General features: G+C 40.5%; 3 protein-coding genes, 1 non-coding gene and 2 pseudogenes across 8 annotated transcripts; 4 read left to right on the top strand and 2 right to left on the bottom strand.

Moving 5' to 3' along the window:
* Positions 1 to 13,258: 13,258 nt before the first annotated feature.
* On the top strand, positions 13,259 to 67,925 carry UBN2 (ubinuclein 2). Its single transcript, XM_074902613.1, has 17 exons — positions 13,259 to 13,723; positions 18,280 to 18,372; positions 22,503 to 22,604; positions 33,751 to 33,888; positions 35,093 to 35,205; positions 36,205 to 36,703; positions 40,938 to 41,008; positions 41,744 to 41,873; positions 42,966 to 43,084; positions 43,710 to 43,823; positions 45,172 to 45,315; positions 49,017 to 49,067; positions 50,432 to 50,474; positions 51,101 to 52,639; positions 56,647 to 56,893; positions 57,597 to 57,686; positions 58,641 to 67,925. Exons 1-17 carry the CDS (start codon positions 13,259 to 13,261, stop codon positions 58,688 to 58,690), a joined length of 4,008 nt encoding a protein of 1,335 aa, XP_074758714.1. The 3' UTR covers positions 58,691 to 67,925.
* Positions 67,926 to 68,343: 418 nt separating this feature from the next.
* TRNAR-CCU (transfer RNA arginine (anticodon CCU)) lies at positions 68,344 to 68,416 on the top strand. Its single transcript has one exon. It is a non-coding gene; the product is annotated as a tRNA-Arg (tRNA).
* Positions 68,417 to 68,992: 576 nt separating this feature from the next.
* FMC1 (formation of mitochondrial complex V assembly factor 1 homolog) lies at positions 68,993 to 69,584 on the top strand. Its single transcript, XM_074902612.1, has 2 exons — positions 68,993 to 69,182; positions 69,337 to 69,584. The coding sequence occupies exons 1-2, from the start codon at positions 69,045 to 69,047 to the stop codon at positions 69,529 to 69,531; spliced, it is 333 nt and encodes a 110-aa protein (XP_074758713.1). The 5' UTR covers positions 68,993 to 69,044; the 3' UTR covers positions 69,532 to 69,584.
* Positions 69,585 to 72,398: 2,814 nt separating this feature from the next.
* On the top strand, positions 72,399 to 107,903 carry LUC7L2 (LUC7 like 2, pre-mRNA splicing factor). Of its 5 annotated transcripts, XM_074902609.1 has the most exons (11): positions 72,399 to 72,755; positions 82,559 to 82,653; positions 93,777 to 93,875; positions 94,739 to 94,849; positions 95,528 to 95,671; positions 96,671 to 96,847; positions 99,074 to 99,165; positions 99,895 to 99,924; positions 100,836 to 101,030; positions 106,652 to 106,713; positions 106,762 to 107,903. In XM_074902609.1, the coding sequence occupies exons 1-11, from the start codon at positions 72,695 to 72,697 to the stop codon at positions 106,842 to 106,844; spliced, it is 1,149 nt and encodes a 382-aa protein (XP_074758710.1). In that variant the 5' UTR covers positions 72,399 to 72,694; the 3' UTR covers positions 106,845 to 107,903. The 5 variants fall into 5 exon arrangements, with proteins under 5 accessions (XP_074758710.1, XP_074758708.1, XP_074758707.1 ...); XM_074902607.1 differs by having other exon boundaries at positions 106,676 to 107,902; XM_074902606.1 differs by having other exon boundaries at positions 106,652 to 107,702.
* A 10,235-nt stretch (positions 107,904 to 118,138) lies between these two features.
* LOC141958392 (cytoglobin-1-like) lies at positions 118,139 to 121,680 on the bottom strand (annotated as a pseudogene).
* A 4,698-nt stretch (positions 121,681 to 126,378) lies between these two features.
* On the bottom strand, positions 126,379 to 132,614 carry LOC141958391 (heat shock 70 kDa protein 12A-like; annotated as a pseudogene).
* Between the last annotated feature and the right edge of the window lie 1,040 nt (positions 132,615 to 133,654).

Raw genomic sequence — 133,654 nt, 5'->3', positions numbered from 1 at the left:
AGTTTAGGGTCTTGGTAATGGAACAGATATGTAGGTACTATTAAAAGGCAGAACAAGAAAAATGCTGAAATAGTGGTGTTTATTTTGCCTTAGAGATACATTCTAAGAACATATTCTGTTGTTTAATTTGAGATCATATTCAAAGAACAGACGTGTGAATAGGAGTTGCCTTAGCTGTGACAGAAAGGGAAGTTAATAAAGAGTTTCTAAAGCTGTTTCTCCAGTGGAGTTAAGAAAATCTTATCCCCGTCCATTTCCGTATTTCCTTTAACTGTGGAAATGTAAGGAGTCAAGGTACTCTAAATAGGACAGGTACGAGTAAAGGTAGATGTGGACAAGAACAAAAAAAGTGACCTATACAGAACGAGCAGTGAAGAATGCATGTGCAGAGTCAGGGAAACAGGTAAGATTATTGTGTCGGAAGTGAATATAAAATTGAAACAGTTGCATTTCAGATAATGTAGTGGAGGAAGAGACTAAGGCAGAAAGAAATTGCTGCATCGTTAGAATTTCAAGGAAGAGCATGGAAAATACACGCTTATTTCTTATACTCTGAATAAGCATCTGATTCTGGAAAATAAGCTACAGAGAATCACAGAAGGTACTGTGCTAGCAGTCATATCATAATACTGACTGGTAGAGAAAACCAAACCCAAACCAGAATTTAACTGCTTTTAGTTGGGTACTGACCCACTCCTGTTAGGTAAGGAGGATGACCCTTAATTAAACTTGGCAATACCTGAACAACATTTAGGTCAATAATATCTAAGAGAATTACACTGCAGGGGAGGCCGTTTATCTTGTCTGTTGCTGCAGGTGAGTTCCAGGATAACATCTGCTTTGACCAGCATCTGAAGTGATCAATATAGCAGCTTGGATTCATTCTGGAATCCCGCATATAACTTCTACATCTATGCAGCATGGATTAAAACAGCTGGAGCCAAGTAGCATACTAAACTGGAGGTGGCAAGTTAATTGTGAAGGAAAAGTCACATCATGTTCCAACTCTGGACTGTAGCAGGCATTTAGGTTTATGTGGTTCCCTCAGTTTGAAGATTGCTCATTGCTTTTCTTAAGAGAGTTGTCTAAGGTTGAATAAGGAACTTGGCCATTAGCTTGGCCACAAAATAAACAACTACATATATATCTGTTGTTGCATGTAGCTTCACTGTATGGGACCTATACATCCATTGAGGAACACGTCTGTGTTTTGCCCATTGGTTTACTCTTTAAGTAAATCTTCCCTGTATTATCTCCGGAAGTAATTTTCAGTCACTCTTTTCTGAGTTTCATTTCCAGACTTCCCTCTCCCCGTTTCATCTATTCATATGATCGCTGATTAAGTAGATAATTGCATGGAAGTGCCACCAGTAACCATTAAAATCAAGTCATTAATGACCTATTAGATAATCTAGCTTCACCCGACATAGCGCAAAGTAGTGGATTTCATTGGCTAATCTTTGTGTTGAATCCAATTGCTTACTTGGCTTTCCATAAAAATATTTGCCAGTCTTAATTTGAAGGAGAATGAAAACTGCATAGTTTTACTTTGCAATTTGTTCAAAATGGTTAAATCGCCAAGGGGTTAAATCAATAACTTTGTTCACGTGGTTAATTCTAAATTCAGCTTGTTCGGCCTTGTTTTCTAATATTTGATTCTTCCAATGTCCATCTTTTCCGCTAGTCATTAAAGCTTAGCATTCTTTGGTTTGGTTTGGTTTTTTGGTGGGTGGGTTTCTTCCATCTTTAGGTATGCATAAACTGCAAGCAAGTCATTCTGTCTGTATTAAAGACAGCATCCCTTGTAAGGATGTTTTTCAGGCTGGAAAACTGGTAATCGGTTTGTCAACAGATTTTTTTTTTTTTTTTTTTTTTTTTTTTAAAAAAAGGGCCATGTAGCACTGGGCATAATTAATCACTGTATGTGACACTATGCTCCTCCATACTGCTGCTTACTATTCTTCTTCATGTGTGCTCAAAGACTGCATTCACCCTTTTTGCCATATTATCACAGGGGGAGTTTGCATTAAATTCCTTCTTGACTGTGACATGACTAGGGTTTTTCCAGAACTGGTATTTTCAAGGATACAGTCTACCCTTCAAAAGAGACAGCCTATCTTTAGTTCTACAAAAAATGTATTTTGTTCGAATGGACTCACTTTTCCAGTTTATGCAAATCACTCTGTGTGACTATCTTATCCTTACTAATTACCAGTCTTTCTCTGCAGCCTTTTATTAGTGCTGTTTTACATCTATATCTGGATCATCAAGGGATATGTTGGATCCTCCATCCTTCCAGGACCCTACTAAAGTAAACCCCCAAAACTTTCTGTTGATGCATGGTGATTGATGGCTACTTTTCATTATTTGTTAATCTCAACTTATTTAACACATACCTTACAGATACTGTATTATGCTATTCTTTTAAATTAGGTATATGACATTAAAAATGTATGTATAGTATTTGTATAACTGCAATATTGTTGTATTCAGCTAAACTTATAAAAGACCCATGTCATGGGAGCTAATACTTCCCATTCGTTCTTTATTAGATGAACTTTACAGCATCCCAGAAAGATTGATGGAGTCCAGTTATTCAAGACTGCTTTCAAAATGTGAAACTTTTTTTTTTTCCCTACAATCACATTTAGAAGCCACACACTAAAGGCTTGCTTTTGACTTTCTAGAGTTTTACTTTAATTTGGAACAAATAAAGCAGGCATTTCACATTTTTGGGCAAGGGGACAATTCCTAAATTCCTCACAGGTCTTGTTTAATTGATGAATTACACTAGCATCTATTTATAGATTTAAAAATAAAAATCTGTATTTAGTAAGAGCTGTGACTTTTGAGATGAAACAAATAAGCGAACTTCTGTTTCAGTTCACACTTACACGTTGTATTGTGCTTAATTGTTCCACATTACATTATTCTTAGTAAATCCTTAAGATAATTTAAATAATGAATACAGTAAAATAACTGATGGTCTTTTACAAGTAGATCTTCAAGAACCTGGGACTTAAGTTGTTTTGACAGGAAATATGCTAATGGGATATTTGTTTCAATTCTCAGATACAGCTAAATCTTAACTGAAAAGTGGGATGCTACCTATGCCGTTGTCTCTGGATTGCACTTCCATGGACCTAGGAATTGCATAGGTTTTTTTGAATCCTCAAAACACAGTTAAAGCTGGTCCTTAACTAGGGAAGAGTGATGAGCCGCAGACTCCACCATCTGTCCCGTGATCACTGTAAGCAACTTCCATGTGGTCAGTTCTGTGAAAAACCACACAGAACAATGCAGAATTATGTAACATACAATAATATATTTTAAGAATACATATAATAGTGTTGAGATGGCTTATGCCCTGTAGAAAAGAACCACACTTCAGTTCTAACACTTACATTGCAAATTGTAACAGCTACAATTTTCTTTGACAATTTTGTCCTTCCTAAGCATGATGGGATCATTATGCCCATCTACTCTAAAGCTACTCGTAATCTTTTTCTTGCCTCACATCAGTAAGTGGGGCCATTATATGGGTAGCTGTTATGTGACAAAGCACAACATGTTACTTTGCAGAACTGGGGAATTAATTAATATCACATGAAGTAAATGTGTCTCTTGAATATCCATGTGTGATATGTGCATTTAAGAAAACTTTATAAAAAATAAATTACAAAAAAAAAAAGATAAACCAGGTTTTAAACTGCCTGACATATTCCCGGTACTGATTGTCATAATATTGATGTTCTACAAGTTCAATCTTACTTTTGTCTGACTTATTCGTGATGCCACATGTGCTGAACTTAGTCATTACTTAGCAAACTGGGAAGTTATTTGTTTATATAAAACAATGGTGGTTTTCCCCACCATTTAAAGGCAGATTAGCTATTTTCAGGTCACAGCAAAGTAATTTCTGAGGCAAGCTTTACAAGACTTCCCACTCAGTTTAGCTAGTTATTCCCAAACAGGTTCTGTCACTGAGTCCACTTTTCATTTCTGCACATTCTCCTTCACTACTGAGTGTTTTCCTTTCCCATCTATCCACTAACGTGACTGGCCTTACAGGACTACCACAAAGTACTGCAGAAGTACTGCTGTTTTCTACGTATCTCTTCCTCCCCTTGCCCCACCTCTGAGCATTACTTGTCTTGTTCTGCTTCACAGGCATTCGAGGCAAGATTTGTTCAGATTTGTAAAATATGCTAAGTCCTATGGAGGAGTAGAAATCAGCACGACACTAAGAAATAATCTCTTAAAACAGCGAGGATGTATTCAGATAAGCACTCAATATAAGTTAAATCTGACTGCAAAATTACTTATCAGTGTAAGGGGGAATTCTTTTAAGGCCAGGAAAATTACATTGGAAATAGAGCTGTCATACAGAAAATGTACCTTGTTTTCACAAGCATTTCTTATATGTAGCATCCACTTTATTCTTAAAATCATCACTGCTATTGCTGTTATTCTACACTTGTTCTAATATGCTCAGAAATCTTTAAATTTCATATGTCTTCTTAAAATACAACTTGAGGAGGAAAGAAAACATAATAAAATTCTATTTGTCTATTTAAATTATTCATGTATGGAAAATCGTTTTTTATTAAGTAATTTTTCAGATACTATTTTTAATGCTGTGGCAACTCAGAAGCAGCTTTGTGTTGAATCTGCAGGCCCGGTATGTAGTTAATTCTCAGTGATGAATATGTGCTTTGCTTTTTGAAGGCAATTTGGCTTGGAAATAAAATCATGGAAGTATGAAAATGATGAACAGAACATGCAAAGTATGCTTCTGACTATTCTGATCATAAGCTTGTACGAATGTTAAAAATGTGGTAATTTGTTTATGCAATCACCCTCAGCACTTATTTAGATATAGAACTTTATATAAGTAAAAGCATATAAGTTTTTTGTAAAATGTGCGGTGGGTGTGCAAGCTTTGTGGAGAGGTCCCCTTGCACCCTGGCGCTGGAGTAAACATACCTGCTGTATAACTCTATTCGAGTTGTAGAGTCTTTTTTTTTTTTTTTTTTTCCGCGAATCAAGTCAAAAGCAAGAACCAGAGAAAAAATAAAGAACATTTTTCCAAGGTCACAGCCAAATATTACATTGTATGTCTTCATGATTCCTAGAAGATTGCTTTGCAATCTACCTGTGTATTATATGTGAGTCTCCTTTTTAGGAGAGTGAACATTGCTTGACAGTTGTTTCCTGAACAGTAACTATACTCATCTTTTATATATGACAGTATCTAATAAATTAAATACATTTCTGATGATTATTAAAATATTTGGATTTCACTAAAACCCAGAAAATATCACAGTGGTGAGTGATCAAGGCTAGTCTGGCCTGCACTCTGACTGGCTCGGTTTTCATGGGCACTGAGAGTGTTTGTCCTGTCCTACCTAGGTCAGCACTCGCAAGATAAACCCTCAGCAAGAGCAAATCTATGGCACATTAGCTTTTGTATTGCTGGAATTACTTCCAGACCCTTCTACCTCATTAAACAGCATTACTACTGCTTTTAGTCTAGAAATTGCCATTCAAGCTGAGAATTCCCTACACTGCCAATTCTTCTTCTTCACGTTACAGGTGGGTGGGGTAGCTGCTTGAAATTGTGACTCATATATTCTTGTGTGTTTTTAATTGGAAAAATAAAACCGGCAGACAACAATACAGAGAGATAAGACAATAACCTGACTCCAAAATCTCAGACAGTCTGCTAATCTTCGGCTGCCTCCAGGGTGCTGGCTTGATGGAACAGGCTTTTCATCTGAGATAAGCATCCCATACTCCAAGTACCTTTAAAGAAATGGTGCAAATGAGGAAGAAAAATGAGGGACAGCTCCCCAGAGCACATAATCCCTCTCAATCTCTGTAAATATCTAGGTGTTTTTACACTGTCAAATGAGTAGGTGTGAATCGTAAAAGACATACCATTAAGGAAATCTATTCTTCCCAAAGGCAGCTCCTCTTCAATTTTAAACTTGGCTTAAGTATGGTCTAAGTGACATTGTTAGTCACAGGCAGATGCTCCTCAGTTTAAATTGCTTCACCGGTGAAAAATCTGCTCCTTTCCTACACATTTGTATTTTTGATGAAAAAAGCTTTTTTGTGTGTGTTACCTGGTACTCCTATACAAAATCTCTTCTGTATTTATTTCTCACGTACTCCTTGCTGTTCTTTGTATCTACAAGAAAAATCCAGGATTTTTGCTGAGAGGCTATTTTATCTTTGGTAAATCGGTGGTTTTAGTATTTTTGTGACTGTTTAGAAGGTATCTAATTTTTTTGTCTCTATTTCCTCCTCCTTCTTAGAAAAGTAAAGGGTAAACCTGCAAAGAGGAATTTTCCAGTGATTTTAGACCTCAAGCTAATCTTCACTGCTTGGCAGAGGAAACCTCTCAGATGCTGACATTCCCAAATTAATTTGTTTAGACACAGAGTCCACACACCTCTTCACCTACAATCATTACTCCTGAACAAGTTTAGAGTTTGTCAGCTGTAGCTGAGTTCACCCTTAACATTAGGAAAACTTAAAGATGAATGTCGCATGCTTGCTGCAGCAAGAAATCTTGACACCAGAAGCAGAAATAATTATTAACAATTTAGTAAAAAAAAAAATGTAACTAGAAAAGTGTTCTTATCTTGTTAGTTACAACTGATTTTGCTACAATTATCTGAGGGAACAAATTACTTGTGTTTTGCTTGGTAAATGCACTCACTTAAGAACTGTTGTTCAACGTCTTAATATCTCACCTCCTCTCCAGGATCAAAAGCTGTTCCCAAGAGCAGCTTGTTCGAGCGGCTCACTCTTCCTTGGCCACGATGTAGTTCTTCCTTCCATTTTCTCTCATCCCTTTCCTCTTCCTAGCCTGTTATTCCATGTAAACTCAGCACTTGAGGCTTTGAATTTTCTCTGAGGTTCCTTTAATTTAACAATCATACTCTATTTATTAGCTTAAAGAATGTTACAATGTTCTTGATGCAAAGAAATTATTACTTGTTTTGAGATTTGTTTACTTATTTACTTACAGAAAACTGCTTAGCAACTTACTTATAGTAAGTTATAGTATTACTTATGGTATTTTATTAATATTGCTAAGAAAGAAACCTACTTGCCTAGACTGCTCTGTGGAATCTTACCAAGGACTACTGTGTTCATAATACAAAGCAGTTCACTGTGAAAATCTACCAAGAACCAAGAATGTTCAGCAAAATACTACAGTTTTGTCCTTGGGGAACAGGTGTGCTCTAACTAGTTGGAATCTTGGTAATGAGTAAAGATAGCCATATAGGGATGGTAGAAGTTCTATTGGTTCTTTTAGATAAGACAGAAGGAGTAAACTGGCTGAAAAACATTCTTGTTATTCAAGAAAATGGCCAAGAGAATCCAGGGGAAAAACAAGGTGAGAAAGACTACGAGCCTTCCTCCCAAAGACCCCCGAACACGCCCACCCGGAGGCAACGCACAGGTGCAAAGAGAACATAAACTGCTGACATCAGCCTTTCTAACTAACCCAGCCTTACTCATGCATATGTATGTTTGTGTTATGTAACCCAATGAATATGGATATCCACACTCCATAAGTTTTTGGTAAAATGTGCGGTGGGTATGCAAGCTTTGTGGAGAAATCCCCTTGCACCCTGGCCGGAGTAAACATACCTGCTTTATAACTCTATTCAAGTATTAGAGTCTTTTTTCTGCGAATCATTCTGTAGAGTGTAAAAATCACCAGACATACAGAAGTTGTGTCAGTTTTGAAGTTCTCACTGAGAAACTGCATGTGAACAGCACACATGATAGATAACACACCCACCTTTGATTAAGGAACTCACATTGCTATGACACACGCACTCCTGTAAATGCCTTCACTTTTTTAGCTTGAAGATTTGCCCCAGTTTCTAGCTTATTGTTAATGTGAGATAAAAGCCAGCATTCTGTTTTTGTCAGCTACCCACCAGATACCTAGTAGTACCATTTATGTTGTCCTGGAACTCAACATAGTATTGGATGACCATTCCTTATTTCACAAAAGATGTACCTAAATCCATTCTAAAGGTAAAAAGTGTTTCTAGTTCAGCAACAGTAACTACCTTTCGCATAAAAATTGTTGCTACCCTTAAAACTTACTGAAACCTTGAACTTTTGTTCAGGTTTGTTCAAAGCTTTCCTTTAAGTCTTGAAAGGAGTCCAGTGTCTCATAGGCTCCAACTTTCCTTCTTCAAGAAGTAAGATCTGACCAGTTCACAGAGACCAATATACCAGCGCATGGGATAAGGTTCACAGTCACGGTTCCTCTGCCTTGAAATTGTGATAAATGAGAATACTCTGTCCTAGTAAAGTATATCCTAATTACCTGAAGCTAATGCACACTTTCTAGTCCCAACATCTGGCATTTCTCCACCTGCCTACAGGCCTAAACCACTGTTTACTTCACTGAGTAGAGTTCTTTGGACTTCTTAAGGATGTGACAGAGCAGCTGGTAACAACTCTTAAGTACATGTGCCTGAGGAGAGAAAGCTAGAGGTATGTTCTGTAGGAAACAGTATGTTTAATTAAATGAATTTTAAAAATATATATATATGAGAGGGAAGGATCCCGTAGATAGAAGAAATTAGTTCTGCAAAAGGTTTGCAGGGCATTGGTGCTTGGTTTTGGAAAGAGGGGGGGTTTATTCCTCAAATTCTGGATCTGGTAGGAAACAACTTAGTAAAACTGTAGGATGGAAGACAAGTTCAATAAAAAGCACACTCGAATTCAGAGAGCCTCATTAAATAGAAACCCAGCAATGCCAGCCACATTGTTGGTGCAGTGGATTCTTGTGATGCAGCAGCAGTTCTAGTAAAAGCTACACAAACACCATCCCACCTGCAACTGTATCACCCCCTGGCACAGCAATGGAAGCTGCAGGGGCTGTGACAGAAGTTTCAGTGAAAGGACCGTGAGGATCAACAAGATGCATGGTTGGACCACAAGAAACCAGGATACCAGAAGGATATAGTGAGGAAGCAACCCATGGAAAATTAGGATATTCTCACAAAAAAAGACAAAGCCCAAACCTGGTAGAAGTATCTCTTTGAGACATTTGAGTGGCTGATCTGACTGACACAGGTATCAGCTGGCTACCAATATAGCTCCTACCTCAATGTAGGTCCCAGTGCTCACCTTAAGCAAAGCAGAAGACAAACTGTCATCCTGTGCCACCTAAGCTTGAGTGGAGAAACTTATTATTGATATAAGCAAAACATGTTTTCCCCCGCATTCCCATCCTAGGGCAACAGCCTCACAGCTTATGGAAGTAAACAGCCTTTGAAACTGAAAGCAAGCTCCCTGGAGATAGACACAACTGATCATAAGGACAGTCTGCCTTCTGATGGGAGCCTGGGCCTGCTGCTATGGGGTGTCTTGCCCAGAGGAAGCTTCCCTAAAGTCCAGGAGAGCAGCTAGCACTGGTCTGTAACCAAACAGGGTACAGCTTAACACAACAAACATTACTGGCCCAAAAGGAAGAGAGACTGCTAGAGGTTTGTCTCCCTGATAGAGAAGCCATCCCAAGGCAGAGCAGGAGGATCCCAGCTGCACCAGGGTAGAGGCCTCTGGTGGCTTACTGGGCTGTCTCCATTGTTTTCTGTATTTGAAACAGTCAGGTCAAGAAACTTCCTCTCACTGATTTGTCTGTAGCACGTCTAGTTCTGAGCATCCACTTTGTATGATTTGCTCATAATGGCTTTCACCAATGAAATAAAAAGTTTCAAAATCACCTCAAAATTACTCTCTTTCTGCAGTTGTTAGATTTTCTTTAAACTCCTAATGTGCCTCTTTCAAGAGACGCTTTCATTATTAGGTGTCCTTCATGTAACATACAAAAAGAAGAAATCTATATTCTATATTGAACTATTTTAGCATGGTCATATCCTCTGAGAGAACACAAAATAATTGGTAAAACATATATAATTACTTTTTTTTTTTTTTATATTGTGCTCCACTGACAAGTGCAGCACATTATACTATGTACAAACGATACCTGAGACAGAACTTAACATCAGAGAACAAAACAGGTAGCAGAACAGAAAAACAATGATGAAAAAAAATCTAACTCCTCTTGAAACTGTTTGATATGGCACAAGCCTGGAACTCTTTTGGTGCCTTCTAAACTAAATCCCTGGGGAATTTAAGATCTAGTGGATTTGGTTTGTTTCTCGGGAGTCTTTCCCGAGTGCCTCCAGTCTCTTAGATCAAATGTAATAATAACATATTATGGTAACTGCTATGCTTAGATCTGCTGCCAATTTTCTTTCTTAGTTCAGATACTCAGTTCCAGAGCAAGCTGTCTTTAGTAGTTTCACTTTAAATTCAAAGATCCAGAACTTAGTTTGTCTAGTTGCACAAACATTGTGCCTCATAAAAAAAGATGGTGTGCTCCAAGATGCTCAGAGTTTAGATAACGTATAAATACAAGGGTTTATTTGTCTAATTAAACTCCCAGAAGAGAGAGATGGAGAGGGTGTATAAACAAATCAGTAAATATCTACAAAAAGTCTTAGATGTGAAAGACTGCTTCTAATGTCAAAGTCTGCAATCTCATAACTTAGAACAAATGACTACCTGAAACTATTTCCAAGAACTACTTCTGGTTTTCTCTGTAACCCTATCACAGGTCAGATGAGTTATTACTATCCAGCTTATTTTTTTCCTACTTAAAAAGCAAGTTAAAAATCTGACCAGGAGGTGCTTTCATGTGTATCCTCACTATGACCAAGACAATTTAAAATACCAAATACAGATAATTGCAAAACTTGTTTTCTTGTGGAGTACCTGTCCTAAATTCATTACTTCTGAATATGTATCTTAGGGGACTGAAAGACAGAACTGAGTTTTAGGTTGGATACTTAAAATGCACAGCTTATCTTCATCCCTTTCCATGGATATGTCCAAGTATTACCTGTGAACAAAAATTGTTGTATTCCTGTTATTTTAATGTCTAGTCTCCCATCTGATAACGGAAAACAAGTATTTGGCAGAGCTGCAGAAGAGTCCATGGCTTCCACATAAGGCTTTGTGTTTGCTAAGGAATAATTTGCTCATTTGCTGAGGAAAGCCCCCTTTCTACCATCACAAAGTTTAATGGCATAGACTACATAGAAACTCTGACGAGAACTAGAATCTTCCTGGCAGGATCTGTAGGTCTGGAGCATATCGATACGCAGAAATACATTGCTTATTATGTGCATCACCAGATAGCTGTATGAAATTCTCAACAGGAGAACAAGTGGGATTTCCAAATAATTTTATTATGATGCTGAAAAGTAAAAACATATTTGAGGAATACCTCTACCGAGCTTGCTAGTCATACTAGAACATGCAAGGTTTTAAGATAAAACGAACCCCTTTGACTATAAAGTTCAACAGAGCTCCTTTCAAGCTTCAAAAGGAGACAGCCTATGTTTCTCAGATCAGGTCAGTCATTCCACTAACTTCCTCCCGCTGGCAGTATTCTGGAACATCCTCCACTCCCTGTTAGTGAAACCATAGCTTTCAATAATGCTAGTGTCACAGATCTTCTCTGGAGTCTAGATGAAAGTAAGCAGTCAAATCTAGACTTCATATGCAACGAGAGGAAAACATCAAGCACTGTGATGAATGCAGTGTGGAAAGTGGAGTAAAGTGCTGCACAGAACGGCCTGCTACAATCATGCAAAATAATGCACATATGCAAATTATATTTGCATTTTTACAATTTTTAAAAGAGAACATTTTTAAAAAAGGGAACAAAACCCCTGCTACCTAGTATTTTTAAGGCTAAAAAGGAGCAAAGAAACGGTCTTTCTCTCTGCTCCAATGAAGCTGGAGAATACAATGCACATGAAGATGTTCGTAGCTTCCTGAAACTTAGCAGTGCCTTGGTGGCACACCTCCATCTGGAAATACCAGCCATCAGCCTGTCAAAGTAGGTGGTGACAGACTGAAGAAACACTTGCACTCTTTGCAGGCAGCTCTTGCTCACGAAGGAAGTGTCGCTGCTGCTCGTACCCTGCCTTCCTTGCGTTGTCCCCTGTCTCGAGGACAACTCTTCCTCACCAGTCCACAGCTGCTCCCTGCAACCAGAACTGGTGCCCCTACGAACCAGGCATGGCCGCAGAACCAGCAGCCTCTCCTCAGAGGACAGCCGGGCGGCCAGGGCAGCGGCTGCTGTTCTGCGGGAGCAGGATGGGCTCAATCCGTCACGGAGCAATTCTGTCAAACCCTGATCTTCTCAGCTGATCCCGCAGCGCTTCAGACAGGGTGCCTGTTGATGCCCCTGTGACAAGATGCGTTCATACCGTCGCCCTTGCAGCCTGGAAGTGGTCAGTCTCCCCCGCAACCGAACTCTCGTTTAGGATTTAGGGGTGGTTTTTTTTTTTTCTGGTGACTGATCTACAGCTGCTGAATTCAAGAGGCCTCAGAGCACCTTCCTCTAAGCAGGCCCGCGGCCCCGGCAGCCATCCCACGCCGCCCCGAGAGTACGAGCGTTGCATGGCCCCATCAACGCCCGCTGCGGGCGGCGGGGGCAGCCCCGGTGCCGCCGAAGGCTCCCGCCGCCCCGTCAGCACGAAGCAGCCTGGGCCGGGGCTGCCCCTTCCGCCCCAGCAGGGCCGCGCCGCGCCTCAGGGGAGAGGCGGGGGGGGGGCGAGATCCCCGCCGAGGCCGCTCCCCTGGCGCCAACGGCCGCCCTCGGGCAGCCGCGAGGTGGAGAGGAAGGGGGGAGGGTAGGCGACGCGGCCGCCATTGCCCCGCGGCGCCGTGCCGGCGGGTGGGGGCGCCCCGCGCTGCCGGGGGCTGCCGGGGGGTGGCGGTCGGCCCGGCGGGCCGCGGGCCCTTTAAGGCGCCGACGGCGGGCAGCGTGCACATCGCCAAGGCAACTGGGGGCGGGCGCCGGCGGCCGCGGCGTGTAGGCGCCGGCGGCCGCGCTGACGTCGGGGGAAGCTGAGCAATAACAACAGCGACGCGGGGCGGCGCGCCGGCGTCGGCGGCCGCGGCGCGCCTGCGCGGCCTGCGGGCCTGCTTCTATTTATGTGGGGGGGCGCCAAGATGGCGGGGGTGGAGGCGGCGAGGAGAACGTAGGGGGCAGCTCCGACCGGGCGGCGGAGGGGGGGAGGGGAGGAGGAGGAGCCGGTGGGAGGGAGCGCAGAGAGCGGTGTCACCGAGCGCGTGAGGCGGGGGCCGGCGGACGGCGGGCGGGCGGGCGGGGGGTGGGTGGGGGGGGCGGCGGAGGATGGCGGAGCCGCGCCGGGTGCCGTTCATTAGCCTGTCACCCGTGAGGCGCCGCGAGGGCGAGAACCCGGCGCTGGAGCGGGAGCCGGGGGGCCGCGAGCCGGAGCCGCCGCCGGCGGGCCGCGAGGCGCCGCTGTTGGCGCCGCCGGAGCCGCCGCACGAGCTCTCCCGGCCGGAGCCGCCGCCGCTGCCCCGCGAGAGCGCCGCCCGCCTGGAGCCGCCCCGCGAGCCCGGCCGGCCCGAGCAGCCGCCGCAGCGGGAGCCCCCCCGGCCCGAGCCGCCGCCGCTGCCGCCGCCGCAGCTACCGCCGCCGCCGCGCCAGAGCAGCCGGCAGGAGCCGCCGCCGCCGCAGGAGGCGCTCCCGCTCCGCCAGACGGTCCGCCTGGAGGTGGTGCTGAAGGACCCCACCGAGGAGGGCTGCGTGGAGTTCAGCTACCCGGAGCTGCTGCTGTGCGGGGACTCACGGGTACGGGACCTCCCCCTCCCCTCCCGCCGGCCGGGCCCCGCCGCGCTTCCTCCTCCCCCGCCCCCTTCCCCACTGCGGCGGGCAGCTGCCCGCGTCCCCGGCTCCGCCGATAACGTTATCGAGTGGCCCCTTGCTGCTCGGGGGTGGTCCCGGCGCGGCGGGGCGGCGCCCTGGAGGGAAGTCCGGCGGCGTCGCCGTCGCTCCGGGCTCCTCCTGGTGCTGAGCCTGCGCCTGTGCTCACGGGGGGAAGGAGAGGCTTCGCACTTCACGTCCCTGAGCCTGCCGAAGGCTCCCGGGTGGCTTTTCCGGGAGCTCCTGGCGTTTGCTGCGAGCAGAGGCGGGGGAGCGCCAGCGCCTTGTGCCCTGCTTACCCCACCTGCCCTCATTCCCTTTGCCTGCCCGGGCAGCGGTAGCGTTGCATCCTCCCTTCGTGGGAGCTTTTTCCGGCAGCTGAACGAAACTGTTACCGTGCCGGTCTGTTTTCCGGATTGTCTGTAGGATGTGTACGGGTAAATCGACGAGTTATGGGCCCGGCTCTGCTACAAGCCTTGAGAAGCAGTGAAGTGAGCGTTAGCAGACTCATTAGAGATGAGTTTCAGCAGTCTTGGTGGGGCAGGGATGAATGAGAGTTGATGATGTAGAAACTATAACCTCACCTGTAACTGTTAAGAACTTCATTCAAGAAAAAAAAAAAAACACTTATTCCTCCCAAACAGAAAATATTTGGTACTCCAACTGTTTTGTTTTTTAAGGAGAAAAAGTTCTCTGCATAAGCTTAAGAAGCAAGCGGCGTTAGCCAATCAACAGGACCCACTGTTCAAGTAGGAGGGAGAGACGCATATCCTTAAGCTGATCACACTTAAGCTACTCAGTGAGTTGAGGATACCAGTGAAGTTGCGCTTGATTTAAATAGTTGTGGCTCCTCTTAATTCCGATACGCAGACAATTGCAGAGGAGGTTTATTTGTTGTTTGTAAGGGCAGGGGGCAAGGAAGTAACGACTGCAGAGGAGGTTGTGGTAGCTCTGGCGATAAAAGCAAATCTCAAGTACCTGTACTGATACCGCCATTGGATTTTTCATCCAGCACAAACTCGAGATTGGTTAAAACTGGTTTTACAAACCAAACCGTTTCTAGGTGATGATGATGCTGTAACTATACTTGGCAGCCTGCTCACTTCTTGTTCTGTAGGAGGAGGGATGTACACACTGGGTTGTGTTCAGATGTGGAAGACAAAAAAATCAATGACTGACTGTAATCCCTCTGAGATTTTTCTCATGCAAGTTAAAAGGTTCCTTCTGGTCATTCTGTCCTACAACTGTTGTGGGCAAACAGTGCCAGTTAATGACTCCTCTGAGTTGGTGTAGCATAAGCATGCTGCTCCGTGAAGTGCCATCTTTCTAAGCAGTTCGTGTATGAAGGTGAAAACTGTGTTAGTAGTGGTTTAGAAGTGACTTAAGTATGTGGAGGTTGACTTTTCCCTTTGGCAGTTCCCAGTTCCATAGCTGCCTTTTTTTTTTTTCTGTAGGCTGGTAATATGTTAATTGCATAATTGGGGAAAAAATGGCTTTTTGTGTCGTTCTGATGCAAATTCCATGTCTTCTGGGGGTAGCAGTGATTTAGGGGGTTTTTGGTACCGTTGGGATCGGACTTTTTAAGGTAGAAATAGTGGTAGAAATACTTTAGAAGAAATTGTGTATGTTTTTCAGCTCTGTAGAGTCCATATTGATATGGATGGATCCTAATGGCCTGTCTATTGCTGGACTGTGAACCATCAGCTGATTATATAAAAGTGTCATAAATTGTGATCCTTTTTAAGTGATTCTGGACTTCTAATCTTGTTTAAAAACTGATGTGTAGTTGGCCCTGTCAGTTTAACTTCCTGCTTGCTATATGGTAGAAGCTGGAAAAGCTACTCTTATATGGTAGGGAGAACTTAAGATCTTCTATTAATTGACATGAAAAGAGAGGGGAAACACATTTTATCTGGCAACAAAATTAGTGCATGCTGGTTCCTTCACGGTTAAAGCAAATACAAGAGGAGAATTTGCTCTGCACAGTGCAGGAGGCTTAGGATGACAGAAGTCTGTCTTTTACCCTGGTATGTAACCTGTTCAAAGTCCTACAATAAAAAAAGTGGTGAAAGGAAAACTGATCCTGCTTGTAGAGTAGAATAGCTATGGTGATTTATATCAGTTAATGCAACAGAGAAAACTACCTTGTTAAAATGAAGCTTGACCAAGAAACGCGTGGCCCTCTACCACTTTTGTGGAGAATCTGAGATTTGCCCTAAGTAGGTAGTATCTAGTTAGCAGTTGATGCTGTGGTTTTAAGTGGAGTTTTAGAATTCCAAGTTTGTTGCTTTAGTAATGAATCAGTTTTAAATGAACAGTTCTTATGAACTTAGCTATGCAAACTCTTTTTGTAGGGTGAAGATTGATTGGATTTTCTGAAAGCTATTGTTGACTCATCCCTTATAAGTAGTTCAAGTTCCTTATAACTCTTCCCATTAAAATTCAACATTACAAAAGTAGGAGCTTGTCCTGTAGAGTTGCTTGGAACTGGAGCAACCAAGAAAGGTTCTCCAGTGGCAGGCTGTTCTGAGGAAGGCAAGGACTAGTGCACAGGAATAACTTCAAACATTGCTTTAATAGGTCTCTTAATGAAATAGTAGAGAATCCCAAAATGTATTTGACAGTATGAGTGCAACTTCTGGGGGGCTTTTTTATTCCAAATTTGGGTTCCTAGCCTGAATCAGAAGCTGGTGGAAGGAAATGTTAGAAACTTGTCCTGTCCTTGTCCTGCTCTTTTTGCCTTGATAAAGAACATCTTTTGATAAGGTTGTTGGTAGAGTTAATATTTTGGAAGGAATTATTTATATAAGGTTTTGAATGGGACTAATAAGAGTGTGGCTGAAGAGTTTATTTGGGTCTTAAAAACTGGCAGAAGTGAAAGCTTTTCTGTTGGTGCAATTTAAGTTTGGTGCGTAAAACTGAACTCAGAACAGATGAGACAGAAGCCCAAGCCGGCTTCTGTCAAGCAGGCTGTAAAGGTGCTCAAGTAGAAATGTCTTAGTTACTGCAAAGTCTGAGAGTTGTTTATCAGAGCCCTCACAAACATCAACACTAGAACTTGTTTGAATTCAAGATTTCAATAGTGCTTAACTGATCAAAGTGATAGTGAGCTACAGCTTTGAGGATTTGGTGAAGAGAGGCAAGTTAAGGCTTAAGTACTAAATTTTACTTGACCTCTGGCCTCAACCTTGTCTCATTTCACAATTGAAACTCACATTCACCTAGCAGATGATGCAGAATAGGTTTTCCCAGCTAAAAGTGGAAAAAATGGTGTTGCATGAACTGAACAGTATTTTATATTATGCCTGCAGGAAATATTTATGTAACTTAAATTTATGCTTTAGGATTAACTATAACCTTATTAATTTTTTTCTCTAAATATTCAGTTTAGATAATGTAAGATAATTATGTGGTGTTTGCAGTTTTGCTCAGCTTACCTTCCTCATTATGCTGGTCTTGATACTATTGAGCTAGTCTGTTGTTATTTGGTCACCATTTAGCCAATATATTGGCTTTTCATACTGTGAAGGAAGGATCTTGCTTTTCTGAATATAGTGTTGTGTTTTTGTTCTGTCTTAGTCTACCATCAATCTTCATTTATTCATTGATGAGTGGTCCATGTGCAGTGAAGTTAGTTGCCATTCATGAAGTTCTGTAAAATAGAACCTCATTCTACCATATTTTAGCATCCTAGTACTTTCCCCCGCTTCCAACAATTGCTGTATTTTATGTGAACTCTAATTTGAAGTTAGCCCTGTTTTTCTGTCATACCTTATTTTCGAAAGAAAAGCACTGTGTATACCCCTGATTACTCCTTATTGCTTTTGTGTCAGTGAAATCCCCTTTCTCAAAAAAAAAAAAGGGGGGGGTACTTCCTGCTTATTTGTACAGCTGGGATATTAAATCTCTGTTGTCCTTGTGGCTGCCATAGTGGCAGTCTTGTGGAATTCATGCTATGATTACTGAAATTATCTGAAGAAAAGGATAACAGTACAGGAGTTAAAGGAGTTACATTAGTTATGGTTGTAACTTACTGAGCTTTTTACTGTCTGCTTCCCTACTGATTAGCATACCAGGTACATCTTGTGTATTGTATCTAGAAGCATCACAGCACCACTAAGAGGCACCAGTGGAAGCAGGAATGAAAACGAGTTGTATTTAGAGAGTTCTTTCTCTTTGAACCTCAAATGGCCATAGCTCTCTTATGCTTATACTTTCAGTTGAGGTTGTAGTGGAATGCTTGGGAAAATATAAATCTGAGTCTTTGTGTTCTCATTAACTTTTCTGTTTGTGCTCTCATTAGAGGAAAAGTAACAATGATAATTGAACAGGTCAAACTAATTTTTAGAGAATAAGGTACTTGGACTCAGCATAAATTGAGTGCTTAGTCATCAAAGCATTGTTTATCAACATTTAATAGGTTTTTATTAGATGCACTCTGTGTGTTTCTTACGGAATGAATATTTAACTTCTGCATTTTTCAGAAGAAATCGGTTCACTCAGAAGATCCATTTAATGATGAACAACGTGAGCGGCATGAAGTAGAAATGCTAGCCAAGAAGTTCGAGGCAAAATATGTGAGTTACTGTATCTGTATTAAAATATACAAATATTTAATAGTGATGCTGCAGAGATGTTAACATCAGGTATTTTCCTGAATAGAGTTGCTAATGTAGTGTCAGATGTCTTCTGTACATTTCAGAGCTGACTGTCTCATTATATTTCATTTAAGCAGCTTGAAGCTGCTACAGGCTTATTAGACAAGTCTGCTAAATAGATTTGTCTATAGAATGATATAGCATGTGAAGCTCTTCTTGGAAAAGCTTTCTTTAAATACAACGGAGTAATAGATGCAGGTCAATATTAATGATAAATACTGTGCCAGAGGAAAGAATTTTTATGTAATTCTGTGGTGTACTATTGAACAGCTTTTCTGTTTGGGCTAAATACTGATGAATCTTGATGAATTTCTGACTGGTTTGGAATGCTTCCATAGGAAGTTACTGTTGAATAGTAAGTCATTGCTTGATGAGTTTATCTTGTAGCTGCCAGCTGCCTAAAGTTACTAAAGTGTAGCGTAAATGACTTGAACAACACTAGGTAGTAACATAAAAAGACTTTCACTAATAAATGAAGGTAGAAATTGGAAAATGTTGACTAAAACCACACCCAAACAGGTCTCTAAGAATTCATATGGGTAGGGTTGGGTGATTAATTCTGAGCTGGCTATCAAAACCCATCATCATGCTTAGGCATGTTGATATTCTGGATTACAAATGAAGCACCTCAATAATAAAGAAGGGAAATGAGCAGTCATTTGTATTGTTTACTATTAATATACATATTAAAATCTTTCTTGTCTGACTTATTTGGGGTTTTTTTAGTGGCAAAGGCAGATTTTTCTGAGCAGCCAGTCTATACATTCTGTAGAAGTAATCACTATTTCAGGGCATGTTTGCTGTGATACACAACAAAAGAAACCCTTAAACTGAACAGAATCATTTTCATCTTTTGGAGGGATTGGGGGAACCCAGTGAATTGAGAAGGCAGTTCCAGAATACTGTTTGCTTTTCATTTGAATGATAAATTATTTTTTTGACCATGAGAGAAAAATGTTTCAACTGTACTTTTCTAGAAAACTCATTTCCATAACACAAGTTAAGGATTTTATAATGTCCCGGAACAAGTTGCTTAACTGTAGCAAATGAAAGTCAGTGTAGAGCATGAAAGCAATATATGTAGGAGGGAGTGGTAGTGGAAGCAATCTAATTTTACATATACATTTAAGCATACATCAAAGCTAAACATGTACATTTATGGACAAAACATGGTGTTATTAGACTTAAAACTTGAGTTCAGTGCTCAGTAGTCATAAAAAGGGGTAAATAGATACTTTTAACTGTTAGAAAGCAGCAGGTAACAAACCTATAATTTTATAACAGTTAAACTCATGGCGCACTTGTATCTTGATTACTATTTTCACTTCTGATTTCTTGCCTTTCTCTCATTCTCTGTCATACCTTATGTCCTTCAGCCTACAAAATTCCTGTAAGGGGAATGTCTTCTATATAAAGAATAACTTATTAGGTTAGGGCCAGTAAGCGTGGAGATCAGCAAGGGATTAATACTTCTTGTGTTAGATACTCCCTGTCCTTTCTCTCTTCCAGTGAGAACCATCAGTCTCTAGTTATCATCCATGCTCAGAGGAATTGCATCTCTGTACAGTGACTCAGTATAATTGCTCATGTTCTGACAACATCCAGCCATCTTCTGTTTCTTGTAGTGAGATGTTTGCTCCTTAGTTTAAATTAGAACAGGGACCCCATGAAGTAGATACCCATTCTCTTCTCTTTAACAGTGGTTTGTAGCAGCGTAAAAGTTAATCCCTGGTGGTATGAGAAAGTAGTAGAGGATTTTTTCAAATTTGCAGGAAGTAATATATAGTTAGATACTACTAATCTATATCCATTTTAAATGGAGTTGAACAATCTTTTTAATCATAGCATGTATGGCAGTACTTCTCAAAAATTTGGTGCATGAGGAACAGCCTTCATTGAAGACTTCCTCCTCCTTTTCAGATAAATTCCTGTACTTGTAATCAAATCAGTACAATACTGGATATATCTTGCAGATACTAAGAAAAAGCCTATGAATAAATACATTTTCATAAAACAAGATGCATAAAGTTAATGTACCATTTGTTTACTTGATTATTCAGAAATTTTTTGCAATTGCTGCACATTTTAAACACCAGCATAAAAATCTGTTCCAAATGGCTCCCATTTTCATTCTTTTGATTACTCTTATTCTCTAGACAAAATCAAACACTGTGTTGTAAAAACATGATATTAAATCTGCGATGATATTTTACATAATGTAAGAATTTTTACTGGAACAAAACAAAGGTCCATCTAATAGATGGTAGCATAGTCCTCTGACACTAGTGGAATGTCACTCATACTTGAAAGTATAACATAGTAAGTGTTCACTGGTATTACTCCACTGTGTCTGTCTAGCGATTTGGCTTAATTTCTCCCAAAGCCAAAGGCTGCGTGGTTAACTGCCCTTTGTGTAGTTTTCTGCTGTAAATTTGCCAGATCATTTTGAGTTCACTGAATTTCACATTGTTTTCATGGCACTGAGTACCATGATGATCATGTTGTATGAAAACATACTTTGTGTTTAAACCTGATGAGTTCACTTGTGCTCTGTAGTTTCTGTATTGTAAAAAATCAGTGAAATATTTCCTGTTCTGCATGCTGCATGTGATTCTGATGCTATCGTCTAAATTCAGCCTTTTTGCTCCCCAGGTGAAGTGTCTTAACATTCTGTTACTGCACAGAAACAGTGTTTTTTACCTTTAAACATCCTTGTTGGCTTACCATTCCATTTTCTTGTTCTAATTTCTTTTTTTAAATGAAAGGATATTAATGGTAGGGTGCCCTAATTTATCAGTGACATAACGATGACTTCTGGTTTTGTTCTCTGTTCCTTTTTTCGTAAGTCCCAATTCTTTTCCTTTTTGACAACTCTTGGTTGTTGAGCAAATGTCATAGAACTGTGTGTAACAACTCCAGTAACAACTTCCTGAGCAGCATAACAAATTTGGAACACACTGTATTTTTTCTCAATTTGGTTGCACTTCCATTATGTGGATTACCTTGCTTTTATTGATACTGAATTCAATTGATGATTTATCATACAAAGTTCAGAGTAACTGTGAGGTCTTTCAGTGATTCTTCAGTTGTCTTTTTATTTACTATCCTCAATAATTTGCCATATCACCCCCCCCCCACTGTTAGCCCTCTTTGTTGCTTCTAAAGATGAGTGAATACACATTCCTTGGTTGATTTTACTGCTCACTTTCTTTGACAGAATTAAATATTTATTCCTATCCTTTCTTTCCTAGCCTTAAACTAGACATTAATTTGAGTAGACCTTCCCTCTTATCCCATGATAGTTTCTTGTCTTTAAAGATCTTTGGACCTTTTTTAAAGCATTTGAAGTACTGCTTCCTTCTACGAAAATTCTTTCCTGCTCTGGAATGTGTTTTCTTGTGCCTGTTGGTTCTGTTCTGTATAACTTCTATTAACTTGCCCAATACAGAGGTCAGGTTTACTGGTTTATAGACTCTTCTGTGGCCCTTGAAAAATTCTTCAAAAATAGGCATTGTATTTGCCACCTAGTCCTGTTGGGCAAAGTTTGTTTAAACCTTAGGTTACATGCCACAGTTAATTTGTGGAAATCATATTTGAGTTCTCTGAATGCTTGCATGAGTACTATTTGCAGCCTCAGGAACTAGACATCTTAATTGTTGTAGTATCATGACTGCTTATGTTCTGGGACAGAGGTTGGAGGAACTTTCTTGGGAAAGGTGAAAAGCTTCAGTAAACACTGGTGCAAATAATCCATTCTTCTGCTGTGGCCTTGCATCCTCAAGGAAGATCTTGGTCATGCAGAAACCAGGTGGCTAGTGAATACCTTTCAGGGATGATTCTGGTGAGGCTATAGTAAAGCATGTTTGACAGAACTCATTCCTGTGTGAAAATTTTCATTAGTCATCTAGACCATCTTCAAGGAAGCACCCAAGAAAGTAAAACTGCTAATTCCTTGAATAACCATCATCCCTCCAATGCCTTATGTTTTGTAGGCTTTAGTATATTGATTACCCATTTCCCAAATGATATGACACTTGCTTTGTTTTCAGGGTGGAAAGCCCCACAAACATCGGAAGGATCGCCTGCAGGATCTAATTGATATAGGTTATGGTTATGATGAAACAGACCCTTTCATTGATAATTCTGAAGCGGTAAGTAAGTCTCACCAAAGCAGCAAGAAGAAATAAGACAATATTTTTTTTTTCTTGTTGAAGAAGAAAGGTAAGGGAAAATAACTTTGTGCCCATGTATAATTGGTATAGAGCTGAAGGGCATACTATGTTGGGAATCCCATGAATGACTGTATTTGTAATCTCACTCAGATATCATTATGCACTGCAAGAATTAAGAAAACTATTGCTGTATCACATAATTTTCCAACTTTAGAAATTAAATTATTTTTATTTGTGCCCTTCATTTACTGTAGACTGAAATTACACCAGCTCTGTGTAGTTTCTTGTACTAGCTATCTGGATTATTAGTAGATTACTGGTGTTAGATTTCCTGCATTAGATCAGGAAGCTATTCTGCTCCTAAAAACCAGTAAGAATAGGATGGTTATTCCAAACATTCACCAAATGTGTCTGAAAAAATTGGAGATAAAACAGTTTGGTTAAACAGTAGGATATTACACCTTGTTTTGACTGAATATTTTTCAGAAATGAAAACACATCTTGAAGTAAAAGAAAAAGGTATTAGTTGCAGGCAGTATCAGGAGGTTTATTAAGAGGGCATTTGAAGATATTTTAGAGGGGATATATGAAATTATGAAAATGAAGAAGTGAGTGGGTGGTAAAAACTTGGAGAGCTCCTATAATTCTCCTTTATTAGATGTCAGTGATAAGTAGGTGTCCTGTTTAGACAAGTAAAAATGAACAAAACCAACAAAAAACACCTGACACTTTAGCCAGTCTTCAGTTCCTTCCACTGCTGAGTGACACTCAGTAAAGCAGCCATGATCTGCTACTGTGAAGATGAGAGAGATAGAAGTCTGAGTGGGAGAGGAAAGATGATGAAAAGGAGTTGTGAGAAAAGCACAGAAGTGAAGTGCATTGCTTAGCATACATTATGTCAAGCCTCCTTTTGAATGTGGTCGTAGACCTGGGAAATTATAAAACTTTCTGAAGAGTTTCTGTGAACATTGGACTGTGAGGTTTCTCACATACAGATATTGCAATGAATATTAAGAACTGTATGGGGTGCACAGAAGGTGTACTGCAGAACTGACACCTTGAGCAAAAGAAGTTCAGCTGTTAACCACAGTGGATAGCAGGCTGAGCTCAACTGTGTATTGTTAGTTTTTGAAGTAGATCTGAAAACATGTGAACAAGTTGCATGAAAAGTGAGTCTGCTGTAAATGCTTATTGTAACTTGTATCAATTTGTCCTTTTTATTGGTCTAGATTAAAATTTCAGTTGAACTTACCAATATTAAACTATCCTATCATTATCCCTCTACTTTTGGTTGTGCTGCTGGAACAATATTGGGGCCTAAGCCTTGATATGCCCTTTCCAAAGGTCAGTAAGAATGTGCTTCGCTCCTGCTGAAAAACCACTTGACCCTATAGGCTTACCTAGTTTCTCACTGTTGTTTAAGCTAACCATCCTCCGTTTTGAAATTTTACAATACAGAACCCAAGTTGTGTCTTGGTTTTTTTGGATTTATTGTGATCTATCACAGATCAGATACGTGCTTTGGATGACTTTCAATACTCCATAGTACAGGTCTCTGTGAAAGATGTTTATGAGTCTAGCAGGGTTGAACACTCACTGGTGTGTTAGTACTTGTCATACTGTGCCTTCTTCCAGTGCTGTTCTTGTTACCAGCAGCAGATCTCTTAAGTTTGCAGGAGCATTTACTTCTGATATCTCTTGCCAGACTCCTTGCAAGAACATACAAAAGGCAGTTGTGAGAGGACCAGATGGTTGCATCATGTGGTAGCTGTGGAAGCTACTGGGGAGAAGGGTGTATTCTCTAAAGATTGCTCTCCTGAACAAATCTTTATGCCTTGTGTCTGTGTTACAAATACAGACTAGTGAGAGGCCATCTCTGTTTTGCTTTTATCCTTGTTTCTGTATAGAAAAAAATAAATGCACTGTGTGCCAGCTGCTGTCTAAGTTGCTGTTGCAGAGCTTAAGGGTCCTGTAATATAGGAGTTAAGTTCAACAAAATCTCTCATTCCATCTCAGATGCAAATACGAAGTGTTCAGAAAGAAAATCTGTGTTTGGCTTGCTCATCTTCTGTGTGGCCAGCTATTAAATCACCATGTACCCTGAGAAATGTCAGAACCAGGTCCATCCTGGACTGACTTTCTTTTGGAATATAGAGTTTCTTACACATAAAGGTATAATATCCTGGACACAAACACTGGAAAAATGTGTGAGTGCCTCTTGAATTGCTCCAGGATTGGTGTCCTGTTGTCTTCCTCTGTATCCCAGAAAAAAATTGAAAGCTTTCTTACAATTTTAGTCCATTTTCTTGTCACAGGTGTGAAAGAAATACTGAGCTCTTTGGCACTGAAACAGATTTATTCCATAGCTTTAGAGATATTTTCCTTCTAACAACAGATTTTAAGGTAATGCAATCAAATATTCTTTGAGAAATCAAACAAATAAAACACTGTGCTTCTTTTTAGCAGATATTGTAATTGAGTTAAGGAATCATGCTTCCTTTGGGTCTATTTCCAACTAAGCAATTTTGTACATGTAACACAGGGGCACATATAACAAATAGCATATGTAACATTGTATTTGGGTCTTTCAGGGATCAAGGAAGACAGTAGTTCTGCTTGTTTCCTTGAGGGCAGGTATCAGGGTCAAGAGCAGGAAATCTGCTAATCATGTAATTCTCAGGTAATGGATTTTAATGGGACTGGAGTACAGACAGGTACAGAACATGTGTTTCCAGAGGAAAGCTTTTGGAAAGTGCTGATAGAAAGGACCTTCTCCTAAGCAAAGAGATTTTTTTTTTTCCTGTAAGACTTCTCAAAGGGCACTGGTACTTGCCCTCGTGAAGCAGCATTAATTTTGGGCTGCTTAGTAGACTAGATTGCCATTGTTTACCTTCTGTGAAAATGAAAACCATACATGAGATTCTTACAGATTTGCTTTTCATTGTTTACTCTGGAAAGAATTAGTACTTTCTTACAGCATAGTAAAGACTTCAACAGCACGGCTGCATGAAGACCATCAAAGACCTTGTGGTTGCTGAGACACAGGAAAGTAAGGGCTTCTGAAGAGCAATTCAGTGAACTCAGACATGAAGCCAATGAGAGGAAAATATTGCTGAAAGGTTCTTGGGGACTTATAATCCTAAGTGACACTTCAGTTCCTACCTCCCATCTTCCTTAAGACTTGTCTGCTCTTACAGGAACAAGTATATACTTAAAGGTTGCTGTTTGCTTTGCATGTATCTAGTGTATCCGCTGTTCACTTTTTAACCTTGCTGTCCTTAGAAAATTTTTAGCTGGTCCTGTTTGGGAGAAGTGGCTTTTCCTCTCTAAATGGAATTGCAGACAAGTGGGAAATCCATGCTTCAGTCTATACAGTGGATATTTTTGGATTGAGCATTTTGACTGTGGTCAGTAGGTTGTGAACTCTTCATTCCAGAAAAAAATGTAAATCAAGACCATCTTACTATTGTTTCTGACCTCTTTGTAGTGATTAGTCTGATGGCAAGTCCTAATGTTTGCTTATCTTAATGGACCTCTGCAGTAATAATACACACAATGTTCATAATCTGAAAAGAACATTGTACCTCCTCAGTGCTTCCACTGTTTTGGTGGTTTTGCTCTAGTGTAAACTGTCCAGAACTAGATTCTTTGTTGAATGGTATTCTGCAGATTTCTGCTCCAACCTGTTTTTCCTGCATGCATATATATGTGTATACATGCACATTGGCCTGGATTGGATGGTCTACTTGCTTTTGTGATGACCTCTGAATGTTTGATTGGTTGAATACCTTCCTGACAATGTAAACTTTGTATTCCCCTGGAATCTCTTATCTATATAGTGCTTTCTGAGCTTTCTGCTATGTAATATAGAACAGGGATCTGAAGTAATACATGGTGCTTAGTGAAAAAGTGGGCAGTTTTCTTATACTTGAAGGTAACAAGACTTGCACATCCAAAACAAAGACCAGCTAGCACCTTTCCCCATGCTGGGCAGATAAATGCTGAAGGAGAACCATCCACCTAGAAATCTATAAGCAGTGCAAGCTGTCTTTTGAAGCAGTGATACCAGGTAGCCACACTGATAGGAACTGAAGCAAAACATGAATGCTAAGAGCAATGAGAAGCATGCAGTTCAGTACTTCAGACACCCAGGGCTGTATGTCAATATTTAATCCAGTCTACTATAATCATGGTTCCACAGCAGCTTTCTAAACACTGGTGTAAGTCCTGTGCTGTTGGGAAGAGAAAACTAGCCTACAAATGATTTCATACATGGAAAGTTTCTGTAAAACAGGTGCTTCAACTTAAAGGAAAAGCTTTTCTTTAGCTACATCTTGCCTCAAGAGCTCAGACCTTCTTAAGACAGCCTTTCAATGGTTGTATGTTGATTCTAGTAATTCTAAACACAATGGTAAGAGCTGCCCTTTTTCAATCTGGGTTCCCTAGAATACTTTCTATAATTTAAGGGCTTAATCTTTGCAAAATTTCTGTGTCATGGTACAGTTTTCATGATAAATTTCATTTACTTAATTTTGTAGTCTCCAAGATTATTACATATGTGATAGATTTAATAGCCTCTCCTCTCCCACCCTGGCTTCCCCTCAAATGTTCCTGCTGTTGTGATCTAAAACTTGAAACTGTTGAGGCTGCAGTAACAGCGTCTTGCTCAAGACCCTTGAGTATCTGGGATGCTTTTTTTTCCAGTGAGAATGGTATCTATTTGGGGAATGGCAGAGCTCAGTGTGCTGATGGTAATTTTTACTTTTTTTGTGGTGTTCTGGGCCAGATACTGTTTTAGACCAATGATGTTTTTCTTTCATCCTTCCTACTTAAAGGAGCTTGTTTTACACATAGCCGTGGAGACAGTGTTGTTGAGAAAGGTAAATGTCTTAAAAAAGCAAACCAAAAAAACCTTATCAACCTGCCAGTGTTTGAGGTGTATACAGAAAAATGCTACACAGGATCTATTATTGAACATACTTTTCATGTTGGATTGAGAGATAAATTTAACACTGCTACATTTTTTGTGTGGAAAGAGCTGGCTTTGTAGACTTCTATCATAAACCTCATCCACACTGAATACATGATGGTGCATTAAAGCTTCTTTAAGAGATTCATTTACTAGCTGTTTCATTGGCTATGGATTTGTATGTTTATATTACTGGTCTGTTGTCTTTGTTCATGTCACTTTGCCCAGTCTTGGAGGTTCTGTGGCTGGGGAATAGTGCTCACTTCGCTGAGTGCTCCATGTCACCTTTAATAAAAGATGTTGTGCATGCTTCTCAGGTGTCTTCAGGGTAGATCTGGTTGGCACCTGACATGTCATATGCATTTAAGTGAATACAAGGGCAAATTTCAGTTAGGATATTCTTTCTTTGCTTTTTATCCCTTCTCACCTCAAGGTGAATAAATGTAAATAAGTAAAGGAGTACCAAAACAAATAAAGAAGGTACTGTTCTGCTTAATGTAGAACAGACATGTTAAAACTATATATTCAGCAGTCCTCAAGTACAACTACCATTGTTTAGATTAGCATACATCAAGAACGTAGGAGTAAGAAATAATTAAATAATAATGATAATAGTTACTTCTTGCTTTTTGATAAATTAATTTTTTTAAAGAGCACAAAATATCTTTACAAAGTAATCTGAGCTACTAGAGGGGTAGATTATGGCCTAGGATTAACTATTCTTTCTGAGTAGTTGAATTTATTTAAGCAGCACAAGGTAATGAAATGTTTTCCAAAAAATATACAAACAGTATGATTATGAATATAATACAAAAGGGTGGTTTATAACATGCTAAAATAACAGATCTTTGATAAGAGCATTTGCCTTAAATGTCATATGTGGTAAGTCTGCTCTTCATTTTAAATGAATGGAAAAGGAAAGTGTAACACTTTTCTACAGAATCTCCTAGTGATTCTGTTACACGAAACCTGGAGAGGTTAAGGAATACATTGCATATTTATTTGTAATAAAAACACTGAACTATATTTTCAGTGTGGGTCTGAGCTCAATCTCTAAAAGAACTGAGTTGAACAGATAAAGGTAGTCACATGAGTGGTCATATATTTTATAACTTAAGCTGAAATATTTTCAAGGCAATGACAGTGTTATGTCTTTTCACTGGAGGTTGCTTAAGCTAATAGCCTGACTCTGGTGACTGGTGGAAGGGTATAAAAGGTGGTGGTTGTGATGACAACAAAATAGGGCAATACATATATATGTCCTTTTCTCAAGGTGCTCTGGTAGGCTGATGGATAACAGTATACTGACTACCAAACTAGGATTCTCCGAGGAGACCATCCTATGCTAGTCTAGACTACCCAGAGTCAGGTGGTATATCTTTATTTAATAGTTTGTTACGTTTTTTTCTGCTGTGTTTTGTCAGTAGTCCTTTGTCCCAAAACAAAACCAAAAAGTTGCCTGTGAATTTTGGAAGAGGAATCTTCTTTACCATGGGAAAGCACTTTCTGCATGCTTTTTGATGTCGCTTTGGATTAGAAAAGCAATGTATTGTTCCCCCTTAACCTTGGTCAGGAGTTTGTTGTATATTCTCTTATGCTATTTTTTGGAAGGATAGTTCTGTTACTTTATTTGAAAACGTATAAAGGAAAACAAAGCCAAAGAGTGCATTTTGGTTCTTTGTGTCTTTAAGAAGCATTGAGATCGATCAACTATGTTTGTGTGAAGTATCTTGAAGCATGTAGTGAACTGTAGAGATATTCAGTCCATTTGACTGAAGCAACGATATTTTACATAACTTCAGTATCCTGACTTTATTCAGTGAGTTAATGATGATGTCAAATAGCTACCCACACATCCCAAGCTGGTTAGAGCTATCTCAAAAATAAACTGAACAAGGAACAAAAATGATCGCTGCTTATCTTTTTATGTAAATAATACCAGTTTGAAACAGATAATGTTCAGGATATGTTTCTTAAAACACTTAGACATATTTGCAGCAAATATCACTTCCAGAACTTAATACAGAAGTGTTAAAAAGTGTTTTCACACGTGTACTTTTATAGTATAGGTTGTTCTTTGGAAGGGAACTGAATGAGGGGGATCAGTCAGAATATCTGAACACAAGAGTAGACAATGTAAGATACTGCTATGTACTGTGGATCTGGATTTCAGAACTAAATTGGTAAAATCCATAAAATTTCACTGTTCTTAGCAGTATAATGAAGTTGTAACTGGTTAACTTATTTTTGAGACAACCTACATGATCTTTCACACCTAAACATTTAATTAAATTAACGGCACTAGAAGCACAGTAATGTAGCTCAAGGACAATAGTTGAAAATAATGATCTGCTTTTAGATCATCAGACAATATATCAGTCTTATTTTGTTAACTGCAGAATGATTCCATAATCTTCTGTGGGACAAATCCATGTTCATCGGAGTCAATCATACATGAAGTCCTGTCTGCTTGTACTTCTGATAATTTAAATTCTCAATCTTGGAGTGTATAAGGAAGAGCAGCACACTGTAAAGGGCTTACTGTTTTCCTTAATAGGATAATTTCTGTGATTTCATATGCAGAAAAAGCTAGTGCAAAGCAAAAGTCTTGAAACCAATTTGTTAGAAGATTTAGAAGTTGCAAGAGCCATGTTCTCTTTAACTGAGAGTCCTGAAGACACTTTAAAATGAAGTTTAATTTAGCTGTTGCCAATATCTTATACAATCATATTCAAATTTTCTGTTCAATTAGCACACTAGAAAATAGTAAGCTTACCTTGAAGAAGGGGGTACTAGGTACATTTGGTCTGCAGGCCCCAGTTTTAGGTAAGTTGAAAATGAAATGAACCATTGAGTTAGAAGTTAGACCTTGTTCAGTAGGCTAAGGATAAACCTAATTTTGGCAGGGAAAAGTAAACTCTCTCAAGGGTTAAGGAGAACTGAATGTCAACTAGGTTTTCAAATGTCTGACTAAATTCATGGTCCTCAGCAGACGCTGTTGAAATCTCAACTGGTAAGTTGCACATTCACATCTTACTGACTTTGTTTGCCTGCCAACTGTTACGGGATAGTTCATTCATCTGTATATTGAATGAATTCTGTATTTCTTGTTGCCTTGTTCTTATGGATCTGTGCCACATAGCATGTTGATCCTTCTAATAATCTGTTGTGATTTATGGCTTCCTCACTTGTGGACTGTCTTTAATCCCTACTTTTTTTTCTTATGTGTTCTCTAGGACTTCCTTTACTTCTCCTCAGCCAAGTCTTTACTATGTTTCCTTTTACTTGTTCTTCACTTCTTATGATGATGGTCCCAGGTTTGACTGTGCTTTCTTCTTCAAACTTGGCAACTACTGTATTCATCTGTTTTGATCCTGTACTGCTCCAACTTCACCAATTCAGTTTGCACCCTGCTTGGTTTATTAAGCACTGTGAATAATAACTTATTTTCGTTCCCTTTGATCTTCCTTGTACATAATGAAGCTAGTTCTCAGAGCTGTGGAAAAACATCAGACTTCTGTGAAATTCTTACCCAGCCTCCACTCTCAAGTTTATTTTGCACCTCCTACTTTGTCACGGTCTCTTAAGCTTAATGACAAGTCCAAAACTAAGCCACTTTGCTTTCATTTTGTCCAGTTAATAGATTCTCCTGTGTTCTTGTGCTAGTCTCTCATATGATCTTTCATAGATCCTGTCAACACTTTCCCTTTCTGTCTTTCTGTACTGCTTGTTAGGTTTTACATTCCAGGAAAATAAAAGGTGGACACTTCTACCTAATTATTCAGATCAAATCCTCATAGTTCTCCAGTTCTGGCTGTTTCACCAGCTTCCTTGTTGAAGTATACATTCATTGTTTTGCTTTCCTGCATAACTCTTCCTGTCTTAATGCTTTTGTTAGACCAGACTTTTTGGTTCTTAAATCATTTTTATCTTAAGTATATTTTGCATGATGTGCAGGGGGGAATGAAATAAGCTGGTAGCTGACTCTGTGTGTTCCCTTCATGTAGGTGATCTCAAGTCTTAAATGTTGTGGCAGTTAAAACTGCCTACTAATTTATTCAGCCTGTTGAATTCTGTCTTAATAGACATGCAGTGGAAGGCTTGTTGGTTCAAACTTTGAAATAACAAACACATTGTTACCTTCTTAAGTATCTTAAGTCATAATTGTTTGGCTGTGCTACCAAACATTTACTGCTTGCAGCTGTAACTCAAAATTGACTCTTTCTTCTGCCAGAGTGCATAGCTCTGAGGTGTGTCAAAATCCTACCCTTTCAGAAGAAGGGCAGAAATAGATTCTTAATCATTGCACTGTTACTGTCTTTCTGGTACTTTTGTAACACTTTTTAGGTCCTGTAATTGTTTTCTTCTTATTTTTGCTGGCAGGTATGTGTCTCAGGCTTCCAAGCAAACTAACTTCCAGAATTATATTTGTTACTTTTCAAGTGCACCATCTTACAATTTTCAGTATGATATTTGGAGTAGTTAATGACAACGTTGTCTTTTTGTGTAGTGATAACACCATTGTCAAGGCAACCCATCCCTCAGTTCTCTTGCAAACGCTTCCATGACCTGCTGCTTTGATACTTAGGCATAGAGTTAAAATGAATCTATTTATCCTCCCAGCCTTTTTGAGAGTTTGCTATTAACAAGATATTTCTAGAGATTAACAGTTTTCTGGTGATACTTGGGGAATAATGTAATTCTGAAGAGGCTGCTGGTCATGAAATAATAGAATTACTGTCTTCCACTATACTTAATGTTGACCACTTCTTCTATGTCTTTGGATTTCAGTATTTTTGAGATACAACTTTGTAATTCTAACTTGGAAATTCCTTCATAAATACTAAATGCTTTGCAAAATAGTGTGTATAAGAGTTTGAAACATTTTATGGTTTTCAAAACACTCTAAACAGAGTTAGAATGTATCTGACTTTCAATGAAACAAGTCTCCTGGATTTGTTGTATTTGTGTAAGAGGCAATGTCATATTCAACACCTAAAAATGGAAATAAGCTATAATAAACTAACATGGCCAAGTTTGTTGTCTCTGGGATAGCATTTTTAACAAAAGAAAATATCAGAGAACTTAAAAGTAGGTTTTTTTTGAGCAGGGCACTGTGATTGGAGTTGGTACTGAATGTGGCATGTGTTGGAAGGCCTGAACATGTCAGGTGCACCATAGAGGTATTAATGAAACAAAGCATATAACCTGAAAAGTTTCTCATTATTAATTTACAAAAGCATCTCTACTGTCTTCCGTCCTGTTTCCTGGATATAACATCCAGTTCTGTAAAATTCTGGTATAGATTAGGCTTCTTCCACTACCATATAGTGAATGTTCAGACTGTCATCTTTTTTGAAAATATGAATGAAATAAGTTCTGGAAATAACTGTAGCTATCACTAACAGGTAGCTCTTAAAGGGCCTGTGATAAGTGTGTGCAACTAAGAGGAGGTTATTTGAACTACACATTGTCTCATAAAATTTAAGGGTATTCAATACAAGTATGAAACTTAAAATTTAAAATTGATGGAGGCAGGATTTGTTGGTTTGGTTTTGTTTTGTTGGTTTGTTGTGGGTGGTTTTTTTTTTTTCCAAATGTTTTCCACAAGTGATGTTGCTGGTATGTCTGTAAGGCTGTTGTAGATGAAACCAATAATTCACTATGTGCCTGTCTACTTCCTGGGCAAAAACAACCAGGGAACAATCAAGTGTAGTTGCTCATAGGCAGGTGGAGTATCATTGCTCATATGCCTTATGTATCTTGAGATTTAATGTCTAGCATAATGTAACATAGGCTGAGACAGAATATTGGGGGGGAAATAGTTGAAAAGACTTTGGGCCTTTTTTTCCTTGGGGGTAGGGGGGAAGCCTCTGTGCCCATCTTCATTTCCTTCAGAAAGCAGTACTTTTAATGCTGTAACCCTGTCTTTTCTTCTTCTAAAAAAAAAAAAAAAGCACTGTTTTGAAAGTAGAAAGGTCATTCTGTGATGTTCTGTGCCTTGACCAGTAAGTTTTCAACAATATTACTATCCTGTTTCTATTCTAGCAAGCTGTGTACTTGTATATAATTTTTCATGTGTAAGGACTGGTAAATAAACTACATACTCATTTCATTGAGAAACACTGATAAACTCTTCTTCTTTTTCCTGCCCAGTATGATGAATTGGTTCCTGCATCTCTGACAACCAAATATGGAGGGTTTTATATCAACACTGGTACACTGCAGTTCCGCCAGGCATCTGACACAGAGGATGAAGACTTTGCAGAAGACAAAAAGCATAGGCCACCTAAAGTGAGTGATCTTAGTTATGGTTTTTATACAGAACTTAGTTAGGTGGACGTTGAGAAATACTTGATACACTTAGAATGTCTCAGATGAAGAGGCTGAAAGCAGAATGATGCACAGTATTGTTTCACTGCATTATCTGTTTTGTGGCTCGTGTACTAATATTCTTGAAATAGCTCGGGATGTCCACAGGCTGTTCAATCTTGTAAAATTAACCATCTGTTTAGGCAAGCTAACAATATGTGTCCATTTGTCATGAAGTCAAAGATGATTCTGTAACTTTATAAGAATTTTATTATATGAGATGAGAACTTAAATTCTCCAACTCTGCTTTTATGATTTTGCACCAAGCTTGCATGATTTGAAATTGTTCCTAGTATTCAGAATAACACTTAAAATATCTGTTAAATAAACTCAGTGTGTAAGAATAGCTATATTAAAATCTATGTATACAGTCTTTCCCAAATGGTATGCTGTTCTGTGTACTTGGACAAGTTATGATCAATGCAAACATAATTGCTTGCATGTGATACTGACAAGTTCTATGCCATTCCAAGAACTTCTTGCTTTCTGATGACCTTTCCTGCTCTGTAATACTTTAAATTTAAACATAATTTTAAGGTTCTTGTATTGTATCTGGGATGGAGTTAACTTTCTTCATAGCAGCCCTTAATGGTGCTATGATTTGGATTTGTGACTAAAATAGTGTTGATAACACACCAAAGCTTTGTCTGCTGCTGAATAATGTTTGCACAGTGTGAAGGCTTTCTTTATCCCTGTGCTGCACCAGCAGATAAGCTAGGGATCAGCATGAACTTGGGAGGGAAGACATCTGATCTGAATGGGCCAAAAAGATACTTCATACTATGTAACTTTATACTCAGCAGTGAAACTGTGGTAGCAGAAGGAGGTGGTGGGATTCAGTCTTCCAAGGCAGCCATTGCTTATTCTGGCTGGACATCAGTCTGTGTGTGCGCCTTAAAGTATTTTTCTTGTGGAAAACTTTGAATTCAGTAACTGTTTAATGATTGAGACTTGTCAGTAACTGCAATTGCTGCTAGGAATCCAGTGGTACTCTTTGCCTTTATGCACATTGAGGTATTTCATTCTGGCTTTGAATTGGAAAATGTAAGGAAAACTAAATGTTTCTTGCCGTAGAAGTCTTCTAGGGTAAGAGAATAATTTTCCTTTATTTGATCTCTTCGTCTAGATAGCAAAGTTAAAAGAAAGTGAAGATCGTGGAATGAAGAAGCGCAAGAGGAAAGATGAAGGCACAGAAAAGGAGAAGAAGCCTCGGAAAATGAAAGTTCCTAAGCAGTTGGGGTAGGTTTTTTCTTTAGATGAACCCTCAAAATGTATGTGAGGCTTGGTTTCAAGATTGTGTGCCATAGTAAGATTATCACAGCTGTTTAGAATGTTGTATCTTTAAACTATAATACAAATAGATTTGGGGTTTAGAATTTGTGAGGGGTTTTGCATAAATAAATCCTACAAACTAATTATTTTTGTCCTCCAAAATTTTGAACAAGGAATAATAAGGAATGACAAATTACAGAAAGAAATTTTGATTCTGTGATGAATAGCATTATCCATCATTGTTCTACCTAGTCTTACATAGCACTAAGAATTACATCTTCTAATGAAAAATAATTTTCTTCCTATCACTTGGTTTCTCATCTGAAAAACTATAAGCATAGCTTAATTATTCTACATGTTTCTTACTAACTTTGTGTGTGCTTTCCTGAGTTCTGAGTCTAGCACAGAAGGATTAAGGTGGTAGGTTTTATAATTGGCTTCTAGAAAACTGTCACTGGGTGAAAGTTGTGTTATGAATATTTGAGTAGGTATTGAAAATATATTGATAGTATTTTTCATCCAGGTGATGAATTGGCAGAAAAATCCATGTAGATGTCGAGCCTGAATTCAAAATTCTTAGCAGTGAAGAGAATTTTTTAATGTACACAGTGTGCTTAAACTTAAAACAACCTGCCACCATTCAGCAGTCTGAAAGGCAAGATTTTTAGTAGCATAGACCAGCTATGAGTTTGACAACTGTGCTACCTTCTCCATAAATACATTGAGAAGTCAAATGTAAATAACCTTTGCCTTAATGTGTACAAAACTTAACATGGAGAGAATGAAGTCACATGAACAGCAAAGGTTTATGGTAGTTGATAGCATAGTCTGAAGATGGAAGCACAAACTACTTGCTTCTTCCCCCTGATAATTTTTTAATTGTACTAAACTCCCAGATTTTCCTTAAAGGTTACTAAGGCCTCAAAAGTCATATGCATTCTAATGAAGGATTTCTTTTCTCTACAGAGTAATGGCCTTAAATTCACACAAGTCTGAAAAAAAGAAAAAGAAATTGTATAAAGACTCACTCTCTCTGGCTGCCATGATCCGTAAATTTCAAAAGGAGAAGGAAGCCATGAGGAAGAAGGAATCTAGTCCAAAACCTCCAGTGACTGTTGCAACCTCTACCCCTAGTAAAATTCCTTCTTCCTCTCTCAGTGCAGGAAATGATATCTCTGACTTGAACCTTAGGATCAATGATCCTGTCCTCTCCATTTTTGGTAGCACAAATGAAGGTGAGCTCCTGCAAGAAGCTGAAAGTGCCCTGGAGATGCTGGGAGACATTGACTTTGACAAGTTGCTTGATGGCACTTCTGATGGCAGCCCGGTATCTGAGCTGTCAGGAGAAAATGGCAATGTCACTCAGGCAACCTACACCTCTCAGGTCATGACACCCAAGCAGGTGCCTGCCCTCCCAGAAGGTCTGCCTATGCTACTTGAAAAGCGCATTGGAGACCTTCGAACAGTAAGTATGAATTCACTGGTAAGGGATTGCAATCAAGAATCTGAGAGAACGAGGAAGAACAATTAAGGCCTAAGTTGTCATCCTTGAATTGCAGGCTGAAACTCTAACAAATGGTAGAATTGATCGTAGTGTCAGTCTTAATGGCTGTATTGTACTCAGATGAAAATGGACACAGAGATAATGCAGGTCAGTTGTTAAAGCAGTGTTTGTTTCATTGTGGAGACAAGGTTTTCTAAATCTGCTGTGTACAATAACTTGTAGGGTTTGTTTGGGTTTTTCCATAATGGAAATATTAGTGTTACTCTAAGTTGAATTATTAGTTTGTGAAATGGATGGGTGTTTTCTTACTTTGGAGGAGGAAACCTGAAATTTGACTGCAGCTTACAAATCAATGTCTTGAATTTTTGTCTTTAACATAAATGCTAACTTGCCAGTTTAAAAAAAAAAAAAAAAAAAGGCAAAACCCCACCAGAAACCATCACCCAACTACAAAAGAAAACCCCAAACACAAAACTGAATATTTTTCTTTGGAAGGTTAGTATGGAGTCCAAACTCATCAAAAATATTAATGAAAAGTTTTAAATCCACAGGTTACAAACATCAAAACAGCTTACTGAAAGGGATCAGAGCTACTAAGATGTTACATGCCCCTTGTTTCAGTTGTGGATGTTAACTTAAGCTGAGAATAAATTTGTTTGGTTGTCCAGATTCTGATATTAAAGCTTTTCCTTACTTGAAATACAGTGCAACTTTTCTTTACTCAGAGTAAGTTTTGAAAAAGCATTTCAAGTTGCTACCTTTTTGGAAAAAAGCTTAATTTAAATAGTAGCAGAGTTTGCTTTGCTACAGGTTAGGGTAATGATAAAACATAATGTTTCTTACCTGTATGTAAATGTCTTAGTGTTCTTAGTGTTTTTTTTAATATGCTAATCTAAATACAGCCAAGAGGTTAATATTTACTAAAGTGAGAGATACGATCTTGTCTGCCTTTGAATATTCAGGTTAATTTTGCTATGAATCAACAATAAGCTTCTAGCAAAACTGCAGAATGACTACATTAGGCCAAAAGTCAGGAAGTGTTAGTGTCCTGCCCCAAATTCATGCTGCTCTACTGGATAACAAGCCCCACCCAGCTGGAAGAAAGCTTTTAATTCATGGCTCTTGGAAAACCTAACTCTTCTATCTTCTGCTTTTGATGTTTTCTGGAAGTTTGATGCTGTCTGAGCAGAGCAAGTCTACCCGTATACTTGGGGAAAGCTAGACTGTGTGTTGACTTTGAAGACTGCAATTTCCTTGACTTCTGCAAATTGCAATCAACTGACACATTATCAGTGGGGAAAGCATCTTCTAAAAATCAGGAAAAAAGAAATGGGTCTTGTCACATGCTTACCAGGCTCACAGCTTTAGTGCTCTTTAGTGCAAAGAACACTAAGAAATTTATAAAGCTGTAGGAAAAAGGCTATGTTCCATGAATGGAGTATGATATATCTAGATTAAAAAATATATATGTTTAGAAAGCCATTGACTAAATACAATAAAAACTTCTTGACTTCCTTTTGTAGATTAATGTCTTCTAGTTCCTTAAGTGAGCAATTCTGAACTACCATGACAGAAGACAATATTATACACAAGTGGGAAAGTAATAAAATGGCTTTTTTCTGTTGTGAAGGTGACTGTCAAGATAATCTGTTGAAAAAAAGCCCCACAGTTCAGTGATGGCGATGCAGTTTTTGAATCTGCCAATATCGTTCTCTTTTTAAAAGCCAGCAACACTATACAATATGACAATATAATGCTGAAATATCCTTTTAAGGTCTACCAGGGTCTGAAATGTCAAAGCATGGCTTTCCTTCCACTTTATATAAACCGGAAGATGATGATGATGATCCTTGTGTTAATTATGCTTGCAGATACTGGATTTAAGATTCTTTAAATTTGTCTTTTTGGTATCCTATCACTTGTAAACATCTATAACCTTTCTAATTTTTTTTTAGCAGGACAAATGCTTCAGTATTCTTAAACAGATAGTACCATCCCCTCAGCAGCTGAATTTACAGTAGAAGGTAGTGGGCAGAAGGCAGCCCTTACAGGAACTTAAACTCTGGTATCAATGTTTGACTGAAGAGGTAGAGCATTCAGACAATGGGCTACATTATGGTTTCTGATAGCTTATCAGACTCCTATTTTCCTGCGCAGTGTAGAGTTTACAATTTCAGAAAATACTTTTCTTTCAAACTTAGATGGGTCAGTTACAAAGAGCAAGAACAGTAAGTATTTCATAGTAATAAATTTTATCAAGTTTACACTTGCATTTGAGCTACCTGGTCTAGTGGAAGGTGTCCCTGCCCATGGCAAGGGGGGTTGGAACTAGATGTTCTTTAATAAGGTCCCTTCCAACCCAAACCATCCTGTGATTCTCCATTGTTACAAGTACCTAAAAATTTTAAAAGGCAGAATTAGAGGTTTTTCATTTATTTGAATATTCAGCCTTGTAGCATGTTGGCTGCCTCTAATGCTTGCCAGCCACTATGATACCACATTTATCTACTTTTCTGCATGCATATCCTTTTTCTAGCTCCTTTAAGTATTTGCTGTGTGGTCCGAGTGACAGAACATAAGATGACAGTAGGCCTCTAAAAATTGTGTTCTTTTTTTTTTCCTTGACTTCTGTAAATCTGCAGAGTGGATGACCATTAGGTCTTACTGATTTTTGTAGAAGGGTGAAGGGAATTGGCTTTCTCCTACAGGCTGTCATTGTTTGTAAAAATAAGAATCTAGGTGGTAAGAACAAAGATAGAGGGTTAAAAGGTAAAGACTTATAATAAAAGGGAAGTATGTATAAGAATAAGGCTGTCTTCCTCCCCAACACTCAGGAGGAAACCAGCCTTAAATATTAGAGATACAGTCTATGGTGAGAACATGGGACAACACCAGAAAAGAGGGATGAGGTACATAATCCCTTTGTAGAAACTGCAATGAAGAATTAAGATGGATTGAAGAAGGTGGGGAAGTTTTAACTGGGTGAGGCACATAAGAGGTAGAAAAGGAGTCTTTCATAAATTGAGAGTAGAAATGTGTTGATGCTCTTGCCTGTTTGATTTGTCAGGCAGGGCTCCTCTTTTTAAACCAAGCAGTTGTAGTAGACTGTTGCTGATGGTGAGGCAATGAAATGTCTCTACCATTTTCTTTCTTCATGGTTATTAAAAGATGAATGCCTTAATATCAGTGATCCAAGTAGATTCTAAATAGAATGTTTGTTTGCCCTAGAGCAAGGACTTTTTGAGTTAAGTGAGAAGCCAGTGCCCGAGCATTCACATACCAGTCAAGGAGTTGCATGCATACCATCTGAGACTTTAACTGCTAGGACTGCACTCACTTTGCAGGGAGTTACTCCAGGGAGCTGATGGGTGCACCTTTTGATTCCTCTCACACTCACAGTTGGGTACTTCTTCCTCAGGCTCAACCCTTCCCCAAAGCAGAATCTCTAGTCAAGGCCTTAAAAATAAAAAGTGTAGTTTATTTTCTCTATGGTGTACTAATTCAGACAGTTCAAACTGGGTGCCTCAGAGAGGGACCCCAAACACTAAAGTTCCTGGGCAATTACACCCTTACAATCTAAGTTCTCATCCCTCACACTATAGTCTGGTCCAATAGTAATATTCAGATCTGGGGTTATCCCTCTCATTGCGTACTTTTTCTCCTCTCTAGGCAGGTTCTTTCTCTTTTCTGTTTTTTAGGCTAGTGGTTACTATGTCTCCTTATCCTGGCTCAAAGGGGCTCTCTGGCTCTCTGAATCTTGTTATTCTTCCAATCACAGAATAGGTCAGCATTAAGCAAACTATGAGTTCTGCTTTATCATGATTGACTACTTTTAAGCAGCTAAACAAGGTCCTTAAAGCCTTTCAAAACATATTAACAGCCTCTATACATTGTATACATTCCTGTGCTATTGTAGCTTCACAGTCCTACCCCATTATTGGCCATGTGCTATTTGTCTTGTTCAGATGTAGTCCACAGGCTCATATAGCTCAGCTTTGCCCCCTTCCATAGCAGAGTATAGTAATAACAATCCTCACCCTTTTTTTTAACAGCTGAGTATAGTTTGGTTTTATTCCAAGTAATGCTGTTGTCTGGAAAATAAGAATGTGATAGAACTGTAAAAGTAAAGATACAAAGGTTATTGGGATAAAATGCTCTATGAACTTTTGGATACTCTTTATTGCTGTATTTTCAGGCTGCCAAGATGTTTGATGAAGAAGGCAGGAAGAAGTTTTTCACACAAGACATGAATAATATTCTGCTGGAGTAAGTGCTTATCTGTACAACCTTCCCTTTTTGGAAAGGGGGTGAAAGGAACAGTACAGAAGAGGAAATAATATTGAGGTTGTTCCAACAAAGCCCTTAAAAGTCAATGAAGGTAGATCAGTCTAAGCTAGTTATTAGCTAAAGAGATTTATATATGAATACAATTCTTGTCATGACTATCTGTCTGTCTTTATTCAGTGTAAAGTGTTTTGTAGTGCCCTGTGTCCTTGACTTCATGTGCAAAATTCAACAAAACTGCCATTATTTCTTCCTGTCTCCCACTTTCATAACTCAAAACGCCTTCAGCTTTCATGAAGGAAAATGCCAGCTCCTTCTACTCTGTAATCCTTCAACTAAGAGTTTAATATAGAAGGTTCTATGTTTGTGTTCTAAGAAGCAAAAAGTAATCTCTAAAAGTCTGTAGTAGTCAAAATTGTATCAAGATTGATGTGCAGTAGTGGGAGTAAATGAAATTTGAATGATTGTGTTCAGCATTGCTGGAGAAGTATGTATATGAATGGTTTCATGCCATTGATTAAGACTTCTTCCTTTTGTAAAAAAGCTTATCTGACCATGTCCCAAACTTCTATTTTTAGCATGCTATTTTCTAGATTCTATTTTGGCTGCTATTTTCTAGAATGTGTTATGAATACAAAGCTTCCTTAGGTTTTTGTTCAGTTGTCATCTTCATTTTAGAGTGCCTCACTGGTTGACTCTCTCTTGTTTATTTGTCAGTATTGAGCTACAGTTACAGGAGATAAATCCTGCCATCCGCAATGGAGTGTACTCTCACCTTGAGGCTTTTGTGCCATGCAATAAGGACACACTGATAAAGCGTCTGAAGAAGTTACACCTCAATGTTCAGGTAATGACAAGGGGATTAGCTCCAGCATGAGTCAATTATGTAACAGTGATGAGGACAGAATGCAGGAGAGTAGAGCAACAGACACACAGTCTCCAATAAAGCAAAAGATTTTGGATCAGTTGCTAGATCAGCTTAAAAGCTGCTTTTTTTCCTGTGTACCTGCTATTGTCACTACTTTAGGAACAAATATTTTAAGTATTTCAGACCCTTTGAGAATGAAGTGCTTTCATCTTGAAAGCTGGATACAGGGTAGGTCTTACAAATACTTTATATGTCACTTGCAGTTGCTTTTCTCTTAAAGAATATGTTTTCCTATTGAATAAAAAAAATTATCTGTCACCTGAAATATTTTGATCTGCTTTTTAGATGAAATCCAAGATTAAATATTTCAGAGAATCTGAGGATCATGAATGCAGAGATCTTGGCACTTGCTAAGAAAGCAAACACATTCATATGCTATTGCTAAGCAGTAAGACATAGTAGCACATAATCTTTTAGTTCTTCTCAATAAGCAGTTATGATGAAGAATGTAAAGTTAGAAGATGTAGGAAGATAAAACATGTAGGGAAGGATATAGTATGTTAATGTTTGGAGTTCTTAATATTTGGAGATAATTCTAAATACATAGCTCTTACCTTTTGAGGTACATAACTTAACATGTAATTATCTAATACATATATTTTGTTTATTACCTAGGATGTTTTTGTACCACAGAGTTTTTGGAGGCTTGATTAATTTGAATAATTATTTCAAGTGTTGAGATACTCACTAGTCAAGTCATCTTGCTTTTTCCCTGAGGCTTTCTTCCTTTCCCTATTTTGATTAAACAATGCTTTTTAATGAGATCACGACATAATGTTTTTGGATTTTCATTATGTTTCCTTCATGAGTTGTATGAGGAATTTCAAGTATATGCATTTCTATAATGCTGTTGCACCTGACAGGATTCAAGTGCTATGTAGGAAATGACTGATGCGGTCAATAGTACTGAGAATACTGCCTCTGTGAGCAGGAAATAATTTTTGTGAAACTATCTGAAACACTTTTTACATTGCATCTAATAGGCCTGCTTTGGTGTTTCTCACTTCGCAGGATGATCGCTTGAGAGAACCACTGCAAAAGCTGAAACTGGCTGTCAGTAATGTCATGCCTGAACAGTTATGCAAGTATCAAGAGGACTGTCAGGCCCGTAATCAAGCCAAGAATGCTAAGTAGGTATTTGGAGTGTGTGCATGCCTATTCTAGAGTCCAGCTGGAAGTCTGTCTCCATGTTGTTCTTTCCCTCAGCTCAGCAAAAGTACTCAACTTCAGTTTATAGGTGTCTAAGTTTTGAATTGTACAAAGTACTTAGTTTTATGTAAGTGATGTTATCATCTGACTCTAGAAAGAAATTCCGTTAATTGAATGAAAAGGTCTTGAGAGAGAAATCGTAAACTGTGAAGGTACTGGAGATCCTCAAAATACTAGATTAAAGGAGGAGGATGTTGTGTTCAGGTTATTTTTGTCCTTGTTCATTGTAATTGTTTCCCTAATAGTTAACTAATTTTAGACTTGGAGAAGCATTAATAGATTGATAAGCATCCTGTCATTTCCCAGTAGAGGTACTACGTGAAGCTTATAGCCAGCATCCTTGATAGTATTCACACAGTGTGTCCTTTCACTTGTCTCTGAGGACCATGAAGTGTTGGGGAGAGGAAGATGAACTATTTACTCTTTCAGGAAGAGAATCTGAAGACAGGTCACTTTTTTTTCCTAATACCTAAAATGATACTTCTTTCTCAAGGAAACATTTTGTCTGTGTTATACCTGTAAACAAAACAATCATTGTAACTGTAGGTCACAAGCAGAAGATGAACGAGAGAAAAATGGATCAGAGGAAGATGATGATGAGAAACCTGGAAAGAGGGTTGTGGGACCCAGAAAGAAGTTTCATTGGGATGACACAGTGAGGTGAGGCAAAACTACCTTTTCCAACAAGAATTTTCTCTGACTTCATAAAGGAATCTCTGACAGAATGTTATTAGTGGATACTGTTTAATAAATAATCATTCTCATAAAGACACCTCAGAATTTTTGGAGAGTGGGGTTATTACATAGGTAAGCTAAATGCTGCAGTGGTAAAACACCTTTTTGCTGAAATTTGAAAGACAAGATCATCCTATGTCCAACCCATTTTTCACTGCTTGTTTATCTGCTCTATCCAAATACATGATGGTTTTCCTGGTCTTAGGACTTAGAGCTTCTTTAAGCAAAGAACAGAAGTGTAAGCAGAGTTATACCTACTTCCCACCATTCTAGGAATAGGTCACAAAACACTGGCACCCAATGAGTGGTAAAGATTTCTGCCACAGTAGGGCAAACTGCCAAAATTGGTGATGCTGGCTTGGCAAGCCTCTCAGTCCTTGGGCAAGCCAGCATCTAGAATGTGAATCCTAACCCCTCCCATCCCCTTTGAACACAAATTCTATGTTATCTCTCAAGAGCCACACAGATTCTTGTCTGAAATTATGAATTCTCACTGTTCTGCTTCCTAGAATAGATTTTTCTGAAAAGTGACATTACTATTATTTAAATAATCTAGATAGGCTTTTAAGTGAGCAGATTTTTTTACACTAGTAATTTCCCATGGAAGACCTAAGCTAGTACAAGTATATATATTAAAAAGTGCTGGTGGACTTCTCATGATGAGACTTTTTAGTATGTTAAGACAACAGGAAAGCAAGCTTCGTGGAGTATATACAACCAGTATAGCTTGGACTGACCTGGAAGGAGCCATACCTGAAGAAGAGATACTTAAATCTGTTGGTTTTGTCATTCAACAGGCTCTGAAAGTCCAGTGTTACTTAACTGTGTGCACTTTATATATTTAAGGACAGTAAAAGAAAGCATATCCCTATCAGAAAGAACCTTCTGTTGAAATATTTAGTGCAGAATGTATTTCACTTGCTTTCAGACATTCTCCATCTTAAATGAGGTAGAGGTCACTGAGCAAAGTGAGAGTAGATGTTTCAGCTATGATGAAACCACAAAGAAAATTTAAAGCCAATTACAAAATGATAGTAAGGATGAAAGAGAGACATACAGTCCATTGGAAATGGAGAAGTGACAGTGGCAGATTAGATCAGTTGTAGCAAACTTGTGCAGTGGCAAACTTCCAAAAAACACAGTTGAAACTGAGCTCTTCCTGCAACTGGCAATGGGCAGCAGCTGTATGGCATCAGTGCTTCCATTTCTCAGCATTTTTCTGCTGAGCTTTTAGAGGGATTGTTTCTTTCAATATAGTTGTTTCTTTCTGCAGGTCTCTGTTGTGTAATCTTGTCAAGATTAAGCTGGGATGCTATGAGCTAGAGCCAAATAGAAGTCAGTCTGCTGAAGATTACCTCAAAACCTTTATGGAAACTGAAGTGAAACCACTTTGGCCTAAAGGCTGGATGCAGGCAAGGTAAGATACCTGCTTTATATATGTATTCATTTTGCTGTTAACTATTTCTTGTCAATACATTTGACTCAACCGTGTACTATTAATACTGGTTAAAACTTCAAAATATATCAGTAGAACTGGAATATTTTAGAAGACTGCATGTTTTTCAGAAGTTAATTTTCTGTCTTGTTTGCAAGTCTGAGAGCTAAAACCCGCCACTATGTTCCTTGGAGAACTATGTGCTTTTGCTTGAATTAAAGTTCATAACACAGTGTGTGATGCTTCATTTGAGGGGGAAGTGTGAGGCAGGGGCTAACTGCTTGGGAAGTTTTCTGTAGTATAGAAAGTGGTAGTGATATAGAAAAAGTTTTGCTGATGTAAGCAGTCTGATAATGCAGTGTGATACAGACTTTGAAAGCGGAAATTTCAACACCAGAGTTAGCGAAACACTAAGGTTTGAGCTCTTTATTTCCTGTATACAGTTGGGATGCTCTGTGGTGCTGCAGTTAAAAAAATACCAGTTTCTTAACGGAAACTTACTCTTGCATCCTACTGATTTATTAAGTGGAAGCAACCACACAAAGGGGAAAAAATAAAATGAGAGCAGTAGTAATCATTGTGAAACACAAATTTGTCAAAGTTTTCAAACACTTTGAGGTGAAAGAAGAGAAGCAAACATAGATGACGTGAGTTCTTTCCTTCTGTAGCACTCATTGCAAAAGACAGTTTCCCATCAAATCTTGACCTAACTGTAAATGCTAGATGATACAATAGTGCTTACCAATTTGCTTAATACCTTGATTGTAGATTAGTCAAATCTGTATTGAGCTGTAAAAATAACTGTACTGAGGTATTTCCTAGAATAGTCAGTGTAGAAAGTGAGGGTATAATAAACTGCTTGTGAAATAGACTGAAAGGAACAAATGAAATTCTACACTTCTTGGCATATAGCTGACTTATTTCTAGTCAGAAACCATGGATCTAGTTCTGTATAGTGAGTGTGCTGGTGAGTAAGATGTTCTCTCTTAGGAAGATTTAGCTGAAGCAGATAAGGAGTACCAGTTTAGCTTAAGAACAGATATGGAAGATCACTGATGATAGCGGTGAAAGTCAACTAACTGATAGTGTGAGGTTGTCCAAAAACACAGAAGTGAAGCATGTTAAAACTGTGTATTTGAAAGCCATGTAACATATATGGTTCTCTCCTTTCCATATAAGTGTGCTGAAAATTTCCATAAACTCTTAAGCTATCTGTAAAAGTAATTTCAATGAAAAAAGACAACCCAAAGCCAAACAAAAAAACAACTCCTCCCCCTCCAAAACCAAAAACCCCAAACCAAACAAACAAAACCCACCAACAAACCAAACAAACATCAAAAGTTGTCTGATCATAACTTCCTGTTGACCAGCAAGACTTCATTTACCAACTGGGCAGTTTTGGTACCATAATGATTTACAAGTTGTCTTGTGTTTATGGGGAGGTGCTTTCCTGCTTTCTATTTAGGAAGTGATGTATTGTAATTTGTAGGGAAACAGTTACGCATGGAAAGAGGAAAAGCAAGTATTTCCTGGAGTCTGACAGTGGTAACTCCTAATATTGCATAGGATGTTAGGGTAGGGATTATCATGCTGAAGGCTTAAAATTATTTTTACCTTTGTATGTGGCCTCAAGTAAGAAGGAGCTATGTAAACTGGAAAAAAAATTTTAGGCATTTAATGTTAAAAATGACCTACTGACTGTTTTCATAAGGAATTCTTACTAAACAGAGTATGTCTATGGTACCAGAACTTTGTGGGTTCAGCCCAGAGGAAAAAATTCTTGCTTTTTAACTTAACTACATGTAATATTCTTTATAGCTTAGTATGGAAGCATGAGGTAGGATGTCAGTCATAACTTTAAATTGCATCTCATTCATTTGTCCATGTGTATCACAACTACCTTTGTCACATTAATTTTCTATGTGCTTAACTTCCATGTTCTGCACCAGGAAATTGTTTTATTAATATTCATGGATGTAGAAAAATACTTTTTGTCCTAAAGGATCCCAAAGCTATTTCAAATAATGTAATCCACTTTTTTGTAACTGTGTTGCATATTAATTCCATGTGTGTCAGAAAAAAAGCATGCAACCTAAATATGTGTTTGTCAAAAAAGAAGTGTAAAGAACAGGAAGTCAATTTCCTTTAATTCCAAGAGTTTCGTAATCTTTGGAGGTGGTCATGCATGTAGGTTTGCAGCACATTTATTCTGCACAGGTCAAACAACATGCTTGACTTGAAATCATGATCAGAGAGAAACAATCTCATACTGATCTCTCATCAACTTTCACATCTAAACATATATGCAATGGGGGGTTTGTTTTCCAAGCCCATTCTTGCTTTGGAACATGTACTGCACTGTCCTTCCTTTGTACGAACTTCTGTTTCTGCAGTAGTTAGACTTTTGTCTTGAACCCTTAAGGATGATACTACAAATTATGACAAATTAGTACAAATTACTGGGGCCTAGGATTAATTTTGGATTTTCATTTCCAAATGGAAAAGATTAAGGAATAGACAAAGCACCAGGAAGGAGGTGGGAGGGAAATGTTCTGGAGAAGCTGGGTAGGTCAAGAAGTGTCACAGTGAACTTGCAATGAGGAACATTCCTTTTGCTCTGTGATGTTATTCGTAGGCATTCAGTAGTCTCTGGGGAGCAATGTAATACTGATTTGGAGATTAGTATGGTGAAGAAAATGTGAAAATGATCTGAGACGTCAAGTATTGGAACTGTAGGGAGAGGATGTCAACATTTTCCTACCAGATTACATGAGATTTGTGGATACTTGGATTTTTCATAACTGTTTTAGCTCTACAGGATGTGTTATCAGTGGTGAAAAGCTCTTGTTTAGACAGGTGTTCATGATGTGGCCAGTGTTAGTGTGATGGAAGTGGTGTCGGAAAATCTTGTCCTAGTTTGCCTACCTGGAAACGGGGAAGGGGACCAAGTTTTCATTAATGGTCTATTTGTAACTGTGTTTGGGTAGCAAGCTGTAGGATAGGTATAGGTCAGGAGTTGTTTTCACTTCCCATTTGTCAGCTCAGGAGTTGATAACATGGAAATAAAAAGCATGTGAAGTGTTGAGATTTGTCACACAAATTCTTTCCATTCATCCTCTGTAGTAAAACGTATGTGCAAATCCAGTGTAATTGAAGTCACAGAAATGGTACACAATGGCCTATACAAACTACTGAAAAAAATTAGAAACAAACTCAGCTACTGTATTCTGATTTTTATTCTGTGCTTTAAAAAAACCCCCAAACAGCAGACTAACCACAAAACCCAAACCTATGATCAATGTGTGGACATTTAGTGTGAAGAGTTTACAAAAATCCTTAATATTACAATATTTAATGTCATTAGCCTTTGAGGAGAAGAGTATTCAAAAAGTGTTTCTTCTGTCCAGCTGAAGGAGGTATTATTCAGTTATGTTGACTTCTGCTTGGCCATTTACTGAGGTGTTTTGAATGTAAACTTTAAATGCAGTATTTTTTAGTGTTCTGGTGTTTATGGCTGGCTGAAACTACATCATGATAGCAATACAGACAAACTATCTACTAGCTGCTTTGGGGACACATAATCAAATGGTTCTTCTGAAAATTCAAGGTTACTTGTGTATTTGGTCATACACTGATTGCCCATGTAGAATCCCCTTACGTTTCTTTTCTTGACACTCTTTTAGGATGCTCTTTAAAGAAAGCCGAAGTGTTCACAATCACCTCACTTCTGCTCCGTGAGTATAATACTTGACAACTTTAGGTTGTTTATAGCATCTTTTTCCACCTTCATGATACCTTTTTTGAACAGTGAGGAGAAAAGGGAGATATTTCGAGATTTAGTTGGAGACTTGCAATGTTGTGGTTTTTTATGCTTTAATTTAGACATATAACTGTGATGTTCTTGTGGCATTGTATTTTAACTCAGTTATGAAGTGGCTAGATAACTCAAGTGGATATTCATTCTTGGATTAATGCCTTTTACTCAGTATTTCAAAGCACTATACGCTGCCTAAATTTTGCTGTGCAGCATATTAAATTGAACTCAGACTGTAGTACTTCTGCTCTTTTCTTTTTCTCATAAATATCTTTGTAACCACAGAGCTGTGTATCTTAGTGGAATTTTATCTTCTTGATTTGCAGACAATGTTGTGTCCCTCTTAGGAACTGCCTGTGTTCAGTCAGAATTCAAATAAACAATTATGATTTTGAATAACACCCAAATTGCAACCTTTGTGATAAATATGATTAACACAGGATATTTTTCTACATAATAGCAAAACTGAGGCATGGTCCACCTACAGTAAGGTCTCTTTTTTTAACCAGGCATATTCCTAGTTGCTTAGGAAAGCATAATAAATGACCTATAAGATGTAAATCTGTTGAACCTGTTGAAGAAATACAAATGAGCAGAGGTGTGAAATGCTTAACTTCTAAATTGAAGGTGGGGACTGATAATCCTCAATGCTGTCTTTGCTCACATAACTGCAGTTGGTGCTGCAAAATAACCTGGAAGTTTTGTTAAATGGTGTCCTGCAACAAACAGAAGTTGGATGCAACTATTTCGTAGTTGATAAGCAACAAAATGTGTGCTTCTTTTTTTGGGGGGGGGGAGGGGGAGAAGCAACTGTTTTTATGTGGTTTGAAATAAGAAAATAAAGTATACTCAGTGACAAAAACATCAATATAAAGTGAAATTATATGTAACTTATATAACTATATAGGTGACCAGTTCAGACAAAGCTCTAAGTACACAAACTCTCAAGATTATAAGAGGCTGAAATGACTTGATGTTTTGAAGTTTCTCTAAATCAGAAAAGTAAAGAAATAGTTCTCATGTATCAAGTTATATTAACAGTTCAGTGCATTTTGCATCTAACTTAGGTAGAGATACATGACAAGAAAATAGATGAAAATTGTCCTTGTTCTCTTCCCTCTTTATATTTTAACCCATTTACTATTTCAAGGATGTTCTATTATTAAAGCTGGACTCCGGTAGTCTTCCTCCTAGTTTACTGGGATATAATCAAGGTAGCAGTTAAAACTAAAATTACTTGTCTGTCTTTTGTCTTCTGATGCATATGTATCTCCTCTGTTTTAGGGCAAAGAAGAAGGTAATTCTGGCCCCTAAACCCAAAGTGAAGGTAAATGCCTATTTAGATATCTGAATTTTATGACCATTTGATACAACCTGTTTCCAGCCTCTGATCCAGAAAAATTCTGGCAGAAGGGTTCCATCAGCAAATACTATAAGAGCTTATTAACTTATTGGTGTATTAATTGCTTTAGTAGAAAAGACTTAATGTGTGGCTTTAAGATGTACTAGCTTTTTGAAAATTGACTACAAAGAGGTACTAGTAAAGTTTCACTTCTTTTGTGTGTGCTTTGTGTTTGTTTTCAGCTTGTATTAAATTTGGCAACACTGGGAAAATGTATGATTGGGAGGATAACATAGTTGATAGAGGTTCTTGTTAGTTCAGTAGCAATTTTACCTAATGATCTGATTAGCTATCCTGTTCTTCACAGCATTGATTATTCTTAACTGCGGCACTTTTATGTGGGCAACAGCACTAGGCTTTTAACTAAAAATACTGAATTAGCACACAGGACTCTGAACACCTAGACATCATAGATATCTTAATATGAAAATTTCAACAGTAGATCTTCAGTTCATTTGAATTTACAGAAAAATAATATTGCACTAAAGAAAACTTCAGATCTACTCCAGAAAGGCTATTAAACCTGTCTTTTCTTATCTCCCCATTCTCAGGACTCCAGTCCAAAGAAAGAACTGAAAACCTGTATGTCTTCAGTCAGTTCAAATTGTGCTACTGTACTGAGTTCCAGCACACCTGTCTGCACCCCAGCCAGCTCTAGCTGCACACCAGCTCCAGAGACGATCTGCTTGGATGACTCACTGGATGAAGATCTCTCTTTCCACCCACCCTCACTGGACTCTATTTCTGATGCTCTGGCTGTTATCAATAATGGTGCCAAGGGATCACCTCTTGGGTCCACCATAGACACACCAACATCCAGACCTCGCCCAGGGCTGAGGGAAGAGAAACTAGCAAGCATTATGAGTAAGTTGCCCCTGGCAACTTCAAAGAAAGTAGAGCCCACTCAAACACCCCATTCATCAAGTCTTATTGCTGGTCACACAGGGCCAGTACCAAAGAAACCCCAGGACCTAGTTCACACTGGTATCTCTTCAGGCCTTATTGCTGGATCTTCAATTCAAAATCCTAAGGTTTCCTTAGAGCCGTTGCCAGCCAAACTACTTCAGCAAGGACTACAGAGGTCAAGCCAGATACAAGCTGCTTCCTCTTCTTCGCAGACTCATGTTTCTTCCTCTAAGACCCAAGCAGCTATTTCCACCTCCTCTCAAAGAACCAAGGATGCTAATATCTTGGTATCATCTTCTGAGGCTCAGGGTGGTTCTTCCTCAACATCACAAGTGACAAAGGTGCACCAGCATTCAGCTGTACAGCAGAAATATGTTTCTCCCTTACAAGCAACTATTAGTAAATCACAGACCAATCCAGTGGTGAAATTGAGTAGTAATCCCAAACTGTCTTGCTCATCACCAGTCATCAAGGCTCAAGATAAGTCTGTAGTATATCGCCTGCCTTTGTCTAATACTTCATCTGGAAGCAGCTCCCAAGTGTCTCACCCACTGGTTTCTCGGACAACATCCAGCACCTCTACCTCTAGTAACTATTTAGCCAAGGCTATGGTGTCACAAGTTTCTTCCCAGGGTTTCAAGCCTCCCTTCTCCATGGCTGCCTCTCCCAAACCTGCTGCCTCTCCCAAGCCCACTGCATCTAAGCCCTCTGTGACACCCAAGCCCAATGCATCACCTAAATTTTCATCTAAATCCACCTCATCCCCCAGGCCTGCAACAACACCCAGTTCTTCCAGTTCAAGTGCACTAGTTTCCCAGAGTAGTCACTCCAGCAACAACCCCCTTCACAAACAGACCAGTGGTGTAAATATCAGTAGGCAGTCTCCCACAATGAATTTGCTGCCCTCTAATCGCACCTCAGGCCTTCAGCCTGCAAAGAACCCTCAGGCCTCTTCAAAATTGCCCAACTCTTCTCCTTCTGGAACTGTTGGTAAAAATAATTTGGGTGGAGTTGGAATGAATGTACCTGCCAGCAGAGGCAGTAACCTTAACTCAAGTGGAGCTAGTAGGACTAGTCTGTCTGGGGGAGCAGGAAGTGGAACACAGGGTGCTACTAAACAATTGTCAACTCCACACAGACCATCTTCTGCCTCAGGGTCTCCAGTTGTAGCAGCCAGTGTGCAGGTACGCATCTAATGAGTTTATGTTAAAACCTTACATTAATAGTAATCACATTTATTTTGTAAACATTATTTCTGGCAATGTCTTGATTTGAAAATGTCATAAGTTTAATGTTTATAGTAAGCATAAATGCTAATACTGATGAAACTTTTGCTCTAGTGAATAGGTATTTCTAGCTGATGTGAAAGGCAAGGAACAGTGTGGAACAAATCCTCACTATAAAATGTTGGTTGGTCTATCCTGTGGAACAGAATTCACTTTCATTTCCTCTTTTTTTTTTAAGAGCACTAGAAGAGGTAAGCTTAGTGTGACCATATTTTCAGAGGATGTGGTATTCTCTTGCATTATTGGATTTCTGCTTTCTTGCATATTTACTTATTTGTAATGATGGTGGTCATATGAAAGGGTGTCGTGGTACATTTGTTGCCAAGCTTCATGAAGAACTTTCAGAACTAGAGTTCAGTTGCTTGTGGTTGGAGTATAATGCAAGGCTTGTATTTAAAATTAACACTTGCATGGGCTTTTCTTTAGTATTTGTGATTATGTATTTTATTTTGTAGGATCGAGTCAAACTGATTGAGACCTTGTTAGTATAAAAATATTCTAGAAATTGAGAGAGCGCTTATGCAGAACTTTTATCACTGGAGATAAAACAAATCATACAAGACAAACATTTTGCAAATAGTTGTTCTAAAACCCATGCAAACCTATTATTTACCCAGAAGACAACCTGCTTTCCCAAGTTGTCTGTTCTTGTTACTGAGAAAGATTTAATTGCTGAGATGATTTGAGGTCTTCCTCTCTATTGCTATCTTTATCCTGAAGTCTTAACTACTTAAGTAAAGTTAAGGAAAGCAATATTGCTGTAAATCAAAGTCTTGGTGTACAGTAAATGTAAAAGCTTTGTATTTTTATGAACAATATACATAGCTATTGCATGGCAGTGATGTATACTCAGCTTTTAGCAATGGTTTACAATCTTCTAGCTTGCTATCAAATTTTTCTTAATGCCGTTGAATAACAAGGAAGATGGTTTTTACAAAACGTTTTTGTGGTCTTCATCCTACTGTATCTTAAGTCTAAGTCTGTTACAGTGAACAAGAAATGTTTGGCAAGCTCTGACACAGCCTTCTCATTATTTTGGGTACTTTGAATGAAAAAAACCAAACCAACCAACCCATATGCTATGTAAGGGCCACTGAGGTACCACATAGGGCTTAGAGAAGAGCTGAGGCAGACACAGTGCAGTTTTGGTACTCTGGAAGGTGCCTGGAGGAGACAAAAAGGCTACAGTGAATAGACTGGGAACAGAGTTATTTCTTCCTGGTGCAGTCAGTAGAATCCAGTGGATACAATTGCTGCAATATAGAAGAAAATGTGAAATGGGTATGGTAGTCCTTAAAGATGACGGATGAGGGAAGTAAGTAGTATTTTGTTGGATGATGAGATGGATTCTGGCAAACCTTTCTGTAGTTAAAGGCAAGTAATTTTTTTTAGAAACACTGGTCATCTGGGGAGCAAAATGGATTTTGGCAGACAGTGGTGTTGAAGAGGACTGGAGGGGGGGGTGTGGATAATCAAGTAAAATGAGTACATACTGTAATACAGCAGAATAAGGTGTGATGGTATATAGAAGGGCAGAAATCAGCTAGAGGTACTGAGCAGCATATGGTATCACTGCAATAATTACTGTGACTCTTCATGTGGGTTTTTTGACACTTGACCTAGAAAAGGTTCAGAAGAATGGTGGAAGGAAGATAAACTGTGGAATAAGGCTGTTGCTACTGTGCAGGCTGAGGCTTAGTTGGTGGACTACATTCAAGGGAAGATTAGAATCATATTACCTCCCAGTCCAAGTACACTGAAGGGGAAGAGATTTGTGATGAGGGCTTTATTTAGCCTTAAAGATCTAATGGCTGGCTGCTGACATGAATCAGTTCTGGACTAGTTGTTAGGCACAATGTACTAAGGAGTTATTTAGCCCTCGTAAAACTTTGCATAAGACTGAAAGTGAATCTCCTTTCCATTAGGGGTTTAGGGATTTAATTCGTATCTGAGATGCTATTAATCGGTCAGAAGATGAGAAATGGTACCAGAGTTGCTCATTAGTATATCCTGGTCTGCTTACATTGAAGATCAGGCTAGATGATTTCATGTGATAATAAAGATGTTCCTTACTAGGAAGTTTCCAAATAGTGTTTCCCTCCTTTCCCCTTTTTCTTTGACACAGTTATTTACCAGAATATAAGCTTATATCTGCTGTAGCTCCACAGAAATTTTACTCTGAAATACTCTATTAAGTTACATCTTAAGAACCCAAAGCCGAAGTAGTCTAAAATTCAGCAGTTATCACATGTGATTTCCTTAAATAGCTCTGCCTGCCTTGAGCAGAATCTGGCTTAGACTTTTAAGGATCTTAGTGACTCTGATTTACATGAGCAGGATGAACCCTTTTATGAAGTGCTATTATAGGTGAGATAAATAGAAACATCTGAAATGCAGCTCTCTTAGGGCATTCTCTATAACTCTTCCCATCATTGAACTTCTCTCTCCTCCTTTTTGAGAGAGTAAGCAGGTGTTGCCAGAGCACATTACAAAGCTTCATTCTGTTCTCAGGCATTTTACAAATCCACAATTGCAAGAGATTACTGTGTGGCTTTTTTCCTGCATGGTAAAAATTGCATAGCCAGTGAACAGCTATCACTTTTTGTACGTTGGCTTATTGTGAAATTAGTACTTTTAAAGGCAAAAGAGCATAATCATGTATGTTGAAGTTTTTAATCTGTTTTTTTACTTGTGCAATGGAGTATGTCTTACAAACTGTCAGTCCTAAAATGATGAATACAAGCACTTGTTGCAAATATTGCATCTGTACTTGTTTACACTTACAGCATTATTGTTTTCAAACTTTGTGTTTTCTTGTAAGTAACAACTAGCCTTTCTTCAGCTGCTTTCATCAGAACACCTTAAGACCAAAACTTGTAATAGAAACTTTATCCCTGCTAGGAGTTTTCATCAATTTGCTGTTTCTGTAAATTGATGTTACAGAACTTAAGGGGCTTTAATTTTCATTTTAAGCTCATATGTTCATGAAAATGATTCTGTGTTTTGGTTTTAGTTAAGGCTTACTTGTATAAATGCACAGGTTTGAAGTCCTCTTCAGTCTGAGCCTTAATCAAATATCTAAAATATCTGAGTCTGATTCAAAATGCTTTCTATACTAACTGTTTTGTAGTAGAGCATTAGAGAATTGAACATTAGCATAGAAGATTACTATATGGATAGTGAAGGAAAGATTGTTGAACAAGAATGAGCTGTTCTAATGTTAGAGGAATTGCTGTAATTTGGGAACTGTTGTAGCTAGAATGTTCTGGCTAATCTTGCATTTTCATTTTTAAACTACAGTGAGTTTAACTGCACTGTGACATATGTAGAGTGGCGAGGTTGTTTTCCTTCGCCTTTTGTTTTGATATGTGCATACACACCTATACATACATATGTATTTCTACATCTTCACTCCCAAGTGTGGGGATTGTTATTTATTAATCCTAATTTTCAAAAATCATTGCTTCTGAGTAATCTCTTTAGAAATAAAGTTAGCGTTGAGTGAAGACTCTGATTTGGAAAGGGGAGAGTAATATTGTGCTTTTAAAAAATTTTAGATCTAGGTCTGATAATTTAATATTATTAATCTAATAGAATAAGTTGCATTAGATTTTGACAGTAGATCCAGTGCATAATTAGAAAGGAGATAGAGGAAATTACCTGCAAGGCTGATGAGAAAAACATGAGATGAACCATACTGTCATGTCTAAATTTGAGATATAATTGTACTTGCTTAACATGAACAGTGGGAAGACTTCCTAGGTGGCTAAGTGGATATTTATTAATAGTTTAATACACTTTCTTAATAGGGCCACAGTTAACAGAAAATAGTTGATTCTTATCTCCTTAAAAGAATATGACTCAAAGTTTTAAAATCTTGAAGTGTACTCCTTTTCTTTATACAGTCAACAGCAGGAGCATCATTACTGGCTAACGCCTCACCTCTGACTCTCATGGCATCACCCCTGTCTGTAACCAGTCAGAACGTGACGTCTGCACCATTAACTCCTTTTGGGATGCTGGGTGGCCTTGTTCCTGTGACCGTGCCCTTCCAGTTTCCCTTGGAGCTGCTTGGCTTTGGGACGGACACAGCTGGAGTGACAACCACCTCGGGATCTACCTCAGCGGCTTTCCACCACAGCCTAACTCAGAGTGAGTGGTATTAGTTATCACACTGAAAACAGAAATTAATAAGGGAAGCAATAAAGTTCTGAGAAACTCAGATTTGGTTCATGAAAATTCTTACAGGAGAGTAAATGTGATTTATTTACTGGTAAAACTTTGTTTATGTAATTATCCAAATGTTATGAATCACCTTTGATAAGATTGTTACATTCACAGTATATACTTAGTTTCAAACATGCTTGTATAGCTTAAAAGCCTCCAAATGTCACAACAAAAATAAGAGACGTAATGTGGTAATTCCTCAAAAAGTCCTTAGCTCAGTAATCTCAGATATCAAAGAGTTCTCTTATGAGGAAGTATCAACCAAGATGCCATTTATTTTTTTCTGATTGCTTAAAAAGAAATTCTTAAGGTTTTTAACCTATATCAATTTTTGATATTTCTACTGAAGGAAATGATACAAAGAGTTCATCCCAGTAGCGAGGCATGGTCCTTGCTCAGACTTTTGGTTAATTATATCTGAATTGGTCTGATATATTCCAGCCATGAAAGTGCTATCAGGCATTTATTTTTTGTTGTTGAGATGCATCTTCAGAAATCTGTGCAAATTAGTATGCTGCTATAGCTACACTAAAAATAAAAAAAATCAAAAAAATCTTCCTGTTTCACAAAGGCTGCCTCTGTTCTTAAGGTGTGTTTTTCATCTTTGTTGCTCTCCTTTTTATCCCAGACTTACTGAAGGGTTTACAGCCAGGTGCTCAGCATGCAGCAACGCTGTCTCACTCACCTCTGCCTGCTCACTTGCAGCAAGCTTACACAGGTAAAGACATAAATTCAAAAACTTCAGCAGTTCTAGAAAGCAAAGTGTACAATTTCAGCTAGTGGGGGGAAAAAAAGGAATGCTACTTACTGGATGCGAACACGATTGTTTACAGGCTTCATAAAGTCTGTATTGGCAAGATAGGGTTTTTTTCGACTTAGTTTCTCCTTTGGAGGAGAAATTGACCTTCCAGCTAGGAGCTTCTTCATGTTTCCTTTAAGAGTGTATGTGTGTGTGTGAACAGTGTGATGGTTTCCTAATGGAAGATCTGCCTTCCCTGAGAATTTTATCCTTGGTAAGAGTTGCATATTTTGATCAAGAAGAGAACCTGGAAGTAGAACATCTTTTTCTGTTTGTAAGGTGTAGAGCTGAAAACCTATCATAAGGCTTTAGAAGGTGCAGTTTAGAGTGTACTCCTTTCTTTGCCACCTGTACGTTTGGGGGTTTTTGCCAGGAGAAGGAACGGAAAGGGTGGCAGTGGCTTGGTGGGGGTGGTTCATCCTGTTTTCAGAGTCCTCAGCACCAAAAAAAATGGGCAGTGTTGCTTTAAGAGGCTATGAAAACAACCCAATTCGCTATATTTGGTACAGCCTTAATTTTTATTCACAGTGAGTGCCATGTGTTGAATACTAACATTTCTTTATTAAAATGTAAAGGCTTCTAAAGAAAGGGTTGATATTTAAATTTGTTTTCAGTATCCCAAGTGGCAACTTAATCTTTAGAAAGATGGTTTATTTTGGTATGAAGCCTGATATCTCAGGTTTCAACAGTGTTATTTCTAATAAATGAAGAACAGAGAAGATGCAAAGTCTTTTACCCTATAAAGACAATGTACTTCTTGGTGATGCTAAAGCTGAATGTGACAAATTCCTGTCTCTTTTGCTGTAAGTTATAAAAATAAAAGTTCACTCATGCTTTTAATCTTCCTTTTCTTTTCCTGTCTCTAAACTACAGATGGAGGCCAAAGTAAAGGGGACACTAAGTTACAGCGGAAAAACCAGTGACTTCTGGACAAGCAAGGGAGCTGAAGCAGTTCTGGTTGGCTGACAGAATCTGCCCAGTTGGGAAAGTGCTTATTGTCACAGGGCTGCTGTTTCTGTCGATGTTTACATATTCTGATCCCAAGCACTGTGGTGAGAGGAAGAAGAAAAATAAAACAATACTTGATCAAAGAGAGAAGGAAAAGGAGGACTGGTCCTCCTGGTCATGCAGACTGGTCATAGTTTGATCTTGCCTAAAGAAACAATCTTTTTTTTTCTGTTCTGATTGGCTTTTAAAAGAAATTGATTGTCAAACCCACAGCAGCACAAACATTTTTTATTTTTTCTGGGTGAAGTCCAATGAAGAGTTTAAAGCATGAGAGGAGCTAGAATAGGTTTCTCCATCCATTGTGTAAGGTGGAATCATCTACTTCATTAGTGCTCAGTGCCCAGTATAAGATAATGTGTAGGTCCTGAGTGTACTATATGGCTGTGGACCAAAGGTTATGTAGAGTAGAGATGGTGCTGGGACACTTTGCATTATAATTAAACCCTTACACAAATACAGTTTCTGATATGGGCATTTTTCCAGCTTTACAAGGCTGTTTGGCTTTAGGGAGCCTACAGATGTATGCAGTCTCCTTAGAGTTGTCTTGAAAAACAGAGCTCCTGGTACATTGAGATGTGAGACACAGACTACTGGGAAATACCTTCCTCCTTCTTTGATTTTTTTTTTTTTTTTTTAATATAAAGATTCTTATTTAAGGGAGGAAGGAGATGGAAATTCCTCAATTTACATGAAAAAGAAACCCACACTTTATTGGTCAGACTAGCATTTCTTTCCCACATTTTTTTTTAAATGCACACTGATTTTTTCAGTCCTCTGATTTGTTAAACTTTCTTTTCCTTTGCTTTGTGCTTATCTGCTACTGAAGTTAAGTAATGTTCTATTCATGTTTTCTATAAAATACAACCAGTTCTTTACTCATTCTAGATCTTCCTCATCTTTCATCTAACTCCTCCCAAAAGTCATTGTGTTATACTGATTTGCTAGTTAAAGAAAGCTGTTTGTGACCTATTCCAGAGCCAGGTTAATACTACTTCAGGCATTAGCCAAAGAGGAGTCGTTCAAAAGCGACCAGAGGTGCCTTCTCTTCTGGGGGCTGAATGGGTTGTCTCCAGCATTTCAAGCCCCTGCTAGCCTGTGGAGTTCCTGACCTGAACTCTTCCTTACATGGTAGCACAAGACTGCAAAGCTGGCTTTTAAATTTTTTTTTTTTTTAGATAGCAATACATCGACTGGTTCATTTGTAAGGTTAGGAAGTATCCAGCACATGCTGCACTTTTGACACTAGGATGGAACTTTGCTGTTGAGTCCCTTGTACTGTCAGATAAAAAGTGAGAATGGCAGAAAGTGAAATAAGTAATAGGAGAAAGGAGCAAATAAAATAGTATGATGCCCTTCTTCAGCCCCAAAACATTTGTTAGATCAGAGATGCTGAAATTCCTAGTAACTAGTCTTTCCAGTAGTTTGATTTGGGATTGAACCAGTGACTACTGGTTATCTCACACCTTCCAGAGAGACTTTGACCCATGGATAATGAATCTTCAGTGGTTTTTGCTAGATTAACTTATAGCTTTCAGGTTTCTTTTACATGTGATTTATTTTTCTTAGAGCAGACAACAATTTCTTTTCTATTTAGAGCTCATTTTAATTTTATATAAATATATATACGTGAATTTAAAATAATATATATTGTGTATTTAGTATAAAAATGTTGGGTTGAGCTCAGCAATAAATGTTTTTGCACAACACTTCTGTGAAAGACAGATTGAATTAAAATAAGATGCATTAATTCATTAATTTCACTCCACAGCATCTGCCAATTAAATGCTTTTTAGCTAGTGCTAATGTTTTGTATGTGGTGTGTTGATTAGATAAGCTTGCATCTCCATCAGCAAGGTTATTTAGGGTTGAAACGTACAGCCATATAGACTCTGGCATTCTTAATACTGTGCAAATGCTGTCAAAATACCATAAACTATTTAGAATGCAAGCTTAATCTGACCTTTTTTTTTTCTCTTTCTCAAGGAAGGGTTGAAGGAAGACAACTTCTGGTTTTTGAGGCCTAACAGTTCTGGCAGGATGTTAATTCTCTGAACTGTGTCTAACCTAATACTTTTTAACAATGCATGTAGCTAAGGGAGTTGCAGCAGGGAGCCATCAAGCAGCAATATATTTTAAAGACCCTATCCTAAGAGAGTTCTACCTCTTCTATGTTATCCCCATCAAGGCATCTCATTCAAATTGCCATCTTTTGTCTTCATACTTAATGAAATTTTAGATTGGGAGACTTTGAGTCCTTTATCTACAGCACAAATTTCCTTTCAGCATTCCTCTCTTCCTGGAAGTATGCTTCATCTTCATTTGAGGAGTATCTTCTCTAAATCTTAAGGAGGGTAGGAGTAGTCCTGTCTGTGTGGCCTATTGAGCTTCTCAGTCTTGGGAAACAAGTAAACTAATACTTATTGTGGAAATAGGTAGTAGGATGATGAGAATAAAGATGACCATACATTGTTCATGAAGTCAGTTCAAACAGCCCCCCAGAGGGTAACTGTTTTCAGTCATTACATTCCTGAGCTTCTTTGGAATCAGCAGCATAGCAATTAAAGGGTCTACCTTCCCTTTTCACTATTCTCTGGTAAATCTAGCAAGTCCAAATCAAAGGAAATAATAGTGTGGAAATAATTGTGTGGTTCCCAGAGACCTTAGCAGGTAGCATAAACTGGATGGGAAAGTGAAAGATTTCTGCAACGTCCAAATGCAAATTAGGTTAATGTTTTACTATTTTCTGCACAGCAGCTCTTCTAAAGATGTTCTCCCCTAAGTTTTTACTACTTTTTAAGGGCCTTTGTTAATAAATAAACTGTAGTTGTACATACTAAATAACCCTCAGTATTCACAAGCAATAAGAAAGCCAAGTAAAGCTGTCTTTTCCAGGCAGTAGGGCTGACCTTGGTTTGGGGACTGTATATGAGCTAACATGTAAAGCTCACTGAGAGCCCCAAACAAATGCAAGCAATAATTTCAAACATAGGTTTTAGATGTTAAAACCATCTGGGTAATATTTTCTGCTACATGATCCAAAGTCCCAAAAGTCATGGTAGCTATTTTAAATCCTTGCGAGACACTTGCAAAGAGAGAAAGCAGGCTAGATTAAAAACAGGCTGTGAAGTTTCCTGGTACCTTGGACTATAACTGCAGTGTTCTCCCACTCCAAGATGCAAATGGCCAAATCACTTTGTCCAGCTTTCTCTGTTGATTTGGGATACATGACTAATACAGATAACTAAGTCACAAGTGTGGATGCTGTGGGTTTCACATCTGTTTTCTGCTAATCAGAAGTAACTTTTAATTACTTGGGTTCTGCTTCTTGTTTGAATCCGATCAAAGTTGTCTGATGCACAGATTTGGGGGTGGGACAGGTGCCAAGAGCCTGTTTCCTTCCTGCAGTCCCATCACCTGACCCTTCCTCCACACTCCTTCTCCACTTGGTGCAAGACCCTTGAGGACATGAAAACAGAGAAATCCTGCAACTCTCCCAAGCTGCCATCAGTTGTGTGAACCATTAACCCTCTGGGAGTCATCTTGGACTCCAGTTAACTTTATCACATTTGCTGCTACATTCATAAAATGAACTTTTGGCTGTATTTATTAGCAAATTTTAATCTAGTTTACAAATTTTCGTTTTCTTTTGAGTAGTTTTTGCCCACAGATGGTTTAGAAGTGTTGGGGTGTTTGGGTTGTGGGGGTTTTTTTTGGTTGTTGGGGTTTTTTTGAGTGAATTGGTGAAGGCACAGTGGTCCCTCTTCTGCTTTTGTTTTGGGTTTTAAAGATGGCATTGCAGGGGAAACCTGCAGCCAAGCCAAGCTGTGGAAGGCTTCCTCCCACACCTGACTTTGATCTTTTGCTGAATCAGGGGGGAAATCATTAAAGGGACACTTGCTTTTTTGTTTGGATTTGGTGGGTTTTTTCCATAAAATGAACCAGAAGGTGAAAGCAGAGGTAAATGACTGATTAATTAACAATTTATGCAATTTTAATTTTATAGAAATTTTAAAAAGGTTGGTAGATTTTGATTGGTCCTAGCTCTGGTGAAATGGCTGTTACCCTCCATGACTTACTTGATTCAGGCCTTTGTCCTTTGTTTAAGTGCCTTTTTTTTTTTAATTTTATTTCCCTACCCTCTTAAACTGTTCTCAGAGATCCTGAAGTGCTGGAAGGCATTTTGGAAGAAAATCTTAAGCTTGCCAAGATGGCTTTATGCTGTTAAACTATTTTTTTCCCCCCTTTTGTAAAGAAAAAAGTGTGTAACGTGTGTAACTTCATAGCTGCTGTACCATGGCGTTGGTTCTGTGTGCTTGTGCATTCTTTCTCTCTCACACTCACACACATACATATACAGCAATATTCCTGAGAAACCTCTTCATCCTTCTACATTCTGCTGGCTCTGTTAAACACTTAAAAGGTGAACATTTGTGCAAAGATGGCAGTACAATAAAAGAGTGTGTGTGTGTGAGTGTGCGTAAATGTGTATGAGAGAAATGAAGTGGCTAGTGGGAATGAAACTTCTTGCATTTTTCTCTGAAGGTGTTAGATCTGGATGTTAATTAGATTGAGTAAAACATTATGGGCCTTGTCTGGGCAACCTTATTAAATACTGGACCACTTTACACAGTTATTGAGTCTGAGGCAAAGACATGTGGCTGACAACCCCAAGGAGGTGGGGGGGAAAGAAGGTTAAAATAGCAGCTTGCAACGTCTGAGTTGAGATGAATTGCAAGGAATCTTGTGTGCAGCTAGTCACATCTGCTTGACACCAGTTATTGCAAGGATTCTCATTTACCAAAGCTGTCATATTCTACCATGCATCCATCATATGTAAGAAGGAATTTGGTAAATCCTGCAAGAGTGCAGCTCCTAATTGAAGTAAAACCTGTCTGTGCTTCACATGCTGCCTAAATCATTCACCATTAAGTAGTTTTCTAGTTGTACTTTTTCTCAATTTATTGAGATTTTATTAATGGTTTGTTCTCCTAATATAAAACAAACAGTAAGTTCATGTGTTGTTAACTGCAAGTGAGCCACCATAATATGTCTGCTTGATTCCTTGTTATCTAGCAAAATTAGCAATCTGCAATAGATCATCTAGTGATTTTTTTAACAATCTGTGCCTATGATCTAACTTACTATAAACATGCATACCTGAAATTAGGAATTCACTTGTTGTCCAAGTGTTAAACTTGAGGTAACGTATGTATGTGTCACTAGACTGTGCTAGTTCTGTGATGTGCTTCCCCTGGGAAAGATCTAATTTTGAGTTGCAATATGAAAAGGAAGCATTTACTTTCTAGAATGGGGATGAAATGGGAAGTCCTTCATAGGTGGAGAACCCATCTAGAGAGAAGAAAATAAGATATCAAATACAACATGTTCCTATGGCAGAGAACAGCCCAACTATTCCAGTTCTTAGCTTGTCTTGACATGTTTGAGTGAACCTGTTTATGTAAACTAGGCCATAGGCGGATCTCTTCTACCAATCTAATGGTGCCAGTTAAAGATAGGATTATTGCTGGTAGCTCAGCCAGATGGAGTGGTAGTGAGGGTGCTTATTAATCTGCCTTAGGTGCATCAGTGGAGTTTGCCGCAGTCAGCGGAACTAACTTGGCTCTTCTGTTGCTGTTTAATTCATTTTGGGCACACATGCTCTTTATCCTAGGCTGATCTGTGAGATAGGGAATCTGCAGATGGTGATAATGGTTGACTGTTGCAGTCTTTTTTTTTTTGTTAACAAATTCAGCTGTTGTGAAAATCTGTCTCTGTCTACTGCTTAAGAAATCACTGCCAAAATAAGCAGCCAGAAGTATGCTTACTGGGCCACTGGAAAGATAACCATTGTGTAGGGAAATGCATTGTTTGTGGAAACTTCTGGTGTGGCTTCATCATCCTTTTTCTATGACCTGGTGATCCCTTGCTGCTGTAATAGCCTTTTGGGGCCATAGAAAGCCCTGCTGCTGCTATGAGTTATGCTGAGAGATCAGCATGGCCTGGAACTGGCCCAAAACTGGGGAAGTACAAAGATTCCCTACAGCTGTTTTTGCACACTCATCGTAAATAAAACTGTGCTAATCTTGTCAGTAGTCAAGGATATAGGTCTGTATTTTGTAGCCATTTTTGACAGCTATAATTCTACAGAGCAAGTCTGGAAAAAAAACCAACATGTTTTGTATCTAGAAGTTAATTTCAGTCTCTTCCCTTGCCGTCATCTCCTGCTTAAATAATGACCAATAACTAGAAGTTTTTCTTTATGGTGAAGTAATCCAAAGCAAGCAGTGTATACTGTTTGACTCCTGTCATGCTCAGTACTAAGGGGTTTGGGTTGCGTTTTCTTTTTTTTTCTGCCCAGCAGATGTATTTTATCAACAGATACTGTTTGTTACTGTCTAGTACCAAGCGAAGGGAGGGAGAGAATCAACCAAAACCAATCAGGAGATATCACCATCATAGGCCAAACCAAGTAGCTGCTAAGGCAGCCAGAGGTTTTTTGAGACTTATCACAAGAGGAGCAGGGAATGGGGGAAGAAACTTTCTTGTGTTCTCAGCTTTTTCCAGATAAGGCCTTAGTTTGATTAGTAGTCACTAATATCAACTATGCAGATAAGTATTTATGTGTTTCAGTGTTACATGCGTTCCTTCCCCCAGCTACCCCTCTTAACACATGTTGGAAGTTTTACCCAAAGAAAATGGAATATTTTTTGAATGTCTGTACTGCAGAAGTCTTTTTTGCTAATGTGAAGAAAGAAATTTGTATTTTAAAAAAACCCTTTCACTGGTACAACACCTAGGGTCAAGTGTCATGAAGCTGCTTCAAGAGGGAAACTAAAACCACTTGTGACAGGTTTTACTCAGAGTTTTTTAGAATATTCAGCTCTCAAAAATGGGTTAAGAAGTCGCAGCAATGTGGTTGGTTTTTTTTAATGTACAGATTGGATTTGGGGAGAAACTAATGAGACATGCCAGGTTTCCTTCCAGTATCAGAAGTGAATTAAATCAATTTCTTGCTTAAATGAAGTTGCTTCTAAACAAGGGGAGTTACCAGCTACACAGTAGCTGGATCTTTAAATAAAAGCTAAATTGTGATCCCCCAATATTTCTTGCTGATCTTGTAGTCTTGTTGTATGTAACTGCAAATGACAATTTAGCTCAGAGATGAGAACTGTAGTGTGTGTTTTATTGCCGGTGATTCCATCATGTAGCAATTAGTACCATGTTCTTGCATAGTTCTCAAGATCCATACTGAAAATAGATGAAGTTTTTATTTTTGGACTACTGCTTTTAAAAAGTTACAAAATTAACTACTAGTTTTTACCCCAAAAGTCTACTGAGCAGCATTATATTTTAGCAGTTAAACTAGTACCCTTGCTATGTGATTTGTTTCTTGTAGTCGTCTTTTACTGAGGGTTAGAAGCATTTCATAAGTAATCCTTAAAATCTCTATCTTAAAGTCAAATGCTTGTAATAAAAGGGCATCTGTGATAACTTCTGATGTTACAAAAGCACTATGTTCAGAATATTTCATTGGGAAAACAACCAGGTGTGGGTGCAAGTCCCTTTAGTTCTGCCTGATAAGGAGGCTCAGTCAAGAGCAGAGCTTCTAAATACCTGCCTGCACAGCTAATGGTAGTGGGCATCATCCCCTCGACAGAAGTTTGGCCTCAGTATCCTTTGTTTGATGTCACTTTTAGTATATATACATATGTATTTTAGCAAGTTTGGATATAGCCAGCTTAACTGTACCTGACTTGCTGTGATCCCCAAGACAATAAAAGGCTGAGAAACACTTGGAAAAAGTGTTCTCCTGCCTTTCTCTAGGTAGCTCAGAACAAAGAGATGGCTAAGTCTCTAGTTACAAACGCTAAGTCACAGCTAGAATTCTTTGCGTTCCTCGGCTTTAAGCAAAGGAGTGCACAGTTACTACAAGATGGCAAACCTGTTTGAGTTGGTGATTCCTGTGATGCTTTTACTCAGTCCAGCATGAATTTGTACAAGGTCACCTTCCTCTTTTTAATACGTATTTCAGATCATAGGGCTTAGTGATGGAGAGAGGATCTTAACAGCTGTGTGCTTACCTGATGAGCTCTCCAGAGAAACTCCCCTGTGAAATGCTTCCCTCTTGTGACAACAAGCCTGAGCAATCAAATGCAGCTACATTTGGGTGGTTAACACCACTTTCATTTGAATTTTTAGGGAGGTATGTTCCAATAACTTCAAGGGATACTGTGTTTAAAATGTGTGATTTCTTTCCTCTCTCCTTATAAAACTGGACCTGAACACAAGTTTTGAGTTGTTGGGTTTTTTTGTAATAATCTCAGGACCTGAAAGATTGTAGCATTTAGTGTGTCTTAAAAATGATGTACTGTACCAGCCATGGATTTTGTAAATACACCTGTCTCCCTTTTTTGTATTTTAATTTTTTAAAAGTGTGTAAGGCTCTTTGCCAGAGGAACTGGTGCCTGCTTAATTTCCATCCTGAACTGAAGCAGGAAAAGGAAGAAGCTGCTGCCACAAAAGCCTGCATCAGTTCCAAATGTGTATATTGTTCTGGTCAGTTTAATGGCTGTTAGTCTTTTGTTAGCTGGGAAGCTGGTCTGTTCCCCTGCATGTTCCATTTGTGGCTAGCAGAGCCCTATCAGGGAGACTAGTTTTAACTCTTCTGTGTGACTACTTGATGTTTTCACTCCTTCCAGATACTCAGGTTTGCTATCCCTGAGAAGTCTGATGTTTCCAGAGGTCAGGACTATTTGCCCTCTGCAAGAATAGCTGGAGAGCATTTCTTGTTTTCAGTGCTTTAGTCCAAACACAGTCATAGGATTTTTATCCTGTGAACCCTGCAGATAAAGCTGCCTCCACCTGTTCTGAGAGGGACTTGCCCTTTTTTTTTCTGCTTTCCTGAAAGGAGTGCAAAGATTTTTTTGGCAGCAGACTTTGCTCTGGGATTCAACCTTGCCGGCAGACCCCTGTTCTGCAGTAGGAGCCTTACTCAATTCGGTGTAGCTGTTCCCTGTCCCTAACTGCGACAGGGTTTTTCATGAGTGTACTTTTTTTTATGTCATGTGTCTGTGCTGTATTAAATAAAGAGGAATGTACATATTAGCTCCATCTCTGTGATTTCTCACAAAAATAAAGATGCAAAAAGGTTTCAGTTGAAGGGTTGTCGCTTGGGGCTTTTTCTTGGGTTTTTCACTGTGTTTTGGGGGGCAGGGGTGGTAGAGCTGGCTTTCTTCTGTCAGGCTGACCATACAGGCAAAGGTAATACTGTGAGCAAGGAGCAGCACTTCGAAACCATCAGAGGAGTAGCACAGAAGGGACCTTTTCCCTTTTGGAGTGCGTTAGTCCAAGGCACGGTCTAGCGCCCGCCCCGCTGTCCGAGGCGAACGACACCCCGACGCTGCCGGCCGCGCTGCCCGCCCCCGCGCTCCCAGGGGGCTCCGCGGCAGGCGCCTTCCGGCCCGCGCGGGGCGGCGCTTCCCAGGCCGCGGCCTCCCGCGCGCTTCGCGAAAGGCAGGGGGCGGGGACGGGAGGGAAGTACCGACACAGGAAGACCTCTCCCGCGGCAGCCCCAGTGGCCTAATGGATAAGGCATTGGCCTCCTAAGCCAGGGATTGTGGGTTCGAGTCCCATCTGGGGTGGGCGGTTTTTTTTCTTTTTTTTTTTTTTTTCCCTCGCCCTGCCCCGCTGAGCCGAGACTGCCGCAGCTCCGAGCAGCTCTGCAACGCTCAAACCGCGCCGGCTCCCCGGAGCACCGGCTTTCCTGAGCAGCGGGTCTGCGTCTCCTGGGATTGCTGAGCGTCCCCCGTTGGTTCTAAGGAGCTGCAGATTGTTTTAAGGCCGGAGGCCTCAGAAACAAGCGTGGTACGGGAAGGGGCCAATTCGGCTTCCCGCAGCGGGATGGGCCCTTCGGGCGCCTCCCGCTGATCCCGCTCCGGTACCTCCGGCTCTGCGAGCGGCCCAGGCGCGCCGCGCGCAGGCCGCTGGCGGGTCGCTCCTGCCCTCCTAGCGCGAGGCGGGGTCCGGGGCGCGCGCACGGCCGTCGGCGGTTGACCTTCGGCACTTGACCTCCGCTGACGGCCGGGGGGAGGCGCGCAGGCGACCGCGCGACTCGGCGCTCGGTAGGCCGCGCGGGCGGAGCCGCGCCCGGAGGGAGCGTGCGCGGCCGACGGCGTGCGGACGAAGGCGGCTCGCGCCGGCCGCCTCCTTATTGGCCGCCGCAAGAGAGGCGGCGGCGCTCATTGGCCGGCGGGCGGGCAGGGGCGGAAGATGGCGGCGCTGGGCTCTCCGCTGCGGACCTTGCGCGGGCTCCTGCGGGAGCTCCGCCACGCCAGCGGCCGGGCGGGCCGCCCCTACCGCGACACGGCCGCCTACCAGCACATCGTTGCGGCCTTCCGCGCCCACCGGGTACGCGCGGGCTCCCCCGCCCCTCCCGCCTGACACCCCCTGGGGAGGTGAGGCGAGGCGGGGGCGCCCCTACCGCGGCCGCGCAGCCCAGCGCGGGAGCCCGTGGTTTCGGCGGGAGGTGAAGTGTCCGGGGCTTGTTCCCTCCTCTCGGTAGGTCACCAGCGAGAAGCTGTGCCGGGCCCAGCAGGAGCTGCACTTCCAGGCCGCCACCTACCTCTGCCTGCTCCGCAGCGTCCGGGAGCACACGGCCCTTCATCAGGAGTATCATGGCAAGGGCGAGCGCTCGCCTGAAGAGGTCGCCGGCCTGGTGGGCTTCAGGCTGCCTCAGCAGCCGGGAGGGAAGGGTTAAGATAATTCTGCTGCATTACCTATTCCTGAATAAACATCCTAGAATTATCGGAACGGGATGGGTTTTCTAGCTTGTGTTTTCTGTCGATTTGAGGTTGCCAGTATGGTGTGAAAGCCATAACTGGGAATCCCTCTCAGTTTATCAAGCATACCAGACCCAGCCTGGACATGTGATATGACAGGCCGCCTCCACGGAGTGAGAGAAAGGCTGTTTGTAGTGGAAAAGCTTGATAGCCTTCACTGCTAAACTATCTAACGAGTTGCAAGGGTTCTTGGTTTCCCCCCTCAAAGTCTGTAGGTAAGAGAATTTGCCCATTTAATGTAGGATTTTTCCAGCCACCTTCTGTATGTAGGGAATTTTCTACTTCTCAAGAGCAAAGGCACTTTCTTTGGAACGTTCTGGCATGCACTGCAGTAGCACAAATCTCTTTCATATTGAAGGGTTTTTTTTTTCTTTCCATGCAGTGAGCTAGTGGTAACAGCAGAGATGAATACTACTTAAGGAATTAATTACATGTTTCTCAGCATCTCTGAGCAGTTGACTCTCTGAATGTAGGCTTCCTGTGCTGTTCTTACACACTGTGAATGTGAGAAAAATTTAATTAGACAGTGAACTGATTACTGCCAGTTACGCTAGATATACAAAGGGGGCTGCCATTTTCTTGCTTGTCTTGTAATCTGGAACAGCAAGCAAAGAAATATTGACTTGAATTGTTGGTGCTGTCTTTTCAGAGATGCAAGATACATGAGAAAGCTGTAATAAGGATGACAACAGTAGCTAAAAATGTGAGGTTTGTTTACATGGAGGAGGAGCTATAAGCAAGGCTAACAAAAGAGTACTTGTTTGGGTTGGTTTTCTACCGGGGAAAACAAAGTATTTTGTCAGAAAGGCACTTCAAATAGAATAATTTGTCTAAATTTATACATTTTCCTTCCCCTGTATTTAAAACTCGGGGATAGTTTAATCCCCAGAGTATAGTAGATAGGCACAATAGATCCTTAAAACTGGGGAGATTTGGGCTACTTAGGTAAGGCAAGGAAATGTGAACTACAAGTTTTAAGATACAGTAGACCAAAAATCTGGTTTGCAATTCTTGAAGTGTCTCACTAGTTAAACTGGTGGGGTTTTGGAAAAGTGCTGATATCGCAGATGGGAAAGTACCAACCTATTTGCAGGTCAGTAGATGAAGTTATGGGAAGTGACCGTACCCTGAGAATGGCTGTGATGTATTTGTTGTTCTGAGTTATTTAGTCTAGCTGCTATATTCTGCAGTTTACTTTCCAGATCAGCTAGAGGTTGGCTCCATTCAAAGCCTGTAATATATTGCTCCAGAAGAAAAATAAATGGCTCACTGAAACCAGTTCTGGAAAAACTGAAATTTGGCCAGGAATAGATGGAAAAAGCAGTCTTTGCTCTCTAGAGATTACCTAGATTACCTGGTTGTATTGGTGCAGGTACAATTAATAGCTAAAATGTTTCCATAGAGAAAATTTTAATCTGTATCTGCCAGTTACTTCCCCTTCAATCCAGGGTAACATAATGACTAACAAAATGCTAAAGCAAAAACAAAGCCAGGATGTGTTCTGAATGGCTGAGGATCACTGGGTAGGGTATCTTTTTCCTGAACTTGTTAGAGAAGATTCCTGTCCGAGCATTGGATCTTCCCTTGTGAAATTCAGATAATTGAGCGAGGTTGGTGGGTTTTTTTTAATGGCTTTTTACGTTGCATTTTCTCTCTCCTATTAAACTCACCTTAAAAGTTGAACATGGTCCTGGCTGTGGACATCTAGAACTGATTCTTTTGACAGTCATTGACAGCTTTTGAGCACTAGATGGCAACACGATGGTTAAGAAAGGGATAGTAATAAAATGTAGGAGTTAGGATAGATAGAAAATTGTGAAAATATTTTTTCTGAGACTGGATTTTAGTGCTCTGTGAGTTGAATTAGCTGCAACACGTTAACAGGAACTTCAGTTTTAAGGAAGGGTCTCTAAAAAGCGGGTATTACAGTGGCTTTTCTTACCAGTGCAACCATAACTGCACTCGACAGTTGATGAGAACGGAGCCATTAAAATGATGCTGAATGTCAGTCAGATAAAGGGAATTGTGTTTTAAGAAGTGTATTCCATCAGTGCTGGTTCGGACACACATATCCAGTCACACCTGTGCCTGCCCAGCCCTGATGTGTACATGCCTGCACGTGTTTAATAACTCGCTGCTGTCACTCAGCAAGCATCCCAGCAAAGAGAAGTCGCTCCCCGACATCTCTTCGTCTCCCATGCCTGACCCGGGATTAAGTAAACGGGACCAGGCTGCTGAGCTGGGGGTAGCACATCCGTTACACGGCCCAGGTTGCCTTTCTGCTTTGTATTAATTTCAGCTCAGCCACGTGCTTTGGCACGTTAGAATTAACCGTCGTGAAGCTGTTCCGGTTGGGTTTCCCCTCAGAGGCAAGAACCCGGGACGGACCCACTGGACCGGGTGCTGCCCGACTTCTTCCCGGGAGCGGGGCGGGACCCCCACAGCCCTGTCCCGCAGCGTCCCGCCCGGTGCCCTGCTGTCGCTGCGGGCGGGGGCGACCACTGCGGACCAGGCCGCGACGCCACCGCCGCTGACCCGGAGACCGAGACGTCACAGCGGCTACGCGGTGCCGCCCGGCCAATCAGCGCGCCCCAGGGACCCAGCCCGGCGAAAGGCTGGACGGCCCAATCAGGGACCCCGCCGCGCCGTGCGTCACCGGCGAACTCCGCACGCCGTGGCCAATCAGCGGTCGGCAAGGCCCCTCCGCGCTGACGTCGCGGAGCGGACGAGAGGGCCCAGGGCGCGTGCGCGTGGGTTTCCGTTACCGCTGGCGCGCGCGCGTGGCAGGCGTGAGAGGAAGCGGGAGGAGCGGAGGGGGGAGGGGAGGCGAGGCGAGGCGAGGCGGCGGCGGCGGCAGCACCACTGAGGCCGGCGCGAGGCAGGCTTTCCGCTCCACCTTCCACCGGGAGCGCCAGACAGAGGCAGCGCCCGCTTCCCCCCCCCGCGGCGACGGGGAGCGGCTCCGCCCGGGCCCGCCAGTGACGCGAGGGGGAGGGCTGAGCGCCGCGCCGGGCCTCGGGCCTTGTAGGCCGCTGTCAGCGTGACTCGGCCGGGCCGGGCCGGCCCTCCCGCGCGCTCAAGATGTCGGCGCAGGCCCAGATGCGCGCCATGCTGGACCAGCTCATGGGCACGTCCCGGGACGGTAAGTGCCCCCCGGCCGGGGCGGGGGAGGGAAGGAGGGGGTGGAGTCGCCGAAGCCCCTGAGGTCACGTCGGTACCGGCCAGGCCGGCCAGCCGTTCACCGTGATTGGCAGGCCTGGGGCCCGCTCCCTGCGCGGGGTTGGGCCTGCCGAGGCCGTAGGTCAGCGGCAGGGTGGGGGCTTTCGGCGCTGCCGCCTCCGGGGCTCGGAGGAGCCGGGCTCCGCCTTCCCCCGCGGAGCTGCCAGCGCCAGCCGTTGTGCTGGTGGCGGGAGGCCGTGCTGCCGTTTCAGCTGCTGTTCAAGGGCTTGCAGCGGAACTACGCCGCTAAAGGCGCGCCCGCGGAGCCTTCCCGCGCGGATCACCACTGAGGGAGGCAGCGGTTGGCTAAGATTCAGGTCCTGGAGGGGAACAAACGAAAAAATGCCCCCAAACCAACAGCGGCTTCAGTAGAGCAGGGATTTTTTGTGTGTGCTATTACAGTTTTGTCTAAAGTCTGACCCAAACCATCATTTCAGTCAGCAGGTGGGTATGGCTGTTGCTTTTAGAAAGAGCGAGTGTAGTTAACCCGAGTGGATGAACTCTTAAAAACATACAAGCCCCAAACAGCTAACTAAAAAACATATAGAGGCAGTAATCCCGAGAGGGAGATGGTAGATGTACTGTCAGGTTTCAGATCGCTCTGCAGTCGCATAGTGAACTGAAGATTATCGCTGTGTAAAGCTGCTCAGAATTTTTATCAGGGTATGTGGCGATCAACATGGAAGTTTGAACTGGTAGTCGCCCATAAATCCATATAGTTTGGGGGCTGCTAGAAAAGAGCAGTTCCTGTTGTGCTGTGTAGTATTTTATTTATAAACAAGAGAATACTACACCTGAGGGTAGACAGCAATTAGAGATTATTTAAATGTTCTGCATGTTGTACTCCCTCTTGCAGATGTGTTACGTGTTTGTTTAAACTTCGTAATGAATTAGTGGTTACCTGTTTTGCCATGCACTGAGTAGGATGTATGAGCTGGGATGTACCTTGTATGTACCAGTTATGTGTTGGTACACAGTATTGTGATCTGGCAGCTTTTTTTAGTATGATCTAGGATTTTAAGTAAATGTGACTAGTTTTCACGTACCTAGTATATCGTGAATGCTTTCTGCTAAATGCTTGCAGTTGTTTTAAATGGGGACGTGATCATCTCATTGAAAAATTACTGTTCTTTCAGAGCAAGGCTGCGTAGTTAGTAGTCATTGTGCAGGATCTGACTTAGGGTGTTTTTGTCTTGCCCCGGAAGATTTTTTGAATACTTCCTTTGTGACTGCACGTGTCGAAGTGCTTGGCAAAGTAACACTGTGCTTGTGAAACTCAGGTTTTCCCGGTGGTGGCACCTAGATTGCTGCCTCAGGGCTACCAAAGACTACACGGAAGGTTTACAGCAGGGGGCCGTTTCAATTTGTAAAAGTATTTTCTATTGGGTCGTGGCAGAAGAGTGTGATTTACCTGTGACAGCTGCTTAAAAATGCTAAGTGGCTAAGATCTAAACCAGGAAAAGCCATTTCATACTAGATTTCCATTAGTTTTGTGAAAAAGCAGTTATTTTATGGATAATTATTTTTCCCCCTTCCACCTTCCTTGTAATTCCCAAACCACATGTGCTGAACTGTTTAGAAACTAACTGGCTAGAGAGGAGGCATTTAAACAAAATTGGCAGGGGGAAGGGGAAGAATAAGGAGAAATGACTGCAAAACTGGCTTCCATTGTTGGATTACGTGGGGAACTGAGGGTATCAGTGTAACACCATTCTAGTTTTTTTTTAAAAATTAAAATCCAGTGGGGCATTATTTAAATTGAAGTGTGCACAGGGATTGAAAAATCATCCTTTTCTCTAGAGCTGGTACTTATTAAATTCAAGGCCGGGCTCAAGGTCATTGAAATACTGTTAACCTTGAGAGCAGTGGGGATTGGGGTCGTTGTTTTTTTTATGTTCCTATCACCTGTGACAAATCATTCTATTTCTAGTAATATGCAAATAGTAGCTTTTCATTAGAAAGTGGCATTTTATTCATTTCTTGGTAGATCGTAAGTCTCATTTCACCATTTGTCCCCATTGCCTTTGGTTTTGCTCTGCCTGGCAGCAGAACAGTTTAAAATGTTTGTAAAAAAAAAAAATCTTTCTTGGGTGATGTTTGTGTTTTATGTTGTTCAGAATTACCAAAGTGCTTTTTAATTTCCTGATTACAGAATTTTATACTTTACACAGTTTGGGGGTTTTTGTTTGGTGGGGGGTTTTTTTGGAGGAGCCTAGAATGTGCAAGTTTAAAGTTCTTACCTATGTTAGAAAAGGCAGTGGGAATAGAACAAACGCAGAGGTAAATTCAAAATCAGTGTTGATGTCTGAATATTTAGTCTGTATTACTTTTTTGGAATTTACGGTATTATTTCTAGGGAACAGAAATGTGCTCTAAAAATGGCTTTGAAAATTTTGCAATGAGATGCTCAAGCATGGTTTCGGAGATGAACTGTAGGTTGTATTTTGTGCACACTCATATCTGGTGTCTCAGGGGCCAGAATGGAGAAGCTCAGAGGGTGTAGTTATTAAATGTTTTTATGGATTTGCTGTTAAGCACTGAGAACGCTTAGAAAGCACAGTTCTGTATTGGTCGAATTGATTCAGAAAATAGCCACTGAGCTGTAAGAAAATTTATGAAAAATAAGCTCTGTTAGTAAGGTGCCTTCTAATTTCAAACGGGGTTGCCCAACATGTGGCTGTCTGGAAGTGGGTATGTGGCTCCTGGCCTACCCCTTGCTCTATCCTTTCCCAGAGGGCCCTATGCCTGCAGGCCGGGAGAACTGAGAGCTTTGTGACTTCCTTTGGCAACCCGCTTCCTCCTTGTCTGAATTTTGGCAGTGGTATTGATGCACTTGTAGTCATACACTCAACGGGTGATGAACTGCTGCCTGGTACCTACCAGGCTGTGATGTTCAGGCGGCCCAGTGCTGTGCTGCTCTGTGCTTGTCTTTGCTCATGTGACAGACACCTAACAAAGTGAAACAGAAGGGACTGGGCAGATGCTCTTCAGCAGTTTCCAGTGACTTGCAGTTCTTAGAATTTAGATGGGGTATATAAAAATCAGTTGTACTGTTTATGTCAGTACAATGAAATCATTCTGAAAATGGCAGGTATAGTCCTGTTACACACCTGGAAGAGGCATGTTATTTAATAACAAGTGGGGTTTTTTTTAAATTTGTTAAATATACCTAAAACTTCTCTTGCATGCTTCTCTGATAAATGGAAAACTGGATTGGATGTGACTGTGCCAAAATATTTTTTTTAAAAAGTGGCTTAAATTTTTATGTTAATAAAAAGCTGGACTAATTTAAGAGTCATGACTGCAGGTTAAAAAACTCTTCTCTGAAGTATGCCATGCTAAGTACTGATAACCTGACATACTTAGAGAGGCTTAAATATAAACTACTGCATACATAGCGTGGGTTTCCCAAATACTGAGAAATAAGGAGTCCTAAAGACCAGGTAATAATCTTATGTACTCACATACAAATTTTTTCCTCATACTTTTTTTTTTAATGTCAGCAGTTAAACTAAAGGAGTTTTTATTACACATATGAATAGTTAAAAGGTTAGTTCAAGTTGTATTTATTGTTGATGACCAGAGCTGTGGGAACTGTTGCTCAGAAGGAGTTTAGGAGTAAGCTGATAGAGAAGTATGATTTTTGTATTTTAAAATACTGGTTTTTCAACTGTAAAATTGATTAAACATTTTTTTTATTAGTATGTTTAGGTAAGCCCTGTTTTTGCTCTTTCTATCCTGTAGAAAACAGGAGTGATCCGTACAAATAGGATCATGACTGTTTTAAATAGATAGTGATTTGCAAATTGATTGAAAGGTTAACAATTGATATTAGTACCTTAGGAATTTTTCTTGTTCTGGAATGTAGCCGAAATGAGCAAAGATTACCAAGTTTTCTTTAAAAGGCCTGATTGTAAAGATTCCATTTTATCTTAAATCAGCTTATCTTGTTCAGCTGGTTCATTTTCTGCCAGGTCAGTTACCTGCTCTGCCTTGCCATGTGAGTGCTAGAGTCAGTATGAAGAATTGGTTAGAAGCAGAAGGTGGAGCAGAATCAATTACTTCTGACAGTAGTGCAGACACAGAGCAGGTCCGAATGGGCCTGGAACAACACAACTTCTTGAAACTGCTGAGATGAGTGTTGCAAAGAAATGTGGTGGTGGTGGTTTTGGTGGTGGTTAGTAACTGCCACTACATCAAAATCAGGTTATAGTCTAGAAATGTGAAAAACAAGCAAAGTTAATTAGATTCTTCTTAAGAGAGATTTGTGTGTGCTTCTGAGACATGTCATGAAAACATATTTCCAAGCTTCCTAACAAATACTATGCTATGTTACTAGCATAAAAATCTTTGGATCCTTTAGATATACAGAACCCTTATGTTTGAAGTGCCAATCAGCACCTCTTTCACTTCACCTGCTGGCTTTTTTGAGTTGAACTGCTGTGTTTGGTGTCTTTAACTCAGTTCCTTAGCTGTTACAAGTAAAGCACTTTCCTTGTTCTAGATCATCATCTTCTGGCATTGAAACTTAACATATCCTTTTTGCATCTATCCGTGTCTTAATCAATTTTTCTGTTTTACACTAGCCACTTCAGTTATCTTCAGTAGTGGTTACTAATGTGTGACTTTTCTGTCCTCCTTGTTTTGAAGTGCTTTTCTTAGTCATCCTGTGTTTGGTGACATGCATTATATGGTAACATGGGTGTAATCTAGAACTTGTAACCATTTTTTAATTTCTTTGTTTCCATATAGGGTTATTAAGAGTTCTCTGTGTACTTGAGGATGAGTGCTGGGTTGATGTTGATATTTTCAGGGTACATAGATTTTGTTTTCTGCTTTGCTAATTTATGCTTGGAGGTGGAAGCTAGCATGTGCTTTTGAAGTTTCAATATGTAGTTGTCCATTACTGGAGGACTGCTAGCCAGTTGAGTAGCTTCAGGCTGAGAGGCAGGTTAGGAAGCCAAGAGCTTCCTCAGAGCTGCTCTTTCAAATACGGATCAGCAGCAAAATAAAGGCAGAAGAAACTATCTTGTATATATGAATTTCTGCAAAACCTACAGATTGTTGAATTAATATCAGCCCAGAAATCTGAAAATAGTAGCAATGCATAAACTTCCTGAGAAAAGATTCTTTGTCAATCAGGAATGATCAGAAGGCTTTAAGAGCGATGATCATGTTTAGTGAATTGTGTGTATTTTCTGGCTTCATTACAAAGAAGTACTTTTCAGTACTTTAGCCCTTAAAAATGAGAAGAACAGTGAAGGACTCGAGGAATTTTTCTACTCTGGATTAGGGACATTGTCTGAAGTGGCATTTATGAAGAAGCAAATGGGCATACTCATACCTCATAGAAAATAATCCCTGTATTTGTTCCAGTTGTGATCCATCGTCTAAATAATGTCTTCATTATATTCTGCATTCACAAGTGTTAATTCAGTCAGTGTAAACCAAAAGAATAATACATTTCTAAGCAGGATTCCTAAAGGTGTTATGGTAATAAAGTTGTGTCCAGTGTTAGTGACAAGAATATTAGAATTAGCTGCTAGTTCAGTGTGCAGCAGGAACAGGATCTCCTGTGACTGCACAACCCTCAATTAATGATACTGAATACTTTTTATACAGGGCTTTCTTTACTGGTGAAATTTGATATGCAGTCTTTAACCTGATATTCCACCTAGTTAGTAGCTCTTCATGAGGAAAACTTTCAGAGTCCCCTTGCCAGCATGTTGGGACTCATGTTTCAAAAATTTGAGAGGAAAGCTAACCGGTTTTGGTTGATGTAGCTTAATGCAGGAAATCAACGGCATGAAAATACACCTTGTTGTCTTTGCGTGGATTGCACCATTAGTTTGTGATTAGAGGTTACAGTTGGATTATAAATTTTCATCAGTGCATTGGAATTGTTGTTAGTGTATTAGGATACATCAGAATAGTAGACGCTGGATCAAATAAGTCATTGTTATGTTATAATGCTAAGCATTGTTGATACATAAGTGTTCATTCTGCTGGTTTGTGATTAAAATATACTGAACAGGAATAACATTGTGGAGGCTTGCTAATAGGTTAGACTTAGGAGTTCAAGGTGAGCTGTGTAGTACAAGTGCACGTTGTGAGTTTAACCTCTGGATGTTCCTTAATCAGCAGTATGCATTGGTCTTGAATACTGATGTTACTTTTGTAGTCGGCATGTTTAATACAAACTAGAAAACTTCCTTTAGAAAATTTACATTACTGCTATCATCTCTTTAGTATTTGTGTCGCTGGCATGCATTCGTCTTATGCTTATAAGGGGTATAAGATGTGCAAGTGTAGAAATTTCCTTGATTATTTTTTTTTTCCTTGAATGGTTTCGTTTCTGTTTCAAAGTTCTCCATTCATCTGGAAATAAATATTTTACAGAAATGTGGTTTGGGCCAGGTACTTTAAGTAAAACTAAAGTTGCTGCTGCTTGAGGAAAAATTAATTATCTGCATATAAACTTTATCAAACGTGAATTTTTTTAAATGGAGAAAATCTAATTGGAAACACAGGGATGACTTATAGTAACAGATGTTTCCTCCTGTAACGCCCTGGTAAATTACTTTGATTTCTTTAATGAGCATGAGTCCTAAAGGTCAGGTAGTTGAGTACTCTGCTATTCTTCAGAGGCAGGGTTAAATAAGTTGCTATTCTGAGATATTTTAATTATTTACCTATTAAAATAGAACTTGTAATAAGGTCTAAAATATCAGTGATAAATGTTTAAGGATACTTCTGAAATTTAGATGACTGCAGCTACTTGGTACCCAGATATATTATCTCCTTACAGAATACATAAAGCCTTTTTTTAAATACTCATGAACATTGTTTACATTCACTTGATTGTTTAACCATACAAAGAATGTATCAACCTAAGTACAGTTTGACAAAGAGAAGTAGTGTCTTGGTTATCTGACATACCACTGAAGTCCTCAGTGTAACACAACTTCTTGTGTTGTTTTAATTCTCAGAAGGCATCTGCAGAAGCCTCTTTTGCTATAGACTGGATGTCAGTTATATAGTGGATCCATAGATTTTATTCTGCCCTCCCCTGTAGACCTCAGGTCATCACCTACTCAAGATGATTCATCTATAGGTCAGCAGCAGAATGCATCTTCTGTCTTTGCCAACAGGTCTGCACTATTTATGGTTATTGGAGCTCACAAAATTAATAAAGAAATAAAATCATTTTCTTTTGAGGCTGTCAAGAGGGACACAAAATTCAGCCATGATTAGGACATAGTGTCGACACCTTATCTTTTTGATAAATCTTTCCTTCTGAAACAGCATAAATTAAAAAGAAATGCAAATTTATGAAACTGCTTTTCATAGGAAGGAAAAGGTAAATATCTGAATGCTCTGTGTATGGGGAGCCTTTCTGAAAGTCTCTTAAATACTAGGCCAAAGGCACAGTGCAGAAAGAATAAACATTTAAACTGTAAATGTGGAATGTGTTCTTGAGGCTGTCCTTGATCAGTTTCTGCTGCTCTCCCCCCACCCCCCAACCCCTCCCCCCACACCCCCGCTTTCTTTTCCCTTATGTTGTTTTATCTCAGTTTGGTAATTGTGATTATCATGCTATCTAATTAGATGAGAGAGACTGTATTGCAGCTGTAGCATCAGTTCCTAGTTGTGGTAGAGGTGTGAAAAAAGCTACCTCTAGATGTTGAGGTAACGTCTGTGAAAGTACTACTTGCCAATTTTACTTAAGGAACCATGAGTCTTTCAGCAATTTTCTGGTCTTAATAACTCCTTGACTCCTGATAGGTTAGTGTTATTAGGCCATTGGCTGTATTTTTTTTAAATACTTTTCTTGGTTTTGTTCATGTGTCTTTATATAGAAGAATCTTTACAGTCAACATGTATTTCTAGATGCTGTGTTAAAATTGCTGGCAGAGTCTATTATTCTATACAAACTGAACAATCTGGCCCCTTGTTTTATTTATAAAGGTTCAATGTATCTTTGCCTGCCTACATCAATCTGCAAGGGAGTGTCAGAAAGGCCCCGCATTCGCCGAGCCGTGAGTTATCAATAACTTTTCAGATGTGTTAATGAATGTGGAACAAACGCAGTTATGTGTTAAAAAAAAAAATATGGATCCACCTCCTAAAAAGAAAAGTGAAACCAAAACTCTTTACTGCAGTAGCAGGCATGATTATAAAAGGATTGCTCAAAATTTTTAGTAGTGTGAGTATAACTAAGCAGTAAGGTTGCCCTCTAGAAAACCTATTGTTGAACTGCTTTGAAGCTGTCTTTACCCTGTGGATTACAGGTTTTAACAGTTGTATCTTGCAGGCAAATTAAGCATGTGATGTTTTTGAAAACTTTTGTTTGATTAATAATCTGAAACTTGGCCCATCTGAAAATGTTATATATTAGCGTTGTATGCATAGAACTGATATTTTAAATTCTGATTGCGTAATAGTAAGAAAGGCTTGACTAATAAGATATGGGGGGGTTTATTCCCCTCTGTTGTAGTTACCTCAGTAATGAATTTGGCTTCTTGAATTGTTTAATAGATTCAAAATTCTGTGTTTCTGGTCATGAAGCCGTAAAATAACTCTTAATAATGGCAAAGTGTATCTATAATCTTTTAAATATTTGATAAAATGGAAAAGGCTGCTATCTGAACTCATTGTATATCTTTTTTTAACCTCAGCAGTCCTTCTTGCTTCAGTAATTCACCAGTAGGTTTTCAATTATTAGAGATCTTAACAAGTTGTGTTTAAAAAAAAAAAAAAAAAAAGTAAATAGATACATTCTGAGAGAGATTAAGGTGTTTTATCATGCCTGTGTCTTAACAACAAGAGAGCCATAGCAGTGATCTCTTCCAAATCTCCAATAGTGGTAATTGTGTTATGACTCGAAGGAAAACATATTCCCGCTCTCATCCCCAAAACAGCAGCTGGTTACTTTGTTATGAAGACTTCAGGTCTTGCTCGAAGATGGGGTTATTTAATTTGCAATTGGACCTCAGTGTGTGGGCAGGTTGATGCTTCTGCCGATGCAGGAACTACAACCTGCCATGATGAAGATGAAATTAAGATGTTCCTAGCCCAACAAACAGCATGTAGAGAAAAAAAATGGCTTATGATACGGAGATATGCAAACATCTGTAAAATAATTTTGCATATAGGCTATGTCCATATGTTTAACTGACTTTTTTTCAGGTTTTGTAAGCATTTCAAAACATTCTTCTGCCAACTCTTTATGCTACTCCCATCAGAAGTAAGAGGGTGCATTGCATCCAAGAGCAAAATCATAAAATGAGTATCAGGTGGGATTCGGTGAAGACTCTATGTGTATCATTTTGTGTTTATGAGGCTGCTTTTATATGCTAATTGTTGTATACAAATACATCAGTATTTCATACAAAATCTGAATAGAACATTATATAGTTCATTTAACAAATGCTGTTGTAGTAAAGCGTTTTTAAGCTAATTCTGTCTTTCTGGTTTCAAGCACTTTTCATGCTGCATTTTTGAAGCGGAAGTGTGTGAGGATGTTTAAATAACATTATAGAGCATTAAAACACGTATTTGTGTTTTTGGTGTTATTTGGCAAAGAAGCATACAGTGTTTTAAATTCTAGTTTTCATAGATCTTTACTGTGTGACAGGACAATGTTAGTATTTTGCATGTAACCTGCAGAACATGTCTGACTTCCCCAGATGTCTAACCTGGAATGTGCTGATTTCTATATTGCAGGTGACACAACCCGTCAGCGAATCAAATTCAGTGATGACAGAGTTTGCAAGAGCCACCTTCTCAACTGCTGCCCTCATGATGTGCTCTCTGGAACTGTATGTAGCTAAATCTTATGTTTTATTTAGATAAGAATGGAGAAATTTAATTATATTTCTTCTTTGCAGTATCTCTTAGTTTCATGGTTTTCAGCAAGTATCTAGTGATCTCTGGCCGTTCAGAGGAACTCATAAACAAATAATTCCTGGGTTATAAAGTTAGTTTTTAGAAGCTTCCTGCTCTGTATGCTAATTATTACTTATAAATTCAACATTGTTTGCTATAACATAAAAAATTAAATAAAATGTATAATGCACTATAGCAAAGCTGTTTTAAGCTTGTACAGTTGCAGCTAGTAGAAAAAAAAGAAATATGCATAAATTATGAAGTTACTTTCTTAAAACTTCTATGTTTTAGTGACAAAGTATGCCACACATTTCTACAGGGGAGAGGTGATTTTTCCTTGGAAATACTTTAGTGAAAGCAGTTGAAAGTTAAAATAACTACATTTCTAGAAACTGAGATGTATTTAACACGATAGTGACACTGTCCAATATACAGTTATTGTGCTGTTTTCACAAATTCTAAGACAATTTTAAAATCTCCATTTATGACATGTTAGTAACTTGTTTGACTCGTTTTTTGTGTACTCTGTAGTAGAGGTGCCTCTGAGCATAGCAAACAAGGGGCTTTGGCACATGCCGATAACTTTGTCAGTGTGCTGTGCTTTACCTTGTGGTGCCTGATTTAAGGTAGAGAAATTTTGATTTTTTTTTTTTTTTGTGAAAAGCAGGTGAGTTACATTGTGTTGATTATTTAACCTAATATTCCATGGTGTTAGAATAATTAACAGTAAAGAGATGTAGTATGATGATATGCAGAGTCTTGTGTGCCTGCCATTCTTAATACTGCACTTTGGTAGCTTTTCTTACTCACGTTGGTATGTTTTCTTACCCTGTGCTAGAGGGGAAAATAAGTACTGGAAAACTTGTCTTAAGGATTATTTGAAGCATTATTGGTTCTCTGTGCTGTATCATTCCAAATGGCGAACTTGACTGAAGCCTTTAATGAAATACAGAATGAAATTAATTTGCAAAATGGAAAACTGGAATGTGTGTATTTGGTAACTGACTCACCTGTCACCTGGCCTCTAATATACTTTTCAAGTAGCTGTGATTTTTAAATTACCAGAACTTTTTTGGTTGATTAAAGGACTTCAAACATGCATGCACACACACTAACTTTGTTTATTAATTTTGGTGTTTGTACTGACAGACCAACAGTTAAAAGTCTGTCCTTCCATCTTGAGTCCCTGCAAAAATAGGTGCAACTAATTGTTAAGCACAAGGAGAAGAGGCTAAATAAATAGAACGGAACTAAACAACTTAGCATTTGTCTTAATAAAAAAGGCAATGGAATAGAAAAGGTCCATTTGTTGAGCTGCTTCATAAGTCTTGTGGCCTTCTAAATTTTTTTCTGTCTCCTTAAAGACTCTTTTTCCTTTTCCTTTTGTATCCCAAAGTATCATGCAATGATGCCTCTTGTGCAGACCAAGCATGTAGGTTAGGCCTGCTTACCTGGTTTAAGTCCCCACTGAGAGTTCTCATCTGTCCCATACAGGATTCTGCTGCTGCTCTTGGAGTACTGTACTAAACTTACTCAGTGAATATCAATCTCTTTCTTTTTTTTTTTTTTCCTTCCTCATAATGCAGTTAGTCATCGTAACACAAAATATGTTCCTTCTTTTAGTGGGAGTAGTAGAAAGGGACTCATAAGGGACAGGCTATGTCTGATCATGTGATGTTCTGCTTTTTACCTAGTCATGGATCTGAAGAAATGGACTTTCTTAATATCACAGTTTTTAAAAGGGGAAGAAGCATGTAGTGTGACTAAACAGTTGATTTGGGAAACGGCTGTGGAGTTCTCTCCAGAGTTTTGATATGAAAGTTTTGATGCATCATTGTTCAAGATTTGTAGGTAACAAAGATTGAGTGACCATTTTTTTGTTAATTCAAATCCAGAATCTTATGCTTCTAACAGAATAGGTTCTCTGGTGACATCTTACAAGGTTCAGGCTTCGAACTGACTAGATTCTCAGTAAAATAATAGACATTGCCATTTTTTTGTGTGTCACAAGATAATCTGTGCAATTCTTATGAACTGCATATTACCGTTCCCATCTGCAAAATGCAGACTTCTATGCTATTCTGATCCACCCACTCTTCCAAAAGCACTCAAGGAGGACATTCACGAGTAACGCAAGGCAAACAAAATGACTCATATGAGTAGGCTCTGTGAATTTACTGTGTTCTTTTCCTTAATGGCCAGATACCCAAAACTCTGCCAAGGAATTGATTTCCCTTGACAATAAAATCATGTTCCCCAGGCTGCAGTATGTACTAGTAAAAGCAGTGCGTGTATACTTTTCTTAGAAGATTGGAGACTCTCTATTTGTTGTCCAGATTTCTGCATATGTTATCTCTTCTCATTAAAGTGCATGCTTCTTTTTAATAATACTCTGTGAAGTCTTTTTGTTATTTCTAGACTTCTCCAGAATACTGCAGTAGGTAATTTACACAAGTTTCTTTGATCAGATTTGTCTTTTGATTAACTTTAGAAACATTTCGGGAAAAAAGCATCCATATAAATTAGTAAAGTTTTGAGTTTTACTAGGAAATTTCTGTTGTCTAAATTGGTAACAATGCACAGCTTCCTACTTTTTTGATCTTTCTTTTGCACTTCCCTGTGTCAAGTTTCCTCAGAGTAGTTTATATTTAAAGGAACAATAAAGTTGCCTTTAAAGGAACCCTAAATATTTTACTTCGGAGTGTATCACAGAATCATCTAGGTTGGAAAGGACCTTGAAGATCATCTAGTCCAACCATTCGCCTAACTCTGACAGTTCCCAACTACAGCATATACTTAAGCGCTAAAACGACCCTACTCTTGAACACCTCCAGGGATGGTGACTTCACCACCTCCCTGGGCAGCCCATTCCAATGCCTAACAACCCATTCTGGAAAGAAATACTTCCTAATATCCAGTCTAAACCTTCCCTGGTGCAACTTGAGGCCATTCCCTCTTGTCCTATCACTTACTACTAAGTTAAAGAGGCTCATCCCTAGCTCTCTGCAGCTTCCTTTCAGGTAGTGAAATTCTTTCTTCTGGCTGCTGCTGCCAACCGAACAGTTCATTCTGTATCAGTTTCTCTCTTCTTCCATTTTTTTTGGATAGACTTCTGTAGAAATTAGGAGATTTTGATTACATTCTGATTTTATTTAGAGATGTGTTTTTCTGCTACTAGGTTTCTGGTTTTGTAGACTTGAAAATCCTGTCATGCAGTTGGGTGTCTCTCAGTGTCTGCAGGAGATGGCTTTGTGTCACTTTTGGGGGAGAGACAGGGAGAGTATGGGTTTGTATTTTTTGTGGTCTCCTTCTGAGAGCAATGGGAATAATGGGCTATGTGGAAGACAACAGTAAGTCTCAACAGCAAAAATGTAAACAAAGATAAAATTGTAGCATCTTTCAGTTTATTAAATTCTAATTACAAATCTATTGTGCTCTGTGATTATCTTTTTATATTAGTTTTGAATTTTGTGTGAGGCACACAGTAAACTAATTGGTAAGATCACAGAAGTGACATCGTATTCAAGGTTGTAGAACAATATCTGTTTAGGAGCTGCTTTTGACAGTGCCTCTCATTTTTAACTGACATTTTTTCATGTAGTCCTGCTCTGCTTTTCCATAATGATCACTTGGACACTGGTTCACATGCATAAGTCAGTGGTTTAAAGTTTCATTTCAAGTTGAGAACTTTATAATGAGAGATTCATAAGATTTTGTAAACCCTGGCTACTGGGATAATGAATAATTTACCACTTAGCAGTTTGTATTTAAATTTGTTTTTCTTAAAGGGCTAACACTTTAGGTTTTTTATCCTTAGTAGTCATTGATGATCAGGCTTGGGGGTTTTTGTTGGTGGTTTTTGTTTGGTTTTTTCCAAACATGGTTCTTGAGCTATTTTTCATTAGCATTACAAAAATGTTTGTTTATATTTAATGATACTATGAGGACTGCAGCTGCATATGTAGGAGTCAGATGACTCCCCTTTAATGGTACAAACCTGTTAGGCAATGTTCTCTGTATGTAAGCTCTGTGCTGTCTCCAGCCGGTTTTACAAGCTGTATAAGAATGTGTTTTCTCTATCTTTGTATATTTTTGAATGAATAGCTGAGTACTAATGAAAATGACAAGGTGGGAAGATTTAAAGCAAGTACCTTTTAATAAGGCTAAAAGTAGTAATGTCCTGAATATTTATAGTAACTTGCTAGCTCTCTTTGAAGAGCACAAGCAGTTCAACACTTAGGCAGCAATCTGGCTTTCTTATTAGCTTGATTGTGCTTCCCTGTTGAAAAAATTTCACAAATAGTTATGGGGTCTTGCAAATCATGGTTGAAAAACTCCTTTCTTCTGAGTGGATTAAGTTTGTGTTTATGTGTATTTTTTGAGGGACATTGCTTCTTGCATTTTATTTATACAGACCTCACAGTATGCTCTGTCAGCATAGTCCTGCAGTTAATTTTATCTTTAGGTGCTCATTAATTTATTGCACTTAGCTCTTCAGGATTCTTGCTGACTGAAACCATATTAAGACCTTGGTTTAGCAAGATACTTTTATACATGATTAACTCTAAGCTTATTAGGGGAGGAATTTGGCTCCAGATTAAGACATCTAAATTTAGGTTTCAGCTGAGGAGCTTGCTGTTGAAGTTTGTACTGGAGTCAGAAAGGATCTAGGCAGGGGAGCCTAGAAAAAGATTCAGTTTGCCTGCCACTGGGTATCCCTCTCAAGGTGGGCTGAATCCATTTAGGCTTACTGACTGTACTGTCTAATCTCCTTTTACTGTAGAAGAGAAGTTTGGATAGTTCACATATCTGCAGATAGGTGTTAGTAAGGTGTTTTAATCTGGAGTTGATTTCTTTGCCAGTAGTCTTATTGGCTCAGTGCAACTATTTCCATGCTTAAAATTTTGGTATATCAGTGAGATTATTTGCTATGGTGTTACAGAAAGCAGGCATTCTGCTGGAGGGTATCAGCTTTTCAGTTCAGGATTGATTTGATCATGTGAACTGCTTTAGCTTTGCAAATCAAATTAAATTAGGCTTGCATAAGGTACCTCAATTTGTAGCCTTCAGACCAGTGGTGATGAATTGTAAAGTGCTATGTTGTCCTGGTAAGTGATCCCATCAGTCTCTTAAAATGTATTCTTCATTTCTTTGACCAGTGCCAGGAAAGTGAACTGATTGTACCATATTCCATTTTAATGGGTTTAATTTATCTATATGAAGGGGTTTTTTGTTACTCGCTGTATGGTTATCTAACTTCAGTGTTAATATATAGTTAGACTATAAGACCAAATACTCTGTAAACACTGAAATATCTCATTTAAAAATAAGACAGACTGCTGCTAGCTTTGTCTTTCAGTGAAGATCTGTTCTAACAATTTGAAAGTCTTCAGAAGTGAGAGTATGGTTAAATGTCTTTTAAAGTATTATACTTCTGAAGATACCTGTAATTTTCAGTGGTTGCTAAGGACTTTAATAACTTAATTTCTGCCTCTCTTTAGCTCAGCATTTCTTTCCTGCTAGTGAAGTCCTACAAAAGTTAACCCCATCAGTGGAGTCAGAGGACTTAAATAATGCGTTATTATTATCACAGAATCATAGCATAGTTTGAGTTGGAAGGGACCTTAAAGATTACCTAGTTACAACACCCTGCCATGGGCAGGGACACCTTCCACTAGACCAGGTTACTGAAATCCCCATCTAACCTGGCTTTGAACGCTTCCAGGGAGGGGACATCTGCAACTTCCCTGGGCAACCTGTTCCAGCGTCTCACCACCCTCACTGTGAATAATTTCTTCCTTATATCTAACTTAAATCTACCCTCTTTCAGTTGAAAGCCATTACCCCTTGTCTTATTGCTGCGTGCCCTTGTGTAAAGTCTGTTCCCAGGTTTCCTGTAGGTCCCTTCCAGGTACTGCAAGGCTGCTATAAGGTCTCCCTTGAGCTTTCTTTTCTCCATGCTGAACAACCCCAATGCTGCGATCTCAGCCTGTCCTCATAGGAGAGGTGCTCCAGCCTCCTGATCATATTCATGGCCTCTTCTGGACTCACTCAAGCAGTTCCCTGTCTTTCTTACGTTGGGCGCCCGAGAGCTGAACTCAGTACTGCAGGTGGGGTCTTACAAGAGCAGAGGGGGAGAATCACCTCCTTCAACCTGCTGGTCACGCTTCTCTTGATGCAGCCCAGGATGCTGTTGGCTTTTTGGGCTACAAGTGTATATTGCTGGGGCGTGCTGAGCTTCTTATCAAGCAGCACCCTCCAGTCCTTATCTCAGGGCTGCTAAATTCTCCCCTTCTGAGTGTGTGTTGCCTACAAGAGAGTATGGGCTTTTTCACAAGTCTAGAAGTCTGTCAGAAACAAAGTTAGTGCAGATGAAAAGTGAGTTCTATAATAGGGAAGATCTTGGCAAAGAGTCTACCTGCAGCTGCCTCTTACCAGTAGCAAGGGTTTTCTCATACAGACAGACCCCAGTAGTTACCTTGACAATCTGATAAAGTGAGAGACGTGGTTTCTCCAATATAAATCTTTCAGTAATGTCAGATCTTTCTAACAAGCAAGCAAACAAAAAGGCTTCTCTTGCTGAATGTGAACTGCTTTGGTATGGGTATCTTTATAGTTAGAAAGAATTCTCTACCTAAACATTGCCTAGAGTATCTTTTTTCAAAGCCTGTCAAAGATGCATGCTGGTTTTGGAAGCACTGATAGCGTGTGCTACTATGTCACACTTGGCTCAACATCAGCCTGCTGTGTTTCAAGTACCTGTGGCTTTTCTGTGCTCTTTTTGCACTTAATATAAAGTACATTCAGTAATCTAATCTCTGATGTCAAAGGAATTTGTAGTAGTTTTAAAAGTGCCAAAATGGAAATTTTTCTGGAGCTCAAGATCTGAAAAGGAAGCCTTTTTAATTTCATGTTTCAGAAACAGTATTACATCAGTTTAGTCTCCAATTCAGTTATTAGTGTCAGCTACTGTTTTGCAGAGCAACTCTTTAGATTCTCTATTGCCCAAGTTCTCAGCCAGCTCTTCCTTGTCTGTTCATAGTTAACTAACACGATTCTCTTTTTTTGGTACCTGATTTGGTCAAAGCACAATTTTGCATAATTTTAAACATAAGTAATACATATTTCAGTATTAATAACAAAGGCATTTATATCCATTTTGTGGATGCGATGACAAAAATGATTACTAAATCATTTCAATATGCGTTGCTTGGGATGGAAGACCAGTTGTCTAAACCTCGCTTCTGGGAAATCAAGTAGCATTAATTGTCCATCTAACACTGAGAAGGAAGTATTACAGAAAACAGTTAGCAAGTTGTTAGTAGAAGGCACTAGTTTCTTAAGCAGAGCTCAGCAATAGCAAAAGGAGTCCTGATATCCTGCTTTGCATGTGGTTGCCTAGATTATTTTCTAGACTAATCTTCAGCAATAGTTTTCACTTGTAAGAAAGATTCTCCAAATACGTAGGGTTTTTCTGTTTTTAATATTCAGTAAAATGCAGTAACTGCAAAAAGCCCCACAGCATAGCTTCACATATTCAATAAACTTTAGGTCTGTCTAGCCTGGGGACTTAGGTGTTCTCACCTTCCTTAATTTGCTTTACTCATCAGGACTCTTCTGTAAATCACTCTTAAGTAGTGTAAGTCTGTCTGAAAGTCAGTTTATCAACAGTGAAAAACAGTTTCTGTTCTTCCTTTTTGCACCTTCATTAGTTCAGTGTCTGAATATTATCTCCCTCATAGCTGTCTTCTCTTTCAAAGGTGATTGATCCTAAAGTGGTTGACTACCAGTGCTTGTTTTTTGCCTCTTGGGGAGGGCATGTCTTGGCACCAGATCACAAGGTGGACACATGCAAAATGAAAATAATGTGTCTCACTGTATGTTCTGTCCATTTCCACTTACTGTCCATCTACTTTGCAGCTAGTCAGATGAGCCAAATTACAATATAGCTGCTCTGTGCTTATTGAGGTCCTTGGCAATCCTGATCCAGCACAGACTTTTAACAGTAGACTTTTAACAGTAACAAATCGTCCCCAAGATGAGTTGACTTTGCCTGATGTTATATAATTTATACCAGCAGAAATGCTTTTTAGCCTGATTTTGCATATAATATGCAAACTGGTTTAAGAGTTTTAAATGGGTTTTTTATGTCTCTCTACATTGGGATTTACTAATAGAACTTTTAAGAAAGAGATTTACGAGTAATATTTCTGTGAAGGTGCTTTCAGAGGATTAGCCAAGACTAGTATAGGCTGTATTGAGGAATGCTTCTAATAACAATGTCATTTGTTTAATAACAAAGCTAATGAAAAGAATCCTTTTCTCTTGTGCCTGCTTATTGCTCCCTGTCCTTTATGCCACATGTGTATTTATAAGGCTGTGCTCTGTTGGATCAAAGAGGGCAAAGGGAGCCAAAATTCCCTGTCCTCCGAGACATCTAAAAGAAAGAAATCCTCTGTAACAATCCCTGTCATACCTCAAAATTTCTGCTAATACTACTGAAGTTATTAAAGAGTTTCTGAAGTGGTATCTTGATACTGGAAGAGATCTTAGCTGCTTACGTCCACTGTTATGTTGCCCCCTACATACTGTCAGCACATATGTTTGTGTGGCTGTCTGACAAGCTGAACAGAGGTACGCTGCTGAAAAATTGCTTCTTTTTTTGTTTGCCAAGATATGTTTTACGTAGTCATACCCAGATTGTGTTCGACTGCATAGGCAGGTGTGCCAGTATGGGATGGGCACAGAGCAGTGATAAAGGCAGGACAGAAAATTTTTCGGCAGTATTGCTAGCTCAGTGTAATTACCCTCCTTTCGGGTTATGGATTTACAATTCCCAGTAAGAAGAAAAGACATCAGAAAATGTACTGTCTTGAGGAGGGCAAATCCAACCCTAATAGAGGGAAAAGAAGTATAAAGAAGATGTAAATTGAACAGTGTTTCATGGTAGTGTCATGTGAATTCTGTTTTTTTGAGTGTGACAGAAGTTTTATTTCATGCAGTTATTCAAAGTGTATGTAGATTGCATCAGTTCTTTCTGGTGGATATGTTTCAGGCTTTTTGTCATTGTATTCAGATCTATTAAAGTGCTTCACTAGCCTTATCTATACATTTAGAACTGGAGTGCTTCACTTAAAACAGGACTGACCTTGAGTTTTACAGTTTAACCTCAAATAAATACCTTATCAGTACAAGTGATGAATCAACATAAAGACAAGCTTTTCACAATTTTAGGAGGATTTTTAAGTGTCCAATTTTCAGATCATTTTAATATGCTATTTCCTAGTACTGAAGTACTTTCCTGATAGAATGCTGCAGTTTAAATAATGTCAGCATCTAATGAATTGGAAATAGACATGTGTAATACATTGCTCAACCTCAAGGTCTTTGTGGATTTGCATTGGTTAACAAAATTGCTGAAGTCTTGTGTAGTTGCAAAGAGAAAAGCTAATCTTTTTCTTTAGCATTGCAGTCATAAATTCTGTATTGCCATCAGACGTTTTCTGGAAAACAGATTTATAGTGGCTGAAGGATATTTAAATAATGACAGTTTATCAAAAACTTCCAAGTTCAAAATTCTGTATTTTAACAATATGTTTTCTGTCTTTAACATTTCAGATAAACGAACTTCTGTAAAAATTGCTTTAATGGATTTGTTGGAACATCTAACTTGATGATTGGAGAAGTTGACAGCAATTGCTGTTTAGGTTTTTTACTATACTTGTGAGACTTGAATTGCTACTTAAATGCAAGTATTTGGGTTTTTTTAAAAAAAAAAAAAAAAAAAAAGCCCTTGTTAGGCTCAGATCCAAATGACTTGCAGCAGTTCCTGAATCTTTTCTTTACAAAACTCACAATACAGGTTATTAATTCTTTTAGTTTTGGTTCTAAAACTGTTACTAAACTACAACAGTATCAGCCTTTATCCTCAGAGTTCAACTTCCATTATGTGCATTCAGTGTTAATACTAAGAAAAATTAATCCTTTCTTAAGTGAGCAGTACCAAGAGCAGATTTAACTGAAACTGTGCTGTTTTAAAGTGATGCAAATAATAATCACTTTCAAATATTATATATCAGCTTGCTCTTTTGCAGAGAGAGTGCCTTGGTTTGGTTCAATTTTGTTTGTTATAAATTGGGGGGGTGGGGTGTGTTTGTTTTGTGCTTTGTTTTGTTTGGGGGTTGGTTGTTCTTTGGGGGTTGTGGAGTGGTGTGGATTTTTTGGTTTTGCTTTTTTTTGTCGTGTACATTGCTCTGTCTTGATCACAAAACAAATTTTCAGGGAATTTGAATTAGAATTTCTTGTGTGGTATGCAAATTTAAATTTAAAACCAATATTTGTTGCCTAATAAGATTCTGGGCACTCTTCTCGGTGACATTGTATGCAAGATTAGTGATGCAACCTACTTACTTTAAGTTCATGTTTCCTTCCTGCCCTTCCTAGAATGATTTTATATTACAAGTAAAATACCTATACTTTTTCTTCCCTGATTCTTGAACATAGTCTGACACTCAGCTCATCTACACTTATCTGCAGAACGTTTGCTGGGATTTGATTTTTGGCCATCTTAAAATGCTTCAAAGAGAGTTTTTAAGCAGCACTTACAGTGGTGTGCTGTGGTCGTGGCTATTTCAGGTCATGAATATAACTGGAACATATATTGTAGAGTGTGCATACAGTTCAGACCAAGCATTTCACCATTTAATTGCCAGTTATTTGTGGGGAACTTGGTTTTCCTAAACTGCTTTGATTGAATACAGGATGTGCCACTTCAGTCACTTTTTTGAACTTTTCAGTAAAACAACATTTTTGCAGGACGTTAAAGATCCTCTGTAATGCGAACAGACATCGTGACAAGGTGTTCATTCTGTCTGCTTTTATTATTTCCTGATGTTTATTAAAGATTTATATTGCCTTACAGCTTTATTAAACTGTCCTGCTGTTCCCACAGGGTAGATTTGCTTCAGAATATTTGACAGTCAAAGACAATTGTGCTAACTTCATTCCTTGTTACACTTCTGAAAAGTTAAACCACTTTCCCTCTGTCTCTTTTCAGAGAATGGACCTTGGAGAATGCTTGAAGGTACATGACCTGGCATTAAGGGCAGACTATGAAATAGCATCCAAAGATCAAGACTTCTTCTTTGAGCTTGATGTATGTATTTTGTCTTAATGTTAGGAGAAAGCATAATTTGTGTACCTAGGTGGATAGACCAAGCAACAAAAGTTTTGGCATACAAAGGAGGAAGACTTTTCAAAAGTAATTTTCTAGAAAGAGGCAGAGAAACCCTTGTCACAGTTACATAAGATGCATGCCTCTATGATTATATGCAAGTATTTAATTTGTACTGGTAGTCATCTCTAGGTAGAACTGTTAACAGCCTTTTACAGAACAAATTATCATAGAACTGGATGCTTAGTGTTATCAAATAGCAAGCAAACGTTAAGGCTGTGTATGCTTTGGAGAGAGTCTTAAATTCTGTGCTTATTGAAGAAAGTAATTTTGTATTGGGGATAACAAATCACATGCTATGTCTCAGTACACCATAGTTTGAGTAATACAGTTTTGAACTCCCAACTAGGAAGTTAGTCTTCACTAGGACAAAAAGGGTTGGGGGTTTTTTGTTGTTTTTTGGAGGGATGGTGTTAATATGCTTAATAGCTTAAAACCCTAGTGAAAAAAATTACAGTATTGCATGTATTGGCTGGGTGAGGTGAACCTGAATATCCTTTGAAGAATTTTAATGCATGTTAGAAATGCTCCCTTCTTAGAGAAGACTTAAGACAGATTCACTTCCAAATTTCTGCAAATACTTAGAACTATAACAATGTGTAGTCTATGATTTTTAAAATGTTGTGTATTAATATATGTAACTAATCACCATAAACTGCTGGATTATTGTTTTACAAAGGTTTCACTAGTAAAAACTTGTTGTCTTTATTAACCTTAACACTTAAGATTTATTAAATATTCATGTTCTTGACAGCATTGATCAGTATCCTTTATTGATGTTTTAGGCAATGGACCACCTGCAGTCATTTATTGCAGACTGTGACAGGAGAACAGAAGTGGCAAAGAAAAGACTAGCAGAAACCCAAGAAGAGATCAGTGCTGAAGTTGCAGCTAAAGTAAGCATGTAAAACTAGTTACTGAAGTCTCTTTGAAGGCCTTTTCTTCTAAGGAGCCAGTTTAAGGCTTTGACAAGCTATCTAATCTGAGAATTCATACTGAGGAGGGGGGGGAGTATGATGTTTTCTTTGTCCTTCCCAAAACTGCCTTTAAAGCACAGAGAATCGGACACATGGAAGAGACCTCTCTGATGTTTTTGAGCTCAGGCAGCTTGACTCTCTGTGATACCACGTCATAAAAACATTAGTAATTACACTTTTTGACCAAAACTTCATCTGTAAAGTATATAAAAATTTGATGTGCTTTTCTCTTTCTTCTTTCTGAAAAAAAAAACTTTAATTATTTTTCTGCACATATATGCTCATGCTAGGAGGAATGGTTGTACAGGTATTACTTTGCAAGACTGTGGTATAGGCAACAGTGTGAATTACTTTAAGTTTCTGAACAAAATGTAACTCTGGAGTTGGTACATAGACTTGATAACTCAGCCTTTTGCTGTCTGCTTTTACATGACACAACTTCTGTTTCACTTTTACCTGGAGAGGTTATCTCTACCTATTTCTCTTAGTTCTGTCCTACCAGTTTTGAGTATAATCATTTAGAACTCAGTAGCAGTTCAGATTGTTTTCCATGATTAAAAGCATTTCCTGTATTAAGCCTTTTCTTGTCTTTTCAAGGCTGAAAGAGTTCATGAATTGAATGAAGAAATTGGGAAACTGCTGGCCAAAGTAGAACAGCTTGGAGCTGATGGGAATGTTGAAGAATCTCAAAAAGTAATGGATGAAGTGGAGAAGGCTCGGGTAAAGAAGAGAGAAGCAGAAGTAAGTTAACTGTATAAGACTTGGACCCTGCCCTCTCCATCCCCCAATATTAAATTGGTTGGCATCTGTGTAATGCAGGATGTCTTATCTGCTGTCACTTAACTAATCACCTCATATAAAACTAAAGAATTTGCTTTGCAACATCCTGTACAATTAAAGTTTCTACCTTTAAATACAATCCTGTATTATTAAAATTATACTCGCTTCCATGGATGATGCATTTATCTTAGTTCAGCTGTGTTGACCGGTTGTATCTGTGGACACTACAGTTGTGTCTGTGTTGGAGGGACTTGTCTCATTCAGTTTCATGGCTCTTGCTTGTGGCAACCCTTTTGTGCCTCATGATGTACTGATGTGGCTCGTACTGGCAAGCTTCAATGAAGTGAACCACTGTCTTAATTAAAAGATAATTAGTCAATGGCTTATGTATCAGGCAAGTGAAAACAGTCCTTGTAATGTTCAGGTGACAGAACTCACCAAGAGCTTTTCCATATCCTTTCACCAAGATACTTAAGTTTATAGAAACAAACATCTGCTGTTGTTTTAATGGTACCAGAGGTGTTGCTGGCAGTCTGTCTTGTCTGTCATCTGAGTGTCTGTAGATAAATTTTGCTCAGATAACTTGTTTAATTAGTGTCTAAAATGCAGGTAGGTTTCTCAAGAAATTGTACAGTAATTGTAGTGTTAACATGTATTCATTGTTGCATATGAAAAAGTTGTTCATCCTTCTAAGTATTATGATTTAAGGTAATAATCGCCCCACTTTAAGTTTGTAAAACCAGTTGCTGATGTCCTGCTTTTAAATATGTCCAATCTTCAAAATAAGGAATCTGGCTTGTATCTTAATGAGACAGTTGGTTTATGAACAGTGTGAATTAACAAAAGGTTGTGCTGGTGTACATTGAATTTGGTTATGAATTTGTAGTATATATTTGATAAAGTGTGATCTTTGTACTTGTATGCACTGAGAAGTAACAGCAAATTGGGTTTTTCTTCTAGGAAGTATACAGGAATTCTATGCCTGCCTCCAGCTTTCAACAGCAGAAGCTACGGGTTTGTGAAGTGTGCTCAGCTTATCTTGGTCTCCATGATAATGACCGACGACTTGCTGACCACTTTGGAGGAAAACTACATTTAGGATTTATTGAAATAAGAGAGAAGCTCGAGGAACTCAGGGTAAATCATTCTTACATGTTTGTGTGTGTGTATAGGTGCATGGTCCTACTTAATTATTTGCCAGGCAGCCTTAATTGGAGTACTTCTGGGCATGTGCATTTTTTTCATATTACTTTAAAATTCGGGATTTCATTAGTCTGCAAAACACTAAACATTCTAATTTAATATGAATTATCTGGATAATTTTCTAAGATGACCTTTTTTGCACTGAGATGTATTAAAACACACGCATCTTGGGAACAAAGAGTGCTATTCCACTTGTAAAATAGAGAACTGTATTTTGAAAACAATGATGTTGAAACATAATTAGCAGTTGTAGGAGATAGCTAAATGAACTTTACTTTTAGCCAACTGATTGGTTACAAGTAATAATGAGACTCTTGGAAATAGAGGAACATATAGTGGGCCTAAGTGATATTCTGATTATTTAATTAGGATAAAATGTTAATAGGGCTGGTGTTGAAATCCTCATTTTTGGTACCAGCATGTAAGGAGGGACAGTAACACATGGCAAGGTTTTCAAAAAAGATCTACAGAAATGTTTGGAGATCAAACAGCGTGCTACATGGTGAAAGACTAAAAATTTGTTTGTTTTATCTTTACAAAGATTAGGAGGTGACTTTCATCCTATAGGTACCAGCAACTACAAAAGAATATTTTTTAAAGTAATTTTTGAAGGCTTTTCAGCTTAACTGAAAATAGATGAAATAAATAATTCCAACAACTCAAGGCTGTAGCTATCCAAAGCCAGAATACAAAAATATTTATGTCTTGAAGTCAGGCTAGCTATTAAAATAATTGTTACAGAGAGGCTGCATGTTCTCTGTAGCTTGAAGATTTGAAATCCAGTTGGAATATTATAGTCAACAACACTACATTGAAATTGTGTGCTGAAAAAAAGACTTACTATAATTATATTCTAGACTTCTGATACTCAAGAGAATAGATGGAATCACAAACGTCATCAGTGTCTCAAATATGCAAATTATGGAGTTCAAGGCTCAGTTAAACATTTAACTGTAGAAATCACTAAAGACAATAGCTAAATTATTTGCCCTAAAAGCAAAAAATGCTGCTTCTGAGTTTGAGTAAATTGACTTGGTTTATATTTCATAATATTCCAGCTGTCTTGCATGGATACTGTGACTTACCCTTTGGAAAACCCAACTCCTTCCATTGACTGTATTGGCAATTTAGGCTCCTAAATATAGCTGCTGTAACTTAGATGCCTTGAATAGATCATGTGTGCTTCCTCTCATCCCTCCATGAAATCATGCAGAGTGTCACCTGAACAAGAAACCTTGCTTGTAGTTAAACTACTGATACTGTATAAGGAAGTTTAGATATAATCTGATGTAAAGGGTTGAAATAACTGATCATTTACACCATTTGGAAAAAAATGCATGGATAATTATTTCGCATTCCCAAAGCATCAATAAAATAATCTTTTAAAGTACTTCGCTAACAAAAAAAGAAAACAATAACTATCCCCTCCTTCCTCAGAGCTCTTCTCAGAGATTTAATCAAGATGCTGCTGGGGCAATTCCACATCTCAGAAGAAGGTCTTTACAAAGAATTGAATTTCTTGCATCATGTCCAGAAGGTGGCAAGACTTGGGTTTGGCCAGATCTCCAGTTGTGAGTTCCACATCTGAGGGCCCTCTACTGAGTGTGCCTTGTCCCCAGTAGTAGTGAGTTCAACCTGGGGACTATCAGCTGAAGCATCCTCTCTAATTATATGTCTCATGTTCACAACACAGAAAGAGGTAGTCTCAAAACTAGGTTTCAGCCCCACCAAGTCCTTTAAGACTAAGGATTTCTGTATGTCACAGCATAGCTGAAGAAGTTAAGAAAACAGTTAACCTTTCCAGTTCAGATTCCTTTCTACCTGTCCCCAGTGGCCCAAATATGATAGGACTGACATGGAAACTCTCACGTTAAAGGTGTGACTTGTTCTGAATTCCCCTTCATGGAAAACTTAATATAACTCAACATATTTCAGGTCTTCATGTAACACCTATCTATTTGCTGCAGCTCTTCTGCAATAACTTCTGTTTCTTGCAGAAAAAAAAAATACACTGAGGAAGAGAGAGGGAATAATATACACAAAGGAAAGGGAATATACTTGAGGGAAAGAGCTGAATATTAACTGCCTAGATTATTTTTGTAGCACCTTCATCTGAGCAATTTGAATTGTAACTTAATGAATCTATTTCTTTGCTTTCAGAGGATTGTGGCTGATAAACAGGAGAAACGAAACCAGGAACGTCTGAAACGTAGAGAGGAGAGGGAAAGAGAAGAAAGGGAAAAACTAAGGAGGTAAAGGATTGAGAGTGAATTTCATGTCTAACTCTTAAAACCTGAATTGTTTTCATAGAAAGTCTTTTCGAAAGCTACAGATAGAAGTGTGTCTACATATTTGAACAAATGGCCTTTAAATGAGAATTTTCAGGTGTGTACCTTGTTTTGAGATGACAGATGTGAGTTTACACACATGAGTTTCTAACATCTACAGGTATTTTCTTTACAGATGTTAGAAATTTTCCTTATTGGAAGCAGTTCAGTGTCTGACTGAGGAAAGTGGCCTGTTCTATGAAATAGTTGCTTCCAGGCCTCATGGGGCAGCTAGAGTGGAATGGAATCTGAACTGCAGTTCTATTAACATGTCAGCTTCAGAGGTTAACAGTGTAAACTTGAAATCTGTTGCAGTCTGATAATACGTGCCTGATGAGAAATAAGGGAGCACTGACTTGAACTGTGAGCTGCTTCTGTGAGAGGGATTGGAATAAAAAGCAGATTAGGTATTCTTTTGGATTTATAGGATGGTGAGCTCAAAAATAAATAAAAACGACAAACAAAAAACAATTGTCAGAGGGATGTTTTTCCTGGTAAATGTTACAAAGATGTTAGCATCAAATAAAAGGCCTTTAAATAATTAGAAATAAATAAAAAGAAATACAACAACAGGTTTATTATTACTAAATTGTACTTTGTTTGATAGTAAGATTCTGTAAGAAAAATTGACTTACTGTTTTCTGTTTATTTCAGGTCCAGATCCCACAGCAAGCATACCAAAAGGTATATAAATCTGCAGACTAGGAATACCATCAGTGAAGCCAGTCTTTTACAATCTGGAACATTTTAAGTTTGTCTAGCACTATTAGTTTAAGATGTCCATCTTTACAGACTAAGCATTCTGTTACATATTTATCTCTGTTTTGTGTTTGTGCAGTATTTATCACCATGCTACTGAGTTTATACATATACATCTGTTTTGTGGCTACTACAATGCAACTTTTTGTCCCAAACAACACTCAAAACACAGAGTTGCTCTTTCTTCAAAACAGAACCTTGTGGTTAATACCTTCTGGTGAAAACCCATGTTTTTAAAATCCTGAGCACCAGGTTAACTCTCAACAGATGACCCATCAATAGTACAAGTTTTCTTCCTAATCTACACAGTTGAAGGTCACCAGTGAGGTATTACTGCAGAGTGGGGTTTTTTTGAAAAATCATTAATTTGTACAGTGTTTAGAACCTTCCAGACTAATTTTGTTGTTGTAGCTATGGGGAAAGATATAGTTCTTTTTTCTCAGAACATCATAATGCATAGGTTCTTGCAGATGATCCCTATCACTGTGTCATGAAGTTCCACAACTTTGCCTGATAAAGACAAGATCTTAACATTTTTAAAAGTACATTTTTTTTTTCCATATTTTCAGTTCCTTTCAGAAGCCTAATTGGCTAGGCTGTAACTGTACATACAGTCATGCATTAACTGTAAAATTGTCTGCATTAGTCACAGAGGAGTTTGTAGGATTCTAATGTTGCTTTCTGCTGTTTGCCTGTGATAGGACAGTGCATCAGCTCTGAACACTGCAGACCATTCTCTATACAGATTTGCTTATGCACAGAGTGCATAACATTCAACTACACTGACAGAGTAGCTAGGTGAATGTAGTGTCTGGTTAAATTCTTTTGGTTCCCAGATCTAGGTCCCGAGATCGCCGCAGACATCGGTCTCGCTCAGCCTCCCGGGAACGAAAGAGAAGAACTCGCTCCAAATCCCGTGAGAAACGCCATCGTCACAGGTCTCGCTCTAACAGCCGCAGCCGGAGTCGCAGCCATCATAGAAGCAGGCATAGTTCCAGGGAGAGAAGCCGAGAACGCAGCTCCAAAAAGAGGTACATGTTGGCCTAGAAATAAATGGCGCTTCCTAGATGCGTAATGAGTATTTTCATGCGAAATTAATTTTACATTTACCACTTGGTAATTTAAACACCTATTGAGACTGTCTGATTTCAGTTACACCTTTTGCATGTTTATGATTTGACATACCGTCGTGATTATTTTTTTAAATAAAAATAATAGGGTTAGGTATTATTTCTTTTTAGGATGAGTGATATAAGGGATTTGTATCAAGTTGATAGGAAGCGAAACACTCGATCTCAGTTTAAACCCAGCGATATCAGCAGTCATCTTACTGTCATACATTTGGTTTTTCCCTTGGGGTCTTGTTCCCAGCACTGGAGCCCATCTGTTGTGTACTGCACCAGATAAAAACAAGTTTAGATATGCCTGAAAATAAACTTGTTGCATTGCATCTGAAGATGTTGCTTTCCACAGAAAGTGGCTCAACCTTTCATTGAAGGATTACTGCAGAAAGCAGTCTGGGGCTGTTGCGTTAGAATGACTCAGTTGCTGTTTGCTCCTGAGGATTTGCTGGCTTATTTTAGATGAGTGAGGTAAGCATAATTTAGAAGAGTGTTAGAATTGCACCACGAGACATCTGGTAGGGAGGTCTGCTCATAACCAGGATTCCTTTCTTGTATAGGTCAGCCACTGTGGCATAGATCTGAGTGCGGTACAGTGGATGAGGTGCTCAGTCTTGACAGACTGTTGACTTGCAAGAAAATAATCTGGTTTTGAAGTGGCCACACATGCAGAGTTTATAATCCAAATTATTTTAGGAGTTAAATCACCAAGGATGGAGAAATATGAGTTGAATGTGTTCAAGTATCTCATGGCCTTTTGCCCTGAAAATAATCTTTTTCTTCCTGAAGTAAGTAGGTGACTGTAGTCCCATTGTGCTCTGTAAGAGAGCATGGAAGACAGGGTTGGTCCAAGTCTTTTGTTTCTTCCTTTTTGTTATAGATGGATGAAACTTAAATGTCCAGCACTCGATATAATCAGTAATGTCTGGTATTTAAAATTATTTGGTGTGTTCTTTAGTGTCCTAAAGTCAGCATTTTGAACTCAGCATGATGTTTCCATCTTGACTGTAGCCTGTCATCACAGTTACCCTAAAGACCCTGCTTCTTCAAGGCATTCACAATGGCAGAGTAGCAGATCTTCAAATCTGTAGTTTTTCCATCTTAAAAAACATTTTCCTTTGAATCAACACATCTGTTAACTTGGGTGAACTAATGTTTAGAGCATATGCTCAAATTGTCTTTAATTCTTCAACTTTGAAGTCCAGCCTTGCAAGACTCAACTTCAGTCCTTCAGAGAAAACTATACTGATTGATTGTTCCAGGATTCTTACCGTAGTTGTTCAAACTCTCCAATATAGTATGTACAATGCAAATGATGCATTTTCTTCTGTATGTTGGCAGGGAAATATATAAGAGCAAGGAAATGGTGTGGACCACTGGTCCTACTCATGTAACAGTAAACCTGTCAGTCTCAGCTGCCAAAGCTGAATTGGAAAAGCACAAGGTGATTTGAAGATGAAGCCAGTGTCCTTTTGCAAGGTGATATCAAAGGATAAGCTCTTCGAGCCTTGTTTAGTGTGAATGAATTAAGAAACAGAATGTATTTCAGGACACAAGATTTCAACCTTACAACATTCAGTACTGGAAATATTTCTCCTGATGTTGGTTCCTGCCCTGAAGGAATGAGACACACCTGTGTTGGAAGAATCCTTGGTACAAATAGGGGTTTGTATTACTGTTAACTTGAGGGGAAAAATTACTGTGCCATCATGAGCAGCTCGTACCTCTTATTTCTGAGGTCAATCAAAATTTTTACTCTTAAATATATATGTTGTGTTTTCAAAAGACTGAAGAATCCTTAGAGCTATGATCTTGCTGCACTGGGACCCAGATAGCTATTGAACTTGCAGCGAGGCTGCATGCCTCCATTTTAAAAATGCCCTTCTAGCCATTACAGCTGCTTTTCACATGAATGTGGGAGAAGTCTTTGTTGAATACCATACCACAGTTGATGCCAGAATCCAAAACAAACCTGAACTTGCAGACTCAAATATATTATACTTCCTTGTCTCCGAAGAACTCTTTTTGTTGTCCAGGAAAGTACTTGTTGCCAAATCCTTCTTTTTTTTTTTTTTTTTTTTTTTTTTTAGGGATCTCTTAAAATACTGATATGAAGTACTTTTATTCAATCCTGTCTTCCTTAAGCGCAAAACATTCGGTTGTCCAAGGAATTCTGACCAGGAATACTCTGGAAAATGAAAGATACACTCCAACAAGTTAACTTCTTTGGGAAGGAGTCATAGCCTTTTGGGTTTGAATAACTAAATAAATTTAGATCAGGGGACCATAGTGCTTTTGCCAAACTCTTGCAGAAAGCCAAGTGTGACAGCAGAAGCAACAGTAAGATGGCTGAAAGCTGCAGCAGTGGCAGTTCATGGTGCCACTAATTCTAGGGCCTTAAGAGAAGTGTGTAGTTGTGGTTGCTGTGTTGGAAGAGTTGCATCATTTTATGTTAACCTAAAGCCTTGAGTGTGATTTTTGGACTTTAACAAAGTCCCATAAAATACATTTATTATAGGCTGCTGAATCCTGCTGTAAACGCTATTTATGTGTCTGGGTTTTTTCAGTTTTGATTACATCCATTATAGCTTCAACGTGTAAGCATACTAGTCAATTAGACTCCTTACTGGAGAAACTCTTGATGCGCTTCTGGAAGTCATTTTCCCATTTTGTTCTGTCTAACAGCATTATCACAAGCAAACATGTGCTGAGTATTATCATTTGCAGCAAACCATGCAGTTCCATCTGTTTTTTCCTGTCCACCCTTCTTCAGAAAGTATTTTCCAAAGAGCCTGTCACATAAAATGCAAAGCTGCCACCTCTTAGATATTTCCTAACGAAAGGGATGTTTATTGTGTGCTGTATCTGAGGAAATCCTACAAACACATAAATTTATCTTGACAAACACTTTTTTTTACTCTGTCATCATTCACCATATGAACAGGTGGATAGATTTAAATCTCTTAATGACTGGGATCTCACTTCAAATTTATCAGTATAAAGAGCAGAAGACCTCTGTGCTCTGTGGGCACAACTGAATGTATGCAAAGTATCTGGCAGTGGTAGCAGTGTGTCTAAGATAATGGGAACCCATCTGGTAATAATAGCAGTGTGCCTAAGGTAATTAGGAACCCTAGGCCTACCCAAGCTTATCAAGAATTTTCCTTGCTGTTAGCTGCTATTCCAAGTAACTAATACTGTTCTAGATAATTAAAATGAATCATCTTTCATCTCATTCAAAACAATATGTAATTTGCGCTTCTCAGTTTGCAATGAGAAAGTCAATATTTGCTGTTAGATGTTGAGATGCATACTCAGTGATCAGATCAATCATGACAGCAGACCTAAATCTGGGTAAATTAAGAGACAGTTGTGTCAGTATTCTTGAGCCCACTTACAGGAATTCATGTGACAAGGGCTAATGTACTCCCATAGAGACATTGTATGGACAAATAAGAGTACCTGAAGTCGTAGGATGGGGCCTCACTTCACCTGGCTTTAGATGACTAGGTCAGATGTAAATCTTGTGAGTCTCATTGCAGACTCATCTGATGTAATTCTGTGTCTATTTTAAGATGAGACAAATCATGCCTTAAAGTGTCTTATTTCTTCTGCTGACTGTTAAGGAAATCTGGCCGATCAGCTTCGATGTATATACACTGCAGACGTTTAATGCTGGGTGAGATAGATCCCACTTTTAGCATTTAGATGATTTTTTGTTTGTTTTTTAAATATCCTTCAGATCCTGCTTGACAACAGAATATTCTAGTCCTATACTAATTCTCTGCTGTGGTAGAGAAGTACAGACTTCAGTTTGGGGGGGGTGTTTTATTCCTTTTGAGGAGAAAGCTCTACAGGGAGCACAGGCTCATTTAGTCAAACCTTCTACCCCTTGGAAGGTTTGAAACTGTAGCTACATCTTTCCTTGTTTTCCTAGATTTCACTGGCTCCTCCGGGATTTTCCCAGGCTGCCAAGGCTGTCCTAGAAATTTTGTCCAAGGTTATTTATATTTTTGGGTTTTTTTCTCAGACCAAATGCAGGCATCCACTGATACTGTCTTGGAACCAGTATCACATATTATAACATGATTCATAGTTGGTGAATGTGAGAGTGTGGTTGCTGCCCAGTGATGTGGTGAAGGGGGTCAGTTTCTGCTGAAGATCCACTCAATCAGTTAGGAAGTAAAGGCCAGTCTTCCTTCTCGTCAGCTCATTAGAGACTCACTTGTAGAGAGATAGGATGGCCCCTCCAAAAATGTGTTGAATTAAAAGCCAGAGCTGTGGATGGCATCGCATCCTATCTGTCTGCCAGTTCTAGGATTAGTTACTAAAGTTAGCCTGAGTTTGTAAGCGTTTACTTCTGCAGGGGACTTGCATCACAAACTACTTGTGAAACAGCTGTATTAACTCCAGTATTAACTTCTTATCTGGCATGTAGCTCCTCTTATTTGACATGTAGCTTGTGGAATCTCACTGTTTGCATCTCAGTGTTTGAAAATACTAAGTCTTGCAAAACACTACATTGTAGGGAAAGTAGTATTTCCATCTGAGGAGCTAAAATGAAAGGTCATTTCAAGGTAAGCTTGTGAAAGGAAATCAGTATGGGAGCGTTTTGCAGACTTTAGTTTTGAAGTCATGGAGGTAACAGTGTAAATGGAGACAGTACAGTCTCACTGTCCAGTACACCAGATCTTTTGACTAAGAAATTACTGGCTGGCTTTATAGCATGCTGTTAGATTTTTCTGTGAAAGGTATGTATTAAAGTATTTTATGTTTGCAGTACATCTTAAAATGTGGTGTTTCTCAACAAGAAGCTTAGGTGTACTCTGTGAGGGAATATGAAGTAGTTATGTCTAATGCAGGTTTTTTTTCCAGTACAGGTAGCTCATCTAATTTAAAACTACATGGATTGTTTAATAGGACAGCTCTTTTCTGGCTCCATTGTAAAGGTTTTGGAAATGCCTATTATCAGAGTAAAGTAACTAAAAACACCACCAGCCCTACATTGCAAAAATCACACAAGAAGGGATAATTCTTCTAAAAAAACTAATTGTAGCACAGATTCTAGATTTCTCTTATGTTTGCCATGTAATAAGTCTCATTCCAGAATTATGTAAGTTAATGTCCCCGTGCTTTTAATCAAATTTCCATTTTTAAACATGTTTTTTATGTTTGTAATTTAAATGAGATAAGCTGGACATTCTTCTCAAGCTAGAGACTACAGACTAGAAATTTCAGTTAAACTTCTGTTAATGCAAGCTTGAGGGCAGAGGTTGAAAAGAAGATATTTAGTGAAGCACATCTGGGGTTTGTGATGTAGATAAAATTGTGTTTCTAACAATATTTGTGTTTTGAAATTGGAAGTAGGAAAGGGGGAAGAGTAGAATTGTTTCTGATGTCTTCTCATACACTTCTATTTATATAAATCTAAAGTTGGCTTGGAAAAAGAAGAAAAAAATAAAATCAAAGTGCTGTTTGATAACTACAGATTCATGACTAACTTGAATTCTCAAATTCACTGCACTTTTCAGATCCTCAAAAGAAAGATCTTCCAGAGACAAAGAACGTTCAAGAGATCGTGATAGAACATCGCGTGATAAAGATAGAATCTCAAGAGAGAGGTCACCACGAGATTTCAAAGACAAGAAACGCTCTTATGAAAGTGCCAACGGCCGATCGGAAGACCCGAGGAGCTCAGAAGAGCGTGAAGCAGGGGAGATATAACTGGCTGTATATTCACCTGATCTCTAGCTTCCTATGGAGTTGCATACTATGGTTTAGTTTACAGTTGTTCAAAGGGACACCAGTGAGCAGTTCCAGACACTGATCCAACTAGGGTAGATGTACAGTATATAAAAGTGGTTATAACCAAGTCAGAATTAAACCCCCTGAATTAATGATGCCTAAAGCTGGGTCCTGGACTTCCAAGTTGTAAAACTTTTCTGAAAGATATCTCTTTATTCAGGACAACAGTTTTATGTACCAAGATGCAGATCTCAATGTTTTTAATCTCCTTTCCAATACAAGTTAGTGAACAAATTGTATTGTACTACTTGCCTTGGGTGCTTTTGAACCTTTATAAATTCTCCAATTCTGCTCCAGTCAAAACAGCAGCATTGAAAGGTTGTATTTTGGGGGAATTTTTTTTGTTTGCTTTTTTTGTAAGAGGGTGGGTGGATGGATATTAACTTTTACTCTAAGGTTATGTTCCCAGTGATTTTTTTTTTTTGTTGTTGTTGTTGTTATTTGGGAACCTAGGAGTTGATTACAGTGAGAGGATTTAGACAGGAATGTGTGCTGGAGAAAGCTGAAATGTCTTTTTACAGTGCCTATTTAGACTTGGAAACTGAACAGCTGTTGCATTACATCTTTTTTTATTTCTACTTAAATTTTGAAATCAAAGCCAGTCCCATATCTGTACCATTTGATTGGTATATGTTCAATATATTTGTTTTTTTCCATAAAGACTCTTTCTTCTTTTTCTTGTGGGATACATCCTTAATTGTATGATAAACAAAACCAGCAACAACAAACAAAAATTAAGAACAAAAAAAATAAAAAAACCCACATTGTCCAGTAACCTAACAAGGATATAATGGTGTCTCAAAGTGGTTGCTTAGCAGTTCAGTCATTTAAAAAATAACATTTAAGTATGAGCTCTAGGAGCAGTCCTTCTGTTTACAGTCCTGACCATCCTAAGATTCACAGAATCATCTAGGTTGGAAAGGACCCTGGAGATCATCAAGTCCAACTGTTTGCCTAGCACAGTTCCCACCTACAGCACATCCTTAAGCTCCAAATCGACCCTACTCTTGAACACCTCCAGGGATGGGGACTCCACCACCTCCCTGGGCAGCCCATTCCAATGCCCAACAACCCATTCTGTAAAGAAATGCTTCCTAATATCCAGTCTGAACTTTCCCTGGTGCAACTTGAGGCCATTCTCTCTTGTCCTGTCACTTTCTACTAGGCTAAAGAGGCTCATCCCCAGCTCTCTGCAGCTTCCTTTCAGGTAGCTGTAGAGGGTGATAAGGTCTCCCCTCAACCTCCTCTTCTCCAGACTAAACACACCCAGTTCCCTCAGCTGCTCCTCATAGGACACGTGTTCTAGACCCCGCACCAGCTTTGTAGCCCTTCTCTGGACATGCTCGAGTCATTCAATGTCCTTTTTGTAGTGAGGGGCCCAAAACTGACCATAGTCATCGAGGTGCAGCCTCACCAGTGCCAAGTACAGGGGTAAGATCCCTTCCCTGTCCCTGCTGGCCACGCTATTGCTGACACAAGCCAGGATGCCATTGGCCTTCTTGGCCACCTGGGCACGCTGCTGGCTCCTGTTCAGCCGGCTGTCGATCAACACCCCCAGGTCCCTCTCTGACTGGCAGCTCTCCAGCCACTCCTCCCCAAGCCTGTAGCGCTGCTGGGGGTTGTTGTGGCCCAAGGGCAGCCCCCGGCATTTGGCCTTATGGAAACTCCCCCAGTTGGCCTCAGCCCATGGCTCCAGCCTGTCCAGGTCTCTCTGCAGAGCCTCCCTGCCCTCGAGCAGATCAACACTCCCACCCAACTGGGTGTCATCTGCAAACTGACTGAGGGTGCACTCGATCCCCTCGTCTAGATCAAGATCTTCAAGGGCAAAAATGTGTGGAATCAATGATCATGGCCCAGCCACTAACTTCTCTGCCTTTACATAGAATTACAGAATAGTTCAAGTTGGAAGGAACCCTAAAGATCACCTAGTTCCAATCCCCCTGCCATGGGCAGGGACACCTTCCACTAGCCCAGGTTGCTGAAAGCCCCGTCCAACCTGGCCTTGAACACTTCCAAGGAGGGGGCAGCCACCACTTCTCTGGGCAACCTGTTCCAGTGTCTCACCACCCTCACAGTAAAGAATTTCTTCCTTATATCTAACCTAAATCTACCCTCTTTCCATTTAAAACCATTACTCCTTGTCCAGTTACTATATTCCATTATAGAGTCCCTCCCCATCTTTCCTGTAGGTCCAGTTTAGGTACTGGAAGGCCACTATGAGGTGTCCCTGAAGCTTGCCCTCGTAAGGGAGGTGTCTCCAGCCCCATGATCATCTTTGTGGCCTCCTCTGGACCCGCTTGAGCAGGTCCTTGTCCTTCTTATGTTGGGGCCCCCAGAGCTGGACACAGGACTGCAGGTTGGGGTCTCATGAGAGCAGAGCAGAGGGGGAGGATCACCTCCTTCGACTTGCTGGCCACAATTCTCTTTTTTCAGTCCAGGATGCAGTTGGCTTTCTGGGCTGTGAGTGCACAGTGCTGGCTTATAGCCAATTTTCCATCCATTACTACCCTTAAGTAATTCTCTGCAGGGCTGCTCTCAATCCACTCATAGGTCAGCCTGTATTTGTGCTTGGGATTGCCCCGACCCACCTCTGCAGCCTGTCCAGGTCCCTCTGGGTGGCACATCCCTTCCCTTTGGCGTGTCGACCACACCACACAGCTTGGTGGTGTCAGCCAACTTTGAGGGTGCACTTAATGCCACTGTCCATGTCCCCAACAAAACGGAAAGGAATTGCTGTCAATTTTGTTGGACTGAAAGTGCTTTGGGGCATGTAAATTACTCGGATACACCCTACTCCCATACAGAAGAATTTAGATTGGTTAATTCTGTTCCTTGAGATGGCACCACTGAGTTACTTGAGAGTAGTGTTTGTAATGGTTTATTGGCATTTTCAGCAGGTTCTGCAGACTCCTCTGTGTCTCCCTAGGCCAAGTTCCTCTGTAGGCCTGCTAATCATGGGTGTGTAATATCACTACAAATTCTGCATTTATAGTGCACTATAAATTTCTGAGTTTTTCCTCTGTCTTTTCTGTAGCCTCTTTGGTATGGTCAGAACACATGGGTGATAGTTCTAACACAGTACATACATAATTCAGCAGTATTTTGACTGGCAGTGAAAGCTAGAACAGGACCTTGACATCTTGGGAAGGACTTGTGTCCAACATGGCACATACTCTCCACTTTGGATTCACATTGTTTTAAGCTCCTAAAGAAATGCTGTAATATTTATGGGTAACTGCTTAACACTTTTTTCATTTACCCATTTGAAATCTGAACATGAGTTTCTTACCTGGGAATGCTTTATGATTTCCTGCACGGCCCAGCTGTGTGATGGATGTTGTTACCAGTGTTTGTCCCCCTGGTATGAGCACACTGTGTGAGTGCTTGCTAACATCTATTGTCACACCTTTGTTAATGGAATTCTAGTGGTGTGACAAAATGTGAACAGTCATTTCTAGATACATCTTGCATAGCAGAATTGCCAGTGAGTGGATTGCTAACTGTCTTGGAATTCCTTTCCAGAATAAAAATATTCTAGAAACACTGAGGACCTGTTTCCCTCTGCATCCAGCAACTAGAAAATTTGCATTGTAAGGGACGCAGTGAGATTTTCACACTGTGACAAAACACTGCTTAGACTTCTTAATAAAAAATTCTGGATAACATGCCATTGATTTTACAAATGGCTTTTAAATTTAATTATGAAAGGGTGATTGGATTTGGGCCTTCACTTATTTATAGGTTTGTGGAATGGTGAGCTTCATAGTATCCAAGTACCCCACCAGTATTAAACAGTAAGAAGGTAAGTCTTACCTCTGGTTTCCTGATAAAATAATCTGAATTACATGTGGAAATACATGCCTCATATCCAAAATGAGGTCTGTAGTGCAGTTAGGAAGAGAACTGAATTAAGGCAATTGATGAAACACACTTCCAATGCAAGAGATCTGGAGCATCTATCAGAAAGAGAGTCTGCCTTATTAGTTGTGCCTAGCAAGGATCTTTCATCAGCACCAAGCTATCTTAATTTCCAGGAGGGTGAGACTGAGGTATTCATCACCTGTGTACTTCTCGCTGGACAGCTGAAGCGTGGTATCAACCAACATTAGTTTCCATGGTCAAAATGATATGAAAGGGATCTGGGGGAAATAAATCTCTGTCCATCTCTGCTGCATCATATAAGGGAAAGAACTTTGACACCAGTCAGATATTTTAGGCTTCATTACTTGTGGTCTTTAATTTCCCAGTCTTCAGTGAGCAGTTCAGCAATTGTTAAATCTGACTTCTGGTCTAGAACCAGATCAGAAATACAATGGCGAGATCATTCAGAAGATCAAGCCACTCAACCCACTAACCCAGATCCATTATGTCCTACAGGTGTGGATGTACTAGCTTCACATCACACTAAGTATCATCTGTCCATGTCGTAGTTACGACTTTAGCACGAAGCCTGTTTGCCCAGCTTTTCTCCCTGCAGTTGCTTGTTTAGCCATTGATTCTATTGAGAGAGATGAAGGCAGCCTGCTCGACCCACAGGAGATCCGTGGGGGATGCTGCTGTGTGGTAATCTGCATAGTGATCTGTACAGATGCTGCTTCTTCACTGAGAGATCTTGCAGGTCTGCAGGTCCTTGAGAGGGCCTGAGTTCCGAGAGTTCTCAAGGCCATTCCTGTTCATCTTCCCTCTCCTGCAAGGAGGCTTAGTGCAGCCTGGGAAGGGAATGGAGCTCCTGATGGAACCTGAGGATGCTGTAGTGGGGCGTCTCTTCTTTGAAGTTTTGCCTAATGCAGTTGTAGCTCCATAGCAATTTTTACCAGACTGCAGGTGTACAAATTGAGCAAAAAAGAGGAGATTTCATTTATTTAAAGTGTTTGAAATGCAGTGAACCTGCAACCATTATTCCTGAAAGCTCTCACTCTGGATTAGTCAGGGGAGCATAAAACAGAAGAACATTAAGATGGCAAGCAGTTAGAGGATGGCACATTACCAGAAATTAGGTCCTCTCCTGAACATACATGAGTTGCTTTTCCCACTGGAGCAGGAGGAACCATACAATAAAATAGTGACTCACGTTTCCAAGCAAAGAGGCGCTTGGCCTCGTCTGGTCGTATCACGTTATCCACCATCAGACTCACCAGTGAAGCTGGCGGAGGATGCTGTTCCTATCTGTACTCTTTTGCCTTCCATCAGGTAGCGAATTTAGGATTTATCCTCCTCTTGCTACAGTGAAAACCCTGATCCTGGAGCCCATTTGTTTGTCCAACCTATCTTGCACCAGCAAGTGCCTTTGAGGCACCTTCCATCCTGCCCCAGGGGTAGCAGGAGAAGATAGGTGAACCAACTCCCTAAACCAATGCAAATGGGATGATTGTGCAAATCTTAAATAGCCTTGGGACAGAGATTATCTACTGAGTTGAAGGGAGAATGGTAGCAACTTGTTTTAAGACACTGGGGCCAATGCAAGATAGCTAAAGGCATGGGTGGGTACATCCTGATGAATGGTTTTAGCTATAGGAACGAGAATCTCCTGTGGTGCTGAAGATGATTCAGAGACAGTGTGACTATTAGGGATTCAAGCAGATTTCCGTTGCAGTCAGCATTAAACAAACTAAATGCAGAATGAGCTACACACCAGAGGTGATGGCAGTGTGCAGTGTGTTGTTTAAGGGTCTGCAGCACCGGATAACCCCCCTGGTTTACTATTCTCCGTCTCATATTTCACATGCCACCTTCCTGGGTATAGTTGTCCTTTGTTCAGCAAACAGTAGAGGTTAGTTTCTCCTGATGCAGTGGCTTATAAAAAGTGTTAATGCAATCTTCACTCAGTCCTGTGTGGTTCTCGCTCTTTGGGTATTTTGCTGTGATTACTTTTTTTTCTACTTGCTTCTTACTAAACTCTAGCACTGTTACTGCTGATGCAATTCTTTAATTCTCCATTTCAGTAAGACCTGAGATGTTGTCTTTGGTAGACAGCCTGGGGAGGCTGGATGGAGATCATCAGCACCATCACCAGCAGCATGTCCCTGATTCGTTCACTCCCATGTGGTTGTGCAGGGGGAGGTGGAGCACCATATTGCTGCCTTCGAAAGAGACACCACAGCAGTGCTTCCTCCTGGAGAAGTGCTTCCAGGAATGTCAGAAGCAGAAGCCTGGGCTCTCCAAGATGAGCATACAAAATGCTCTTGTGGTACAACGGGACTGCTATTTTTATTGCCCACTGAGTAAGCAAACAATTCAGTCTATGATGCTGCTGGCTCACACCAGGAAAAAAAGCACTCCTGTGTGTGTTTTAGTCTTATTTGCTACTGACCATGAGCAATCTGACCAGTTGTCCTGGTTTGAGTGAGTGGCAGGTGGTTTTTGGTAGCAGAGGAGGGGATGACAGTGGTGGCTCCCTGTGAGAAGCTTTTTAAGCGCCCCTGGCTCCAAGTCGGACCCGCCTTTGCGCCAAGTCTGGGTCAATTAGTTCTGCCAACATATTTAAGAAGGGGAATCTGGGAGAAGCTGTGGGAGTCATGAGGAGAAGTTGCACAGAGAACATTCCACCAAGGTCAATAGAAGAAAGGAGGAGAAGCTGGTGCAAAGACTCCCCTGTATCCCATGGTGAGATGTCAGGGCCACCCACCCCTACTACTTGTCAGTGTCTACAGTGTAGCAGATACCAATTTTTGGTCTGGGGGGGGGCCCACACTGACCCAGGTGACTGCACCCAAAGTTGGCCAGAACCCTGTGGGAAGAAGCCCCCGCTGTTGTAGTTTGGTGTTGGGAGGACTGCAACGTGCAGGGGTGATCCACATGCCCGTGGGAGTGACTCATGTTGGAGTCAGTTTGTGAAGGACTGACTCCTGTGAGAGGGGGACCACACTGGAACAGGGGAGGGTGCCGGCATTCCCCCCCACCCCGAGGTGGAAGAAGCAGCGGGACTGGCTGCACCCCCCAATTCTCTGTCCCCTGCACTGCTGGGAGGGGAGGAGGTAGAGATAAGGTGAGGGCGGGGGAAAAGGGATGGATGGGGGAAGGTTTTCAAGATGTGGTAATGATTCTCACAGTCCTACTCTGTCTGTTATCTGTTGTTGTTATTCTTTGTATTAAATTTTATGTTCTTTTTTTCTTCCCCTAATGAGTCTGGTTTTTTGCCTGTGACTTAAAGGATAATGTCATCCCTTTCTGTCCTTATCTCAAGTTCCTGGATCTTTTGCTTTCCTCCTTCTCAGCGCTGGGGAGGAAGAAGGGACTGAGAGGCTGTGTGGTGCTCAGTTGCCCACTGAGCTTAAACCATGCCCTGAACTGGCTCAAACCTTCCTCACTGCATAAGCCAGAAGTGCTCTGGTATGGCATATAAGGTTAACTGAGCCTCAGTGATATCCTAATTACAAATATTCAGTATCTCAGTATTAGCTTTAGCAAAGGTAAAGGAAAAAAGGCATCTTTCCCTAAACCAGGATGTTGTAATGAAAGAAAAAAAAAAAGATTTTGCAATGTTGAAAACTGAGAAGGTTAAAATAGGTCTGGGGGCTTTTTTGGTTTGGTTTGCAGTGTCAGCCACACCTGTGCTTTTCTGAGATGCCTGAGTGCCACACCTCATGGACAAGCATTTGAATTCAGTGGCTGTTCTGTTCTTCCAGAGACCACTGGCTCCTAGTGCCAGTTCAGATGTTACTTGTCATATCTCAGTATGATCCTCTGTAGGCAGCAATCCATTCTCATAACACATTGTGCCATTACAAGCCTTGTGGTACCTTCTGTTTAACCAGGAAGGTGAACTGAAAGTCTAACAGGGCTCCCCTGCTCCTCTTCAGCTCTAACAGAAGTGACCACCCTGGCATCAAGCACAGTGTAGAAACGTTGCTGCTCCCAGCATGTTCCTATCTGGGCCATACCCTCAACACCTTTTACCCATCCCTAGGTGTTTTAAACAGCATCTAGAAGAAGCCCCTACTCTTTCAGTGTAAAGCAACACCTCTGAGGGATATATCCATACCTATGCCCAAAGCTCTACAGCAAAGGAGCTCAAGCAGCCCTTCACTTCAACCACCAATAGTGCCACTGGCCTTCCAGCAGGAAGAGTGGGTGCAAGGGAGGGTCTTCCTCTGGGCACTGCTAGAAGGGTTTCCTAGAAGCTTCTCCAAATCCTCTGCAAGGTCTCTAGTCCCCTCTCTGGCAGCCCCAGGATATCTGAGATGACCTCCCTGCCTTGCTCACTTCGCTGAGCCTCTCTACTGCCCGTGCTCCAATCAGAGGCAGGAAGGCTTCTTGGCTCAGACTCACTTGGCAGCTAGGTTAACTACTTCTGTAAAACATTCCCTGTCATTTCAAATTGCCTTGGTATGTTCATAGCCCTTGTCTCAGAGTGAGTTGGTGATGCTGTTAGCACAGCACTGGACTCTTGGATTTTATCCCAAAATTGATTTGTATTTGCAAAGGGATGTCTTGCAAATGCACCTTCCTCTGGGTAAGTTTCTGCTTTGTCACCACAGTGGCTGAAGTTTTTCAAGTTAAATTTCTCTCATCTCTTTGCCTGTGATCCTTTATTTTCTATCCCTTGTTCTTTCCCAAAGCTGCCTCCATTGGAAGGTCAGAGTTCACTCAGTGAGGTCGATGAACTGAATTTAAGTGCATATATGTTTTTACAGTGTTTAGGGAACATTTTGAATCAGGAAAGTGTTTGGTTTTCTCTACAAGGTCAAGTTTTGCTTGTGGAGATGCTTTTTTTGTCCAGCAACATGACTGGCAGAGCACTTTGGTTTTTCTAGATGAGGGGATAAACTTCTTCAATGAGCTCCCTCTCACTCCTCTTCCCCTTTTCCAGTATTTTCCATGTGTTTGCACTGTTCTGATTTAGATCAGACACAAAGACGGCTCCGGGACACTTAGCTGATTTAACCTGTCACAGGCACTTGTCATACTACCCGTGTTATATCATAAATTTGTTATCTCACTCAGATCTTCCTGATGTCCCACAGGCTGTGAGAAGAGCATGAAGCTTGGTGTGAGGGCTTTTGTCCCACTCACTGGTGGTGTTCTACAGGAAGTCTTTTCCTGCTACCTTTAGGTATGATGTTTCCCTTAGGTTTCTCTTCACAAGATCAAAGTTATCTCTGAGAATGTATAGTATGTATAGCACCATGTATTTACTGGTTCAGTAAGTAGTGTGTTTGGTTTGCCTCCCAAGTACGTGAATGTTACTGTTTTGCAGAGGCACAGTGAGGTACAATGAAAGTCAGTCAGGGTTGTGCAGTAAGGCTACTGGAAAACTGGGAACCCAGCTCAGGTATCCTCAATCTCAAGATATCGTCTAATTTATGCTCTGTTGGGAAAGAATCCTGATGTTCTTTGAAATCTCAGACAAAAAAGAGCCATGTACTCCTAAACCATTCATATGAGACAAATTTTTAAAATTTAATGAGTAATCCTTTGTAAATGGATTTTAAAAATAACTCCCTCTTTACTTAAGCCTGAGTTGGATTTTTTTCACACACTTTGTTCTTGCTATGCCTCTCTCCATCACAGGAGCAGGGAACACAAGAGCCTTAAACCACTGGCCAGTGTTGTCAGGCTCTTGTCAGCCCAGGGTGTCTACGGCAACGATGTGTGCATCATTACAGCTAACCATCCTCATGGCAAATAGCTTTCTTAACGTGCATCAAAGCAAGTAAATAAAAAAATTTATTTACTTTATTTATTTTACTTTATTTACTTTATTTTAATTATTTTAAGATTTTCAGACAAGTACAAACTACTTGTACGGCCTCAAGGGGATTTGAGACTATAAATATTTTCTTACAAGTCTTGTTCTTTTCTTACAATACTTGATGATGCTGTGCAATATGCTTCCCCTTCTCCCCAAGCTGAATAAAATACCAAATAAAATAAAGCATCCTGCCTCATCCTCCCTCTCTGGCAAGCGTTCATCTTCTGGACTTTGGGATCTCAGCATCCTTTGCCAAACAAATGGGATGGGTAAGGAAAACTATGCATTGAATGAAGGAGAATTCTACATTTTTAGCTGTTTTCAAAATTGTTGTTTCATGGTCAAGTGAAAAGCTTCCTTTCCCACCACCTGAGGAGCCTGATTACTTCAAGTGTGATGGGTGCCTGGGTGGGAGCTTGAGTTGGTTTCAGTAAACCCCCTCAGTACCACCTGTGCACTGTAACCAGCTACCACTGCTTGCATTGCAAGTGCCTTTTCCATGGCTACAAATGAAAGGACACATCTGCTTTCTCTGTGTTTATTGTGTTACAGTGAAGCAAAATGGCATGTGTTTATTTGCAGTTATTACCTGACTATTTCACCATGTCTAAGGAACACAAGGAAAAGCAATTAAATAGTTCAGGACTCAGTTACTGTTGAAGGGAGGCTCAGGCTGTGCAACAGCACAGGATGAGGACAGTGCTGTAGAAATCCCACGCTGAGCTGAGCCCACCACGCTGCCCACTCAGTCAAGCAGCAACCTCCCTCAGCTGGATGCATTCTGAGTAGCACAGGAGCTAACAAGCTCGGTACAATTTCCCTCTCCTGGGCAAGTGGCCGGAGCAATTTGCTGGGAGTAGCACCATAAAAATCCACACACTGGAGATGTTCATCCCTGCCCAGAGGTACCCAGTGCTGATTGCATTCAGTGTTGCAATCCCTTGTGCTTAAAGCTGCACCAAGAAACCTCTGCCAAGATTGGGGAACTCCGTTGGCTCGTGTAGGATGGGACTTTCCCCGTGTCTTTCTCAAATGTTAGTCCTTCCCATATGCCACACCCCCCATTGTTTTAGTTCAACATAAAACAACACACCTGTGCCTCTTAAATAGTGTCCCTGCTTGTCATTCATGAGGATGGAGAGGTGGTAGCTGAGATAAAGAGCTGCTGTGCCTCTCTAGGTTGGTGTTGCTGGAAGCAGCAAGTCTTTCTCTTAGGAATAGCAAGCTCAAAGTCATCATCTTAAAATCTAATCTTCAAGGATGGTGGCTAGAGGAACCCACCTTCAGCACTGAAGCTGCAAAACATATCAGGATTTGATGGTTTCACTTTGATGTATCTGCAGGTTTTATTTAGCTGTAGAAACTCAGTTTGCTAAGAAAATTGTTGATATCTATATTATATAAGCCTTCTTCTTGTTTTGTTTTTTTTATATTTTTCATTCTTTCAACTCTGGCTGGAGACCCAAAAGCAGCAAATCAGTGCTGGTGAGACACTTGAACAGGTGGAGATTGCACATACTCATCAACCCACCTCTTTGTAGACATTGTTCAGGTGAGTGCAGACCACTGGCCACCTTCTCAAAAGAAGGTTTGCTGTCTCTGCCAAATTTCTCCTTCATCAGTTTAAAGATAATGACACAGATAATCTAAACAAGGAGAAGGGAAGAAACAACCACTTTGAACTTTCTTCCACATTAGAGGCATAAGAACAAAATATACATTTCTAGTTGGGATTCTTGGAGGGCAGAAAGGGGTACAAGAAAATTCAGCAGCATATAGCATGCAGAGCTTTTAATGGGTCATGGAAAATAAGGTGCATTATAGAATTCAACAAAAAATAAAGTCACTGGTGCTGGTTTTTTAACTGTCCTGTATCTAGCTAATGTTGACTGCACCCATCACTTAAAGATGACTGTACAGGACTGGTTCACTTGGTTTGTCTACTACAGTCCTTCTCATGGAAGAATACTGTCCCAAACATTTAGAGGCCCAAAGGAGCCCCATGTTGGACACCTATGGAATATATGGTTTGGGGGGGGTAACTTTCATCCTAATCTTTTCCTGCTTGTTAGCTATCTAACACTCTGTAGCAATGAGGGTCTGTTTGTCTTTACAGTCACTAGGTAGGTAGTATACTTTGAAATGTCAGCTCCTTTTCTGTGCAGCATTTATTCTTTTGTATTCATCTTTACCCTGAAAAAGTCTTTTGAGGATCTCCCCGGGTAGAAATCTTCACTTATTCTCCCACTTACCAAGAACTGAGCCCACTGCTTTGGAAACCACCTTTCTGGTGCCCGAGTGACGTTTGCCAGAAGGTGCCTCTTTTTAGATTTTGTGCTGTGTAAGGCAGACAAAACAGTTATAAATGTGCTTCACCAGTGACCTTAGGGGGAGTCATTTGATCCTCTGTTTATTATCTATGTTTGTTTAGTGATGTCAATGCTGTTGCCATTGTTGCTCAAGAACAGCTGGCTTAGTTGTCCTAGAAAAGCTCAGTTCCTGTTACTAGAGAAAAATAGACATCAAGAATGAAGAAGACATGAAGTCCAGTGTTAAGCTGCTTTTCTGTGTCTTGTTATTAAATGACAAGCATGGGAATCCTGTCACACTGAGAAAACTCACTACCACTCATGGGCAGCTCTGCAGCTCCCACCTGAGCTGACCTGCCTGCATCGCATCTGCCTTCTTCCCAACAGATGCCAAATCTCTCATTCCTGCTATCTGCTACCATCAACTGTCTCGCCTTCCACCACCTCCACTCTCTGAAGCATATATATATTCATATATACAAAGCCTGTTTTCCTCAGTTCTGCCCCTTAAAGAGGAAGACATCCTCCAATCACAATTACACCCCCTGGGAAGAGGGCTGCTGGCTCACCCTAAAGTTTCTGGGGTCAGTCTTCAGTTCAGTAGCATGTGTCTTGCCAAGTGGGTTCACTGTCCCAAGAAAAGCCTTGGAGTTGTCCAGGTGTTGCGCCATGTTGTTGATGGCAGTGAAAACCATCTTGCTGTGGCCCCCAACCTGATCTGACTGTTTCTTCTCTTTGGTGGAGTCCATGTCTTTAAAGTGTGTGAAGTAGGTCTTTGTGTCTGGGTGGTCGGTAAATATCCTGTCGAGAAATGAGACACGTCCTAATTTATGGACTGAGGCTTTGATGCAGATATGTGGCTTCACATTCCAGGCCTTGTCTTAGGCATTTATCGCCCATTTTCCTTCTATTTATTAGAACAGACACCTCTTTCTCCTGCATTTCTTGGTTCTCCTTTGCCCTTCCCATCTGTGCACAGCCGCCGTGCCCACAACAGCCTGTCCCCTCCTTTGTCTCTCCCCAGGACATGTCCCTTTGCTCACTCCACCTTAAAACATACCCATCCTGAATTTATTCCACTGCTTTTAAAGTAAACGTTTCCTCAGTGTTAGGTGGAAATAAAATCCACAGAGAAGTGGGAGTGCATTCACACAGGGTAAGTGTGACAGCACAATACTCCCAAAGATGTTCTGGACAGCAGATCTGCCCACTGTTATCTCAGTAGGTGTTTTCATGGAGAAACTCTACTATTGGTTTTGTTAATTAACCCCTTCCTAGACTCCATTCCAAAGCATCCTTCCTGCCTGTGATGGGTTGTTGTTTGAGTACCGGGTACTGCTCATTTAATTTATTCAAAAGTAACACAATTCAATGCCTCTTGTAAAGGAATTTATAATACATCAATTACAGTCGTCTTGGTCAAGCTCTTAAAAAACCCAGTTTATTCCATTGGGTGAACTAGTTATCCCCTGAAACAGCAATAGCAAATTCCAGATTGCATTTCACAGAGTCACAGAACAGTTGGGCTTGAAGGGAGCTCTGGAGGTCATCTGGTCCAATCCACCTGGTCAAGCTGGTTGCCCAGGACCATGTCCAGGTGGCTTTTGGATAGCTCAATGGATGAAGACTCTACAACCTCTCTGGGCAACCTGTGTCAGTGCTCAGTCACCCTCACAGTGAAAAAATGGTAAGATCCCCCTGAGCCTTCCCTTCTCCAGGCTGAACAGTTCCAGCTCTCTCAGCCTCTCCTCACAGGAGAGATGCATAAGTCCCCTCACCATCTTCATGGCCCTTTGCTGGACTCTTTCCAGTATGTCCATGTCTCTCTTGTACTGGGGAGCCCAGAACTTCTTTAAATGCAGGGCTTGGGCTGTAGGGCACTAAGGCAAAACCTTGTAGAGTAAATTACCCTGGCGAGCCAAGCCACTGTATGCTACTAGCATTTTATAGCTGCATTTCTGACCCTGTGTAGGCAGCAGATGGAAAGAGCAGGGCCTAAAAGTTTTTGAGGCTGATCCAGGCACAATATGTGATATACAAAAAAGTCAGAGGAAGTGGTAAAGGTATGATAACCAGAAATAGTATTTGGACTGATCAGTGCATATGGAGGTGATGCAAGTCTCAGCTGAGAGGGGGACATGTGAAAGGTGAATAGAAGAAACTTCTGTCTTATGGAAGAAGAGAGGAAAACGGTGAAAACTAAGAGAGGAAAGCCCTCAGGAAAGGTACAATACAATGAAACAAATGGGCTCTGGACTGGAAAGGCTGAAGGAGTATCAGAAGAGAAATAACGAGGACATACTGTTAAAAAAGAAATCATTAAGGGAGTTTAGAGGTAAAGGGGAAGAGAGAAACAAGGACCATATTTTGTTCCCATTTTCTTTCATAACACACGTTCTTTTCTTTACCTTAAACGGGTGAAGAAATTGTTCTTGTCTCTTCTTCCTTTCCCGCCCCCTTCCCCCTTTCCTTTTACTTTTCTTTGTGTGGATCTCTCCTGTTCCCTGTTTCTTTCCTGAGGTGGGATAAACCACAGCAAAACGTTCCCAGCAAGAGCTGCAAGAAAAACATCAAGACATGCTCCTAGGTGATAACTCCATTATTCTTGTCATTCCTCCTTCAACCCTCTGGGGTAGCAGCAGGATAGGCTTTTTCCTTAACTGACCAGCATAGTTGTCCCGTTGTCCTCAGTATCCACATACATCTTCTCCTAGACACCACAGGCACTTTGCACCTCTGCTTCAGTGAAGGACATGGTGGAGGAGACATTGGAAGCAGGAGGGAGGACAGGGAGGTCCTCGCAGGGTGGTTCTGCTCCAATTCTCAGAGCTCGCTGAATACTGCCCCTGGGATTTAAGCGATCTTGAATGGACTCTGTCTCCATTCCCCTCAGTTACATTTCTGCAGGCTTTAGGACTGCCTAATCACTTTTAATCAGGAAAGAAACCAACCAGATGAGGAGGGAGGACTAGTACTCTCACCATAGCATCAGGTGCCAAAGCAAAGATCTCACTGTCTGAGTAGAGAAGGGGAAAAAAGGAGTTTTCAGTCGGGGACAAAAAGATCAGCTCTCCTCCCCTCTCATCCTTGTCGAGGCTAGTACTTGGCTTTTCTTTCCCAAGGGCCATCCTTGCCCAAGCACTAATTTTCCTGGTTTGCTCCCAAGAGTGCTGCTGTTCTGCAGGCACCATGGCACCCTGCAGTCCCCTCTTCCCAGCACTTCCTGGTCCTTCAGTCCAGCATTCCCATTTCCAGCTCCAGCAACTCTCTCCAGTCCTGCTTTCATGCCACGGTCACTGCTTTCTCCATAGTCCTCTGGTTTAGCAGGGGCTCACCCCACAGCTGCTCCCAGACTTGGTACCAGGCAGGTGGGGAGTCATCACCAGCCCAAAATGACAGTGTTGTGGGGATGGTGACAGCAGCATTGGGCACAGCATCCATGACTGCAGTACCCTGTAAAGTCACCTCATAGGTGACAGGAGATAAACAGTGCAGGACAGCCAGGCTGGGAGCACAGGCATTTCACTACCCTAATCCTCCTGGTTTGCAGCTCGAATCTCTGTCCTATCCCTAAGCTCTGCCTGCCTGGGAGGGAGAAAGAGATAAGGGGCAGGAGAAGGGCCATTGTGTAGCTGCAGATGGCACCTATGGGCCTGTAATCATCACGGTCACTTGGAACCAGAGGCAAAAAAATTCTTGGATTATCCATGCAGCACCTGGGCTTAACCTCTGGCAGGAATGTTCTGGTTAAGTCCAGGGCACACACATGAAATAAGGGCTAAGAACCTTGAGAAACTACTGCTGCTGCTGCTGGATGCCAAGTGCAGACAAAGCCTTGGATTGTGTCTGTTTAGAGGAGGGAAGGAAGAGGCATGAGTGGGAAACGTGTTGCATGGTGGGCAAAACCAACCCAATATCCCAAGTCAAAGTGATGTTTATAACCTCACAGAGACCAATCGATCTTGGTGGGGTTGTGTCCCACTGTTGCTGAGGGATGCCTCAGATGACTTCACCAAAACTACTCCCTTCCTCCCCTCCCTCTCCGTTTTCATTGCAGAAGAGTTGTCTGATATAAAGCTGCACAGCCTGATGCTTTCTCATCCTAAAATCCTCAGAAAAATGTCCCAGATTTCAGGAGAGCCCAGGAGTGTGGAGCATGCTGTGCTGGTGGGACTGCTGCCCCTCTGAAGGCAAACACAAACCAGGGAAGCACCAGCTGGCCAAGCCCAGCTGCCAGCACTGGGATGTGGAGGAAGTAGTGAGGATGGCACCACAGGAGTTGGCAGTTCCAGGCCTTGGGAGTCGAAACGACCTGGGAGGAGCTTGGTAGGGAAAGCACCAAGTTTCTGGCCAAGAGCAGAACGCACATCAGGTGGTCTGGGAGAGAGCAAACTCCTGAAGAAAGAGCAGCACCAACATTAGCCAAAGGGAAAGGGGCTTGGGTAGGTCCAGAGCATGGAGGTAGAGCTGTTTTTTCTTTGGGATGTGAATGTGTATGATTACTTGCAACTTCTCCCCCTCTCTGTAGGTGTCATGTTTTCCTTGCAGATCCTGGTGCACCCTGACATGCTGTGCACAAGACTCAGCAGGAGAAGCTAGAGCATGGTGGTGAGCCCAGCTCTCTGGCCTGAGCTGAGGTAGCAACGCACATTCTCAAGGATGAGCCTTCTCTCTTAGCGTTCTTAGACTTCTCCTCTTCATCTCTCTTGTTCACCCTTCATTTCCCTTCCCTTTGTTTTTTGTTTGCAGTAGTTCACAAGCAAACCCCAGCTCCCCTAGGGGACTTCCCCTTTGCTCTCCCCAACTTGGTCTGGGACATTGCAGTACAAAGGTGCTCATTCACTCGATATGTTGTCAGACATCCTGTTGTGGGCCAAAAAATACCTGTTTTGAGTTGGGAAATTTCAAACAAATTGATTTATTGCCAAGTAACAAACCAAACAACACTTAGACACCTCTCCTCCTGCCCCTGTCCTGGTCCCCCACCCCTGTGCCACAGGTTACACCCTGGCCCTTTGGTGAGACCATGGGTGGTGCAGGAGCTGGGGGTTGGGGGGGGGGGGTGTGTGTCCCTTTGCTCTTGCTGCTCCTTGTGTCCTACTCAACTGCTCCAGCATGGGCTCTTCCACCAGTCACTGTCCCTTTGGGTGCTGTACCTGCCCTGCCCTTGGATCTCTTTTTTTCAGCATTCACTGCCCTTTGTTAAACATGTTTCCACAGAGTCACCATAAACTCATCTGGTTGGTCCAGTTTTGGGGTGCAGTGGGTCAGTTTTGTCTGTTGCTGAATCAGCTGCGAGCAGCACAGGGCAGTCCCTAACTTCCTCTTGCACAGACAAAACCAAACAACAACGCCCTCAAGCACGTCACCATGCTCTCTGTGACATGCTTTTCTATTCTATCCTTTCACCTTCCAGTGTTACTTTTACTATTTTGGAAAATCATCTTCTATTTTCCCCTGGCATGACTTGCCAAGTCCTTGTAAGATTAACACAGTAATATCTCATACAGTTTTGACATCTCCAACAGGGTTATATGCATCTGTACTACACCTCAGGGCTCTCTAGAGATTGAAAGAAAAAAGCTCCAGAAGCCTCTTTTTTTGGCCTTGAAATGGAATAGCTGTGAAAAATATGCTGTTGAATCATAAAGTTGTCATGTTGTCGCCGACACTCAGACATCCCCACCCCAGGGGAAGAGGATGCATGCTGGGTTTCTTTCTTTCTCCTCTCCTATGGTTTGCTTTGTTTAATATCCCAAAGGAAGCCAATGCTCTTAAGTGTAATTTCTGCTGGATGGGGAGAAATATTTTCTAACGGGGGTGCTGGGCAGGACTGCAGGGACAGCCTTGGCCACAGAGAGGATGCAGGGGTAGGGTCAGGCCAGAGGAGCAGAGGGCACAGGGAAATATCAAGCAGGGAGCACAGCCACGGTATTCCGGGCTGTGTGAGGCAGCCAAGCTTTTCCTGGCTCTGTTCCCAGCCAGGGAAGCAGAGAAACAGCAGCGGTTCTGCAGAGTGGGGTTTGTTTCCTTTTGGTTTCCGATAAATCATGTGCTTTAGACAGAAGGCAGCCAGCAAGCTCCAGCGACAGAAACGCACAACATCTTCTACCAGCCCAGCCATTTAGGTTCCATCAGCGATGACAGCCTGCAGAGCTCATTGAAGCCCCGGTCACAGGCACTGCAAAGCTGCCTGTATTTTCTTCTCCCTGAAAGTTCTTGATCTGTTATTTAAATTTCATGTTTAATATAAATAAACAACCCTATTTATTATGCACCAGGGGATAATCTCCAGCCCAGCAGACACACCTGTTGTAGAGGATGGCTGAAAGGGGCTCAGCAGCTGTAATTTTTTTTTTTCCCAACAACCCCCACACTGTCAGACTGAGGTTAGAGCCCCCCCCAGCAGGTATTGCTAGGTTTCTCGGATGCTTAGTTTGAGATGCTGACACTCAGTCCTGCTCTTAGAGAGGTGACAAACACCTGCATCTGCTCCATGCTCAGTATCTGAGCTTATCAACATTACCAGCTCATCAAACAAAATTAGGAGCTGCAATCACACCTGTTGGTATCAATGTCTGAATGCCAAAGCCCAAATAGCACATGGGTGCAAAAGACCAGGGGAGATGCATGCAGCTTTCCCAGCTTGCCACCGGACTGCACTTCACTCTCCCGTTCAGGATCACATCCTTTTCTTGGACAAATTTGGACTCACGCAGGACACACTGCGCTGAACCTGTGCAAAGGTGCTGTAAGCAGGAGGCAAAGCTTTTACGGACATGGAAAACATCAAGCCTGGGTCAGAGATGTAGTGTACCCAGAGCTGGTTTAATGGAAACAATCCTCCCAAAGATTTTGGATACAAGCCCCCAGACTGTGAGTTACTGTTTCACATAGCACCTTTAACTGAGACAAGAGTGCTTTAATTGCACACAATCTATGTAAATGATGTTCTGAAGAGATTCAAAATCCATTGAATGTCACCCCTGGCAGAGTTAAACCTGGATTCCAGATAAAGAGACCTGGTATCAGAGGAAGACACGATATAACTGAAAGAAGACATCAGGCTAAAAGAAATAGTTATGGGCTGATATAGGTGAAAGTTAGACACCAGTCCAGAAGCTTTGTACACAGGTAGAGTACAGATGATTATACTGGTGGTATGGACTATTGTGTTCAGAGATGCAGAGGGGCTAAGCTAGAAAAGCAAGAGATAAAGAGGTAAACCTGCTGTCAGATAGAACAGAAAGAGAGGTGTTGGACTGAAAGTGTGGTTGGTGATGAATGGAAGGAACCAGAGAAGCGGACTAGCAAATTGCTTACCTGTGCAAGCAGAAGGCTGGATGATGGACTTTATAGACCATTTGCCTTCTCTATTGTAGTAGTTACTGCCCCCCACTAAAGCCATGCTCTCTCTTGAGTTATTGTCTCTGCTGCTCGATGTACTGAGCATTTACACAGTTAAAAAATCTATTATAACTGCCTGATTTTGTTTGGAAGTAATCTCAGTAATGGCTTTAAATTCAGTTAGCCCAAATTTAATATCCAGCTTCAGCTGGCGTTTCTTCCCCAGCTTTGTGTCTGGCATTGGTGCTGTACAGGAGCCAAGCCATTCCATTCCCTCCTCATCTATGTACCAGCATCCTGCTCTTCTGTACAATGGAAATAAAAGCATGCAGTTTGTTTGATCTGGTTCTGTTGGATGGAAATTATAGTGGGCAACTTCATTTATATTCACTCACTCCTCAATTCCCCCCAGTTTTTGGAAGAGATCTGTGCAATAAATATAGCCATCAGCTTTTGAGACCCTTAGTTTACAGAAGTCATGGATAGCAGCATCAAATTTATGACTTACTGCTATGCCATATGTCCAAGCACTGACTATTGATGCAACAATGTATGAATTGACCCCAAATAAAACAGCCCCTTTTTGCAATGGCTACTTATGCTTCCATTGGACAGAGGCTAAGATACTGATCAATCTCTCAAGATGATGCTAGATGCAAAGCCTTCCACAAGCAAAATGCACTGGACCATTGGCCATCTCAGGCTTGTCAAGAATTTCCCTCAACATATGAATTATATTTTTAATACTGTAGTCAAAAAAGTTCATCAGTTTCTCATATGTAACCATGATCACCTCATCACACCACACAGCTCCTTTTGCTTTTTTGAAGAAGTTGGAGATGTTCATGTTCTTCTTGCACTCTGCCATTCTGGTCCAGTTGTTGTAACAATATATGTAAGACCCACCTCCCTGCTAGCAGAGCATTCCTGTAGGCTGAAGTTGTACATCATATGTTGTAATTTGGTAGGGTCGCTCTTTACATATTCATCCCATACACACCATCATTGAATATTTCCTCAAGGAAACCAGTGAAGTTTTCATCCACTCTGTTGTCTCCCTATCCACCTCCAGCTTCCTTGTGTAATTCCTTCAGGTAATGGTTTTCTTGGATCTCATTTACCGTGACGTCTACCTACACACGCACAGACAAATACAAATGAAGTCAGCTGTTTTCTTTAAAGTACATGAGGTCCTTAATTTGCACTGAATATAATCTTACCTTCTGAACTCCTGGTTCACAAGTGAGCTCTTCAGCTTTCCTTTCTCATGCTCACTCCTCTGCGATTGCCTGCACACTTCTAGATTTCCTAAACCTTACTCCTTACTCACTTCTGTTTACAAGACTGGTCTCTCAAGGTTCCTACAGTAATTGCTGATCACAATCCAATCTCCTTTCTGATCACAAAAGGAGACTGGCCTCCTCACATAGATAGTTGACTCCTGCCATTTGAGGTACAAGCTCTGAGTTAAGATGAGCAGCAGTGGTGCGACTCTGACAAACTTGTGCTCCTCTTGATATCTTTTTAGCATTTGTTTACAATCACCAGACTGCTCTTGGCAGGAAATTCATGTCACAGCAAAAAAACTCACAACAGGAACTAGTGAAATTACTAGGAAGTGCTCCATCAAGTATTCTTAATGATTTACTCTACAGGGCCTGTCAGCTAATCTCTTTGTCCAGTTCACCGGACACTACACTTGCTGTACAGAGGAGGCTGTGAGCTCAGGCTGTACAACAGTACATGGGTGTGCATTGGTGGCTGATGCTGCGACACGGTGCAGACTGATCTGGTGCAATAGCAGGAGCTCTCACTATGACCGTCTGGCCTGAAATGTATGATGGCATGAGACACTCAGTGACTTCCATTTGCCATGGATCAATGCCTTTGACAGTCCTGTTCTTTCCTCCCATTTTTCTGCCTGCCCATGAGATCTCATTAAGTGAGAAATAAAAACAAAAATAAAATCCCCATGGCAAGCACAGCAGTGGAGTACAAGCTCTGGGACTGCACTGCAGACCTTTGGGGACATTGCAAAACAGCCATGCTCCATGCCCAGCAAAGATGATACCTGTTAAACAGGGAAAAAAATTACTTCTGCAGTCAACAACAATATACTGGATCCCAGGGGAGTCTTCAAGCTTCTTCCTGTCACTGCTGTCTGCCATAAACCCTTCCTGCGGAAGCTCTTTACACCAGAGCAATGCAGCCTCTGGTTCCAAGGCAATGATCAGCTTCTCAGAAATCATGAGTCCTGCCTAAAATCACAAGAAAGATGTGTCAATTCAAGCAAAGTTGGAAAGATCACCACTGCATGAACACTACCTGCTGGGGAGGCAGCTCTCACCCCAGGACCCACATTGGGGTGGTGGTTCTTGCACCACTGATCCCCGTGGGGCTCATTTCTATGTGGTGGTGGGGTAAAAGGGCAGAGAGGTTGTTACTGCCAGTTTGGGAAGTCCCCTCGCCCACCACCCCCAAACATGGGAGATTTCTCTCCCTGACAGACTGACATTTGAAATACAAGTCGTTCAAATGTTGAGGAGTTCCTCTGCTTCGATGGGTAAATAATCTCTGAAGATAATTTGAGGAAGTGGGATAACCCTTACTTTCATGTCTTCTGCTGCATGAACTGCATGAACCTCCTGGCAGCAGCACTCCATATGGCCAGGATTGTAATGACCTGGGTGATCTCCTCCTGATTGCAGATGCTTTAGAAAGAGATCTTTTGGATAGTGTTCAGGGCATGTTCCTTCAGGTAGCACTGGCTTTTGGAAAAGACCGTCAGGGTAGGAAGCATCTTTCCATTGCTGGCTTTCAGCTCCATGCCAGAAATGACTTTCTACCAAAAAAAAAAATCTCAGGGTCACACATGGCAGTCTCAGCAAGAGACCTGTCCCCTTCACACTGACTACTGTACAACACATGGCACAGAAGGAGGTCCTGTCTCCAAACCTGAGCAATTTCCCAGCAATGGCTTCAGTATTGTGGCAAACTGCAGCCTAATTGACACAGGTCAGCTACCAACCCGCGACATCTGTGATTCAATAGGCAAAATACCAATGTGGTTGATAAGTTAGCTGTTTCTTCTGGGCCAAATTTTGTAAAGATCCTGTAGATCCTCCTGAACAGCCAGTGGGGAGAATTGTGCTTTCCATGTGACACCACCATATGTTTCCCAGGTGTATGTATAGAAACTTAAGACCTTTCTGCTTGCACCTATACTCTGTATGGCATTAACAAAATTTATGCTGGACAAACATGCAGACAAACAACCCTCTAGTCTGACACAGTTTCTCTACAATGTGTCCTATTGGTTTATGTATCTCCCTGAGTGTATTTGAAGCAGGTGGATGCTCCGATGCTTTTGTAGTCTCTCCCAGGAGACCAAAACTCCCTCCATCAGTCCCTGATTGTCTGATCAGGCTAGCTGAGTTTCAAGAGCCAGCCTTCACCTCAGGTGCTTCTGTTTGTTTTGCTTCAGCAGCCACCTAAATGGCCCTAAATCACAAGGATTATCAACTGGATAATCAGCTCCATTAATCTGTGATCCTTTACAGCCAATGGAGAAAAACAGGCAGGTCCAGGTCCTGCTCAGGTTAAATAGCACACAACTAGGAAAGGTGAGGTGAATCCTGTTCTGCAGGTGCAGCCACTTAAGAAAAAGGGAATCTCTGTTCATTTTTACTTACAGTCTCATTTCCTGTCACTGTTCCTGGCTCACTTGGGACAGGTTGATATAAGGAAGCTGTTATGATATGTTCTCTATGGACACTTTCTAAGGAGATTCAGAAATAACTTCTTATGTGTCTAGGAACTGGTGTTCCCCTTTCTTGTCTCCGAGCCCTTCTAATGGTTGCCCAGAGAGGTTGTGGGATCTCCGTCCTTGGAGATATTCAAAATCTGGCTAGACAATAGTCTTGGGCAACCAGGTCTAGGTGGTCTTACCTGACCTTCAGAAATCCCTGCCAACATCAGTCATTCTGTGATTCTGTAATGAAATTTCCCTTAAACATTCTTGGGTGCAGAGAAATGGGGTTGAACTAAAGCCTCTCTTCAGTCCCCCCTGAAAGTGAGCAAGAATCCACCACTCCACAGGTGACACTGTGACAGACCACATCATTCCCAGCTTTCTCAGGGAGAGAAGACTTCACAGAGGCCTCCCACCTACTGCCTCCCCCCACATCCAGTTCAGCGCTCATTTCTTAACACTGAGGGATGCCAAAGAGCAGACACGAGACTTTATCTGGGGCTGGCCCTGTAGTCTGGGTTATTCCGTCTTTGGGAGGCCCTGTGGGACCCCAGACACAGACAGGGAAGCCCTAAGGTAGCCTAATGTTTAGCTGAACAAGCAAAGCTAGAAAAGCTGTGAAAAATTCTGAACTAGCACAGAGCCTTCAGAGAGAAATGATAGCCACTCTATGACTGAAGGACAGCTAGCCACTCTTAAACTGGCTTCAGCATGTCATTTCAGGGGAGGGAGAGACAAGCTAGGGGGAGGTACATAATATGGGAAGAGCCCTTATGCTGATCCTGAGGTTGTCCACCTCATTCAAATTACAGGAAACTTCACTTGTCCCCTGTTGAGGACTGAGGCAGGGAGCCCCAGAGGGAGGTTGATTTTTCTGCCAAGCTCTGGAGCAGGGCAACTTTTTGTTAAGAACAAGTATTTGGCATCACCAAGGTGTGTTAGTCAGGTTTTATTGTCTTTAGACAATGAACAGCATCATGAAGGAAGGGCCCATGAAGCCTTTGGCTAATTAAGAAAATAAATAATTTCTTCTTCAGTTCATCAAAATACCCCTTGATTTCCCTTCATTCATAATCATCAGTCAGATTTACTCAGCCTTCTTCACTAATTCCTCTAACCCCCACCCCTCAAATAAATGAAGAGCTCTCACTCCCATTAGCAGTAACCATTACACCTACTGTGTTGTACAGCTTCATCTTGAAGTTCTGGAAGAAGTACCAGTTGTCAGCTTTGCTGGAGGACAGGCTGTTGTATGTCATCACAGCATCGTAGCCAAACCTCCTGAACTTCACTTCTGGTTGAACAAGATGCACATGGGCATCTTCAGGGTCTTGAGGCCATGCTCTGTCCTCCAGTACACCTGGCAGATTTGGTCCATACCTGAAGCAAAGTTTGCTGGGTTTGTATAGAGGGCAGGGGGTTACAGTGGTGGCTTCTGTGAGAAGCTTCTCAAAGCTCTCCCGGCTCCAAGTGGGTCCCCTCTCTGGTCAAGGCCAAGCCAATTACTGATGGTGGGCATGCCTCTGTGATAAGATAGTTAAGAAGGGGAACCAGGGAGGAAGAGGAGTTGTGAGGGAAATACCTCTGCAAATGCTGAAGTCAGTTGAAGAAAGAAGAGGAGGTAGGTAGGTGCACCGGAGAAGAGACAATGGTGAGAGGGCAGGCTGTGCCCCTGCAGCCCATGGAGGTCATAGAGATCAGATGTCCACCTGCAGCCTATGGAGGACCCCACGCTGGACGGGTGGCTGTGCCCAAAGAAAGCCAGGACTCTGAGAAAAGTCTGTGCTGGAGCAATTTGTTGCTGGGAGGACTGTGACCTGCAAGAGGGACCCACACTGGAGCAGTTCATGAAGACCTGCAGCCTGTGGGAAGGACTCATGTTGGAGAAGGTTCATGGAGGACTGTCTCCTGTGAGAGGGATCCCACGCTGGAGCAGGAGAGGGGTGTGAGGAGTCCTCCCTCTGAGGAGGAAGGAGCGGCAGATAAAACAGGTGATGAATTAACTGGAACCCCATCCTCTGCTCCCCTGTGCTACTGTGGGGGAGGAAGTAGGGAAATTAGGAGCAAAGCTGAGCCCAGGAAGAATGCTTTTCACTGTCCCGTTCTGTCTGTTGTTGTTGTCCTTAGTATTTTGAATTAAAGTGACATCCTTTTTCTCTCCCTAATGACTCTGTCTTTTGCCTGGTGGCCCCTAATGGTGAGCCACCCCTCCCTGACCTTATCTCGACTCCTGAGCCTTTTCTCCTTCCCATTCTTGAGGGGGAAGGGGTGCATAAACGGCATCTTGGTGCTCGCCCTCTGGGCTCAAACCACTACAGGGAGCTACGCAGAATTAAAATGATGCGACTGGGATGAAACTGAAACTGCTGTGGCTGATATTGCAGGGTGAAGCCACACCCTCCCCCTCTTCTCCCCCTGACATTATTGTCTGGAGAGAGGTGTGGTACTAGATACAGCCCAAAGAAAGAGTGCCTTTTGCTGTAAAAAGGAAGGGCTTGTTTCTGTTATAGCAGAAAAGTCCCTTCGTGAAAGCAAGAAAGTGCCTGACACTTGCAGTAGCTTCCTGCACAGTCCACTGTGCTGCCACTCATTTTGGCAAACGTTTTCTGATGCTGTAAAGGCGTGGCCACACCCAAGTTTTCCTACAACAGAATGGGGATGTTTGAAGAACTGTATGAGGGCACTGATCCTAGAGCAATGACTGCAAAAGGTGGCAGGTATGTTGCACAGAGGGTGTCTCTGGCTAACCTTGCCAAGTTTAACCTTGGTAGGTCTGAATATTTCTACAAAATGCCTTGGGGCACTGCAACAAAGGACTGCAGACAAGACTGTTTCTTGTGAGAGGGATCCCACACTGGAGCAGGGGAAGAATGCGAGGAGTCCTCCCCCTGAGGAGGAAGGAGTGGAGGGACTGACTGCATCCCACATCCCCTGCTCCCTGCACTGCTGGTAGGGAGGACATAGAGAAATTGGGAGCAAAGCTTGAGCCCTGGAAGAAGGGAGGGGTGAGGTGTTTTTAAGATGTGCTAATGCTTCTCACTGACCTACTCTGTTTATTAAGTGGGGTGGTGTTTGAATTAAATTGATGTTCTTTTTTCTTCCCCTTAACGAGTCTGTCTTTTGCTGTTGACCATAATGGGTGAATCATCCCTCTCTATCCTTATCTCCATTTCCAAGCCTTTTGTTCTATTTTTTCCTTCCCATTCCTCAGGGGGCAGTAGTGAGTGAGTGGCTGTGTGGTACTCAGTTGTCCTCTGTGCTCAGACCATGACAAGAAGTTGTCCCTGTATCTTGTCCACTTCATCCAGCCCTAATGATTTCTCAAACCCTCCTCCTATTTTTGGTAAACCCTGAAGTGTGACAGGCATTATCTGAAGGAGTGCTAGATCATATGTGCCAAAAGTGCATCCAGGTATGTGCTAGGCCATCACGTGCCCTGGAGCCTCTATCTTGGCTCTGATCTATTTGCTAGCTTGGATGTAGCCATGGAGCCTCTGTTCACAGGGCTGTCTTTTATCAGGTATCTGTTTAAAGCAGGTGATCTTTTTTCCCTTCATTGTAAGAATTCCCTTTTCTTTTTTCCTCAGACAAACATTTGACACCTTGTGGCAACCATCAGCCTGTGGGGACA

The sequence above is a fragment of the Athene noctua genome, chromosome 3 (assembly GCF_965140245.1).
Source record: "Athene noctua chromosome 3, bAthNoc1.hap1.1, whole genome shotgun sequence".
Lineage (NCBI taxonomy): Eukaryota > Metazoa > Chordata > Aves > Strigiformes > Strigidae > Athene > Athene noctua.
This window is presented reverse-complemented; position numbering and strand designations above follow the sequence as displayed.

Excerpts from the sequence above, each read along its gene's own strand:
- UBN2 (XM_074902613.1), top strand. The coding sequence starts at position 13,259 with ATGGCGGAGCCGCGCCGGGTGCCGTTCATTAGCCTGTCACCCGTGAGG. Across the intron at positions 18,373-22,502 it reads AGAAGTTCGAGGCAAAATAT|GGTGGAAAGCCCCACAAACA; the intron begins GTGAGTTACTGT and ends CTTTGTTTTCAG. Across the intron at positions 41,874-42,965 it reads AGTTACACCTCAATGTTCAG|GATGATCGCTTGAGAGAACC; the intron begins GTAATGACAAGG and ends CTCACTTCGCAG.
- FMC1 (XM_074902612.1), top strand. The coding sequence starts at position 69,045 with ATGGCGGCGCTGGGCTCTCCGCTGCGGACCTTGCGCGGGCTCCTGCGG. Across the intron at positions 69,183-69,336 it reads CGGCCTTCCGCGCCCACCGG|GTCACCAGCGAGAAGCTGTG; the intron begins GTACGCGCGGGC and ends TCCTCTCGGTAG.
- LUC7L2 (XM_074902606.1), top strand. The coding sequence starts at position 72,695 with ATGTCGGCGCAGGCCCAGATGCGCGCCATGCTGGACCAGCTCATGGGC. Across the intron at positions 99,925-100,835 it reads CACAGCAAGCATACCAAAAG|ATCTAGGTCCCGAGATCGCC; the intron begins GTATATAAATCT and ends TTTGGTTCCCAG. Across the intron at positions 101,031-106,651 it reads GAACGCAGCTCCAAAAAGAG|ATCCTCAAAAGAAAGATCTT; the intron begins GTACATGTTGGC and ends TGCACTTTTCAG.